The sequence below is a fragment of the Urocampus carinirostris genome, chromosome 1 (genome assembly GCF_059441175.1).
Source record: "Urocampus carinirostris isolate Australia breed hairy pipefish chromosome 1, RoL_Ucar_1.0, whole genome shotgun sequence".
Classification (NCBI taxonomy): Eukaryota; Metazoa; Chordata; class Actinopteri; order Syngnathiformes; family Syngnathidae; genus Urocampus; species Urocampus carinirostris.
In genome coordinates, this window is record NC_142349.1 from 9,091,053 (window position 1) to 9,224,226 (window position 133,174).

At 39.5% G+C, this 133,174-nt stretch overlaps 7 protein-coding genes and 1 non-coding gene across 15 annotated transcripts; 4 read left to right on the forward strand and 4 right to left on the reverse strand.

Annotated features, from left to right (window-relative positions):
- Window positions 1-3,057: 3,057 nt before the first annotated feature.
- On the reverse strand, window positions 3,058-9,580 carry jpt2 (Jupiter microtubule associated homolog 2). The gene is made up of 5 exons (XM_088322311.1): window positions 9,411-9,580; window positions 6,894-7,045; window positions 5,968-6,119; window positions 5,748-5,784; window positions 3,058-4,191 (listed from the first exon to the last, which is right to left on the reverse strand). Exons 1-5 carry the CDS (start codon window positions 9,464-9,466, stop codon window positions 3,923-3,925), a joined length of 666 nt encoding a protein of 221 aa, XP_088178437.1. The 5' UTR covers window positions 9,467-9,580; the 3' UTR covers window positions 3,058-3,922.
- Window positions 9,581-18,229: 8,649 nt separating this feature from the next.
- cramp1 (cramped chromatin regulator 1) lies at window positions 18,230-44,591 on the forward strand. Of its 2 annotated transcripts, none has more exons than XM_088322423.1 (20): window positions 18,230-18,332; window positions 20,059-20,408; window positions 22,269-22,471; window positions 22,551-22,704; window positions 22,953-23,036; window positions 23,202-23,250; window positions 23,618-23,703; window positions 23,968-24,091; window positions 26,237-26,318; window positions 28,393-29,322; window positions 32,541-32,718; window positions 32,820-32,998; window positions 33,068-33,139; window positions 33,204-33,285; window positions 33,398-33,508; window positions 35,660-35,802; window positions 36,876-37,062; window positions 37,152-37,319; window positions 40,603-40,748; window positions 41,006-44,591. In XM_088322423.1, the coding sequence occupies exons 1-20, from the start codon at window positions 18,235-18,237 to the stop codon at window positions 41,117-41,119; spliced, it is 3,540 nt and encodes a 1,179-aa protein (XP_088178549.1). In that variant the 5' UTR covers window positions 18,230-18,234; the 3' UTR covers window positions 41,120-44,591. The 2 variants fall into 2 exon arrangements, with proteins under 2 accessions (XP_088178549.1, XP_088178619.1); XM_088322493.1 differs by lacking the exon at window positions 18,230-18,332 and adding an exon at window positions 19,544-19,680.
- Window positions 44,354-58,548, reverse strand: dhrs7b (dehydrogenase/reductase (SDR family) member 7B). Of its 2 annotated transcripts, XM_088322610.1 has the most exons (8): window positions 58,447-58,542; window positions 50,308-50,374; window positions 49,737-49,884; window positions 49,553-49,671; window positions 48,428-48,638; window positions 47,577-47,669; window positions 47,356-47,508; window positions 44,354-45,980 (listed from the first exon to the last, which is right to left on the reverse strand). In XM_088322610.1, the coding sequence occupies exons 3-8, from the start codon at window positions 49,873-49,875 to the stop codon at window positions 45,775-45,777; spliced, it is 921 nt and encodes a 306-aa protein (XP_088178736.1). In that variant the 5' UTR covers window positions 49,876-49,884; window positions 50,308-50,374; window positions 58,447-58,542; the 3' UTR covers window positions 44,354-45,774. The 2 variants fall into 2 exon arrangements, with proteins under 2 accessions (XP_088178736.1, XP_088178812.1); XM_088322686.1 differs by lacking the exon at window positions 50,308-50,374 and having other exon boundaries at window positions 58,447-58,548.
- Window positions 58,549-61,337: 2,789 nt separating this feature from the next.
- Window positions 61,338-64,577, reverse strand: tmem11 (transmembrane protein 11). Its single transcript, XM_088322789.1, has 2 exons — window positions 64,423-64,577; window positions 61,338-62,284 (listed from the first exon to the last, which is right to left on the reverse strand). The coding sequence occupies exons 1-2, from the start codon at window positions 64,467-64,469 to the stop codon at window positions 61,768-61,770; spliced, it is 564 nt and encodes a 187-aa protein (XP_088178915.1). The 5' UTR covers window positions 64,470-64,577; the 3' UTR covers window positions 61,338-61,767.
- Window positions 64,578-65,100: 523 nt separating this feature from the next.
- Window positions 65,101-69,369, reverse strand: natd1 (protein NATD1). Its single transcript, XM_088322864.1, has 3 exons — window positions 69,124-69,369; window positions 66,967-67,085; window positions 65,101-66,873 (listed from the first exon to the last, which is right to left on the reverse strand). Exons 1-3 carry the CDS (start codon window positions 69,221-69,223, stop codon window positions 66,757-66,759), a joined length of 336 nt encoding a protein of 111 aa, XP_088178990.1. The 5' UTR covers window positions 69,224-69,369; the 3' UTR covers window positions 65,101-66,756.
- A 2,420-nt stretch (window positions 69,370-71,789) lies between these two features.
- On the forward strand, window positions 71,790-90,768 carry LOC148373440 (uncharacterized). Of its 5 annotated transcripts, none has more exons than XM_088322897.1 (17): window positions 71,790-71,942; window positions 72,198-72,258; window positions 75,175-75,487; window positions 77,805-77,901; window positions 77,971-78,082; window positions 78,168-78,265; window positions 79,356-79,642; window positions 81,331-81,434; window positions 81,498-81,596; window positions 82,657-85,455; window positions 87,302-87,449; window positions 87,503-87,623; window positions 87,761-87,908; window positions 89,280-89,354; window positions 89,470-89,581; window positions 89,720-89,811; window positions 89,913-90,768. In XM_088322897.1, exons 1-17 carry the CDS (start codon window positions 71,923-71,925, stop codon window positions 89,961-89,963), a joined length of 4,737 nt encoding a protein of 1,578 aa, XP_088179023.1. In that variant the 5' UTR covers window positions 71,790-71,922; the 3' UTR covers window positions 89,964-90,768. The 5 variants fall into 5 exon arrangements, 3 of the variants coding, with proteins under 3 accessions (XP_088179023.1, XP_088179024.1, XP_088179088.1); XM_088322898.1 differs by having other exon boundaries at window positions 87,524-87,623; XM_088322962.1 differs by lacking the exons at window positions 71,790-71,942; window positions 75,175-75,487 and having other exon boundaries at window positions 72,211-72,258.
- Window positions 88,775-88,846, forward strand: trnat-cgu (transfer RNA threonine (anticodon CGU)). The gene has a single exon. It is a non-coding gene; the product is annotated as a tRNA-Thr (tRNA).
- Window positions 90,769-107,144: 16,376 nt separating the features above from the next.
- Window positions 107,145-116,253, forward strand: kcnj12b (potassium inwardly rectifying channel subfamily J member 12b). Of its 2 annotated transcripts, none has more exons than XM_088323137.1 (2): window positions 107,145-107,442; window positions 112,440-116,253. In XM_088323137.1, the coding sequence occupies exon 2, from the start codon at window positions 112,515-112,517 to the stop codon at window positions 113,805-113,807; it is 1,293 nt and encodes a 430-aa protein (XP_088179263.1). In that variant the 5' UTR covers window positions 107,145-107,442; window positions 112,440-112,514; the 3' UTR covers window positions 113,808-116,253. The 2 variants fall into 2 exon arrangements, with proteins under 2 accessions (XP_088179263.1, XP_088179341.1); XM_088323215.1 differs by lacking the exon at window positions 107,145-107,442 and adding an exon at window positions 107,508-107,520.
- Window positions 116,254-133,174: the final 16,921 nt, after the last annotated feature.

Here is a 133,174-nt window from a genome sequence, read left to right on the forward strand (position 1 = left end):
TCATTTAAAATATATATATTTGAAAAATAGGCCAAAATGCATGCATCATAGAAATGTGTATTTTTTCAAACACTCATAGGTCAAGTCAAGTCAAGTCATGTATATTTGTATAGCCCTTAATCACAAAGAGTCTCAAAGGGCTGCACAGACCACAGATTATTGCAAACCACAGACTATTATGACACCATCCCCTGCTCTAAAACCTACATGAGGGCAAGTAAAAACACAAAAACCTCAACATGAGGAAAATGAAGAAACCTCTAGAAGGGACCACACATGAGGTTATCCCCCTTCCAGGATGACCAGGCTGCAACGGATGTTGCAATTACAAATAAAACACAGATATTGTCAACATAAAAAATTGGTTATTCATATGCTATAGAATAGAAGTATGTTTTAAGCATAGATTTAAACAGTTCCAGTGAGGTTGCAGATCAAGGAATAGTTTTTTTGTTTGTTTGTTTTTTGTTTTTTTGTTTTGTTTTTTCATAAAATGGGGCTCGACTGCTAAGGGTAACCCCCCCCCAAGATGGCAGAAAATTATGTCATTTACCTCTAGGTGAGGCTCATGCTGTGTATAATTATCATACCTTTTTAAATCTATAAGTATTTCAAAAATGCACATTTATATGCTAATTAATGAATGAATGATCTGCATTTATATAGCGCTTTTCAAGTCAAGGAAGACCTCCCAAAACGCTTTACAATGTGCTTCACACTTTTCCTTTTACACACTAACTCACCGATAGCAGTGTCAGCCATGCAAGGCAACTACCTGCTATCGGAGGCATTAGGAATTCAGTGTCTTGCCCAAGGACACTTCAACATATAACATGTGTTTTTGCTTCTCATCTCATCTCTCATCACATTAGCTGCACCGCTTATCCTCAGTAGGGTCGCGGGGTTGCTGGAGCCCATCCCAGCAATCATCGGGCAGTGGGCAGGAGACACCCTGAACTGGTTGCACACAGGGACAGACAACTCGCTCGCTCATTCACACCTAGGGCCAATTTGGACCGGCCAATCCACCTGAAATGCATGTCTTTGGAATGTGGGAGGAAACCGTAGTGCCCGGAGGAGACCCACGCAAGCACGGGGAGAACATACAAACTCCGCACAGGAAGCTGGATTTGAACCCGCACAGGAGGTTCCCAAGACCTTAGAACTGTGCCGCACACGCGCTAACCACTGCGCCCTTTTTGCTTCTTATTTTAGTCAATATTCGTTTTTTTATGTAATAATTGACATTTTACACCACTAGGAGGTACATAATAATTTATTACTGACTGATTTTTTATTTTTATATCTCATTTTGAGTAGGGATTTGTAAAAACGATATTTAAGAACAGTGGAATGTTTTATCAGATTTTTTTGTGGAAAACCTGATTTGGCCCAACCTCACCCAGACCCCATATCTCCGGCAGCCCCCAAGTAAATCGTTTGAGTCCCATGCTCTATATCTTTGTTAGTTTTCTTTACATTGATTTTTTTTCTCCTAGTTAAAGAAATAACATGTTTATTTTGATAAAGTAATAAATACATAAAAAGAAAAAAAACGTCTGCTAGTGTGCAACTAACTGGCTGAGATAAGGATGAGTTTTTTTTTTAATTGACATGAATAAAACTGCAATTTCCATGTATTCCGCAACATCAATTTGTTTTTGTTTTTACAAACGCAACATATCATACAAACTATACGAACATGTAGCTTACATGTTAAGCAATTGGCACTTTCATTGGTAGAAACATTTGTTGGCCTGGAGCTGGATGGGCACCACTAGGCTGTACTTACCCGAGACTCAGAACAGGAAATGGTGCCCTTATGACTCTAGTATTTAAGGGATCCAGACACCAACCCACCCACATAGTGCCAATGGAATGTTTTAATTTGGAGGCTCAAACCGGAAATTGAATAATTTTACAAACACTTGGCCTGAGAAAATGCTCCGTGATACAATATGATAATAATGACTGTGCACTATGAAAATAATGCTTCACAGATAAAACAAAGGCAGCCGACACACCGCTAAAATATGCCTCAAAAGTTTAATTGTATTCTTATAAATCGAATCCAGCAGAAATATACCGTGCGTAGAGGTAACTTGTCCTTCAGCCATTGATTGAATACTGTGATGTTTGGGTAAAAAGATAATTAACGCTTGCGCAAACAAGTAAAATGGGATTTTAAAACGTTCCTCTGGCTAACAATTAAATAAAATCACAAGATTCGTTTGCAAACGTTCAAAATAAAGAATGTACAAATTCAGTAGCTATCAACATTAAACAGAAACATTTGTTGGCCTAGAGAGGGATGGGCGCCACCAGGCTGTACTTGCCCAAGACACACCACAGGAATTGTTCCCCTGGTGGTTAAGGGATACAAAAATAATATATAAAACAATTACTTTTTTGAATAACCCCAATATGTTTAAATGATCACTCACCCAGCTCCCCTGACCTGTATGATGCCAACAGGGATGAGCACGATTCAATCTGTGACAGCTATTATTGTGCAAAGACTCATGGCAGGTGAATGGCGACATGGTTGAAAAGTATCCTGCGTTTATTACTGTAGTTATTTTATCATTGGCAGCAACAAGTAGTTTGGTGGTGGGACCTATTAACGGAGTCGTGGGCAAAATATTTCATCGAGGATACAATTACCTGTGAGAAGGGCATATATATTTCTTGGAGAATTAGCAGTTATTTAGTATTTGGAACAATACAAAAGAGTACCTCTAGGTGGCAGTATCAATTTGTCGAATTACTCATGTAACCGTACAAATATGAGGGTAGTAGTGATGCATTTTTTGGGGTAAAACCTAACAGACACAAATTTAGGTAGGTTATACTAACTGCAGTGGAAAAAAGGCTGAATTTGACCTAAGACAGAGTAAGAAGAATGGTCAACAACGAAGGAGAACAAGAACCGCTTTGTGTGATGAATTCACAATGCTGTAAATATTCAGGGTATGCAGTATATGTGGCAGATGCCTCATGCTTTTATTACCACAAATGAAGTTCGACTAGTCTCCGAAATATACTTCAACAACCATCCAAATGAAAAAAATTTTTATTGCAATAAACAGAATTTGAATTCTGCTGCACTCATTGCTGCGAGGCACATAAACACACAGGAGTCAGGCTGGTGTCAGAATATCTTAAATGTGCATCATGAAATGGGTGAGGAGGTTTCACCGAAAAGAGATCACCCACAACTTGTCCAGAATTCCCCCGTCTCCAACTGTTTTAATTTAAAACATAAACAGAGGCCATCCCGAGAAAAAAAAATAAGGCCCGCTCTCGGATAAAACAAGCAATGAGGCAACGCAGAAAATACACATTCGCGTAAAATCTAAAAGAAAAAAATCCTTAGACTGCAAAATTATGTCTAACAACCACATTTGTCTTCAAATCAATGTATTTTGTTCCCTGAAAAGTCAGTTCTGAAAGTAGACCTTTCCTGTCAGGCACAATTGAATGACAGTAGTAAGAAGGCAAAAAGGCTACTGACATAACTGCTCTCATATTTGGTTGCCAGTAAGCAAATGACAAGTATAATTTCAAAGGTCACCTTATTTCATACAGAAGAATAGGAAGGGTTGGAAAAAAGGCCAAATTTTAAGGTATGTGGGTTTGGTGAAAATATAGAATTGAGATAAAACAATTTCACAATGGTGTGATATTTGATTGAAAATGCAGTGATTGTAATATGCAGTTTGGAGGATCGAATTGAAGTAGGAGAAGTGAGGGGAGTGCAACAAACTGTGGATGACAGATCAGTCCGTTTTTGATTTTGAGAACAACGGATCTCCTGATGTACAAGTGAGACAACCATGAAGGTGGTGGGTGTTGGAATGAGGAGCGATGCATGGAGTAGCAGAGGAAACATATCAAGAAAGACCGACGTGGGCTCAACTAATCAGTAGAACACCACACTGGACTTTCCTCCTGGGGGGTTAAGGACTCTGTTGTGAGAGCGAGGCTTGGGGCCCAGGTGGGGCTCGTGATTTTTCAGGTCATCAGTGGGTAGAGTGGATGAGGGGCAAGAGGAGGGGGCAGGCTCGAGTGGAGCTGGAGCAGCAATGGGCTCTTCCTCCGCTGCTGGCACAATGTCTGGTGAGGCAACTTGCTCTTTAACTTCAGGTTGGATGATGTCGACTTCGGGCTGGCTGACCTTGACTTCAGGTTCTTTAAAATGAAAAATATGGATGATGAAAATGCCAGAAGGTGGAGAAAAAACATCGTTGTGGAAAAGCTTCAAATAATAAGACAACTATACATGCTTGGACACAAAATAGAAAGTCCATGTTATGCCATTTCACCCCTCACTCGAAGAACTCTAGCACAGGGATGTCAAAATAGGTCTGTCTGGGGCTTTACCATTCAGCCTACATTACGAACTTACCCTACATATTATAATTACAGATGACAAGGGATCTTTTCTCAAAACCAGACATTTATATACCTGCAAACACTACCACTTTACGCGTTAGACTCACACTTTTTATTAATTTAAACAACAACAAAAAATCTTGACTCAAAAATAGTATTTTAGTCTACAGCTGTTGTTTTGTAATTTGGTTTAAGTTTTATATGTGAATAAAACTACTTAAAATAGCATTAGATTTCCGTTTTGGTAAATGTTTGGCACATAGTTTTAAAGAAGCACATGTTTAATTGTATATATTCTGGAGACAGATCGTGTTTTGCCTGTAAAAATAGTGCACAACAAACTCTACCGGTTTTTAATACCTTTTGGCATGTATGCATTTGGTCACAAACAATGGTGAAAAAAGATGTTTATGTTTGGCATTCAATGTGTTTACTGGTTTCTTTTAACAATTGAGTGAATGTGGTTTTACACCTGAATCAAAGGGCTATACAAATAAGCATGACTTGACCACGCTGTACAAACTAAACACTGCCCTCTGGCGGCAAAGCTTTTGATAGAAATGACCTAGAGACTCTTCTGACGACATACTTAGAAATTTATGTTGGGCCCTATTAAATCATCCAATGGTTGTCATGCCTACTCTAGCAGGTACAGAACTGCAAACGGGCACTTATCAATTTTTCAAAGTTCTGTTTTAATGAGTTTGAAATATTTTATTTTGTGTAGGAAAATCTAAAAGTTTAATAGTCTTTTATTGCAGACAGAGCTGGAAGACAACATGATAAAGGGTCACAGTTTTTCATAATTCTGATGATCAATTAAATGTGTGGTTAAAATATATATATTTTTTTAAATCCACGTTTGTCTGTATATAATTATTTTTTCTGGAACAATTTTTCAACACTGGAACATGTTGAATTCAGAATTTGTCTCAACAAAATGAACAAGCAAAAGCCCAATTTAGTCAGCAATAGATTACACAGTAAAGTTGTCGTTACAACGGCTTTGTTTTCGCCTGAAATACAAAATATTTGACCTGAAAGTCAAGTCACACTCTTAACAATAAACACTAGTTTGAAAAACACAGAACATTTCATTTCTCAATAAATTAATAAAGAACCAATGCGTAAATTTGTTGTTTACCACCATACTAAACAGCAAAAAAATAATTGTCAAAATTATCTAAAAATCTTCACCCACACATTCACAGAATAACTAATGCACTTTTTTGGCATGAGGATTGTTTGCCTTTTTAATCTGTATTACCCGTCAAGAAATGCAAAAAAACCTCTAGCTTGATGAACACATTTTCTATTTGAAATGAATGATATCCTTTGCATTTGATCCTCACCTGGTTGTTGGGATTCAGGTCCTACAGTTAGATTGTCCTGGAAGAAGGAAGAGAAAAAACCCATCAAACTATTGACAGTAAGGGAGCCTGCGGCACAACAGCAAAACAATCGGGAAGTTTCAACTAGACTTTCAACCATTAACCGATGTGGACCATCACTAGAAAGGCTGATTGGATTCATCCAGGAGAGATAGAAATAAAAATTTCAAGGACACGTCACCTTTGGCTTATTTGGATGACTTTGGCTTGGGCTGTGGACTTCTGCACTATCCCCTGACACAAATATGTTGCTGGTTGGTCCACCTGGAGGAAGGGGTCTCTGTGGTTGGACTGGAGGTTCGGGTTCTCCAAATATCCCACTGCTCTTACCACCTATAAAACACCATACATAACTGCCATGTTACGGAGTACTAAGTGAGGCAATATCTTTGTTCATCTTTCTTTTTCCCCCCCGTCCTTCCCAGACGTAAATATATGTGCTATTTTGGAGATTTTAGTTTCACGAACAAATTGCACTTCAAAGTTAGAATTATTAGAATTACTCAATTACATATTTACTGCAAAAGAGTTTCCCACAATAGAAATGAAAACACATCCAAGAGGATACCCTGGTACATGCGTTCTTATAAATGTACCCCAATATCATAAATACTATTAAGGCATTATGTCGTATTTATATAAGGAGATGTTGTAAATACCACAATCGTGGCCTGTGCAACCCTTTGTGATCAGGGGCTATATAAAAAAATGTGACGGGACATAAATGTATTTTTATTTGTTTCACATTTCATTCAATACGGTCTTATCCTAAGTAGCTTGGTACCAAGATAGCTTAAAAAAAAAAAAAACATGATCAATGTTATAGTAAATATTTAATCTTTACAGCCGGGCTTTGTTTACTTAGGTATGATATTAATACTATGACCTCTTGAGGACTTGTCATATTGGGTCTTATTCTGCACAGAGCCTCATTAATGACTCATGACTAAAGATAGCATTCTAAAATGTCAAGAAAAGAGAGGGATTTTGTTCAAGAGCAGAACAAAATGATGTACTGTATTGTCCCTAAAAAATAAAAAAGTAAAAATCGCATGAAGGTAACAGTTTTCGCACATTACCTCTTTTCCACATCCTTTGCACACTCACCTGGAGGATTGGTGCGCCTAAATGCAGTCTGGGGCTCCTCCGGCGAGCCAAACACATTGGAGGCCATTTTATTTGGTCTTCTAGATTGGGGGGCTTCCTCTTCATAGCCACCAAACAGATTACTAGAGCCCCCTCCGGGAGGTCGCAGCACCCTGAAGAGGACAGATATTCTTTTCTCAAAATTCGAGGGGAAGTAGAATTGTGATCCAATTATATGAAGTCCAACCTGTTTAATGTGGGCTCAAAACATAAATACCAAGTAATTATCAATCTCAGGGTTCAGTTGTTTTGTCAGATGTCATGATTGACACTATTATGTTTTGTTTTCTTCAAATCTGTCTGAAGAAAACACTTTCTGTAGGTAAAATGTCAGTTAAGAACTGATAGCTACCAGTTTTTATCCATCGCTGGAGGCAGCCATTTTGAAACTTGCTGTTTTGTGCTAGTGTGACCACAGTAACTGGGCTAGTATCCCAATCATATTCCTGCTTCACAAAGCAGGTAAACTGAGACTGTTTTTGAGCAGAATACTGCACAACTTCGAAATAAAAACTTTAAAATACAAGAGATGGGTTAAGAGGAAGTGGACGTTACTTCATAACTCATATTTTTAAGAACACATTAACCAACATGTTACGTGTAGTCTAGTGGCTCATACAGCTTTTGGGTAATCATTTAGGCTGATGTTAGCTTTGAAAAATACAATTAAATCAAGTTAACAGCACTGATTGTTATGCATGTAGCTTTTTCCCCTCTCACCAGTTGCCCATTGATCACTGAAAACAAAACTCCTCGAAATTTCTTCGCTCAGGTCAAAGAATTTACAGACAATTTTAAATCTTAAAATATTGCGCTTGGTACAAAGGACCTTAGAAAGGGGCGTTAAAGTCAAACGGATGGAAGGCCAAAATAAAAAATTATCTCCAAGCTACAAGGGTCTGACTGATGCGGAATAGTTTTTAAATCACACATATAGTCTTAAACCTATATGAACTTACGTAAAAGCTAACAATTATCCAATATGATCAGATAAATAAAGCTTGGTTTGCTTTTGGACTCGGTCAGCAAGCTTTACTTTTTAACAGGCATAAAAGACAAATGTCCTTCGTTCAAAAGTCCCCACGACATTAGCATTAAATGAAAGGAGCTGGTATTATTCAGGCACTATTAGCAGCATACATTCTAGCAAAATTGGGCTGAATTCACTTCAAAAGAAAAAAATATAGCAATTTTCCACCATTCACCACACTAAGATAAAATAAAGTGCAAAAAGAGGTAACGCACAGTAAAAATAAATACACAACGATTCTTGTATGATACAATAATTTGTCAAGTTCATCTCAAGTGCCAAATAAAACCTTGAGGGCCCGATGTGGCCCGCACACATGAGAAGCTTAATGTAGTCATATTTTTCTGCCAAATTGGTCCAAAAGACAATCAGTGTTATTTGCAACAGACTAGAGTCGATGACTTGGATTCTCACGATTCAAAATATTCCATGCTGTTTTTCATGTCATGAATTCCAAATTGCCAGGTTTGAAAGATCCGAGTGATATGTCGAAGTGTCCTTGGGCAAGACACTGAATCGCTAATGCCCCCGATGAGCAGGTAGTTGCCTTGCATAGCTGACGCTGCTATCGGTGAGTTAGTAAGTGTGTGTAAAAAGGGAAAGTGTGAAGCTCATTGTAAAGTGCTTTGGGAGGTTTTCCTTGACTTGAAAAGCGCTATATAAATGCAGAACATTTACATTTACATCAGCAGGTGTGCCTAGAAACACTACCGGATTCCACTCAATGTGTAGGAACATCACTGCAAATAATGTATAATTCTAATCTAACTAACTATGCACGTACAGTATCAAACAGGCACGTGATATAAAAGGCCCACCACGCATAATTTCAGTAAAATGGGGCCTTCATGCTTAATAGATGATCAGGTTTCAGTCAGTCGGTTTTATTTCATTTGAGTTTGCGATTTTATTTGGACAAGGTTGCTGTATCTTACAGCCTCAATGCTAAAGAAAATGGGCAGCTAAGTTAACAGCGCATAGTGCAGACAGTTCCACGCTGACAGACAACATGATCATATGGTCAGAAACGGCGCCATTTAGCGACCGAATATGCGAGACTTTCCCAAGTTAAAACAAACCAGCTCAAATGTACAAAAGGCCCGATTTGCAGACCAAAAGAAATGGAGTTGGGCGAATCTGCATTGTTTTATAGGGAACAGAATACAGTAGTATCGTAGCCCACACACAAAGACGGGAAAGAAGATCCACACTTCCGCAGGCGCAGAAGACAACGCCTGCTTACTTTAACCTCGAAGCCATTTCTAAACGTATTCACAATTCATTTTATGTCAGTTTAGCGATACTCAAAACGACAATATTGAGAGAAGACCTAAAACGATCTCCACTGAAGAAGAAAAAACCGCCGCCATCTAGGGTGTGTGTGTTCAATTCACATGACTAGTCGAGTAGTTACCGAATCTTAAATAAACCTATTCACCATTATTTACCTTGAACTCGGTTTTGAGCCAGTGTCCAAACCTTGAAACATGTTTGTCGAAGTCATCGTGTTTCTCTTTGCAGACTTCAAGTTACAACTCTGCCAACTGGACGACTTGGAAGTTCCTCTTTGGTCTCGTCTGCTCCCACCCAAAGTCCTTAACAAAGAGTATCAGTCGAAGCGAGAGTGACATCGCAAGATATACGGTGACTCGTGAAGCTGCTGTAATGGGTTGGCTTTTTTACACCATACAGCCCGCTGAGACAATAAAGTAACATTTTTTTTCCAGGCTGCGACAATGTTTCTCAATCGTTTACGTCAAGGCTGCCAAATTACTTATCATCAAAATTAAATTATATTATATTTGCCGACGAGTCAACACTCCAGGCCCGGGTACAGGAACTGTAGGCAGAAATGATCATAGAACTTTACAAAGTAAAAAAAAGGTTGGTTAATAAGAAAACTATTAAATCAAATAAAAAAAGGTTTTGGTATTTGGAAACACCCCCCCCCCCCCCAAAAAAAAATTACATCAAAATACAAATAGAGGCAGTTGATGTTAAAATGGGAAAAGTTCAAGTGTATAGGTGATTAGTAGCCATGATAGTAGCTGAACACCCCATAATATGCAGTCATATATCTGACCAAAAACCCTTCATATAAAGTACAGTTCATAAATTTATCTTATTCAAGGGTGGAGTGCATTGTTTGAGGTCTCCTTAAAAAGTTGAAAGTATAATATTTTCTCTATTAAGTATGTGTTAACAATGCTAAACTGAGTTCAAATAGCCTATATATTTTTCCCACCACGCCCATCTGCTTTTATTTATTTTATTTAGTATTTTATTCACAGACAACCAAGGATGCCATGTGTGTGTGTGTGTGTGCGCGCGCGCGCGCCTGCGTGTGAGTGTGCGTGTGTGCGTGCGCGTGTGTGCGTTGGGGGAGGGTGAATATTGACGAGTGGTTTCATGCTCGTCCTCGTGGTTTTCTGTTAGTATAGCTTAAAAATGGTGAATGTAAGAAAAGGACTGTTTCAAATACAGTCCAAACGCCAACCCAAAACCCTCAAAAAATAAAATAGAAGCGTTTATCCGAGACCGTCTAAAAAGATGCATGTTCTTGCACACGTCATACAAGCAGCTTGAGAGAGGCTACAATCATCATTCAAGCCAGAAGTTGGCATCAGCATGTAGAAAATGTTCAAATCCCAGACAGCACCTTTAAGTTATTGTATAGAGATTTAGGGAAATACACATACAAGAGCAATATAGAATCGTTTGTTTGATTACAGAAGAAAACAATCAGAACTGTGCATAACGCTAGGTCAAAAGACCATAAAAACAAACTCTTTTAAACAAAGGGGCGGGAGCTGAGTGGTTAGCATGTCAGCAAAGTTCCTGCCTTCAAGTCCAGCTACCAGCCTCACTGTGCCGTGTTTGCATGTTCTCCCCGTGCCTGTGTAGGTTTCACAGTTTTCATCACAAATTCTAAAAACATGCATGGCAGGTCGATTGGAAGGTGTGCCCTGGACTGGCTGGCAACCAGTACTGGCAACGAATGGGATGGGTTCCAGAACCCCCAAGACCCTGGTAAGGATAAGCGGTGCAAATAATGGATGGATACATAGTATATAAAGTAGGCATCGACTACCAACAAATATTCAACAGTTGTTTCTCTACGGAGCAGATACTCATTATATCAGGAGGAATCTATCATTTCAAGGTCCAATATTCTCGCACAAATTGAAAAACCATTGTGCCACCCAAAAAGTTATTCAATTACGGAATGATTTAGATGACTTAAAAAAATGCCCCCAATTTACGTTCATTTAAAAGCATATACTATACATATATCCATTATCTGCACCGCTTATCCACAGTAGGGTCGCGGGGGTGCTGGAGCCCATCACAGCCAACTTCGAGCAGAAGGCAGGGGACACGCTGAACTGGTTGCTAGCCAGTCGCAGGGCACACAGAGACAGACAACTCACTCACTCATTCACACCTAGGGACAATTTGAACTGGCCAATTGATGTAAGAGAAACTGGAGTGCCCAGAGGCAAACAAAAAAATCTCTAGGCACACCGTCAAAAATGTTTCAAAACAATTCCCGGCACCAGTTTCATGATTTCATGTTATCATAAATTGGCACTATGCTCAGGGAGTAATACAGGTTATTAATTTTGGTTTATAAAATTGCTGTAATTTCAGATTTTGCCGTATTTTTTTTTTTTTACTCATTTTTCAGATTTTCCGATGTTTTAATCTTGTTATTCTAGAAAATGAACAAATATAATACTTAAAGGAGGGTTATGTCATTTTAGGTGTCTTTAAAAAGTTGAAAGAGAAATAAGTTAAGGGTAGAATATTTTCTCTATTAAGTATTTTTTGGTTTGAACAAATTTATTGACACTAAAAACGGAAAACAATCATGACAATCTCAACAGCAATTAAGCACATTCACAATATTATATTCCAATATTACGTTTTTAACAGCAAACACAAAGTGAGGTTTGAACAAACCTTCTCGAAAATCAAACATATTCACAATTTCATTATATAACATCTTTGTTAGTGTTTTTTTGGTTTGAACAAATTTATTGACACTAAAAACAGAAAACAATCATGACAATCTCAACAGCAATTAAGCACATTCACAATATTATATTCCAATATTACGTTTTTAACAGCAAACACAAAGTGAGGTTTGAACAAACCTTCTCGAAAATCAAACATATTCACAATTTCATTATATAACATCTTTGTTAGTGTCAATAGATCCGTCCAGGCCAAAGTCGATTGTCCTCGGTCTGAACAAATCCACTGACACCAACAGCAGCAAAACACAGCCATCAAGCATATTCACAATTTTTTTATATTTGACAATATGACGTGACGATATGACGTTTTAACATTTTTTCCTGACATTTTCAACATCAATTAAACAATTTCAGAGTTATTTTCTTTTAACAGTAGTTAACCAGCGTGTAAAAGGCAATACTATTGTGCAAGGGCATAGCTCTGCCATCCCACCCTCCCAAGCAGCATTCTTCCAGTCCTCTGTGTGGGTCCTTTCCCTTCTGCGTGGGTCCTCTCCCTTCTGGGTTCCACAACCCAGGCCGTTGCTGCCGGGACTCCCACAGTGTAGCTCCGGCTCCCCCCTCCGGGTGGGTGCAGACGTGTCTTCTTTATGGCTGCGTCCTAGGCCCCCCGCTCGCAGATTGTATGGTATCTGCAGCCATTTGGAGCACAGCCACGGGGCGGATCTGCCTGCACCTCCATACCAGCAGGTTTCTGGAGGTCCAGATGGCGTCCTTGATGGCGGCGAGAGTGAGCCAGTCCCTGGCAAAGTCGTTCCGATGCCTCCTCGACCGACTCACCCCGTAAAGCACGTACTGTGCATCAGGGACCTCTCCTGCTGGCAAGTCCGGGAACTTTCCTAGTTGTTCGGCCATTGTCCACAAGACCTTGGCAGCGCTGCACTCACAAAAAAGGTGCTTCACCGACTCCTGGGCGCCACAGCCAGGTCGAGGGCACGTCGAAGTCGCTGACATTCCTCGGTGGTGCATTACAGCTCTGACTGGGAGAACTTCATGAGCCACCATCCATGACAAGTCTCGTAGTCTGTTTGGGAGGGCAGGATGATTGACGTTGCTCCAAACCGTTGTGGATTCGCCAAACGCAAGCCCCCGCACAGGGCTTACTGTAGCTCGCTCTTGCACAATAGCAATAAGGGCCCTATGGTTTTGTAAAGTGTGACATTCTTGTGTTTCCAAATCAAACTTCTTCAAAAAATCCCGAATAAAGAGATGTGTTGGTGGCAAGTTAAACGAAACTGGAATCAAACGATTGTCTGGTACAAGCTTTAGCTTCCGCAAATATGAGCCCATCCAAAAACGGGTCATTGCTTGACTTTTCGGGTTGTTGGGTGGGCCCACAGCGTTTTGGAAGTGGAGAGAGACATATTTGCTTCCCAGGAAAAGCTGGAGGTCAGGCACTCCTTTCCCCCCTTTTTCCTTTTTCTTTTTCATTGTATCTCTTTTTATCCTTTCTCACTTTGAGCCCCAGACAAAGCGAAAGATGGCTCGGTCCAGTTGTAACAGCACGTTTCTTTTAGGCATAAAAATTGAACTGATTGACAAAAGCATTGGGAGGATGATCGCTTTGATGATTAGGACCTTCCCCTCTATTGTCAGTTTTCTTAGTGACCAAAAAACAAGTTTTTGCTTAACTTTCCTTGTCACGTCATCCCAGTTGGTCTCGCCTCCTCCATCCGCATTGAATTTTATCCCTAGGATTTTCTGGTCTGTCTTTAACACCGTCAGCGGGAGTCCTGCCTTTTCTGTCTCTTTCCACATTCCATAAAACTTCACTTGTGATTTTTCTCTATTTAGCCTTGACCCAGACGCCCTCCCAAACAGGTCAGTCAAGTCAAGGGCTCTTTCAACAGATGCGCGGTCAGTACACAAAATATTAAAATCATCCATGTACAAAACACACTTGGTAATTTGTCCCCCACTTCCTGGGATATTGATGCCTTCGACAAATCTATCTTTTCTTAACATTTGTGCCAAAGGTTCAATGCAAAGAACATAGAGAAGGGGAGACATAGGGCAACCTTGACAAACACCGCAGTTGATCTCGATTGCTTCCGATAAATTCCCGTTAATCATGAATCTGCTGTAGATGTCTCGGTATAGCAGTCCTACCCAATTGATGTATTTTTGGGGAAAACCACATTTTTGCAATACCCTGAAGAGGTATTGGTGCGAGACTCGATCAAAGGCTTTTTCAAAGTCTAGGTTTAGGACCGCTAGTCGCATGTTTCTGTCTCTTGCATAACAAATGGTGTCACGGATCAGCATGAGACTGTCGCTGATCTTCCTTCCCACAATGGCACAGGTTGTGTTGACTATGCTCAACTAGGTTCAAAGACCCTTGACAATTTTTTCCACCATCCATCCAACCATTATCTTCACCGTTTATCCTCATTAAAGTCACGGAGGTGCTGGAGCCTTCAGGCAGTAGGCAGGGGACACTGAAACTGGTCACAGGGCACACAGAGACAGACAGCCATTCATATGTTCACTCGTACCTAGAGACAATTTCGAGTGCCCAGAAGAAACTCACGCAGGCATGGGGAGAACATGCAAATTCCGCACTGAAGGGCTGATAGGTGGATTGATAATAATTGTATATTACAAAAGCATTTTTGGTGAAAATAGTTTATTGTTGACTTTTTAAGTGAGTGATTGATGTTTGTGCTGTGCCTGGATAGAAATCTACAAACAAAAACAAAAAATCTTAAGGCACACCATCAAAAATGTTTCAAAATAATTCCCGGCACCAGTTTCATGTTTTCATGAAATCATAAATTGACAGTATGCTCAGGGACTAATACAGGTTATTAATTTTGATTTATAAAATTGCTGTAATTTAAGATTTTGCCATATTTTATTTAACCTGTTTTTCAGATGTTAGAATGTTTTTATCTTGTTATTCTTGAAAGTTACAAAAATAATACTTAAAGGTGGGGTGCATCTTTTTAGATGTCTTTAAAATTTTGAAAGAGAAATAAAGTTGAAAGTAAAATATTTTCTCTACTAAGTACAACGCGACCTTGATCCAGAAAGCTTATATAATAATAGACCTGTGTCAAACCTACCGTTTCTTTCTAAAGTACTTGAAAAATTTGTGGCACAGAAGCTAAATGAGTTTATATCCAAAAACAATCTTTTTTAATCTATGCAATCAGGATTCAGGGCTAACCACTCTACTGAGACAGCCCCGCTGCTGCTGTACCTTAGTGCTGCCTTTGACACTGTGGACAATAATATCTTATTAGACCGGTTGATCTCTCAGGAACAGTACTCTTATGGTTCAGATTCTACCTCTCAGATAGGGCATACTGTGTTAAATGTGTCCTGTTTTTATTTTTATGTTCGAAATAAAAGTTTTCATTCATTCATTCATTCATTCATTCATTCATTCAAATATGGTGAAATGGCATCTGAGCCCTTCTGTGTTATCTGTGGTGTTCCACAGGGTTCAGTACTTGGCCCCCTTCTTTTCACCATTTACATGCTTCCCTTAGGTGATATTATTCGCAAGTATGATATCAGTTTCCATTGCTACGCAGAGGACACTCAACTATATCTTCCAATGGAGGAATCTGCCATTCTCAACTGTGGAAATTTTTTAGGCCTGCCTCACTGAGATAAAAGAATGTATGTCACTCAACTCCTCACGCCTTAACTCTGAAAAGACCGAAATGTTAGTAATTGGTCCATCTAAATGCCGTGACTTGTTTTCAAAAACTGCTCTGAACATTGACAAATGTAATATCATCCAGAGTGACTCAGTCAAAGATTTAGGTGTCACATTTGACCCGTATCTGTCCTTTCAAACACACGTTAAGAATATTACTAGAACAGCTTTTTTCCATCTTCGCAATATTGCTAAAAATTGCCCTATGCTGTCTCAGTCGGATGCGGACATTATAATTCATGCGTTTGTTACCTCCCGTCTCGATTACTGTAATGCACTACTCTCCAGTCTCCCAAAGTCCAAAATCAAGAGCCTTTAGCTGGTATAAAATGCTGCAAAGAGGCTTTTAACTAAGACCAGAAGGTTTGATCACACTACCCCGATTTTAGCTAACCTGCATTGGCTCCCTGTTGGCTTAAGATGTGATTTTCAGGTTCTGTTGGTATTATACAAAATCATGCATGGACCTGCTCCCTCATATCTTTCAGATTTAATTTCCTCTATGTTCTGGTAGGAAGCCTTTGCTCTGAAAATGCTGGTCTACTGGTGATCCCAAGAGCCAAGAAGATAGATAGATAGAGATAGATGGATACTTTATTCATCCCCGTAGGGAAATTCACACTTCCAGCAGTATCCTTGTGTTGAAAATAAAACTATAATAAAATAAAAGGAATATAATTCATAAATACCCAATGTAACGTGTTTATATAGAGTATTTAAATAGTAAAATACACACTGTAATAAATATAGGGTAATATGCAATGTGGGGGTGTGGTTTAATGTGGGCTTTTACTCCGCCGGGTGGAGAGATCTGCAGATTCAAGAGCGTTTTCCACTCGGGCCCGGTGCTGTGGAATGCTCTTCCCCCTGAGATTCGATCTGCAACCTCAGTGGAAATGTTTAAATCTAAGCTTAAAACACACCCCTGTTCTATGGCATATGAATAACCTATGTTTTATGTACACTATATATGTGTATCATTTATTATTGCAACATCCATTGCAGCCTGGTCATCGTGGAAGGGGGATTACCTCATCTGCAGTCCCCTCTCAAAGTTTCTTCATTTTCCTCAAATTGAGGTTTTTAAGTTTTCCTTGCCCTCGTGTAGGTTTTAGATCAGGGGAAGGTGTAATAATCAGACATGGGACCAAGTCACACATGTGCAAGTCTCAAGTAAGTCTCAAGTCTTCACCTTCAAGTCCCAAGTAAGTCCCAAGTATTTTTTTCTTGGGCAAGTCAAGTCACAAGTCAAGTCCCGAGTCTTAGATTGCCAAGTCCAAGTCAAGTCACAAGTCATAAAAACAGCGACTCGAGTCGACTCGAGTCCAAGTCACTAAGTCTCAAGTCCCCATGTCTGGTAATAATCGTGTTGTTTGCAATAATCTGTGGTCTGTGCAGCCCTTTGAGACTTTTTGTGATTAAGGGCTATACAAATGAACTTGACTTGACTATGTGTTGACAATGCTCAACTGGGTTGAAAGAGCCTTGATATTTTTTTACACCACGCCTATCTGCTTCTATTCTACTTTTAGCACAAATGTTTCCAGCCTTGCAACACATTAGGAAGTAGAAAAGGGGAGGTGGTATAGAGAGTGATTTCATGCTCATCCTTTGTATGTCTTTGTTAGTGTAGCCTGAAAATGGTAAAATTAAGCAAAGGCCTGTTTTTAATACAATCTAAACACCAATGCAAACCCGCCTAAAAATGAAAAAAGAATGTATTAGTTCTTCGGGAAGGAGCTGACTAAGGCTGGAATCATGACTTTAAGCTAAGAATTTGAAGAATATAAGTTAAATAATCAAGTTAAAATAGATATCTGCCAGTGGTTTTAAAAACATTTTTTTTTACTTCTGACCAATGGAGATAAATTTCCTGCGGCACACTAGACACGGTTTCACGGCACGTTATTGTACCCTGAAACACTGGTTGAATAACACTGGGCTAGGAGGTGTTTAAATTTGAAGCATGAGTGTTGGAAGTAAAATTACAATGTTGTCTAAAGAGTAAAGTTGAATTGAAACCTAAAAATCCCGTTAGACAATTTCAGATTTTGCAGTTCCATCGCTGCTTCTCAACAACACTTGATAGAGCTTTGCGTGACTGGTTCATAATAATATACAGATTTGTCGTTTCAGAATTTGAATTGCTACTGACACAGTTAACTGACAACAGTTACGTCTTTCCTTTAAAACGCAGTTTACTTGAGGTGAAATGTTTTTGGGGCGTGACATTGCAACATAGCAAATCTCACCACTAACTCACAAACTTGTCAGTCGGATAGAAATATTTGGCGAAAACATTTTATAATAAGTGTGTCTTGTGGTGAAAAAAAATCATGGTAAATTAACTCTTTTTATTTTTTATTCTGGTGGCTTTTGCTGGGAAATTACGCAACAGGAAAAACAATACAATTGGTCCTTCACTTGTCATTTCTGCTTGTCGATTGGTTCATCTTTACGTCAATCGAGTTTAAGCCGCGCTCCTCGTGGATTTCCAAACCAATTGGATAATTTGTTTTCGAGTTGTAGTGGGCGTGACAAAAAAAGGCGTGGACCCAAAGCCACATGAACTGTCATATATTAGCCAAGTTGGAGATAGCTGCTAACTCGAAAGGCCAACTTGCACTTCGAATGGAAACATCACATCTGAGCCTTAACTGCAGGTAATTTTAAACCGTTGGTATTGTAATGGGAGCGACTATATGTATTTGTTTTTAGGAGATGTTTTGCACCAAACGATACTCAAGCCGAATGCTTTCAAACGTTTACGGTCGTTAACGCTAACTGCCACTGTTAGCAGCTAAGATTCCTATTTGAAATATTGTTTACTTTAACATATTTATACATACACAATTAATAATGGTAGGGATCACGTAAAACGATCGCCTGGCTTCCCTCGAAAACGCATTGTTTGTAATGTTTATCTTGTCATTAACGAGCAGTTACTAATAAAGTACTTCTTTCGATGCACGAGTTTGCATTCTTGTACCATGTTAAATATGATACCATTTGGGTTGCAACTATATTTAAAGTCTACTTAAATGCCCATTAGACTGTATTTAAATGTTTATCAAAAGTGTCTGTGTTTGTCGTTTTTTAATCACAATTACAGGAGCAGTAACAATTGTATAATAGATGCAATACTTTTGCAGTATTATTTCGCCAACAGTAAATATCTGTTTTGAAAGTGATGACAATTTATCCCTGTCTTTCTTTCCCTTAAAATGTCTTTTATTCATATCCTTAAAGCAGCTTTTAGATAACATAAAACTCGTGTCTAGTGCCGCATTAAAGCTATTTCTTTTAATTTTAAAAACCAAACGCACTTTACATGGCATTAGATTATAGTCACCCATTTTTTATGTTTGTTTCATTGCAAAGACTCTCTGTTATGTACACATCTAGCATTTTTATTAAGTGTATTCTAGAACAGCATGCAGCACGTAATAGTTATTGCTTTATTGTCCTGCAATGTATGATTATTGATGTTCATGCACAACAGGTTATTTTGTCTCCACTTCCACACTGCAATGTAGTTGTGTCTACTCTACATCTTGAAATTGTAATCGTTAAATCCAAATAATTACACGCATGGGGTGTACAAAATAATAATTGTGATTTGTAGACGTGCTGTCTTAAAACGGAGTGTGACGTAGGGACTTGTGAAGTACACTAAGGTTTACTTAACTAATATCGTGGCAATGAGCTCAAGTGTCTGCACCGTTAAGGTACACTGTTGGTGACATCGAGCTCGTTAGACGTTCTAGTGATTTTTGGAAAAGTTGGATGAGTTTTCTTTAGTCAATGCATTGAGCAAAATTTCTGATAGAGAAGCGTGGAACTGCGCAGAGTTGGTCTCAGTCGAATCTGGACAACGACAGGGCAGCGGCGTGAGACGAGACCGTGCTGGATTTATTATGCCCATTTTGACCACTTATTGCAAATCGAACCCGTCGGACCCATGGTGAAGAGAAAGAGGACGTTGCCCACTTCTGATGAGCATGAAATTTGGTAAAATTGCGTTCAAAAAACACTTTAAATAGAGGTCGAATGGACCGACGGGTTCTCGTTGTCGTTTCTGCAGGGCGCTAAACTGAAAAGCGCTCGCATTTGAATTTAGTTTCTATTAAACCTTCAAATTGTCTCATGTGTACGCTTGGGGGCTTAGAGAAAGCCCTGATCGATTTCTTTAATGTATCATTGGTTAAGTGACATTTATTCGAGGCTTTTAAATGAATACATTTGGTGTTGTTTTGTCGGGACTGAAGAGGGGATTTGAAACAAACAGCGGCGGCCATGTTGAGAGACGGCAAACGTCGCGTTTAGAAGTTAATTTCGCCCATTGCTTTGCTCCTCATGTTCCTTTTTGGACTCTGTGTGTTGTGTCAGCATGACACCTGGCTCCAGGGAGGGAATCGGTGTCGATGAGACAACCAATCCGTGCAGAAAATCCGACGGTTGCGACGAAGAGGAGAGCGGAGAGCAGGCGCCCGAGGAGCGCAGTACAAAGGGAGACGAGCGAGTGGAAATTCTTAATCCAGCACCCGCTACTCTCACCCCCGGTTCGTCTCAACCCGAACCGGATTCCAGCCAGCAGACCCAGTCCTCAATAGAACCTGGCACCCCGTGTCAAGATCAGCATCATTTTCTCCGATCGAGCGTTCGCCCTCCCAGCAAAAGGATCCGGAAAGATTCCATCGGCTCGACCATCAACGGCCATGGCGGGGCCAAAGCGAAAGGTAAGATCAAGCAGTTTTGTGCTTCGAGTGTTTATTACATTTTAAAACCTGATGTGGTCGACTAGTTTCAACATTTTATTTATCCGGTGAGTATGTGTGACAAGTCGGCAAGCAAAACTTGCATTGTCACCTCACTTTGTCGGGGCCTGCCTGTCTGGTGAGAGGCACTCAATTTCATCAAAGTTTTCAGTGTCATTTAGAACAAAAATGAAATGTATCAGTTGGGTGATAGGCAACAGAAAGAAAGATCAACTCTGATCTTGGTTGAAAAAAGTGCCATGTTTCCTACCAATTATTTTTTTTAAATCAAAAGAGAATTTCACAGCCACAACTGGGGTGATTGCAAAATGGCATGTCCGTCAACCTCAGCCAATTGCTCCCCTTATTAATGATTGCAATTCCCCTTATTAAGCTATAAGAACCTTATAAACACAGCGCAGCACTTATTTACTCACAGCAAGACAAACTGTTGAATAAAATCAAAGTTAATTTTTGTAAACAATACAATGATTTCACCCTCTTTCTTAGTGCTTTCCCCAATTGCAGCAAATTCAGTGTTGCTAGTTATACATAGCAGTGTGCTTAAAAAAGAATACTGTACAAAAATTGTAATATGTCGTACACCTTTTGAAATGATCCAAAAAAGTATACAAACACTCAATGTCATCAATGTTGGCACAGGCAGTAAACACAAAGGCGAAATGTATCTGTTGGGTGATAGTCAACAGAAAGATAAATGCAGAAAAGGAGCATGACCTTTAAAAAAGGGCAATACTTCCCACCATTTTTTTTATTAAAATCAAAAGATAATTTCCCAGCCACATGAGGGATGTCTGCAAAATTGCATACCTGTCAACTGTTGCCATTGCTCCCCTTATTAATGGTTGCAATTCCTGTTATTAAGCAATCATAACCTATACTAACACAACGCGGCAGCTATTTACTCATAGGAAGACAGACTTTGTCGAATAAAAACCAAGATAACTTGCGTAAACAAGTTGATTTTGTTTACCAAATGGGCAACACAAACATTCCTTTCAGTAACTCTCCTAGTTCTTTCCCCACTTGCAGTAAATTTAGGCTTATAAAATACGGGGGAAATGTATAACCTGACGGGTTTGAAATTGTAATAATATAACGCTAACATTTGGAACTATAGTTGTAGTAAATGAAAGTAAAAAAAGGCACAGAACTGTTTCTTTCAAACGTAAATCATTTTAGTTTTGGTTGTAATTTTTGCTTATTTAGTCAGTTTCTTGCATTACTAACGGATTAATAAAATATTACATGAGGTCTTTCAAAAAAAAACTCATCAATACATATTGATAATCTTACTGTAGTTTTGGCTTAAACCTCAATCGTTTTGTTATTAAATATCTGGTCATATTTGAGCAGCCACTAATACTGAAGTTTTTTTCAATAAATTATTAAAATGCATTTGAAAATATGAAGGATACTTAATTGTATATTGTCATTTTTCTTTAGTTGCAAGAAAAAATAAAATGTATGCCTGGGTTTTATTTAGTAACCTAGTCAAGGGCATTGGCACTATATTTGTGCTATTTTGAGAGCAGCACATTAAGGTTAGTATCTCTGAGATTCACAGTGAGTAGGCAACTTCCTCTGTCTTTGTTTTGATGCCTTCTGGCACTGTTGTGCTTTAATCGTGGCTACATTTGGCAATGGTAACCCACCCCCAAAGTGATTTTGGATCTCTGAATAGGAGACTAGGCCAAACAGTTTGTTATGCTTTCTTTTCTTGCCAGAACTCAACCCCAGTTTAAAAAAACCTGCAGATATTGTGTTTTAACAAATTCACACATATCTGCTATTTGGTTTTGTTCTATGTGTACATCACAGGGATAGAAAACGGTTCCTCTTCTCAAAATGCAGTGGGGCAGTCTGGACCCGTGGCTGGGTCTTCAGGTGGCGTCTCAAAGACCACCAAGGGGCAAATATCCGCTGACAAGGAAGAACAGGCTGGCAACCAAAAGCGTGCTCGTCGGCAGTGGGAGTCTTGGAGCGCGGAAGATAAAAACAGCTTTTTTGAAGGGCTCTACGAGGTAGAGTTGGAGCTGTTGTTTGATACCAAATAGACATTGTCAGGTGTAGTTTTTAATGTTTATACAATCCCCTCTGCAGCACGGCAAAGACTTTGAGGCCATCCAGAACAACATTTCCATGAAGTACAAGAAGAGAGGAAAGCCAGCAAACATAGTGAAAAACAAGGAACAGGTCCGGCATTTCTATTACCGCACATGGCACAAGATCTCCAAGCATATTGACTTCGCCAATGGTAGGTTGACAGGTGTGACACTTGGTGATCTCTCTGTGTTTTTCATAAAAGATATACATTTTTAGGTGTTTCTGGTAGATACATTCATGGGTATTTTCCATTTGCATTTGTAAAGTGTGTGTCATCCTTAATTGCTCGTAAGTCTTTCAAGTTGGGACAGATTTGCCTCACTGCAAACGTCCCTTGTTGTTGCAGTGTCAATGTATTTGTCCTGCATTGAAATATTTTGTGCATTCTCTGCTCTACAGTTTACACCCGAGTGCTGAAAAAATCTTCTCAGGAGCTTTACGGTCTCATCTGCTATGCTGAGCTCCGCAAGAAAGTTGGAGGCCGTAAGTAAAGTACTATCAGGGTTCTCAAATCATGTTTCGAGACTTGTTTTGTGGTCATGAGGGTTGCAATTAAGTACTGCAAACATACATCCTGCACCACTAAACCGGCTGCTTCTCATGACTGGTTATAAGCAATTCATTGACTTTGGATTTTGTCTCGCACAGTCATGGATGATAAGAATGTGGCAAAGCTGAATGAACTCATCCATCATGGGTAAGTTGTGGTATAATGTTAAGTCAAATTTGCTTCATAAACATTTCTGCTGTTGAGAGACTCATAGGTTGATTATTTGTTGTTAACAATAAAAACATGAATAAAAACGGGGCCAAAAAAACACCTGAAATGGAATTTTCTTACTTTAGTATATTTTTATCTCATTAATATATTTTGACTGTATTGTTGAACGACTGTTAAAGAGTGTATCCAACAATTCGTGCAAATGTTTGCAAAGGAATTCCTGTAAATCCTGTTTGTTAAAATGTGGTCCTTATTTGAAAAAAAAATGCTGAGTTAGTCATAGCACAGATGTCACAAGGCTAATTTGCTAAAACTCTCACCACTACTCCATGTGTTTGAGCAGGGCCACCACCGTGCGCTCCAAAGGGAGGAACTTGCGAATTAAAGCACCCATGTGCCGCGCGCTGAAGAAGCTTTGTGACCCTGATGGTGAGTGCCCACATACACAGATGCACTGGACAGAACTCTTAGTAGACCACTGCTTTAAATGCAAAGTTTGTTCATTATGAGGCACGTTGTTACATTGGGACTGGTTTTAAGAAATCACAATAGCAATGAGGGGACTGTTGGTGTTACCATGGTAACATCATTGTGCAAGGGTACACTGTGGGTGAGCTCACAAAGGTTTTTTTTCTTTTTATATGATGTGAACCCCTGCCCCAATAACTGCTCTCTTGGTTTCTGTCTGTGCAGGAGTAAGTGACGAAGAGGATCAGAAGCCAGTGCGTTTACCTTTGAAGGTGGCGGTGGAGCTTCAACCACGCAGCAATTATTCCTGGGCCCGCGTTCAGAGTCTCGCACACAACCCCCGCCTCAGGTCAGTGACCCTGGTTAAGTAAGAGACAGCATGTATTGTACGGCAATTTTTGACCTTTGATTTGTTTGAGGTGAATTTATATTTTCTGTGGAAGAAACAACGTAACAATGCCAGTTAATTACTGTAATCCTTCGTCTATCGTAGGGGTTACGTTCCAAAAATAACCCGTGATGGTCGTAATCTGTGAAGTAGTTAACATTCCTTTTTTTAACAATACTTTTACAATTACTCTATTGTACTCTGAAACCAAAGATCAAACCCTTTTCACTGGCTCAAGCTTTTGTCTAACAAATAAAAGTACTGTATAAACGTTCTGTATACTTTTTAAAATTATTATTTAAACTTTTTTTTTTTTTTTTTTACAAATATCGTAAAATTCGGACCATTTGCCGCCACCTTTTTTTTTTTTTCAAGATTTTAACCCTGCGGATTATGCAATGATGCGGCTAATTTATGTGTGTCGAGGAAGACTCAAGTTAAATGTAACGTGGCGCTTTGTGCATGAATAAAGCTAGCATGAACCGATCCTCATCATGGAAAAGGTGTCAATCGAAAGGGGATGGCTAATTGCAATATTGGGAATAATTTGACGAGTCTGTTTATTTGTAAACGCAAATAATGTGGCGAAATGAACGGATTACAAGAGGCAACGTCCAACAAAGCAGAAATGTTTAAGGCGGATTCCTGTTTATATGTCATTCAAAGAAGTCAGCCAGGGGACGTAATGGTGAGTTAAGCCGGCTTTATAGTTTTCAGGTATCTTGTTTCAGACTGATTGGGATGTTTCCCTGATCAGTGTATTTTGTAATGGTCATCATATCTTTAATCCCAAGAGTTAAAACTTTCCAATAGTATGTGGCATGACATGTGACATCGTACACTGGTGTCATTGTACACACACGCATATTTTTATTTGATCAAAAAGTCAGACGGCCGCTGGAAAGTTAAAGGGGTTAAGGTACCGTATTTTATTAAACTCTTTCTGCGTGCCGTCTTGTTTTGGAAATATCTCCTGTTTCAAAGTGGGCACATGCGGCCTATTGTCAGTTCAGCTTATGTAAGTACAAAATGTGTTTAACCTTTAAAAATGTATTGGGTACGCCTCACAGTCCGAATTTTATGCCAACCACTGTACTGTTAAATTATAATATGCGAGGAGACTGATTAGCCAATCACAATGCAAATCTGCGAAACAGAAAAGTAAAATGTATTGTAGCAACGATTACAATAATGTTACAATTTTGTGACTATTCCCCATTTATCCTAGTTTGTGGTTTTATCAAGTGTCTGTTAAAAAAAAGAATTTTTAAAAAACCTCTCAAATTGTAGGTTACGTTTCAAGTTGATGCAAAATAAATAAGAAGCCCAGATGTTTTGGACCGTGCAAAACCGGAATCCCCACACAAGTGGAATGTTATTTCATTTTATTTGTTGTTGTTGTTAAATGGGTTTATTTGTGTCTATAAAAGGGAAGAATTGAAATTGGACATATGTAAAACTTGTCATATCTGCTTCTGAATGACATCAGCCCTCAACATATTCCCTACATAAGTTACAAATTACCAAAATTGATACAATAACAGTCTTTCCTTCTACAAACTAGCATCTATATAGCAACTATATATGTTTTAGCAATGATGTCTTAATACATTAAAAAAATACCAATGGGCTGAGCTATTTTCCAATAAAGATTGTTCCTTATGTCGTGGATGGATTTAAATACATCTTTTCGTTTAGTTCTTTTGTCTAGTTTTTAAAAAAATGGGATATTCAATACCCCATTTTTTTTCCACACCAATACGATACTCAATTTCTTGAGAAGTCATTGATACCAATACCACTATACATGAAATTCCCTTGAATAATGACATGTATTTTAGGAGCCATTAAACATAATGCCTTTCTTCTAGCATTTGAATAATGACAATTTATCATTCTTACTTCAGGTTCCAAATTGTTAAAGGGTCTCTAGTGTGCACCCACTTATGCTTAATATTCCCCAGCCACAGAAAAAAAGAGTTCTTCTTAACTTCAACTAACCCTCACTGTCATTGTTTCAAAATCCCTAAATAAAGTGATAATCTCGATATATATATTCATAATTGTGTTTTCTCTTTATATTTATATCTTTTTCGGGGTTACCAGGATGGTGGTGGAGCTTCACAGAAAAGTTTCCTGCCTCATCGAGTACCTGAAACAGAAGTGGGCCTATCATGACCAGAGAATTGTATCCATCACAACTTTGTTGTTATGTAATACCGAACCCTGTTTTTGTAATACATGTCTGAGTGTTTTAATCCAGTGGTCAGCAACCAACTGGCCGTGGGTCTCAAAAATTGGTGCTCATTATACTTGAGGTTTTGCGATGGCATGTTACCTTATTTGAGCAATGATTGATCAGTCAATAAATATTGCTGACTACATTTGCCCAGATTAGGAAGCAACAGGAATCAAACCCAGATCGCAGCAAAGAGGGCACAGAATTGTACCTTCTAGACCAGGGATGGCTAACCCGGTCCTGGAGAGCCACATGTCCTGCATGTTTTGGAGGTTTCTCTGCTCCAATACAGGTGATTCCAATCACCTGGATCCTTATCAAGCTCTCCCAAAGCCTGCTAACAAGCTGAAAATTGGCGTCACTTGTGTTGGAGCAGCGAAACCTCCAAAACATGCAGGTCGTGCGGCTTTCCAGGACCGGGTTAGCCACCCCTGCTCTAGACAAATAGGGATGTGTTGAATTCAGAAAAGGCTTTATGTTTTATCTCATCACTCTATTTTTATTCTTCGAACCATGTTGCAGCATTATGGGAAAGAGTTCAGCCAAAACAATGTTGCACAACCTGACAACATGTGTAAAAATAGTGCAGTGATGAGACAAAATCACAGTAATCCCTCGTTTAATCGCGGTTAATGGGGACTGAGACCACCCGCGAAAACTGAAAATCCGTGAAGTAGCGGCGCCCCTTCAAAAATGCTTAAAAAACATATTCAGTATACAGTATACCCCCCCCCGCTATAAAACCTAAGTGATCGCTGGCATGATGGCAAGGAGTTATTGGGTAACTCATCCAGAACTCTACACTGGAACTGAATGTACCAAAACATGACCCACAAGTGTAGCCATGTCTTGCATAATCAATTTACACGGAATAAGACTGCGGCGAAACCATTACGAACCATTCAGTATGATTGTATTAACCGCTCTCAACCACATGCAGCCATCGCAGCTTATTTCGCTTGTTAACACTACCTGTTACATATTGAAAATAAAAACAGTGAAAATGTGATATTTGATGAGTGTTTGTGAAGTGTTTTGGGAAACAACAGTTAAAAAAATGGTCTGTGTTCATTTTAATGAAAGTGAAAGAGCTACCTTCTGACAATCAAACGGCTTTTACAACAAATACACGAAACCACACAGAATTAGCCTCTTTAGGTAGTACAAACAACCGCTCACTTTTGGTATAATAAAGTCAAACTTGAGATGAAATGTGACAGAAGAGAATATACTATACGTCGCGTCGCAGAGTTCCTCCATGATAAACAGTGCCACATAAGAAGGGGGTGAGGTTGGAGGAGTTGAAGGAGGGGGAGGGGGGTGAGCGAAGCAGTAACTCACCATGACTAAGCATTGTGTCAGGGCCTCCCCCTCCCCTTCACAATAAGAGTGTCCACACCGTGTTCTCAGTTGACATAAGCTCGCGCTTGCCCAAGTCAATAAATGCTTTTAATGAGAAGGTAAGGTATATGTTTTTAGACCCGCGAAGCTCTGAACCCGCAAAAGTGGAACCACGAACTAGCAAGGTTCCACTGTAAATGCCTTTTCCTATGTCATCTAGATCACTATTTGTCTAGTACAAAGACAGTAGAATTAGGCTTATTAATATTAATAATGTTTTTATTGGGCCGGGCACGGCAGCGTGTGCGGCATAGTTCTTAGGTCATTGGATCAAACCTTCCTGTGTTCTCCCCATGCTTGCGTGGGTTTCCTCCGGGCACTCCGGTTTCCTCCCACATTCCAAAAACATGCAGGTCAGGTTAATTGGCCGGTCCAAATTGTCCCTAGGTGAGCGAGTGAGTTGTCCGTCTCAGCCCTGCCGTTGGCTGGCAACCGGTTCAGTGTGCCCACTGCCTGATGATAGCTGGGATGGGCTCCAGCACCCCCGCGACTAAGTATAAGTGGTGCAGATAATAGATGGATGAACCGGTCCATGGTACAGAAAAGGTTGCTGACCACTATTTTAATCAACAGGATAAGCAGCAATATTATTGTGCCAATCTCCTTAACTCAGTTTTGCAAGATAAAAAGTCTGATGGAAAGAGAAGCTTTGGAGGAGACTCAGCCCGATGCTGCTTCTCCAAACAAAGCCCCTCATGAGGATCTCTTTCTTTTCCCAGCTGAGAGCAGCTCGCTGACAACGTTACCCGGAGTGGCACGTGTGGTACACTCCAAGGTCTCCTGCACTGTACACTGGCAAGAAAGTGGCAAAGCCCGGCTCAACGCTAAAGAGCTACCCACAGCTCAAATTCTGGGTATCCACACAGTTCCACCTCCACGGGTAGGCAGCAAGTCTGCAAGAGGAAACTTTGCTTCAACTGTTTCAGTGACCTCACAGGGTAACACTTGCCAACTAGAGCTTCCCAGCTATGAGACTTCACCTGAAAGTTCCGCAAAGGTAGATGAGAAGAGGTCTCCCCCTCTATCAGTACTTCCTCTGCAAGCGGTCATTCCGGGAGCGGCGGCAATTGAAGGAGGACTTATTGATGGAGGAACAAGCTGCACTGATGGTGTGGAGTCCAGGGGAGCTCAATCCGGGACCAAAACAACAGATGAAGCATATGGTACTGTGGAGAACTCAATAGAACAGTGCAAGGAGGAGCAAAGCTTGAGCTCCTCTTCTCCCGATGCCGTCCAGCTAACCCCGAACAGGCTTGCCACAGGCAACCCTGAGGAGGGAATGCCCCATAGTTCTGCTTCTGCAGCGAAAGAGCGAAGTGTTGAACAGATCAGAGGGGAAGGCTGGAACATTCGTGACGCAGAGAATGTTACACTGGCGGAGTTGTACTTGATGTTCGGGAAGCCCGGCAAGCTGCAGCTGGAGTATGAATGGCAGGCCATGTCCGGTCCTCACGAAAATGGGCAATCTTCACAACACAGACCGCACAGGAAGCACAGAGTACTGCGCTGTTTGCTAAGACTTGTCACCACAGAGGTCAACCCCAAACCTTTGGTAGGCATTATTTTATTCTCTGCGCCCTGACACTAATACCAACACTTGTTGGAAAATTATGAGATCACAACGTAACAGTCTTCATTTCTTCTTGGCATTAACCACCAGCAAAACATCAACAACTTTCCTTATAGCACTAGTAAATGAGTAGTAGTCTTCCCCCTGACAACTGCATTGCTCACACAAACAAATAAGTTACATTTACACGCTTGGTGATGTCAAGTGTTAAATTTTCTTTGTGTATGTTTTGGGAATCTGGATTATGTTATAAGATATAAACTACTTTCAATTGGGACTGAGTTGTGATAACCACAAACTTCAGAACAGTGAATAATGCGCTGATTGCTTTTACACTCAGCAGCCCTCATGAGGTTGATTCCTCCAAATTATCCTGCCTTGACAATGTTGATAATCCCTCAAAGTGAAATTCAACTCACACTTCTATTTGACACACACACATACACAAACTACTTGGCTTCCATTATACAAAAGCACTAAGTACTTTAAAGTGGTCAGAAATCAAATTAGTGGTACCTCTTACTTATAAAATAAATCTGTTCTACAAGCTGTTACGAGGCACCCCAAAAGTCTGAAGTTTTTTTTTTCTTCACAAATTCTAGATAATCGTGTATGTGAAACGAAATAAAAACATTTTAAGTACATAAGGGTAAATAAAAAAATGTTTGTTTACCATTGTTGCTGCTGGGAGACTATAGGAAGAGGAGGATATATAACCTTTCCACCTTATCTGTAAAAGCAGACCCTTTATTTTGAAAATGAGGGAAAGGATACTACACACACAAAGTTGCAATAAACAGTGACAAAAAATCCAAAGTGTGACAGAAAATGGAAGAAAATGCTGGGTTACCCTCATACATCGTTTCCTTCCTTGCCTATGGGATACCAGGATGTTGCTGTGCGAAAGAAACTACCTGAGCAATTTGGACACGCTGTTTCCAAAACAAGATAATACAGAAAAAGATGAGTCTGTTTACGTTCGAGAACCGCAAGTAACAGCGCAAACAGTTATCACGTTTTTCATTAATCCAAATTATTTCAGTATATAACTGTTGTATTTTCTTCTGATGGGAAAACTCTATAATAGATTTGTAAGTAGAAGTAGTGCTGTATAAAATGGTACCTAAACTTCAGTGCCAGTAAAATATTCAAAGTAGTTTATGAAAACAAACTCTGAAGATTTGAATAAAAAAGGCGCTACTACACTGAACCGGATGACGGGCCATGTTCATAGTCATTTCTTAGCTCACGGGTCGGAAACCTAAAATGTCAAAAGAGCCATAACAACCGCCCCACCCCCCCCAAAAAAAATAAAAAATCCAAAAACAAAGAACTGTGGAGCCTTAAAAAATATAAAGCCTTATATACAGGGTTCCCCCCGATCATTAAAGTCTTACAAGGCATTCATTCATTATTCTAAAAAATAAGGCCTTAATTGGCATTAAAATGTCTTTAATCCATTTTCCGATAGTTTTAAAAATGTGAACACAGTAATAGAATTTATATTTGTTTGAACTAATGAGATTTAGTACTGTTAATGATCTTTCTTTTTAAACAATCACCGATTTACTTTTGCGGCAATATGGCGTGGACACAACAGAACTTATCAAAACGATGATGTGGTTTCAGTTGAGCCTTTCAGACCAAACGCATGTCACAGGTCTAACCACAATACACAAAGCATTTTCGGACGGAGACGTTTACTTTGGACAATAAGAATGTGGCTGCCCAATAAAAGTTTTTTGCCGTGGTTAAAAGTCGTGCCAAGTAATGTGGACGAGGCACGATGTATTGTGTGCAAGAAATATGTGTCTTTTTGTTTGTTTCAATTGTGAGTTTTTTGGTCAACTTGGACTTTAACTTGATTACAAAAGGTATTAAAAAGTATTTAAAAGCCCTGAATTTAACTTTCCTTAACCTTTAGGAAGCCTGTATATAAATTAGTGTTCACGATTCGATTGTATCACGATAATTGTGTGCCGATTTAATTCATATCACAATTCTCGATAATTACAATTCTATGCGTATTGTGATTCAATATAATTGATGATAGCGATTTAATCTTCTTTCCTAAAAAAAACAACTTAACTCATACACTTATGGGACGATAAACCATGAATGATGTTCAAACGACGCTTATTCGTCTGTGTAAGTTAGTCCGGAAGCTGACATTTATTTTAACTGAGACAATGAGAACATAACATGTAAACTGTGAGAGGTTTCCAGTCACACATTGTCATGAACTGAAATGTCAATGGAACACAAATGTGGTCCTGTATTTATCGTATTTACAGTTAACACAGTAAGATAATAAATGAAGATATTGTTATGTATTGGATATGACGGTACACAATCGATTCCAACAGCAATGATTTTAAAAAGTCTCCCAAAATAAAATGAGAATATATACATGAATTGTTTTTCTTTTTTTTTTTCGCCTCTTATACGAACAATGATTTAAAATATATCAAAGAATGGATTCATGCGCAAAAATGAGCCATTATTCTATCTCATCTCATTAGCTGCTCCGCTTATCCTCAGTAGGGTCGCGGGGTCCCAGCAATCATCGGGCAGTGGGCAGGGGACACCCTGAACTGGATGCCAGCCAATCGCAGGGCACACAGGGACAGACAACTCGCTCATTTACACCTAGGGACAATTTGGACCGGCCAATCCACCTGAAATGCATGTGTTTGGAATGTGGGAGGAAACTGGAGTGCCCGGAGGAAACCCACGCAAGCACGAGGAGAACATACAAACTCCGCACAGTAAGTCCGGTTGCTGGATTTGAACCCACACAGGAGATTCCCAAGACCTTAGAACTGTGCCGCACACGCGCTACCTGCGCAGCCGTGCTGCCCCAATGTTGTAAGTCTGACTCAGCCGAGGCTTGAACCAGCGACCTCCCAGTCTCAGAGCGGGCGCCCTACCATCTAGGCTACCGACCTGGTCCATTATTCTATAATTATTCATAATATTTTTAAAGATGAGAACATTATAATCGTGTTTGTCCACCTAAATGTAAACAATATATTTTCCTCCCCACCTCTTTTTATTTCAAACACATCTGTAAAAGCTCCTAGACGATGCAAACGCATCTAATACTGTAATCTTCGGGTTACCGTCCCTAACAAGTAAATTGGAATTTGTTGTCTCACTTTAAGCACAGCACATTTGATGTTTCGCTGTATATCTTCCAGGTTCCGGAACTTTGCTCCACAGCCACATCATCTCTCAAGACTCTTCAGGAGGATCAAAACCAGGCCCTCACACCCCCCACAAAGGCTCCCAATGCAGGGCTCCGCAGCCCGAGTTTTGGCCGACAGATGACCTCTGTCCGAGGGGCCAGGTTACACCTGCCAGTAGTTGGAGGCTCAGGTATCGACAAACAGAAACATGTATTCAGTGGTTTTGTATGGAATCACTCTATTGTTTTGGTGATTTCCATTTTTTTTCATTGTAATGTTTCACTTCATCAGGTGCACGCAATCTTCCACGCTCTCTGCTGGGCTCTACAGGAGCAGCAGCCGGCGACTCTGAAGGCAACGTATTTGCGGTGCCCACTACACTCCCCCCTAACAGTTCCCGCCACAGCCGAATGTTTTCCCCAAACAAGGAGGCAGAGCTGGCCCTGAGGCAACAGCTTGACTCCATCAGTGTAAGTCTTTTGCACCGAACCCGCTTTCTTATGCAGTCATATTCATCGCGAATCTTTTGACGGTTTTAGATGCAGTCGGATCTTTTCTTCTCTCGACCAAGAAAACCTCGAAACAAGCTCCGGAAACCGCTTGTGGTCCAGGTGAGCTTTTGTGTTGACACCAACTCGTCTACGTCCAGCTAAACCGCTTGTGCTCGTTCTCTAGCGAACTCTTCTACCGCGGACTACAGGTGAAACATCACCACACGTTTGCTCCCTCTCCATCCTCTCCAACTCTGCTGCCACAGGTACAAGCCTGGAGGCTTTTGTGCTAAGTCACGCTAAATAAACGTAGACTATGTCCAAATATTGTTTCTCTCTCTTTTTATTTATTTATTTATTTTCTCTTTCTTGCTTCAGGAACTGGATCTTTCCGGCCCATCCAAACCCGTCTTTCGCCCGCCTCCCTCCCGCTACCGTCCAAAGCCTCCTCAGCCTCTTTGAGTTCAGCGGTGGCCAATCCACTCTCCAGTATGTAGAATCTGTTTGTGCTTGTGTCAAAGTATGTTCTTATTAAGTGCTGTTGGCCAGCTACAAAACATGAAACATTGCCTCAACATAAGATGTTTTACCAAAAGGAATCTTTTCACATTATGTATTCTATAAAGAAATAAACACTTCCCCAATTCATTCAAATGAATTATTGGTAAACAGGATTGTTTTATCTAGTGTTATCATTCAATTAATTTATTTAACCACACATCACTAATGCCCAAGGCCCTTGGCATATTTTTCTGTGTGCTTAATGTTTTTCTTTGGTAAATGTTCATCAATGTTATAACCAGAATTATGTACAGGAAAGGGTTTATATTGTTTCTTTGAAGTAAGGGATTGAAGTCTATTTAGTATGTCTAGCTTAAGTAACTAAATGGGGTGATTCTTGAATACAACGTATTAACCAAAAACAGTGATTAAACACACACTGTTAATATATACAAGTATTTCCGATTAATCTGCAGCACTGTTCAAATATTTGTAATTATTTAGGGATATTTTATAATTCACCCCTCCTGAAAAAAAATATCTATTGAGAGAAAAACAAATGTTTGAAATCTAACCTAAAATAACTGAACTAACATAAACATGCATTTATTTAATTACTTGTACGGCAAGAAATGTGTATTATACTGTATTTACATTACATGAGGGCTCACCTAGATGGAGCTGACATGATATTTTTGCAAAGCTTACCCCCCCAAAAAAACAAAACCCTTGTGAAAAGATTGGCAAAACATCTGAGAAAACTGTTGCAGTTTGCTCACTTTGAGTTTCCCTAGTTTGTAATCATCCCTCCCTTTCAGCACTTATTTGCTGTAGTACAGTGGAACCCCGGTTCTCGACCATAATTCGTTCCAGAAGCCTGGTCGAAAACTGATTTGGTCGATCACCGAAGATCAATTTTCCCATTAAAAATGATGTAAAATCGTTTTAATCCGTTCCAACACCCTGAATGTTTAGCATGAATGATCAACGTAATCATAAAGCTAACACATGCTAATCGTACGTTTGCGTTATCGTAATCTTCCGTACGAAAGATTACGCTAACATGAACGTGTAAAAATAAAAAATCAGGTCGTTTACAAGTCATTTAGCACCACAAGTGGCTAGCAATTCATTGGTAAGGGGGCTCCGTTCCAACACCGTGAATTTTGGGCTCAGTTCCAACACCCTGAATGTTTACCTCGAATCATAAAGCTAATCGTACGTTCGCGTTATCGTAATCTTCCGTACGAAAGATTACGTTGTTACAATGTATGTGTTTCACCCGGTGCGGTTAGAAGGGGGCACCAACTGTCAATCTAAACACTGAAGTATGTCACTCAGCTTTACCGGAAACTTCAGTGTTTAGATTGACAGTTGGTGCCCCCTTCTAACCGCACCGGGTGAAACACATACATTGGGGCCATCTACACCCGTGCGCCGCTCAGCATCGCACTGTAGCGTACGCACTCACACATTACCGGCGTTCGAAGACCGATTTTTTTTTGACCAAACAGCGAAGCAAGAATTTCTCGAAATTTTTGGTCGAGCACCGATTTGTGCGAACTGAGAGGTGTTCGAAAACCGAGGTTCCACTGTACTACACAATACAGTGACTCCTAGTGGCCAAATATTACATAGTGTTCCTTTAAGTATATTAAAAAACTCTTGTTAAGCAAACCTTTTAATATATACCAGCATACTAGATTAATTGGCTATACAGTAGTCACTCCATTTAACTGATAGTTGCTTATGCTAATTACTTTATTTTTTTATGCATTCTTAGTCGGTACAAATGATCCACTGTGAAAACCTGACAAACAAACTAGCACATAATGAGTAAGCCTGGTTTGTTAAAGGGGGAGATCATCACATAGCCCCAAGCGCCACAAATGGCAAAGACTGGTGTTGATAGTCATGAAATTTAGTGACCTAGCAGCGCTTGTCCTGAAGAATTTACAACCTCTGCAGCTGATTGTTGATGGTGCTAATTTTAGCCCCCGTGCTGCATTTACAGGACGCATTCCTTTGGGAATATTGGTTTAGTTCTGATAATTCCTGCCCTGGAATTCGTTAACAACCATTTTTCAAGTCCGTGTTTCAACCAAATAGCTTGCAATTCTAATTTTTGCTCTTGACCAGGTGCAATTGATCTTGCGGCCAAGAGTGCTGGCATCATTCCAGGAAGTCCTTGTCGAGTGCCGGAGTCTCCTGCGTTGGTCGCCCCTGCACCGATTGTGGATGCTGAATCAGAACCTCAGCTCCTCCAGCAAAGTGTTGTAGAGGTCAGAATTTGAAAATTGCATTCTTTTGTTTTTGTTTTAGTAAAGAAAATGCTATTTAAAAAAAAATCCGAGTACAGGTTTGTATTTGCTTGTACAGTAGTTTTTTTCCATCATGAGCACAGTTTTTAATGACATTGGCTATTTAGATTGCCAAGTCTAAAATCTGATGGACAAAACAATCACTAATTTGTTGCTGGAATAAATAAATGAATGCAATGTTATTGACCAAAGGTTAGAACAGGGGTTGGGAAATTTTTGACTCAAAAGAGCCATGAAACCAAAAGCTTTTGACCTTTTTTTCTGAGAGTCACATCATGGATTTTAAGACAAAATTCCAAGAAATCACCAAACCTGCTCTCCAAATGAAAGCCAATTGTTCGGGACCTTTTATTTCACTGTGAGAGGTTTGGTGATGTTATCAAATCTTTGAAATAATAATCAGTGGCAGAGCCTGTCTCCCATATCAACAAATACACGACTTAAAATCTGTCTCTCATACATTTATTTAAGATTGTCAAGGCTCATTTTGACCGTAATTTTTGCAATGAATAATTCTTCCAAAACTAGGTTGCGATCAGAGTTCTTCTGTAAAACTGTCACAAAAAACAAGAAGGCTATGGATTAATTCAGGCAAGTGTGCTACGTGTGCGGAGATCCATTCGCCCAATAATATTGCTCTGGGTGCTTGGCTCGCATATTCCGGTATTTACTGTTTGTTCTGTGAGTTTTTAATCCCAAAGAGCCTCAACAGAGAACTTAGATTGTTTAATAAGCTTTTCTTATAAAGGATTTCTTAAATACGACCATCCAAAACAGGGTCTGTTGGTGTAACCCCTTGAAACCATAGCTGAAAAATGTTCCTATATAGTCTGGACCAAACAATCACCTTTTTGTGTTGCTTTGGCTTTGCATACACTAGAATTGGAAAGTCATAGAGAAAATTATTATGTCCCTTATTTTACTTCTGAGCCAAGTACTCACAAAACGAGCCATATCTCCTGACCCCTGTATTGGGATATTAAGTATGTAATAAATGTGGGAACATGTGAAAACTTAAAACATTGCTTTGCCAGAATGGTCTTCCTCCGCCATCTCCCGGGGCGACGGGGGGTGGACACTCGCTCCTCTCTCCGCCCAGCGTTGCATCGTTACTGGACATCTCTCTGCCGGGCCCCCCTGAAGAAGCGATGACCCCAGGAGAGAATCAAACGCACATCAGCGATTCCATCATTGAGCTCGCCATCAATTCTGCCCACTACGGTGCGTCAAAGCTGAGGAATGGCCTTGAAGGTGGAGCACAGCATTATGGGAAGTGTTGTTTATGTAATGTGATTGCTGCCGCAATGCAGGCGAGGAAGCTGTGCTCTCTCCGGCCAAACTGAGCGGCAGCGACGGCCCCAAACTTCTGGCTTCGTCTCCCTCCGTCAGCCCGTCCCGGGGCTGGATCCCTTCCCCCAGCCACGACCCACAGTGGTATCCAAGTGATTCGTCTGACTCTACTCTGGGATGCCTGCTCTGTAAGACTACTGTAATTTCGGCACTATAAGGTGCACCGTGTTATAAGGCGCACCTTCAATGAATGATATATTTTTAAACTTTTTCCATACATACGGCGCACCGCATTATAAGGCGCTATAAGGGCATGCTGGTTTAAGATCAGGTAATTGTGCAATTTTGTAATTGTAATCCTGTGCAGTCCTTCGAGACATTTTTGTGATTAAGGGCTATATAAAAAAATGTGTCTTGACTTGACTTGGCTACAGTAGAGGATGTAGTTACGTTATGCAACCATTAGATGGTGCCACGCTAAAGGGAATGTCAACAAAACAGTCAGATAGGTCAGTCAAACTTTATTAATAGATAACAAACAAGCTTTCCACAATCTTCATTCACTCCCAAAATGAATAAACAGCTGTTTTATTATTTTCTCTGAGGTAAAGCATTTTCGTGACACATCTTTAACATCTTTGAACAACAGCAAGGCATAACATTTCACTTTTCCTCCATTTAGTCCACACGCAAAAAACCGTCTGATACTGTTATGGTAAATTAAACGTTAGTGCAATCGCAATATAGTGACACTCGTAATGTGCAAAACAATAACAATAAAGCAATAACATAGTAACGGTAAAATGTAAAACGTAAACACACACCAAGTAGGACCACCTCTGAATTCTTTAATGATAAGTTCCCGTGCCAGCGCTGTTGCCTTCATTCGAATAGTTATTGTACTGACACTTCTACTTGCTGCTCTTTGTCCAACAACCCACTGTTCAAGTGTGTCCTCTAACTGTGGCCATCTCGCTTTTATTGCCACGGAAACTTTGTTTAGTCTTCCTTACTTGGCGCTGCTTATCCTCATGCTTCCTCCACTTGTTGCTGCTCTATTTCCGTGTTCTACTGCGTGACTGATCGCCTTGAGTTTAAACTCTGCATTGTAAGTGTGTCTCTTAATAGGAGCAATTTCAGGGTCTTTATACAAACGCACAAATAAAAGAGAATCGTTGTTTAATATTTCTCAGTATGCACAGCGCACTTCTTCTACGCGAAAAATTGAGTCGGTGGCTGCTTCTCTTAGTTGCGAGACCTTGCAATTCAATATTGATCCATATATAAGGCGCACCGGATTATAAGGCGCATAGTCAGCTTTTTAACAAAAAATCTGATTTTATGTGCGCCTTATAGTGCGGAAAATACGGTACCTTCAAATAACTTGAGCTAAAAGGAACAACTACTGTATTTCCCTGACTTTAAGGCACATTTACTTACTTATATCTGTACATTCGAGGAAACTGTGCGGGTCAGATGTATCGACATTTCGTTCTGTATACACGTGTACTAGAATGACAATAAAGTAGATCTGAATCTGAATCTGTATTTAAAAACCTCAAATTGGACGGAAATTTGAAAATGCAGCCAATAACCCCTTTGTGCCTTGTATACTCGCAAAATACATCAGATTAGAAATGCTTACAGTAACTAAGGTTTTACAGTATACTTTCGTATTAGAGCTTGATTGATCAATTGATAATTATCGCTGGTTTAAATCCAGTTTTTGGCGGTCTAAGGTGCCAACATGTTACTACTAGACCACCAGTGGTACAGATTACATTCGGAAAGGTATTATCACACTGTTTTTACTCAGCTTTTAAGTCCGCCGTTATTAAACCCACACTGAAACGACCCAACCTTGATCCAGAAATATTAAGTAATTACAGACCTGTGTCAAACCTACCTTTCCTCTCTAAAGTACTCGAAAAAGTAGTGGCACAGCAGCTGAATGCTTTCATATCCGAGAATAACCTTTTTGAATCCATGCAATCCGGATTCAGGGCTAACCACTCTACTGAGACAGTTCTGATCAAGGTAACAAATGATCTCCTAATGTCAATGGATTCTGGCGCTTCATCACTTTTGCTGCTGCTGGATCTTGGTGCTGCTTTTGACACAGTGCACCACAATATCCTACTAGAACGGTTGGAAAAATGGATTGGTCTCTCAGGAACCGTCCTCTCGTGGTTCAGATCCTACCTCTCAGATAGGACGCACTGTGTTAAATATGGTGAAATGACATCTGAGCCCTTTAATGTTACCTGCGGTGTTCCGCAGGGTTCAGTGCTTGGCCCCCTTCTTTTCAACATTTACATGCTTCCATTAGGTGACATTATTCGCAAGTACAATATCAGCTTCCACTGCTACGCAGACGACACTCAACTCTATCTTCCGTTGGAGGAATCTTCCACACTAAACTGTGGAAATTTGGAGGCCTGCCTCACTGAGATAAAAGAGTGGATGTCACTCAATTTCTTGCGTCTTAACTCTGAAAAGACCGAAATGTTAGTCATTGGTCCATCTAAATGCCGTGACTTATTCTCAAAAACTGCTGTGAACATTGACAAATGTCACATCACACAGAGTGACTCAGTTAAAAATTTAGGTGTCATATTTGACCCTGATCTAACCTTTGAGATGCATGTAAAGAAAATTACTAGAACCGCTTTCTGCTGGTTCGAGAGCGTTCTCCATCCGGGCACCGGTGCTGTGGAATGCTCTTCCCCCTGAGATCCGATCTGCAACCTCAGTGGAAATGTTTAAATCTAAACTTAAAACTCACTTCTACTCCATTGCATATGAATAAAAACCTACTCTTCTTGTCGGCTGAAAAATAGTCTGTGTAACATAGTGTACTAATCTGTGAAGCCCTTAGAGACTTATTGTGATTAAGGGCTATACAAATAAAAATGACTTGACTTGACTTGACTGTGCCGGAAACACTGATATACAAAGTGCATTCAGTCTCCACTTTTGCACCTGTGAGTCAATCATGTTCCAACTCAATCTTTCAACAAAATATTATACAAGCTCTTTTAAGTACGTATACATATTAAACAGAGGGTTTATTGACGCACAGGTTAAGAAATGAAGAGACTGTTTAACCTATCAGAATGCATTATGCAAATCAGTGTTTGTGGCACAAAAAAGTGAAAATGGTTTGAGACTGATATATGGTCGAATGCCTTTTCGCTTGCATGCGCACCACTTGTGGTCGAGTGGTAAAGTGTCGGCGTCCTCACCGCAGCAACTTGAGTCCGCTCCCAACTGCAAACAATGTTTTCTGATGTTAATCAATGAATTATTGCACTATTATGTGTCTTAAATTTACATGATGGCTCTTTCTGTAGTCTCCATTTTGTGCACCTTATATAACAAAAATATGACAAAAGAACAGTTTTTTGTTGGTGCACCTTACTATCTGAACGGCATCCTCTAGTGACATGACGTCATCTTATGTCATTGCAGCCAGCATGGTGTCTTCAGATAAGGGCAGGCGAAACACCCTCACCCCCTCCGGCCCCTCAAGTGGCACTGCTTTGCTAGGTCCCAGTTTGCTTGACTGCAACTCCCACGATTCTTTTCAATCACGCGGGCTTCCTGATGTGGCCGAGGTAGGTTTTGCACAACAAATACTTGCATAATTTTTAGCTTGCAGATCGCATATCGCGAGGTTTGGCGTCCATTACCAGCTGTAAAGGAGTTTACTGTATGTTTTTATAATTTAGCATTCAAAATAGTGACCTGAAAGGCTCTAAGTAACATGTCCGAAGGTGAACTCCTGTTAAATTACGCACATCTAATATTTCTATATTTGATGGAAAGTCTTTATTCCTTAAGAATGCTAAATATTGAGTGCCGCACCCTACAGATGGACTCTCAGCTTGCCTGCATGATGAGCGAGAGCAGCGTAGATTACATCGCACGCTTCAACGATTTGGCTCAGGAACTGGCCGTCGCTGAGCCTTCCGTCCCTCCGCCCTGAGCAGAAGACGGAACCGCCACCCTTGGCGCCATCTCAGCAGAAGCAAGTGAGCGCGGTAAAGGAGCGGAGACGATTGCAGAAACGCACACAGTACAGAAAGCCATCCATGCCCTTTTTGTTCTAGTGCAATAATGAAGTTGTGACAGCCGGATTGGCAAAAGCCACGTCGGCTTTACCGGACTTTCAGATGAGATGAAAATGCCCTTAAAAGACTGTTTCATTTAAAAACCACAACCTCATGTACAGGAAGATTCTCTTGTCAATTCTGAACAAAAATATCACAAATTTTATCTTTTTTTATTTGACGTATTTTGCTGTGTGTAAATCCAGCCCCCTAAAATGTGCAGTTACTCTGCTCACAGAAAGTTAGATGGTTTATTTTGGGTGATCTTTTGAATCAAAAGTGGTTGTCAGAAATATTCCTAGAAGTGGGACACAATGATCAGAGCAAGTCATTTGAAAAGCACAGAAACATTGAACATGTGAGCTCAAATCTGTGGATAACAATTTTATCCCCAAAATTGGTTGTATAATTCGATATTGCATTTGATCACAATTGAGAGCATTGTAAATAAATATGAAATGGCGTTTTAAAAATTATTTGAGGATACACAAAACAGTATTTTATAATTATGTTTGAAAAAGCAACTTTGATTGACCTAAATAATAGTGTGTTAGGGGAATTGTTTTTATGGTACTGATAAAGGGACCGCGTGTGGTATTTAGTGCTTCCAACTGGTAAAAAATAATCTTTGATTTAAAAAAAGAAATTGGTTAAAAGAATTAGCAAAAATACATGAACTATGAAATAATTCTGTATTTTTAAAATAGTCACATGTTGAAAATTTAGCATTCATTTACATAAGTCTTACTTAAATGGGCTGACATAACCTTCTGCCATCTCGCTGCTATGGGTAAAAAAAATCAAAAAAGCCACAGGGCAAAACAAGAGTTAAAGGGTTGTTTTTTAGATTTTAGCTATTTTGTGTTCTGGTCATTTGGAGTCTCTGTAATTGTATTCTTGTGCTTTTTAGCGCTCTAGGATAAAAACAGACATTGCTTAATGGGACAGTTTGTTGCGTTTAGTGGCTCCTAGGGGTAAAAAAAAAACCCATTAAACTATTTTAAATTCAATTTAAAACTAAGCAAAAATACATAACTATCAAATAAACGTGCAATTTAATACTCTTACTCTTGCATAACGAGCTCAATTTATCGAATAGTCCCTCATCTTACTGCTACGGATACCCCAAAAACTCAAATGAGCAGGGCTAAAAAATGAGAAACGTATGATGCGGTTTGGTCCCTTGAAGTCCCTGTAGTTTGTATTCCTCCTTGTGCTTTTTAGCACCTGTTCTTGGTTGCGCTACACAACACAGAGACATCTAGAGGTCAAATAATAACATGCTGCCCTTTTTACCTACATAACAAAAGCATTATTACTTAAAATGCCTTGTTTGGACATTTAGGTAACCCAACTATTTTAGAAAGAATTCAACCCTAGTACAGAGTAATGGTGATTTTACGATAGGTTGAATTCATTTGACATTTTAAATTACTGCAAAGGTCGAACCCAAAGCAATCCTTTAACATTTTTGTGAGCAATGTAGACCTTCCCACAAAAGTGGGTTAGAAAAATAACAAAAGTCTCAATTTGAGAATCTCCATGCTCTTGCTAAAAGTTGCTTTGTTTTTGTTCACTCATGTCATGACCCTGATTTCAATTTGATCCATGTAGCGAACACAAGCAGCACACATGAGGTTCCTGAGGGACGCTAATGCAAAATGGCAGCTCTGGTTGGCAGGACCCAGAGCAAGTCTGGTTTCAGTTCATTTGGTGTAGTAAAAAAAAAAAAGGGGGGGGGTGTTCATTGAACTCATCGATCCTTCAAAGCTATTCCAATGACTGAACTAACTGTTGCGTACTCTGTGGCCTCCAGTTACGTGCGATGAGGTTCGTGTCAAAGCATTATATCTAAACTGCAGCATAGAAAAAAAGCGTTTGTCTTACCTTAAGTTATAAATGAAGTATTTGCGCTGCCCCTTTTGAATAAAAGCAGCAGTCGATGGGTAATCCTCCATTATGAAAAAAAATATAATACTGGATGGCTTGATGTGCTGTCAGCTTGCTAATTATATCGCTAAATCTATTATTTGGGGCCGAGTTGTGTCCCATATCAGAATCGCAGGTCTCACTTCCTACTTTGCCATGAGACAAGAGAATTGCGTCCCTCACTTTGCATCTGCAGACACTTAGCACAGTCATGTGTCACATACTAATTAAAAGGTAAGAAAAAGCCTAAAAACCCAACCCAAGAACAACCAATTAGCTTTGAGGGAATCTCGCCAAAAACCCAAAATTGCACGTTTTATTTGGGGTCCGGCACTCTTTAAATATCCACCTGTTATTGTTCTATGTTTTTTTTCTGCCGATTCAATCCCTCTTCCGTGCAGCGCCAAGAACAGCGACGTGGGCTGTGCTGAGGGAGTGGGAGATCTGTATCCGTCCTTCACACGACCCAAAGAAAGAAAAACAAAGAACAATAAGTGGTGGATGTTTTTTTTTTTTTTTTTTTTTTTTTTAGGTCAGCAAAAGAGACACCCAACCTGAACCCAAACATAATGATTGACATTTTAGACCTGACCCGACCCAAAATTCTGGTCAGGCTCGGGCTTATGAAATTACTTCTAATACCAATTGTATTTATAATACAATGTGGAATCTAAAAATTGAATGAGAAAGAACTTCAACATGGACTAAATATAACCGATTAATATATTTGTGATCTCCTATTTACAATGACAGGTGAGGCTGTGCCTCCCCTTATTGCACGTCACTGATGGCCTCATTTTACGCCATATTTTCAATAACACTCCAAACTGAATCCATCATGTTGAACACTATTGAAATGTTGAGTTGTAGTCGAAGTGAATTCTTGTGCCAAAGTCAATACAGTTAGCAAGCAAAGGCTTCTTTTCTTGCCCTGATGTCACAAGTTCAACCGGAACTTCCCCAGTTTTGGTGCTCAATCATTATCTGCAACGACGCACATCTCTAAAATCGGGTGCTTTATCCCATAAGTGTCATTCCATCCGATTGTTAAATTTTGGTTGAATGGATTTGAAATATATCACTTGGGAAAGGAATAAAGACCCCATTCTGTGTATAAATGATCAATTTTCACTGGGGTTTATTTTTATTCTGTCTTTGAAAAAACAAGAAAACAAACTGAATCTGATATATTTTGTTTAATTTGTTCTTTGAAGGACTTCTTTGCACAACTGTGATTCCAATATTCACAGAACTTTTGTAAAATAATGTAAATTATAATTGGAATATTTATTAACATTTCTAAAAAGTGTTTCTCTTTAACTTAAGGACCATATCCAAGCAACGTGTTTAAATTTCCATTGGTCGAAAGGTGTTTTTATTCTGTGCTGAAAGTTCTCTATAAAAAGCTTATTTTTTGAATTTTGTGTGTCATTTCTTTGCACTGCACCTGACTTTCTTAATATTGCGCAATTTGGAAATTTGAGTGGGCTCAGTATCGGATACTTTCAATTAATGGAAATTAATCCTCTTAAAGGATCAGTGTCGTATAACCTTAAGAATAAATTCTCCCAATTTCTATCCGTTTTGTCTCTTAGTGTGGTCCAAAATGATTGCCTGTGAAAGATGGTAGTTATATCTTAACTCCTTCACATTTTTTCTTAGGTGGACAGACAAACAGATTATATATATTTTTGGCTCCCAAACGAAAACTTAATCACCACCCTCGCCTTGCTTGCGGATGATAAACTTAAATTATGTACTTTCAGCAGAGACACGTCAATCTCTAAACCCCAAGAATCAACACTGCACTCATGGGGGGACAAAATCAATTTCCTCTGTAGCAGTTTTTACCCACAAAGTCCAAATAAATTAAACCAAAAAGGGCAATACAAAAATGTTTAAGTTCACGTGTTATAATTTTATTCTAATTACGAATGACCTACGTTTCACGTTGACAATATCGGTGTATTTGTTTTTGCAACATTTGTTGCAGGCTGGTCATCCTGGTAGGATTACCTCATGTACGGTTCCTTCATTTTCATCATGTTGAGGTTTTATAGTTTTACCCTGTAGGTTTTAGATCAGGATGGTGTAACAATAGTCTGTAGTCTGCATTAATATGTGGTCTATGCATCCCTTTGAGACTCCTTGTTATTAAGGGCATCACAAATAAACATGACTTTACTTATCAATAGGTAAATACTGAAAACGTTGTGCTTTGAAGAAAATTTAAGCCGCACTCATTTCCACATTTGCTGTAAAACTAACCTGGGCTTGGATGAATTATTGAAGGGACTAGGCATGTTTTTTTTATTATTATCATCACCATTTACTGTTAAGGAGAGTAATTGACCCCTAAGATATACCTCTTCTTGGCATTATTTTGCAAAGGCAAGAACCGGCACCCACTGAAAACGGATCAATGACCCACTTCTAGGTAGTGACCCACTGGTTGAGAAACACTTTTTTTTATCAAACATTGATGTTTTCATGAGGTTAAACGTTGGTGATAATAATGTGAAGGAGAAACCAGATATTTAGTTACAAAAGCTAAAACAATCTTTTTCCACAGCCAAAAAAAAGTCAATTTTGTCCTTGCTTTTCAAGTATTTTTGGGTTTGTGCTCCTTGCATGCACGGGCGGCCATGATCTTAAAAAAAAGGCCGGGCCACAACGTGCGTAAATAAATGGCAACGGTGGGCAAAAGTCCTGCCAAAACCACGTCTTTGCTCTTGTGACGCACAGCTTCCAGAACTGCCTGAGCCACGTGGACAGGATCCCAACCCAACGCTGTGTTCTTGTCCATGACTGAAAATAAAGGAACAAAAGATAAGACGCTGCTTAACTTCAATTTTGGGTTATCAACAGTCCAAAATTGGCATATGAAAAGGGGAAATGTTCTACATTTATGGCCATTTCCCGAATTCAACTTTCGTGTCCACGGTGCATCATGGATTTTCTCTAAAGAGATGCCAAACAATGAAAAAACAAACATTTTCATATTTTGAAAATGTTGCCATAGTCACATTTAGGACCACTATTATTAAAAGGTGGCTAAAAGGTTGCTTTATTATTTTATTGTTCTCAGCTCAGGGATGCTGCTGGAAGTGTGAATTTCCCTTCTGGGATGAATAAAGTATCTATCTATCTATCTATCTATCTATTTCGTTTTAAGTAGAATATTTTCTCAATTAGGCATGTGTTAACAATGCCCAACTGAGTTCAAAGCGCCCTTTATGCTTTTTTTTTCCCACACAGCCTATCTGCTTTTATCATGGTTGGTTGGTTGGTTCCCTTAAGCACTAGGTTCGTAAGGGCACCATTTCCTGTGGTGTGTCTTGGGCAAGTACAGCCTGCTGGCACTCATCCCTCTCCAGGCCATTTATAGTAAAGCTGTTCAAGGTGGAAAACTAAGTAGGAGGAATGGGGATGGGAGTAACTTAAAGCTCGCCCCCACAGTTTTTAACATGAAAATGGTGAAAGTAAGAAAAGGCTTGTTTTTAGTACTGTCCAACTGCCAAACCAAACCCCAAGAAAGATAAAACATTAAAACGTCATTTTACAAACGCCTTTTACACTGAAACCGATTAGAGAACTGCCTTCAGTTTCCAGGGTGCTAATTGGAGTAAGACAAATGAATCGTTTTTAAGACGTGCTCGGCCTCCATCTTGTGTCCAAAACAGCCAAGCCGCGTTCTTATTCTCCCCCGCTTGCCCGATCTCTTATTCCTGTTCATCAGCGCTCTCAAGATTGTGTTTGAGAGGACGAAAACTCATTCTATTAAGATTTAGTGCGTTTTATTGTCTTTTTTTGCAGATAGTAATGTGCCCTAAGAAAGTTATAAAGGAAGGAAAAAAAGGGGGAACGCCGAAGAAGTAAATTATTGCCAAATATGCAAATCGAGTAAGAGTGTGTGCCATCAAAGACCTGCTTAAAGTTAAAATGGTTTAAAATTGTTATATTTTCACCTTTATTACCGCTAAATTAAGCTTTATCAGCTACACATTCAAACAATGATTGTGGTTTAGGTACATATTTTAGAGAAAATTTGGGTACATATTTCTCATAATATGTGGCTCTTATAAAGCAGGTTTAAGGGATTGGCTTCTACGCAAGTACCGGTACACACAGTAGAGGACATTTGAGAAGCTACCAATTTTGAAGTTGCATATCTTTGCCTTACCGCCATAATTTGAGCCATCTGCAGTAACCGCATTGACGGACAGATTTGTCCTTATGTGTCCCGGGCTAATGACGCTCACTGATATCCGAAAACGGTCCACTTCGGCTCGAAGACAATCAAAGTAGGCTTGGGTGGCGTGTTTGGACGCTGCATCTAAACACGGGACATAAAGTTTCATTTTTATTCAATTGTTGAAGTAACGTGGGGGAAAAAAAACTTACAAGCTGATCTGTAAGGAATAGCGATCTTTCCCTGAACACTGCTTATGACAACAATGTGGCCGCTGCACTGGCGAACCATGGAGGGAAGAAGAGCTGAGAAGAAAGAAAATCCAAACTCGAGTTTGTCTCTATCCAATCGAAAAAAACAATACTACAAGTTACAGATGTCAAAATTTAAGCTTTAATGCTAAAATTGTCTTTAAAGGGACACTAAGTAATAGTGCAACTAAAAGCAAGTGCTGCAAAGCACAAGGAAGAATAAAAACTATGGAAACTCAAAATGACCAAACGGCACCAATTTTTCTCATTTCTTTGCCCAGCCTTTCACAAGGTCTTTGGGAATATTCGTAGCAGCAAGAAGGCGGACAGTCATATCATCCCCCCAAAAATTGACAAATTTCTGAACCTACAGGTACTTAAAAAAAATACACTTTTTTATGATAGTTCATGTATTTTTGCTTATTCAAATCAGTATATGTCTTTAACTACTAGCGGTCTCTAAATAATGCACATTGTTCCTTTAAAGCTTCAAATTTGGGAGGATAAGGGGGGTTATATACGTGAACTCAGAGTAAAAGCAGGTTCAAAAGGTTTTCACTAGGTTAAAGCAGTTTTAATCTTTAACTCGTAGCAAAAGCAGGCTCAAAAAGGGTAACCCTAAGTTAAAGCTTTAACTTTTTACATCAATATAATTAGGCTTTCAGAATAAACTTCTTAATTCGTTTAACATTTTTAAGCTTTAGAAAGCATGAAAAATAGCAAAAATGACAATAGATGTGTCCAGAATCAAAAAATGGACCAATTAGTAGATACACTAATCATAAGTCGAGGACCATTGTATTTTCACTCACCTTGCGTAAGAGCGACCGGCCCAAAATAGTTTGTTTCCATGACATCCCTCTGAACCGACAGGTGAGTTTCCAGTATGTTTCCACGGTAACTGATTCCAGCATTATTAATGAGGACGTCCACTCGTCCATAACACTTCAAGATGTCCTCTGCCGCTCGGTCCATTAACGTTTTGTCTCCCAGGTCAAAGACGACGGTGCTAGGGACATATGTCTGTATGTTAAGGACAGAAAGGCACTTCAATCGTTATTCACCGTAAACTTCAAAGATCCATTTAAAACGCGGTCGCAAACTCGTAGCCCGCATGCTGATAGTTTGAGGCCCCCACCTTAATATTAAAATTTTGTTTTAGTGCTGCCTGCACGAGCTGGATATTGATGCTACCTCTGTCTTAATCAGTTAGGCAGGGCTCCGAAATGGCTCACCTTCAAATGCAGTCACAATTACACTTCATTCGGGATAAAATAAAAACAAAAAACAAATGTTAAAAAAAAAAAAACATTAGCTCGCCAAATCCAAGTTTGAATTTCTGTCTGCTTTAAACGATGTGCTTGAAAGTCAGTGTACATTGCGGAAAAGATGAGACGGATCAAAATATACACAGACTATCAGACGGACTGACAAACCGACCGACTAAAACAGACAAACACAATGAGAGAAAGACAGACTAAGATAAAGGGAAAAACAGTGATAGACACAACAACCGAGACAGAGAATACGACTAATTGGATTTTTATTAGAGATATTTTTTTCCATTTCTTATCTTCCCTATGGATATTACTTAGATGTTACGGATTTATTTTCTTACTCATTGTTGAGTTAATGTTTTCATTTTTAGTTCTTATTTTGTAAATAATGAATGTATGTATTTGAGAATAGAGTCATAGTTTGTATTGAAAAAAATCTGATATACCAGTAAGCATATATTATTTGAGAATAGTTTAATATTTTGATCTCGTGGAAAATACTAAACTATTTCACTTGAACCACAACTCTGGCAGCCCCTAAATAAATTGAGTTTGAGACCCCTGATTTAAGTACAAATGACCTCATTCATTCACATCCGGTAATCTACAACGACCTGACCGTCTGAAATTCAATTAAGGGAGAATCTGGCGAGCACATACCTTGCGCTTTCCGTCGCCTGCACTCGCGCTCAGCTCTTCGACCACCCGCTGCAGCCGACCCGGATCACGACCACACAGTACCAATCGGCTCCCTGCTCTATGGAACAGGCCTGCACATTCTACAATGGCGAAAAATCAAATGATTAGTCGATGAGTTGGTGCCAGACAAGTAACCGGAGCTGACCTTTGCCCAATCCAGAGCTGGCGCCGGTGATGACCACCACTGCGTCTTGGAGAGTAGCGCCGGATCGGAGGCGGCTCAGTAAGCGGTAGAGAAGTACAACGCCCAGGCTAGCTAGGAGCAGTCCGGTGACACGCTCCATTTCCTATACCTAAAGAAATTACACACACATAAACGATAAATACCCAAATCCAAACGAGTCATGGATACCCATACCACAAACTGATACCATTCATACATACATTTTCTTTCCCTCCGCAGAAAAACGCTAATTCTTTTAAATATATACCTTTAAAGCGACAGTGTGAAATATTTGACCGCTAGATGTCACTGTATCGTGTAGCGCGACCGAGAACGAGTGCTAAAAATCACAAGGAAGTACACATGCTACGGAGACTCAGTGACCAAATTGCACTTTTGAGAAAACCCTTCTCATTTTGACACAAATATCCCGCAGTGGCGGGTGCTTCCCCATTGGTCAGACATGTTTGAGTGACAAGTCTCTGCACCAACAACATTAATGGCATTATGCTTAGCAGTTACACTAGTTGGAGTAAGCATAAGTCATACTTACGACGTTACGACTGTATGACCGTTAGCTCACCCTGCAACCTGCCAGACAATGTGAAGGCGTTGGATACCTATCACACAAAATAGAGTCAACGTGAGCTAAGTTAGCAAGCTGTATGTTTTAGATATCAGAGGACGATAATAACATGACACCAATCGTATTGATACGGTTGTATATGCTTTTCAACAACTCCACCACGTTGTGGCAACCGTGATTTACTCGTCAGAAAGACGTCGTTGGTCTAGACCAGGGGTCGGCAACCTATGGCACGCGTGCCAGCAGAGGCACGCGAGGGGTTAACCAGTGGCACGCGTGCACGGCAAAGTAATCATGATTTTTTTTTTAAATGCGCATTTTTACCTGAAATTTAGATATTTTCATTGCGCGCTTTCATTGCAGTGCCTCGCAGAGGAGGGGAGATGTGTTTTAACCCTCCCACAGAAACACTGGCGCGCGATAAATGAACGAATCACGACAGCCAAATCATAACGTCTCCTCAAACGGAAAAATCGTGTTCTTTCCAGCCAGCGTGGACAGACGAATGGGGCTTTGTGCAAAAAATGACCGTGCTGTTTGTGCATTATACCTCGAGAGCGTTGTACCTCGCACGTCAAGTGTTAAACATCATCACGAGACGAAATATGAACATGAATTCAAGGACGAGTCTGAAAAGGCGGATAAATAAAAACACGCTGTGTCCAACGCTCCTTTGCAAAATCCTCCCCCTCTCGCGTGAACGCGCATTCTGCTGCGCTCCAACAAAAGCAATCGCATTAGATAGCTAGATAGATATATACTTAATTCATCCCCAAAGGGAAATTCACATTTCCAGCAGCATCCCTGAGCTGAGAACAATACAATAATAAAGCAAAAGAATACAATATACAAATACCCAGTGTGACGTGCAAATGCCCACTGTAGCGTGTTATGTAGAATAACTAAATAGTGCTACACAGAATAGACCTAAGATTTATGGCCCGAGCCCAAGCCTGAACCCGAGGCAATTTCGGGCCGGGTCGGGCCTGAAATGTCAGTCATACGGTCGGGTCGGGTTCGGTCCTGCTTTTTTTTTTTTTTTTTTTTTAATTAATTAATAATTATAAATATATGTTCATTAAAAATATATACTTAAACTATGTATGGATACTAGACCAAGGAATACTTGTTATAAAATAAATAATTTGGATAAAACGGAGAAGGAGCTGTAATTGCTATTTAACGGAGCCAGAGCATGCTCTGTGCACGTGACGTGAATGCTGTCCTTGTAGTGGGTTGTACATAATTCACCCACGGAACCATTGTTTAGTTAGCGAGTTCCTAGGGGGACTCTTAATTCGGCCGGTTCTAGCGACTCCCGTGTTTGTTTTGTTATTGCAAGTTTACATGTCATTAAAGCAGCTCCCGTTGGCACCTTTGTTTGGCACTCCGCCTACGACTCCCGTCTCTGCTCGCTACATCCTCTTAATAATCTTCCCCTCCGCAAATTCGCAGGATTTTGGCCTGGTATCCCCGATATGGAGTCGGACCAACAAGAAGTGAAAGATGAACTAAAGAGAGGAGAACTGACAAGGAAAACACACTCTAGTAAGAGTGAACTGTGGAGCACTTTCAAATTGATCGTCGAAAATGATACAAACACTTGCGTTGGCTTCGCTGTGTGTCAATTTGACACTCAGCGAAGCCAACGCTAGAATCTTAAGGACGTACTGCTGCTGTGGATTATGGCCCAATGATCAAGTCGTCAAAATGACGGACGCTCTTAAATGTTTACGCCGCCTCTAAAAAAAAACCGTCAATGACAGATTGTCGCTTAATGTAACATCTGCAGTGCAGACACAGAAATATAAAAGATGTAAATGTTTATACAGTTTTATTTAACTTAGGCCTAGATGTTGTAACAAAAGGCAGAGTTTAATTTGTTATCATAAATCACCCCTCCTTATAAATAAAATATGTAATTTCGGGCTCCCCTCGGGCCGGGCCAGCAAATCCAGTTAATTAGTCAGGCTCGGTCCGGGTCGGGTTTAATACCCCTCGGGCCTGCGTCGGGCTTGGGTGCTTTTTTTTGGCCCGATCTTACCTCTAACACAGAATACATATTGCAATAAGATTCGGTAATATGCAATGTAGGTGGTGTCGTTTACTGTGGGCTTTTACTCTGCCGGGTAGAGTTAAAGAGCCTCATGGCATGAGGAAGAAAAGATCTCTTCAGTCTGTCCGTAGTACAAGACAGTGACAGCAGTCTGTCGCTGAAACTGCTCTTCTGTCTGGAGATAATGCTGTGTAGTGGATGCGATGGATTGTCCATGATTGACCGCAGCTTTTCCAGTGCCCGTCTCTCGGCTACTGTTGTCAGGCTGTCGAGCTCTGTGCCCACAACAGCGCTCGCTTTCCTAGCCAGTTTATTGAGATGAGAGGCATCCTTCTTCTTGACGCTGCCTCCCCAACACGCTGTCGCATAGAAGAGGGCGCTTGCCACAACTGTCTCATAGAATATTTTCAGGAGCTTTTTGCAGATTTTGAAGGAGGCCAGCCTTCTGAGGAAGTAAAGTCGGCTTTGCCCTTTCCTACATAGAGCTTCTGTGTTGGCAGTCCAGTCCAGTTTGTTGTCCAGCTGCACACCAAGGTATTTGTAGGTCTGGACAGATTCTACACATTCTCCTCTGATGGTTACAGGAACCAGGTGAGTTCTGGTTCTCCTGAAGTCCACCACCATCTCCCTGGTCTTGGTGGTGTTCAGGTGCAGGTGGTTTGCGTCGCTCCATCGGACACAGTCCTGAATCAATTTCCTGTACTCCTCCTCCTGCCCATTTCTGATACATCCCACGATCGCAGTGTCGTCGGCAAACTTTTGCACATGGCAGGACTCAGAGTTGTACTTAAAGTCTGATGTATATAGAGTGAATAGGAACGGAGAGAGCACGGTCCCCTGCGGAGATCCTGTGCTGCTAACCACAGTGTTCGATGTACAGCCCCCCTGTTTCACATACTGGGGTCTGCCTGTCAGGTAGTCAGTAATCCATTCTACAAGGTGTGAGCTAACTCCCATCTCTGTCAGTTTCCTACTCAGTAGCAGAGGCTGTATGGTATTGAAGGCACTGGAGAAGTCCAAAAATGTAATCCTCACAGCCCCCTTAGCCCTATCCAGGTGAGAGAGGGATCGGTGTAACATGTATACTATAGCATCCTCCACTCCCACCTTCTCCTGGTAAGCAAATTGCAGTGGGTCGATGGCGTGACGGACCTGTAGCCTCAGGTGGTGCAGCAGCAACCGCTCCATGGTTTTCATCACGTGATGTCAGGGCGACCGGCCTGAAGTTGTTGAGTTCCTCAGGTCTTGATTTCTTTGGGACTGGGATGATGCAGGATGTTTTCCACAGCTGAGGGACCCTCCCCTGTTCAAGGCTCAGGTTGAAGATGCTCTGTAGAGGGTCTCCCAGCTCAGACGCACAGGCTTTCAGCAGTCGGGGGGATACTCCATCTGGACCAGCTGCCTTGCTGGTTCGCAGCCTTCTCAGCTCTCCACACACCTGGGCTGCAGTTATTTTTAGTGGGGGGATGTCTTTCATGCTAGTGTCCAGAGGGGGAGGGGGAAGGACAGCTGCAGTACTCAGGGGTGAGGATGAGGCGGAGTGGTCAAACCTGTTGAAAAAGTTGTTCAACTGGTTGACTCGCCCCATATATAATAAGGTTATATATGGGGGCCCATATATAATAAAGAATGACTCGCATTCTATATAATAAGGTTATTAAAACAATAAAGCGAGCTAATTGAAACAGTTAAGCGATCGTAGTCTATATAAGGCGTTTATTAAAACAATAAAGCGTGACCATATTCTACAAAATGCGTTTGTTAAACCAGAAGAAAAAGTCACCAACACCGGAGACGAATCAATGTACGGTATGATAACCACGATCACAACTAATTGTACACAAATATCCTTTATTTGATGTACTATAATAGCCATATATAATGTATTTTATTGTGAATGAAACCCTGGTTGCATTGGATCCCGCGGTGTAAACAAATCTCTTTTTTTTTTCCATTTAAAATCGGACTTCCCTGCCTTTACTGTTTGCAAAGTAAGACGCATTTTAAACCTATTATGTTTTGTTGGCTTTGGGATCCAACTACAGAGGAATACTCCCACTTTGAGATGTGTTACTGAATAGGTGTTCGACAAATCTAGTTCGTTTTATTACTACTATTATTATTTTTAATAATAGTAATATTATGAGAAAAGTTCTGTATGACTCGGCCGAGGCTTGAGCCAGCGACCTCCCAGTCTCGGAACAGGCGCCCTACCATCTAGGCTACCGAGCTGGTAACAGGTCCATATTAGCAGGGGAGTCAGATTTTGGCAGGTAAAAGTTTCTGAAATAAAGTTTTATTGATGAATGGTATGGTAGCTGTTCATATCACTTCTTTTTTGATTGCAGTTCATTGTTGATGAAGAATGTTTGAAGTCATGATGTCTACAGGCCTTTCCACCTGTTGCTCACATTCATTTTTTAATTTGTTGATGAACAAGAATAGTGGAAGATAAAATTGGTCAGTTATACGATTTCAATGTATATCCATGTTGTATATTTGGACTGGTGTAAAATTACAGCGCTGTTGGATATAAAAAATTATTGTGCGAGTCATTAATCTTGGTGTGGCACACTGATTTACAAGGAAATTTGAAAGTGGCACTCCACACCGAAAAGGTTGCTGACCCCTGGTCTAGACACTTGTCACTCAAACATGTCTTACCCATGGCAAAGCACCTGCCCACCGCGGGGTATTTGTGTCAAAATGATTCAATAGAAAAAAACGACTTCAAAACTTGTTTCACATTGTTCCAAAAAAAAAAAGCAGTTCAATTAAAAACAAACTTCAAATGACTTTATTTTTGCCATTTTAACTTTTTTTCTTTGATTGAAAATGTATATGGGCAGCACGGCGGCACAGTGGTTAGCGCATGTTCTGAGGTCATGAGATCAAACCTCCTGTGTGGAGTTTGCATGTTCTCCCCGTGCTTACATGGGTTTCCTCCGGGCACTCCGGTTTCCTCCCACATTCCAAAAACATGCATGTCAGGTTAAATGGCCGGTCCAAATTGTCCCTAGGTGTGAATGAGCAAGTGAGTTGTCTGTCTCTGCATGCCCTGTGATTGGCTGGCAACCAGTTCAGGGTGTCCCCTGCCCCCTGCCCAAAGATAGCTGGGATGGGCTCCAGCACCCCCGCGACCTTACTGAGGATAAGCGGTGCAGATAATGGATAGAAAATGTATATTTTGATTGAAACAACTTTTGTTTGGATTGAATAATAAAGACACAAATGTCCTACCCAAAACATGATCCAAACACAGAAAAGATGACTTCAATCAAAGATAACATTTTCAATCCAAAAAATAGTGTTCAAATGCAATTTTTTTGAGTGTCAAATATTTTTTTCATTTAAACACTTTTTTTCTTTGATTGACATTAAGATTTTTTGTTTGAAAATATGTTGTTTGATTGAAACAGCTTGTTTTTGATTGAATAATAAAGACACAAATCTATCTCAATACTCTCACTCAAACAAACCCGTCGTGATGGGAACTCCATCTCTTTTTCGAGATGCAGCTCTTTCAATTGGGCTCACGAAAAAGAGTCGGCTCTTTCAGCTCCCAAAAGCCTCATCAGATTGTTTTTATTGCGTTTGTCCGTATATTAAAAAATATCATGTAACATTCTGCACAAAGTTACTTTTCGGGAACAAATAAAGCTAAAGAGGGGAAAAAGGACAAACAGAAGGGAAAATAAAATAAAGGTAAAAAGAGGAAAAAGAATGAACAACAATAAAGGAAGAAAAATGAAGTAAAAATCAAAAGAACACAAAGAAAATGAGAAAAAGGAAGAAAAAAACAGGAGAATATAAGAAAAATACTAGAGAAAAAAAACGGCTGGGGAAAATGATTCAAAGAAGAGAAAAAAAATAATGAAGTAAAAAAAAATAAAAAAATAAAATAACTCGTGCATCCATTCAATATGGTTGGTGTAAAGTGAAAAAAGGGGCTAGCCGTTTCTTTTGAAATGAAAGTGGAATAAGAAAGCTTAATGCGGTTGAGGAAAAGGTCGGAACGCTTTTTTTTGGGCCGCTTTTTACCACGGAAGAGGAAGTCACCTAACTCTTGAAGAGCATCTTCCAAAAGTAAGTTAAACTCAACTTTATCTTTATAGAGCATATTATTTTTTGAAATATTTATTTGTTAGTACAAAACAATACAGTTTACTTACACAAGCCTTAAACATACTTATATAAACCTTAAACATACAAAACATAGCACTGAAGCAACTTACGAAAAAATTTCCTTCGTAAGTAGGGTAGCGTCTGTACTGTTTCTGTACCTAGGTAAAGGTGTTTTCATTAATATCAGAATTTTTAAATAACTTTCCTTTAAATTAAAACAGAAAAGTGTTTTCTGTTAACTTATCAACATATACCAAAATTTCTTCCCAACAGAATTGCATCACAATTGCTGCTGTACAATTCAATAAATTTCCTCCTACATAGCTAAGTGGGTCGGCTTTGGGTATAAAGATCCTGGGCTGAAAAAAGGGGCCCACTCCTGCACTGGTCGCACCATTTCATTGCATGCAGGATGTGTGTTATATATTTTTTGGTCACATGATGGTGCAGTCAAGAAAATTAACCAATTTGAAGCCCCAGCGTGTGTATGAAGCAGTTCCCTGAAGGGTGCTGCTGCTTTATGGGGCTTCTTTTTGCCATCACTACTTGTACGCGCAATAAGGAAAAAGCATGAAAGAGGCTGCCATGGATGATACAAGCAAGTAAAGATGTCCCAAATTCTGTGTAGCTCCTTTAGTGTTAGATCAAATCAAATTTGTATGTATATACAGGAAAACCAAACCCAGTGTTTTATAAAAACATCCCTCCATTATCTGCACCACTTTTCCTCAAGTAGGGTCGCAGGGGTGCTGGAGCTCAATGGATACCCTGAATTGGTTGCCAGGCAGTCGCAGGGCACACAAAGACAAACAACTCACTCGCTCATTCCCACTAGGGACAAATTGGACTTGTTTTTGGATAGTGGGAGGAAACCGGAGTACCTGGTGGAAACCCAAGCAAGCACGGGGAGAACTTGCAAACTCCACACAGCTGGATTTGAACCCAGGACCTCTACCACATCTACTATACAACACAAAAAACCCTTTATCCCAGTTCCCGCAAAAGAACTTCATGTCATGCATTGTACTCAGGCAAATCACACTTCAGCTTTTGAAAACAGACAAAAAAATACACCTTAAAACAAAGTCTGATCCTTGTTAGGCGTAAAGAAGAAACATCGTTAAGGTGCCACAGGAGAATGAAGATTGCCATCAGTGGAATTGCCTTTAAAAGACTTCATGTTGGAAATTCTACACCCAGCGTGTGATTGTTGTATGTGTTGTGGGGATTTAGAGAAATTATCTATTTTCATTTGGTTTTATGGTAGTTCTATGTGCAAAATGTCGTTTGTAACATTCAGGGATCAGAATGGAGATTTTCATTTTCAGCTGAAATAGCCAGGGTCCAGGAATAAAGCAGGGCGGACAATGCGGCCAATTTTTCTAACGGCCGCCAGGGTGCGCCAGAGCAATAAAGGAAAGAGTGAGACAGTCGGATTTTGAATTTGTTTGCTACGCAAGAGAAAAAGTGAAAAAGTCGGAATGCCTTTGGGGTTCAAAAACAGCGGAAATCCGCGGATCCGCGGAAAATTCTGATCCCTGAACATTGTGTGGTCCTTGTTTGTAAAGCCAATCGTATTCCACTAGGTGGAAGTATAAAATTTTACATTTAATTAACAGGCTAGGAAAGTTAGATTGAAGATGAACAGAGTTGCAACCCTGACTCAATAAGGAATGTAATAGAGTACGTTTTATGCCCATGGAGACCGGTAAGCGATGCTGTTTACACGGAGCATCGTTTGCGACTGCGAGATGTCGTCGCAACTCGTCAACACTGAGTACTACGCTACAATGTGAATATGGCAGCTAAATTACGAACGGTTCAACACAATGCCGCTCTTAGAATTACTAGTTTGATGTTAAAATTTTACCAGAACCAACAACAAATTGTGGCAGAGAAAATTTTAAGAACAATGTATTTCTCACCTTGATTTGAACGTAAATTCAGTCTAGTGCTGAACAGTATTTCATTTCCTCAACCGAGCTTCTTCTTACAATGGAATTACTGTCGGATCATTTGGGTGCACACTGCCACCTACTGTACAGGAGGAAGCAAGATTGAAATAGCGGGCTTGTAAAACACACACAAATCCAGATTTTTTCAATTTGATTTTGACAGTTGAATCCGCATTTTATTAAGCTTTGCACAACAGTGTGCCTGTTGAAAAAACAAAACTATTATAGAGTTTTACCAATATATCAGATTTGAAAATGTGACTTCGGACTTTAACAGATTTATGCACAATTCATGGGGGACTTTGTGGGACACTCAAGAACCTGTAAATTTGTATGTGCATATACGAGATTTTTGTCAATTATTTTTGCTAGCACTTGAATTGAATTGTAGATACGTACTGCTTATTTAAATCCCAATTTTACTCTGCTGACTTTTGAAAAGAAGGCATACTTCTCGAGTAAAATAAAATAAAAATGATAAAATTTTGGGGGGCAAAATTATGACATTACATTGAGAACTCTGTGGGGTTTTTGCCAGTGTTAGAAATACGTAATGACATTGTTTTTTCCCCCCAGTAACGGGGTAATCTAACTACAGTAACTGCCTTTTCTGCGGTTGCAATGCCTTTATTGATACTTTGGCTGCAGAACGCCAACAGTGGCTTATCCCTCTTGGCACAACTGATGCTGTTTTCATCTTCAGTTTTTCGCACTCCTCAGAGTTTGTTACGTCACATCTTCTGGGATAATGTCACGATTCAAAATAGCAACTACCTTATCGTTAGAATTACGAATCCAGTATCTACTAATGCGCCGAAAGAAAATGGGATTTTGGTGAATGATGCAACCGACTTGTGTCATTCGCAAACGAAACGGCTCTAGGAGCGTCATTTGGATCCGTGAGCCGGCTACCCACTAATCAAAAGCCGATTCCTTTCGAAAGGCTATTTTCCTTTTGTGATTGGTCAAAATACATTTTTTCAGGGATTCTGTGCTGTTGACTTTAAATATGTTGATTTAAAAAAAAAGGTTTACATTTTTTTGTATTTTATCTTTTTCTTTGTAGATTTAAAAATGTTTTGTTTCCTGTGTTTTCCATTGTTAATATTTAAGTGTTAATTTTGCTTTATTTTCCCCACTTTCTAAGTCATTCCTAATAACACATAAATGGTTATATATGGATGAAGCCCGGCAGCGCAGTGGCTAGTGCATGTGTGGCACAGTTCTAAGGTCGTGAGATCAAAACCAGCTATCAGCCTTCCTGTGCGGCGTTTGCCTGCGTGGGTTTTTTCCGGGCACTCCAGTTTCCTCCCACATTCCAAAAACATGCATGTCAGGTTGATTGGCCGGTCCAAATTGTCCTGAGGTGTAAAGAGCGAGTGAGTTGTCTGTCTCTGTGTGCCTTGCGACTGGCTGGCAACCAGTTCAGGGTGTCCCCTGCCCTCTGCACAAAGATAGCTGGGATGGACTCTAGCAACCCCGTGACTCTACTGAGGATAAGCAGTGCAGATAAATGGATGGATGGGTTACATATAGATTAAACAACAAAAATAACTTAGAGACCCATTTGCGAGCCAAAAGAGCTCTTTTAGTGAGCCCAGCTGAAAAAGCCAGTTCTGTAAAAGAAGTCAGAATCCCCAGCTCTACAACGGAAGGCCAGAGTTAAATTTGTTGAATTAATTTCAAATTGTTTACTGAAGATATATATCTGTAGCTGATGAGGTGCAATAAATATTACAATGTTCTATAATACAACTACCTGTCTGTTCTTTTCTATTCAACTGACTCGAATACTCCTCAGAAAATTTAGAATTATTTTGTATACAACTTCTTTTTAAAGGAAGTGCTTATTTTCCCTGGTAAATAGTTAATTTTACTACAGACTAACTCAGTTACTTTTTGGAAGAAGTAGCGAGTAGCTATAACTAATAATTTTTTAAGTAACGTGTCCAACATATGTTATTACACATACCAATTTAAAAATAAATGTTGATGCCTTGTTCATTTTCCTCATGTTGACGTTTTTGAGTTTTTTCTTGTCCTCGTGTTCGTTTTAAATCAGATGGTTTAATAATAGTCTGTAGTTTGCAATACAGTCTGTGGACTGTGCAGCCATTTTGAGTGTCCTTGTGATTAAGGGCTGTACGAATAAACATGACTTGACTAGTTGATTCCATTACAACATTGTGAGAAAATCACTGGTGTGAACTGTTAAGTTTCCTGTCCAGCCACTGCAGAGTACTGTGAAACACAAGTAGTGTCAGACTTTCCATTTTCCCAAGATGCAAAGAAAAAGAGTCACGACTCCTAGGGCTTGAGTCTTAAGGACGTACTGCGGCTGTAGTATATGTCCCAATTTTCAACCCATCAAAATGACACAGCCTTAAAGTTTCCCCAGTCAAGATGGAAAATTGTCAGTCAATGGATCCTTTGCAGACACAGAAATATAAAAGCTGTAAATGTTTATACAGTCTTGTTTGAGTTAGATTTTCTTACAAAAGACTAAATCACCTCTCCTCCAGATTCCTCACACGGAAATATGAAATTTCAGGTTTGCTGCTGGCTCGGTCCTTATTATCAAGTTAGTTGACTGGGGTTGGGCTGGGTCAGGCTTTATTACCCGTGGGCCTGGGGTCAAGTCAGGCTCGATATTATTAAGCCTGAGCTTACTTCTGTTTTCTAGTTTGTCGGCATTACAACATGTATCTTGAGGCTTGACTTGTTGTTTTTGAGAGGATTTTTTCCAATCATGGCTATACAAATACAGTAAGGGTGACTTACCCAAAAAAAAAGGAAAATAGTATGCAACTGTAAAAATTATACTTTTGCTTGCACAAAAGCCACAAATACAGAATCACACATTTGAAATAGCCTATTGTTTAATGAAAGGTGAAGTACTGATCAGCAAGTAAAGGAGTACAGTAAAACTACGGAGGAAGGATAAAGCTCAACGCACACATGTCCATCTCAACCACTCATCTTCATTTGGAGCTTTTACATGAAAAGCATGTGTCAGAATGCACGAAAGGAGTCGCAGAAATACTATAGAGATCATGTGTGTACCCTGCGGTTGTCACTTGAAGAAAAAAGGGGCAGGGAGTCTCGGGACACTTGTCGTTTTAACTATATCCTTCTGAATTAAGTTCAACATGGATGCAGCCACCACAAGTACTCTGGGCCACATCTTGACCATCCACTTCACTTGCATTAGACTGTGGATAGGTTTGCTGTCATTTTTATGTTTTCTCTTTTTAGTTGTCTGTTGGTTCTTAAATGGTCTTCAGCGTGCACTCATACAGCATAGAGTTCATAGATCTTCTTGGCGCAATACACCAACGCGGCCAGTGCTATTGTGTTATGGAGTCTCTTTCTGTGGATGTCATCCCTGCGCACCAGGACCACGGGCGTGGAGGAAGTGAGTGTGTGCAGGGGCAGCCGCGACAGTTTTTGGCTGTCATATTCAACCTGGTACTTGCAGCAGGGGTCAAACTGCCACGAAATTCCGTAGAGGGCAGCACAGGCCACGCTGAGGGCGCCGGCAGGCAGTGCAACGTAGCGGGAGTATTCCGGAGGCAGTGAAAGCGGCGTCAGGAGGCAAACGGCGCCGGACAGAACGGCCGTCTTGTGGAGGCAGTTGCCCACTGTAACCCATCGTGCCGTCTCATCTCCGATGCGTGTGGGCTCGATAACAATGTATTTATACTGGGCCTCCAGTGCTTGCTCCAGCTCGTACTCAAATTGGTCCTGGGCGTTCTCCCCGTTGTAGATCTCGTGAACAATGTAGCAGTCAGTTGCCGCCATTGCTCCCCTGCAGACAAGATGACAGTCAAGACAAAACAAATTCAACACTGTCAAAAGCACTGGGATTTTTGTTTAGGTCTGCGCCAGAGCCTTCACACAAGGACGACATTAACATCACTTCCTGACCTAGGTCAGACGCATCAGAACAAAGCATGCAATATATTATCAAGAATACACACAAAACTTCCTGATTTTAACAGAGACTCTCGTGGGACAAAATATCATTATTTCACAAATTTCAAATCCCCCCAAAGTCATCAGCTAGGTAAAGTAGACTTGCTGCTATGGTTTTGCCAACCATGGAAACAATTTGGGGGAGAAAAGCCTAACCCCAAAAAACAGCCGAGTGAGGGATGGGCGCCGCCAGGCTGCACCTGCCCCAGTCACACATAAGTGAAGCCCCTTACCCAGGTGGTTAAGGGATCTGTGAACCATTTCCAAACCATTCTCCCTAACAACTGTAACTATCGCCATATTTCACCCTAGTAAGTCAATACTAAGAAACTCAATTCATGGTTTACTTGACCTTCGAAACTCTGCCACCCTGACAGTGTTATTCGATCAAAACCCACCTTTTTATACTCGTCCACCCATCATAAACTACTTCAGCCGAACAACCGATAGCAAAGTTACATAAACCTGATACGTAAAAAAAGCCCTAATGTGTACAAAATTTCAGATTACATACATTAAAGAGGAGAAAGAGATCTATGTCCCCCAGTAGCAAAGGCTTGCACACCTCAATGAGCAGCACAATATGTGTACACTAGGTTTACTTACTGTGTACGACTGACAAACATGCATCAATGTTCAAATAGGATTGTTAATGTAAAACTATTTGTTGAAAATGAGATAGAGAATTTTCTTCATTGCCCCTGGTAACGTAGTGAACGTAGTTTAGACGAGATTAGATGTGGCACTCCGGGATAACACGGGGAAAAAAAAAGTAAGATAAGGAGAAAAAGAATATTAACAGGCAAAAATAATACACATTAGTACTTATTTTGTTTTAGTCACAAGTGTGTCCCACGACAGAAAATAACTTAAAAAGACACGCAATATGCTGCTGTGTAGTGTGGTGCAACCGGAAATGAGTGCTACAAAGCACAGATTAGTACAAAATAAGCTGACATCGTGACCAAATGGCACCATTTTATTTTCATTTAACTGCCCCAACTTCTACACCATGCAAGCATAAGGTCTGTAGGGACCCGTAAAAGCAAGATGACAGACAACATGCAAGTTCCATCTACGTATGGCTCATGTTATCTAAATTTAAAAAAAAATCTCAACCCTTGAATATGAAAACCCTAACAGGTCGTGTAGTTTTGCTTTTTATTCAAATCTTTCTTCAACGAGTTCGTTTTTATATACCAGAAGGCGATGAATGACACACTTTAAGTCAAAGTTGTAGGGTACTTGAGATGATTGCTCCAGGTACTGTACCTCTATATTCATAGGATTTCAAATGAAAGTTTCTCCCATGCACAAGTGACCATGAGTTTAATTTCACTTTATAATAGTAATATTAGATCAGAAGAATCGCATTTTCAAAGAAGCAAAGTAAAGCCTTTGATCAGTTAAAAGTGCAGTGGTTATTTTTAAGGTGATGATGCGCGGATGTCCTTTCTGCTGACACAATGTTTCACTAAATCGAGTCAAAGGACGTTAAGTTTTGAAGCTAGAAAATCCAAAAGTTTGTTTTTGAAGCACTCACGCGACTCACTGTACCCAAGCGTAGATAACTGATTCGCGTGCGACAAACTTGTGGTATCGGCCAACTAAATCCATCCTCGTTGCATTGTCTATACAAAACACATCATTTAATGAAATGGTGATGTGCACCTCCTACCAACGTTAAGATTTAAAACAATTCTCAGAGGCTTTAATAAATTCGATGTCTAATTGTCAAAACATCACACGAGCCCTTAGCTTCTTCTGCTAACACTAGCTTGCAGACAGGTTAGCAACTTAGCATGCTAATGTTAGCTAAGCGCTTAATCAAATACCGATTGTTCGTGCAAGATTCTCGTTTGATATTTCAGATCATTAATACGTTATTTGACTTTCAATGGGTGACACAGTCAAACCGTTCAACAATAGTAAGAACTTTGAGTTGAATGAGCAAGTTATGGAAAAACTGACCTCTCCCTGCTTACTGGGACACCGCGCCTCCTTCCCAGCGACGCCATGTTGGAGATAGAGCCGTGATAGCAAGTGACGAAAAGAGTGTAAGGCTTCCTGGGTAGTGCAGTATTTAGATCGTGGTCTAGAAGTAAAATCCACGAGAATTTGAACTACAACTCCCAGAATGCATAAAGAACGCTAATCCACGTTACGTATTTTGTACGAACGTGTTGACGTAATTGGAGGTCATCCTTCCGAATATTACATATACAGTGACGCATTTAACGAAATACGATAAAAATGAATTCGCCATCGAAAACAAAACACTTTCAATCATACTTATTTGTGAAATGCTTGATACGCTCCTTATTCACTATTTACCTATTTATCATATTATTTTATTTGTTGACAGGTACTGTACTTACCAATGCAGTCCTTTGCGTGTTCTGCCTCACTCGTCTTCCCCTGCGCTCCAGGCTGTATACGTGCTGTAACTTGACGCCAACGGAAAAAAAGACTTAACGTTTTGAATGTGACAACAGCTGTCACAATGTGCTATATGTTGCTGACCGGTGCATTTATGGAGTACAATGACAGGGTATATCGGCGAAAGCTTACATGACTCACCAGCACAGGCGTCAACCCCTTATATTTTGTTAATGTAGTGTCAAATGCATGCAATACAAAAAGCTCCAATCATTTTTGTACGTTTATTTTATTATTTATAAAGCACAAAAAAAAAATCAAGCAAACAACATGTTGACTGTTAAAAAGGTTGACGTCTTTTAGAGCTGAGGATAAAGAAGAAACGAATTATTGCCCTATTTAGGTGATTGTCACCTAGTAATCTAGCATTTTCTGCATGTAAAGCATGATGTCCTACATGCAAATGTAGTAGCAGGAGTGTAATGGATTTCCTGAGGTTTACTTCTCTTCAACACCTAGATTGTCAACAGCCAATTGAGCCAAACGATCGAGGAATCTTAACACCCCCTATATGTATACATGTATATACCAGTATATCTATCTATCCATTATCAGCACCGCCTATCCTCAGTAGGGTCGCGGGGGTGCTGGAGCCCATCCCATAGTTGTATTATAGAACACTGTAATATTTATTGCACCTCATCAGCAACAGTTATATCCTACACTTCATGTGCAACAAAAATAAATGGTAAATTATATACTAAAATAACAATTTTCAGTAAACAATTTAAAATTAATTTAATAAATGTAATAAATTTAGCTCTTTTGGCTCCTAAATGGGTTTCCAAGTTGTTTTTTTGTTGTTTAATCCATATGTAACCCATCCATTCATTCACCTGCACTGCTTATCCTCGGTAGAATCAAGAGCGTGCTAGAGCCCATCCCAGCTCTCTTCGGGCTGTGGGCAGGGGACATCCTGAACTGGTTGTCAGCCAGTCGCAGGGCACATAGAGACAGACAACTCACTCGCAAAAAATTCAACAAAGAATGCAGTTGAACTTGATTGCAAATGCCCTGGATGAAGCTAAGCCATTATTTAAAATGCTGGTTTATCCATTTGCGCAATTCACAGTGAATGGCTATCTATCACGTCATGGTGTAATCATAAAAGATATGTCATCCAGGAGTCTGTATTGTTTCTGAGATCAGCAGATCAAATGCAAAGTGTTTGCATTTCTAGGATATCAGCTACTCGCTTCTAACAGGAATAAAATGGGATTGGGTAAATATGTACTGTACATATAGGAAATACTTAGGTATACACTCAATATTGCTTTAATTAGTGCAACAATCCCTGCATATTTATTAGCAACAATATTTCAGCCCAACCCAAAATTTCAAATAGTGGTCAAAAACTTGCTTGGACAAATTATTTTGTGACAAATAAAGGTACATATTTAAATTTGTAGCAAGGTTAAAATACTCTTAAGTCTGTAGTGCAAGACAGCCTTGCTATAATTAGATTACCCTGCCAATTTTCATTACTACACAATGCACATAGGAACCTTGGGGCAGGTGTCAAACCAGAGAATCATTATATTTTGCCAAACTACCATAAAGACAGACAAAGCTGTAGACGACATGTACTGTAGGCTGTGATTTCTGCCCGTGAGCAGAAATAACACAGGTGAAAAATGTGCATCATGATTTTTTTTGTATGATAGAAACATTGGACTCGTGTCAGTTAATAGATGTCCTCTTTTCAGATAAATGCTTCTCCCCCTGTTGTGGATGGAAAGTTTTTCTGGAGGATCTCAGCTGGGCACTTCTGAGGATGCCTGGAGGGTCCTTTTATGTATACGATCCAAAGCAAACCTCACCTGAGAGAGTTTCTCTTTCTCTTTGTTGTTTTGGCACAATGTCAGGTCATTGGTAAATGTGTTCAAAGTAATGCGGTTCAGGATTTTCCTTTACATATTTCTGAATGTACCAACAGGTAAGATGAGCTTTGAGATCTTCTTCCACCACAAAGTCCATGGCTGCCTGTGTTCACAGAAGTAAACTTGTATCACTGTTTGATGTCTAAAGTGGGCCCTTTACCATCATGCTAGGTATTGCAATGTTGATTTGCTTTACCTTGGCCAGGTGTTTGGCAATCCCTCTCCCTCTGTAAGCATCAGGAACTTCAGTATGTTGGAGGTCCACTGTCTTTTTCCCGACATATTCATACAGAAGAACTGCACGATCGTGAGACCCTGGTGGATGTCAAAGTCAGCTCTGAAAGTTTATATTCACTCATTCTACTTGTTTAAATATATTAACTTTCCTCATCTTACTGAAAGGAAATAAACCCCAAACAAGGCCTATAAAAAAAAATTGAAGGTACAATTTGGGCATCAGCTGACAGAGGTTAATGGTGGTATTAGATTATTAGCCACAATTACAAGACAGCTTTCATAATATAAAACAGCCTGTTGTTATCAACATTATAAAAAACTTTTTTCACGCCGGCCACCACCATTTTGACCCTGTGGTAGGTGTACAGGTCCCTTGAAACAAGGTCTTACAGGCTCAGAGAGAATTTCTTCCACACAAGCATCACCATCTTAAACAATGGTGCAAAACTGTGAAAAATAGATTATATATCTTGCGACTTATTTGCGTATTTTGGTTGCTGTTAAAATGTTATTGCACTACGTTGTAAATATTTTGGCCTACTTATCCCAACACTAATACTTTATCTTTCTCTTTTAAGTCTTTATTCCAAAGTTACCCTGGAGTGTCTAATATCGTTGAATACAATGTTTCACTATGTTGTTAACGATGACAATAAAAGACAGTTGAAATGTAATTGAATTGCATACCAAAACATTGAAACATTTACGAAGAAAGGATGAATACTAGCTTTCTAATTGAAATCAACTGTTAAATTTTGCTCAGATCAGAGGCTAAATGTCTCCTAAGACACCCAAAATATACAATTTTCGACGACGCCACCCCAATAACACATGCAACAGTACAAGTTGTTCTATCTAGCACGTTTCTTAAAACATATATTCGCAAGTACTTCAATTTGTATTTATTTTTATGAAAGAGCAGTTTGAGGCAGATGTCCTGCTTATCTTTGAAGAGCCGGAGTACGCTTTACACCAACAACAACGGTGACCAGATGATGATGGTGCTGTATCTGAGTCAGTGCTACTGGTATCTTTGGAAAACAATGCTGTCTGTTTCATGAGGGAGAGAAAACCCCGAAAACAGGCCTGGAGAGTGTTGGGTCCCGCCAGGCTGTACTGTGGTGATTAAAGGATCCGTGAAGTTAAATAAATGTAATTCAATTGTTTGCTAATACTAAATAAAAGTATTAGGCATTACTGTTGGCTGCCGAGAATATGATTACTGTATAAGGAGTTGAAAAGAAAACTTTCTGATTTTTATAAAACAGCGTGGGGGAAATATCAACACAAAGTCCACTGATTAATTTCAGAGCTGTTTCTCCGGGAAAAGTTATTCATGAAATCAAAAGGTGTTTAAATGGCAGCAATTACTTACGGTCTTTTTAAAGTGCTGGTGTGTATCATTTGTCCACTAAACGTCGCTGTACTGTGTAGTGCAACTAAAAACAAGTGCTACAAAGTACTTGGGATCAAACTGCACATTCTTTCTTAAAATAGTGTTCCCAGCCTTTGGCAAGGTTTTTGTTTTTGACGTACTGTAGCAGCAAAATGGCAGACAATTATGTCAGCTCCTTCTAAGTGATACTCGCGCTGCGGAAGGGACCGGTAAATACAAATCTTTTAACTGATGAATATCTTTTATTAAATGCACGTTTAAATAACACTTCATGTCTTTTTGCTTCCGGTTGAAATCAATAGTGTTTTGTTAACTAATTAGGTTAAGCACTGTCCCTTTAAAAATATCAGATTCAAGATTTGTTTTGAAACTGAACCCATTATTTAAATAACCAATACAAGCAAATACGATTGATCCTTTCAGCTCATTTGGCTTTTTTTCCAAAACAAATAACAAGGATACAATTGGCAATTTTTTTGTTTTTGTTTGTTTGTTTGTTTATTTCAAAATAAAGTTGCATTTGATTATTTAAGAGCTTTTTTTAATCTGTGTCAGTGTATGTTTCCCTGACAGCAGCACCAGACAGATATATGGCCCACGCCATGGTAAGTGGGTTATACCTCCGATTTCTTGCTGATAACATCTTTGAAGCTAAATTAACAACTAGCTGCAAGCTAACATTAGCCAAAAGCTAACAACACAGCATCACATCGGACATACCGTTCAGTCTTATGACAAACTGTCGACGCTTTTTGTCGTGCTCCACCTGGATTTGAGGGTTGTTGGCGTCGGGGGCATTTGCTTGGGCTGTGTGCGCCATAGTGGCGGGTTTAAAATAAAAAAAGGGAGCCGTGAAAAAGAGTGTGCAGCGATGCCAAACAGAAATGGCTCCAGACTACATTGCAACCACAACACTCCGTGCAGCCAAATCAGCTGGAAGGTCACGTGACAACCATCCAACCAGCGACTCGTTTATAGGTGGAGACTGAAATGAAAACAAAACTGTTTTTGTTTTGTGTTTTCCGTTTCGAAATGGCTTCATTCATGTGAGATATTTTTTAATACTTTATTGAACACTCTGTGAGATGATGACGCTTATAACGTCACAGTATTCAAATTAGCGCTGCGCTCGACCAGTGTTTGGGGACATCACATGCATGAATGCTGAGCCCAGAAATCGGCAACCCAAAATGTAGAAAGAGCCTCCGTGGTGCAATGGTTACTATATTCGCCTACCGAGGTTCAAACAAGGTGGAGAAATATAGGCGCCACCAGCATATACTTGCCCGTTGTTTTTCTTTCTTAGGGTTTGAGTACGATTTGGACTGTACTTATAACAGGCATTGCACAATTCAGGGGGACAATGATGAGTCCCATGTGCGTTGGCTGTAAATCGTTTTAATCCTTTTCGTTTGCATCATCTTTGTTTACATTTGTCTTTGCGTTTTCTCTCGTTCGTCTCTCATTCACATCTCTTCCCATCTCTTTCAATCTACAACTCACACAGCCGCGCGTTATGACTCAAAGGACCCCGCAGCTAACACACAAAACATTACTAAATGTCCCAAAACTTCGCAAAACTAACAGAAAAGTGCTCAATATCTAATGTGAACTGAATGAGACAACATTATCAAACAAATATAAACATATAAAGAAAATGACATGGAAAATAAATGAAAAACGCAATTACATGCCTGGGGGTGTTCTGTCTTTCAAGAATCCATTCATTCACACCATGCACTCATTTACATGGGTCTTACACGTTTCTTACTTTCACCATTTTCATGTTTCGTTAACATAAAAAAATAGTGATGAGAATGAAGTTACTCTCCACCGCACCCCCATTCCTTCTACCTGAAGTGTTCTGCCTTGAACAGCATTGCTAAGAGTTGGCTTGGAGAGGGATGGGCGCTACCAGGTACAATCTTTTTCCCCCGCTTTTGTCTTGTTTTTTCTCTCTACGTTTTTCTTTTTTTGGTTTCCCAAGCTTTTTACTTCTTTTTTCCTCTCGTTTTTCCTTCCTTTTTTCTCCTATTTTCCTTTTTAGTTTTAGTTTGGTTGTTCTGTTTTATTTTTCGTAGCTTTATCATTCTTTTTTTCCTGTTTTTTTTCTTATTTTGTGTAAGGTTGGGAAGGGCAAAGTGGAATGATTGTTTGGTGAATGTGAATAGATTCTTAACTCTAGCCTCCTCCCACTACCAGGATATGGCTTCGGTATAGAGATAGCTTCTTCTCCATTTTCCCCTTTGATTTTATTCTTCCTTTTATTTTTCTTGCCTTTTCCTTTTAGTCATTCATTTCCTGCTTTTTGTTTTCCTAGCATTTCACTTATTTTTATTTTTTTTATTTTGCTTTTCTTTTTTCCAACTTTTTTATTGTTGTTTTTTTGCTGTACTTTTCGCTCTTTGAAGTCCTTTTTTGATTAATGTCACCTAATAAATGGTAATATATGGATCAAAGCAACAAAAACTGTCACTTGTACCGGTACAAGCAGACCACACAAATGCCTAACGTTTCACACAACGCTTTATTAAGGGATCGGGGAAGTCAGGGCGAGAGGAAAAAGACTAAACAACCAAGAGACAATACCTCTGTAAAGGAACAGCATTGATATCATCGAGTTGTCTCTTAAAGCGACAGCATGTTTAAGCACAGAAATCTGCACAGGAGGCAACAAAATCATATGTTGAAAGAAAATAATTTCTGAGTATGACTGTATTGAAACATTTTAGCAAAAATCATTTAAGTTGAAAAGTATGAATGTTTTACCAAGTTTGTGGGTAGTCAACACTTCATTTTAGTAGTGTTTATTGGTACTTTATGTATTTGTTTGAACAACAAAATACCTTGGCTTATGCTGTATTAGGATAAATTAGTATTTAGCCAGATATTATAGATACTGCTCACCTAAGGACGATTTGGACGGGCCAATTTACCTGACATGCATGTTTTTGTGAGTGTGGGAGGATACTTACACAGGCAGGGTGAAAACATGCAAACTCTACACGGGGAGGCTGCGGTAGTCCCAGCACCCCTGCGACCCTACTGAGGATAAGTGGTGTAGATAATGGATGATGGAAGAGCTGTGAAAAGCCCGTTATGGTAAATTAGCGAACATGAGGAGGAAAAAAATGGAATATACGTGAGTTTATGCATTGTAACTCCTTATTTAAGTAGCTGAGTGCCAATCCAAACCATTATTGGATGCTACAGTAAACTTTGTATATATTTGGGAGATTTAAAAAAAGATGTGCCTATTGCCCGTGTGCTAATCCTGTTAATCTTTTGACCTCGTTCCTCAAAACTAATGGAGTTTGTCAACTCTGTCAGGGATTGCGCATGTCCAACACCTCTCCACACTGAAGTTTGTGATTCGTTCAGTCATTTTGGGAGCAATCAAGCTCCCGTTCCTTGCAGTTGATGTTTTTATAATTGTTCTCATCTTTAACTCGATCAGGGTTTTCCGAGATGTAAACGATTTGATTTTCACTCAATCCATTCTAGAGATTGGCACTGAAAATGATGTCCAAGGCTCCAAGGTAAGAAACCCTCCAACATCACCTTTTTTGCAAGTAAATAAATCAAAAGAGAATATTAAATAAACACATTTAAATGTAAACGTCAAATGGTCCCAAATGTGTTTTAATTCTGAATCTGGATAAAGGTAATCTATGATCTGTACCGGCAATGAACTCATATAAAATTGCAATTAAATGCAGTCTGTATTTGATTGTAAATTACTGTCCACACTCTGTCGACTTTGATAGGAATAACTGACTTTGTTTAATTGTTAGGTGGCCTGAGGTGCTGGTTAACAAAAAGATCCATAAAGCTGCACAAAATAAAGGAGCATGGGTAGGTTATTGTTTGTGTTTGAAATGTTGTTTTGATAAAAGCACAATTCTATGGGAAATAAAAGATGAACTTTGTGCGTTGGAGACACATGTATTCAAGTTGGTGTGTGTCGACTATCACTGGGTTAGTCAGATGGCGCTTAAGTTAATTAAGAGATCTTGTTGGGATTGGAACTGTTTGCCACTGTGGTGATTGGAATTAACAAGTCAAAGAATTGGCATGGTCTGACATTTCTATACACTCGTCTTGAGCAAAAACAGCAACAGGGAAAAGAATACAGTATTTTTATTTTTCTATTACCCCGGAGAGGGATGGGTGCCACTAGGCTGTACTTGCCCAGGACACACCACATAAGATGATGCCCCCTGTTTCCCTAGTAGTTAAGGGAACCCCACTTATGTTATCACTTGAACCAGGCATGTTAAATATACGGCCTGCGGGCTTAACCTGGCCTGTTGGATGATTTCATCTGACTCCCCATACACTTATCTAGGTCATTAGTATCAAAAGTTATGATTTTTAAAACAAATGCAAACCAAATACTTTCTCTGGCTACAGGCCAGTAAGTGATATACTCTCAACTTTAGTAGGCCCAGCCTAGTAGTTTGATCTTGTGTAGTATAAATTTGTTGCCCATGCATTGCTAAAACCTTTATTTTGTATTTCCTTTTTATTTATTTTAAACCAGGATAATTAAGGCAAAAATGTTATATTTTTTCATAGCTCCCACTTGAGTTTGTGTAGCGTAGTGAATTGGTTCAGGTGTAAAATTGCATTCACGCAACTCTTAAAATAAACCACTAAATACATAAAATGCCATACACAAAAATGCTTTTTTTTCCAATTGTTTGGGAATAAATGTATTATGCTTAGGAAAAAAATCCTTTATCATCCATGATTATAATATGTAGACTAGGTTAATAACTAGGCTTAATGATGAAGGATAATGCTGAAAAACTACAGTAAGAAAAAAATGTTACTTTCACATTCTTTTACAGATCTGGCCCGTCTGAAAATAGAAAGACTGAATCCGGCCCCAGATCCAAACTGAGTTTGACATCCCTGACTTTGAGGGACTGTGTGTAATATTTAGTGCGTCCTTGTGGTACGAAAAGCTTTCATTCAGTAAAAAAAAACATTGGTTTGAATACTAAGCCAAAATACATGAATTATCATACTAATGTTAATTTCTATTAAAAAAAAACATAGGTTAAGAATTTTGTGTTTCTTTTACACAGTGGAATCCGCACTTAGGTTGCCGCCATGTTTGTCTGGCATCCAGCTGCTATGTGTGCACTGTGAGACTGGCCTCTGCTCACACCTGACAATTCAATGCCATCTACTGGTCAAATACTATGCGCTGTGGCTTTAAACACACCCGAATATATTTGTCTATGATTTATCCAAGGTCTCTATCCATCTCTATTTTATGTTGGATGATTTGAAAATTCATCTCATCTCATCTTATCAGCCGTACCGCTTATCCTCATTAGGGTCGCGGGGGGGCTGGAGCCCATCCCAGCCATCTCCGGGCAGTGGGCAGGGGACACCCTGAACTGGTTGCCAGCCAATCGCAGGGCACACAGGGACAGACAATGCATTTGCTCATTCACACCTAGGGACAATTTGGACCGGCCAATTCACCTGAAATGCATGTTTTTGGAACGTGGGAGGAAACCGGAGTGCCCGGAGGAAACCCACGCAAGCACGGGGAGAACATACAAACTCCGCACAGGAAGTCTGGAGCTGGATTTGAACCCACGACAGGTTCCCATGACATGAACTGTGCCGCACAAGCGCTAACCACTGCGCCGCCGTGCTGCCTGATTTGAAAATTATGAACAATTTAATCAATATATTAGTAAATGGCAATTTCCTTTGCCTAATAGGTTTGGATAAGGGGATGGTGTAATAATAGTCAGTAGTCTGTAATGGTCCTTGGTCTGTGCAGCCATTTTAGAATTTTTGTGATTAAAGGCTATACAAATAAACATGACTTGACTTGACTCGATAGCACATGTGTGAAACTCACAGTCCGTGGGCCAAATGTGGCTCGCCACATTATTTAATGTGTCCCGCGAAACAGTCCTGAGATTGCCTTGTAAAACAAGACAGACAACTAGCTGCATCTTGTCAAACAACCACTTGCAGTTTTAAATATGTCCACTGGTTGTCACAAAAGCCAAGTGCCACTCGCAAAGTACCCACTGTAGTATTAATCCACCAGAGAACATTTAGGAAACCCATCCTGATTTTATTTTGTTAAAAAATGATCTAACAGACAAGTTTCCATATTCAGGTAAAGATTTTCGTAAAGAATTTTAAACCTTTAAATAAATTGTTTAAATTAGTATTTGTATGCTGTTTTTGTCACTTTCCAGTCAACGTAGGTTTCCTTGTAGTGGAAATAAATTTAAATTGTTTTTTAGCTTTTTTTCTTTGCAAATGCACTACAAGATATTACATTTTAGTGATGGAAAAATATTGAAGAAAAAAAACAATTCAATAATTGTTTTACATCCCTGAATATTCATTTAGTTATGAGCCTTCGAAAAGACCCCCAGCCCTGCAGCTGAGGCTCACTTATTATGCCATGAATTCACTAGTCTTAGAATGTTTTTTCTACCATGCTAAACTTAAAAAAAATATATATATATTTCTGTATTTTACTTAACATGAGGCTCACCTAGAGGGAGCTGACATGATTGTCAGCCATCCTGCTGCTACGGATACCCCCCAAAATGAAAACTGGGCAAGAAACGAGTAAAAAATGTTGCAGTTTGGACAGTTTTAAGCTATATATTATAACGCTAGTTTTTGGTCACGCTTAACCATAAAGTGACATCTCGTAGTCAAATCTTACACAGTGTCCCTTAAAAAAATTGAGTCCGGTATCTTTCTTATTTTCTCTAAAAGGAGACGTCTACATCAACCGTGCCCGTGTGTAATAGAGGTAAACAGGCTGGTTCACCAAAATCTGCCTTGAATAATGGAAGGAGCAACTGCATTGGCGTCCATGACAGAGAGAGTACGGCTGCTGTCACTTTGAAAAGACACAGCCGGCAAGGTCGCGGAGGTCACTGGGCTTCATCGCGTCAATCCAGACCTGCCGTGCAGCTCTGCAGCAGCCGCAGCTTTTCTTCCCTTCACACTTCCTCACTCACGGCTAGTCCGTTCAAGAGGAGTAGTCGATCCCTCAACAGGATTGACCAGAGAATGACAGGAGACGGTAAAAGCTTTTTAATATTGGTGAGATAAGTGGCGTGCACAGATAGGCTATAAGAAGGGTTGGACCTAGTGGCGTTTACTGGGCTTAAAAGTGACTCGTAGAGTACTTTACAAAAATTGCACAGTTAAATCTCTTATTGGGTGATTACTTTAAAGTTTAGTAGACACTCAAAACAAGGAGAGAAGACATCAATGTTTTTTTTTAACTTGCAAGGAGAACAGGAGAAGAATGTACCACACTTTCAGATAGGAAATTCCAATCCCTAGCTTTTTCTTTTTATTAACTCTCCTAGGTTACAAAAAGAAGATCAGCCCTAAGGGCTGTGGTGATCAAAGAACAGAAACATGATTTGACAATGGTGACAATGATGTAAACAGTGCATAATAGTCACAAAAACAGAAAAGTCTGAACAATATTAATAGCCTTGATAACAAACAACTATGGCGTCCTCAGAAAACTTCTTTGCAGGTGTCCAATATTAAAAACAGAATCAATGGTTTACTTATCATTTAATTCCTCCCTTTTTTAGAAGTAAGATCGGGCCCACAAAATTCAGCCTGACCCGATTAATCAACTTAATTTTCAGCACCGAGCTCGATGCAGCCCCGAAATTTCATATTTTATTTGCGAAGACTAAGAAGGAGGAGAGGTGATTTTTGAAGCAAATTAAAGCCTGTCTTTTCAAACAAAAGTTAAACAAGGCTGTATAAACATGTACATCTTTTCTATTTGTGTGCATGCCGGGGTATATTAACCGACAATTTTCCATCATTGAGTTGACAGGAACATGTTAAGGCCGTATGTCATTTTGGCGGATTGAAAATTGAGCTGTAATCCACAGCAGTAGTGCTTCCTTAAGAATCCAGCGCAGCACTTTAAGAGAGAGAGAGAGGCAGCGAGGCAAAGAAGAAAAATGACTGTTGGATAATATATATATTTTTAAAAGTTAGTGTTACGACCCTCAATCATGCGCGACACAAGGTTCACAGTCACTCGGTTTATTGCCTGTATTCAGTAAACAAAACAATCAAAAGAAGTCAGGGCGTCTGTGCACGACTGTATACATCCTCAGCACGAAATGATTTGAGCCCAAGCTATGGCCAGCAGACAACATGCGAGCACATTAATAGTGAAACCTTAATAATAACAATGAACATAGCTTTCCCACGTACCTGCATTCAGTAAACAAAACAATACAAAGAAGTCAGGGCGTCTCTGCACGACTGCATACGTCTAAGACATTAATAGAGACAAAATACAAAAACGGGACATCACTCAACATGCCGCACATCGTGGCGTGGTTGCATTGAAACATGTTGCATCACAGTAATCATCGTTTCAAGCTGCATTACCTTACTTTTAATTAGTGATTTTTTTATGCATCATTTAGCACAACTTATATACTTTTATATACAAAAATAGTTTGTGAAAGCAGCTCCTATATCTAGCAAAATATGCATTTTTACTCAAACTGATATTGGGCACAGCTTGCCTTAAGCACTGGGTTATTGAGCTGAAGGTACGGCAAGCGCAGAAGCCCATAAAGTGCCTAACGAAAAAGACAGTCACACGCACCCGTGGCTTAACAAATGATGCGGTACCAGAATTTTAACAGTAATGTAACAAAAACACAGATTTTGTGAGAACTCAAAGAAACTCAGAACAATCAAATTTCAACTCTGTTACAAGTTAGCAAGTGAAGCCCAGCCCAGTCCGAAAGCAATGATTGGTGTTTTAGGCCCGACTCTGGCTTAAGGTCTTACCTCTACCCTTTTTATATCACAGAAAGAAATTATAAGTCGGTTTAATACAATTATATCTGAGTAGGATTTAAAAGATTTAAAAAGGTTAACAAACATGAAATGATTTGATTTATAGCTGAACATCTACTTTTTATTTTTGAATAATTGAAAATCACCTTTTAAGGGTTGTGTCAAGAGACACAACAAGTGAACATACACATTTTTTAACAGACACCTATTTAAATGGATATATTTTGATTCTTTGTATATGAAATTTCAGCTCCACCACTGGTTATTTCCTGTTTTGTCGCTATAGAATGTTTACGACACAATGTGGGGTCCTTTTTTAATAGAATGACCTAATTGCTTGGGGTTGTCCTGAATAAAATAAATCATTTTAGGGTAGTGAAACTGTACATTATGACCAACTTTATATTGGTAACATTCAATGAAAATACAAAAAAAGGAAAATATGACTAAAATGGGAAACGTTTTCTTCACATTACAGCAACAAAATGCAAAACGTCTATGTAAGATATGAAGCCCAGCTAACATAGTTCACATTTCTTAAACAGATTCTGACAAGGACCAAAATGCTCAACCAAAGAAAGGAAAATCCTCTGCAGAAAAATTCCTCCGTAGCAGAAAATTGTCCCCGAAAGACCAGTTCAGGTTCGTTGTGCATAAAGACATTAATGGAGATTGTCTTTGTTCATAAATTTCCATTTTTCTTTACGGAAGGACAAATACTAATGCTAAAAATGACGAAAAGACTGAAATGAGCAGCTCATGTGAAACACTGGAATCTTCGGAATTTTCCAGCTTTGAACTTGGTGACAAAGTTAAACAAGAGGTAACCTTAATTAATATAATGTATTTGAAAAATGATAGTTTACTCCATTCTTTCGGAGAGTTACTGTTTATGTAATTTTGTACAGAGCAACGTTGGAGCCTACTCAATGGTGAAGAGAGGAATTCGACGTAATTTGATCCAAACCGTTTTGAAAAACGTGAGGCTGACACCTGCTCCCTCAAGGTAGGTTGATTTGAACCACCTCCTTTGACTCAGGGGTTTCCAACATGGCACCTGTTGACAATCTGTTGACCGCCTAAGAGCACCCGAGTAGGCAGCGGACTGGTTTTGAAAATATCTCACCAGTGATGGGTCATAGTGATTTTCTAGGAATTTTGTATTTTGTATTGTATTTCTATGGGTTTTATTTTCAAATCATGTTGCAACGAACATTACATCACAAAATGAACAGATCACCTGAAAGGGGATGACAAGTGGAAGTGCTTATAAGAGACCCGTCCCCAAAATAACTTTGAACGCTATTTCTGTCAATCATATAAACAAATTATCATATCTTACAGCATTATAACGATCATTTGTAAGTCAGTTTACAAATGATCACATTGGTTGAATCCCAGTATGTATTTTACAGTTTCTGATGGTTTTTTTAATATCCCATCCTTCTCCACCTTAATTTCTAACAATATAATCTGTAGAACCTGAGACAAATTGGCATTTTCCCGTGAAAATTTTGAAACGAGATTGGACGTGAACTCAGAGTAAGTTACGAGGGCCTGATGACACCAAGTTATTCTGGACTATGGAATACGTAACTTGTTCGAATTTTGCTTTATTTTCAGACCTGGCTGAGCGCAAAGCATATGTAATATACAGTTCAGTGCCAATACACCGCAAATTTGATTTTTATCTGTCATGAAAAATCATTGACATGATCAGTGTCTTTAAAAACAGTGTTTTCGTAGTTTACTGCAATTATTTAGACCCGACTTCTTATAATTACAACCTGCTAATATTATAATTGGCTTGTAGAGGAATGGGCGCTGCCAGGCTGTATTTGCTCAAGACACATCACAGGAAGAGGTGCCCCAACGACCTTGGAGCTGGAGGGATCTGTGAACCGTTATTGTCATTGTAATAACATTATAACAACCTAATAATAACATAACTTGCTATTTTTAAAATGCATTCAAAATGCTAGCTCTTTGTGCTAATCAGTAACAAAAAAGTCGCTCTCAGGTTCAAAAAGTCTGATGACTCCTGCTTTAACTCATGCCTGATTATCATATCGTAATGGAATACATCTTTATTACAGCCCACAAATGAACATAAACATAAAAGGTGAAACCGAAGCAGAACCTCAAGATAATCACTCGCAGGAGAATGCGTGCAGTGAAGTTTCAGCAGGTTTAGAGAAACCAAAAGACCAAGAGAACAACCTCCAACGCAAGATGGAGGACACCTCTGTGGATATAAGCTTTGTGTCATCCCCGAGCCTTTCGCCAACCTCAACGCCCTGCACTGACTCCTCATCTCCTTTCAGTCCAACGCAGCGGGTGGATGACAACAAAGACATTGAAAGGGTGATCCCATTGAAATTTGGTGAGAATTTACTGAATCAATCCATATAGATTTTAATATAAATTTTAGAATTTTGAAGAAAATTATGTAATTGCTCAAGTTAGCCACTGTAACATACAACTCAGTCAGATTGAAAAGGATTTTAACCAAATTGCTAGCTGTAGTGTGCGTGAGGTGAAATCAATATTTTAAAATCAAGAAAACAATATACAAAATACTCTTCATTCTGTGCAACAGTATTATTTTGGAATTTAATTCAGTGTTTTCCGAGCCAAGAAACACTTTTTCATCAAAAACATTTTCAGGCACACTGTCCGTCTGAAATTTAAAAATGAATTCCCTGCACCAGTTTTTTTAAAGCCTAAATTATTTGCCTTTAATTGAAAGTATTAAATTTTTGTGTTTCAGGATGTCATAAAAGTTATTCATTTTAGTTCATAATTTGGGTGTAATGTCTGATCTTACTGCATTTTTAACCTATTTGTCACGACCGGTACAGGCAGGGGACCCAAATGCGTAACGTTTCACACAATGCTTTATTAAGGGATCGGGGAAGTCAGGGCGAGAGGAAAAAGACAGCAATCTGGTGCTCGCTGGGCAGGAGAAGCGGGAAGCCCTCACAACAAAGCGTGGTTGGAGATCGGAACAATTTGGGGAGCCGGGATGAGCGGGAAGCCAGTGGTCAATACAGGAAACAGAATCATGCAGGATATGGGTAGCCAGGACAGGAGAACAGTGCTTGGATCGGGGATGGATACAGGAAACAGAATTAGGATACGGGTAGCCGGGACAGGAGAACGGAGCTTGGAACGGGGATCGATACAGGAAACAGAATCAGGATACGGGTAGCCGGTACAGGAGAACAGAGCTTGGATCAGGGATTGACACAGAAAACAGAATCAGGATGTGGGTAGCCGGGATAGGAGAACTGAGCTTAAATCGGGGATCGATACAGAAAACAAGTCGGGAACAAAACGGGAGCCGGAGTCAAATGTGCTTGCTTTGCATGCGCTGAGGTTCGCAGACGGACTGACCAGGAGTGAACGAGAATGACGTGTTTAAATAGGAGGAGGACTAACTAGGGAACGAGTGGCAGTGGGGCTGAACGAGTGAGCGCAGGTGAGGGCAATGGCAAATCATGACACTGTTTTTTTATCTTTTTATATATTTTTTCTCGAAAAAGTACAAATATAATACAAAAAATGAGAAAAACTTATTGTTAAACAAAAAATATTTTAGTACTTGCTAACTTATTTACCTCTTTTTATTTTTCCTAAAATAAGAAAATGAGAATTAAAATCAGCAAAACGTGCAAGATTTTTAATTCATTTGATTTTTTTTTGGTACTAAAATATCAAACAGCGTCATCAAACACAACAAGTTATTTATTATATTTCCCTGTACTACCTCATGAGCAAATACTCAGTGTTTATACATATCAAAAACAATTGTAGTCTACTGCCACGTCCTGATATCAATAATTGTTAAAGTTAGTTGACTGATGAAGGGAAAAAACGGAGATACTGAAAAAAACATTCTTGTTGAAAGGATAAAATCGGACAAGGTCTAAATAAGGTCACAGAACACTAGTGTGCTCCAGCACACTGCTTAAAAATCTGTGGTTTCATCAATTACAAAACTACAAAATGCATGATACCAGCATTGTCCTTTTTTACAAAATCTACCTGTGTGTATTATTTCCCAACCAGTGCGCCCAACTTATTCACCAACACATGCGGTACTGTCAAACGAAGACAGTTCTGATCAAGAGCGTCAACCTTCCAAGGCTGAAAGAGGGCAACTTCTCACAGAGGTGACATTTAAACACATTTATAACAATTTATTAAGTGATGTTGTCACTTTTTTGCATTCACAGCTGGAAAAAACCCAGATGGAACTGTCTCAGCTTCAACTTTTGAATGAAAAACTACAACGTGAACTACAACAAGAAAGACAGAGTCATTTGAGAGAAGAGGTTGCTAGATTTTAAGTATAGACAATGGAAGAAATAATTTAATATTTTTTTTGCTATTCTCCTCTGACCTGTCTTAGCCTAAAGCATAAGTATTTTACATTTTATTGTTATTACACCAGAAACAGGCTTTATTTTATCTTTCAAAATAAAATGATTTTATTTAACGGTTTATTTAAATAATACAATTTCACCAGTTACTATTTAGGATTTTGTTGTAAAATAGAAAATAATGCTCAAAACCTGAAATGCTCAAAAACTATCAGCTACATCTTATCAGATGGCAGTAATAGGTGTTATTTTTCCTATTTTTCAAATGAGCAAGCTTTTCTGTCAAGGGAGCTAGACCTTTTGCAGTGTAAGTAAATTTGCTCATTATCAAATACGATTTTCCGTTCAAGTTTAAAGTGAAAAAAATAATAAACACGTTGTAGTTTAGTGTTTTTACACCGATGTGCTGCCGTCTCATGAGACCTTGTCTGGTGTGCTGCACAAAAATGCCAAATTTATGAAATCTTTGACGACAAACTATTAGCAAAAAAAGTGATCCATTATCCAGTATCTGTGCTGTCTTCCAGTGAGTCTTTAGGGGATCTGCTCAGGATGCAATCCAGATAAACCATTTGTGTAACTATATTTGGTTGAAGATAATGTTTAAACTTACACTACCAAAAGAAAAAATAATTTCCCCTGGAAGATGATCTTGTACGTTTTAAGCAACATTTTTCTCATTATACTGGAAATTCCAAGTAAAGTAATATAGCATTGTAACGCTACGAAAACAAGTTGAGACAATTAATTTGATATATTTACTTATTTCTATTTATCTTTTTGTCATTAACTTGTGCTACTTAATTGCCAATTAAAGATTATTGAAAAAAATAATGGAAAATAATTAAGGTAATTAAAACTAAAAAGAAGCCAAAAATCAAATGTATTCAGCATTTTCCAGAGTGGGAGTGACTGGAGGTAAGGTGAAAAAAGTGTCCGTTGGCTCAAGAATTTTGAGAAAAACACTCAGATCTACTTTTTTCAGTATCATCGCTTTGTTTTTGCATTGTAGAATGACCTTCTGTTCAATCATAACTCACCAGAGCCTACTTCAACCCTGCACAGCCCCCAAAAGGTGAACCAGGAACTCCATGTTGACTTAGAGGCACAAAAAAGATTGCTCGAGGAAACCCAAAAGTCCGAACTCTGTCAGAGAGCAGACCTCTTAGCTCAACAAGCGCGACTTCTCGAAACTGGGGATGCCACAACGCTCACTCAGGTCCAACTAGAGCAGGAGCTTAGGTCGCTCTACGAGCAGCGGATGGACTGGCAGCGTTCCATCACCTCTTTGAAGACCCAGCTTAACTTCAGCCAAGAAAAGAGGAATGAATCTGAGCTGCTTGTGGCACGACTGCAAGAGGAGGCCTGCAGTCAACGGGCTCTACAGGAGGAGGCTGAGGACCTGAGGAAGGCTCTCCTAGAGGCCAATACACTAATCCGTGCCAACGAAGATGCACAAACTCAAAAAGAGTCTTTGCTACAGAAGCACCTCGCACTACTTCAGGCAAGCCAGGATCGAGAACGGAAAAGTTTGGCTGCTCGCTTGGCCAGGGCAGATCAACACTCGCAAGAACTTCAGCACAGATTAGATCAAGCTGAGCAGCAGGTGAAGAGTCTGACGAAGGAAAATATTCGAAGCAGGGACATTAAGGAGACCCAACGTCAACTCCAGGAAGAGTTAGCTTCTTCCGTGGCTATGGCAGAAAAGTATCTGGGTGAAAAAGATCTGCTGGAGCAACAATCTCAAGAGCTGCAGAATCTCTTGAGAGAAGCACAAAAAGAAATCAGCCGGCTGCAGAATTGGCAGAAAACAGAAGAGATGCACTACGAAGACCTCAAAATGTCTTATGAGAACATCTCAGAAGAACTGCTGGCAGTTTTGGATAAGATGCAACAAAAGGAGGCTGAAGCTCAGAAAATGAAAGACGGCTTTGAGAACCGCCTTGACGCCAAGGAGCAAGAGCTGAGTGAGATTTTGCTCAAGATGGAAGTCTTAGGGAATAGTCTTGAGGAGACAGAAGCTCAATTCATGAAAATGCTCAAGGCCTGCCACTGTGCACCGTCAAATACGGATGATGAATCTTTTGAAGCCGTGCTGAACAAGAAGGAGATAAAAAAATCAGATCTAAGCTACAGCACATCACAGGAAGAAGAAATTCTCTCTGGACTCCCGACATATGAGGAATACAATCACTCAAGAGTTCGGTCCCACTCACTAGGCCCATCACATCAGTACATTATCACATCTGGAGATGACCAAGACTGTTTTACCTCAGTGATCCAATTGCTTGAAACCAAGCTCTTTGTAACAGAGGAAAAATTACGGGAAATCACAGAGCGGCTGGAGGAACACCAGGATCAGAAGACCTGCCAGGACCCCCATCTTGACTCCCAGCTCAATAGCAGCCATGCCTCAGCCCAGCAGCTTGCACCGACACCTAACAGCCAGAACATGCAGAGTCAACGTTTTGCTCAGGAGATGGAAAACCTTTGCAGGCTCCTAGTCGGTCGCTTCCAACTCTCGCTCAGTATTGTACAAAGCTGCCAGGAGAAACTACAAACCAGCACAGCTATTGAGTTGACAGACTTCGAGGCAAGTCTATCAGCTGTTGAAACTTGTCTTCAGCAGGGAAAGAATGATGTGGAAAAACAGCAACATGCCTCTATGGATACCTACACCACATATGAGAAAATCCTTAGTGATGTATTCGCTGGACCTGAGAGCCGCATTGATGCTGACGTTGAACTTACTCCCACAGTAAATTCAGACGACTTCATAAGTGTCGGGGAGTGTTTGTTGAGAGAACTAGTAGTAGTAGAAAAAATGTTGTCAGCCATAAAGTCTCCAAATGAGCGACTTGAGTCCTTGGTGTCAAGAAAAAATGACAAAAATGCGGCACACAGTTACCGAGTCATCATCTCTCAATTGCTAGCATTAAAAAAGACGCAATTGGTGGAAGGATATACAGAAGACTTCAAGATCATCATTAAAGCCTGTACTGAAGCAGAGTTGATCTATGCCGCCTTCAAAATCCAGCAACAGTATCAGAAATATTCACAAACGCAGGACAGCGAAGTAGATAGTGACCCTTTGATGTTTGGGTCCTATGAAGAGCAGGAAGACAGTTTGCAGAAAGAAACAATACCTATTAAATTTGCTGACTTCAAGGATGACAAAAGGCCACCTTGGTTGGAGTATTTCAAATCCAGGTTGCACAGAAGAGCTCAAGTCCTACGGCAGCTCAGACAGGAACTCTTTGGTACGGAAGAAGACTGGGAAAGAGCCTCTGTATTGGACCCAAACTGGTTGCAAGAGCAAGCAAAGCTAGTTTATTTGACAGACAGGCTTTACTTAGATTTGGAGCAGGAGCAGCAACGATGCCTCTTGTTGCAGGACAAACTGCAGGCTTTGTCCAAACAGCAGGACACTTTCATATCGGATGAGCAGGCAGGTTTTAATCACACCTTGAGTGATCTCGGAGAGGACACCAGAGCACTGAGAAAGGAACTGGGTCATGAGGAGGACAAGGACACATCAATGGGGACTGGAAACCAGAGACTTCAAGAAAGCAAATGGAAAATAGACGAGAACCACAACAAGAGATTGCAAAAACGAGAATCAGCGTTTCAAAACAAGATAAAGGAACAGCGGCGAGCCCTCCAAGAAGAGATAGATAATTTGAGACAGCATAACAGAAATTATTTTGATTCTCAAACTCCGAAAAATCAGGACACACATCTGTTGCTCAAAGGCAACACATCCTTAACAGGATCACAAGAAAGCTGCCAGAAAGACTTTGACCATCATCAGGTAAGATCATATCGCTTGAACAATTAACAAAACCCAAACACTGAGAATAAACTCGAAGAGGGAATCAAACATTGTGCTATATCCTAACAATTTACCTTTTCTTTTTACTGTTAAACATAGGTGTCCGACTCCAAATTATATCCAACACTCAGCTTCTGTCACAATACGTAAAAATTCTGGCCCTACCCTGGTGCACTGAGGTTATTGAATGCACTTTCATATTTGCCCACCAGAGGGCTACAGCACTCTGTCCATCTTTGTGAACGCCCATAAATTAATTACCGGTACTCTCCTTTTTCTACACTAGTTTTATGATTACAAACAACAGTGAAGCAATTCGATAGGTACCCAATTTTGAGGGAACGCACCGGCGATGCCTGTTATTCCCAATTACATTTCCATCCACTTGTCAGTTCAGGTTGGAAGTGTAACTCTTAAAATATTTAGATTTTAAAGTACCCTAGCAGTGAGAACCACCAAGACAGGCTTTCTAACCACAGCAGGCATAGGATGCCCCTTTTGTGTAAGCTACCACAAAAAAAAAACACATGCTGTGGACGCACTTTGCAGAATTAGGTCACCTGAATCTAATTTATTAGGCCAAAAACACCCATAGATAATAGGCAACAGTGTCCATTTTGGGAACTTCAAAGTTTTAGTCAACATTTATTTTGAACTATATCAAGCGCAAGTCTGAACAAAGGTATGTTTCCTGCCTATGTATAGAAAAATGTGTACTCATATTTTATGTTATGTTATTTTGATGCACTTACTATGAGAGTCATTCCCCAAAAAACAACTCGCCTATTTATCCGGACCTTGAAATGTCATGAACAAATATCAATATGTTGTTATTAATGACAATAAAAGATCTAAATCAAATTCAATAATTATTTTTCCATCTTCAAACACCTTATTACTGATGATGCCTAATATTTAAAATGTAATTTGAATTGTAAGTTCCATATAAAAGACAGAATGGTTTCCCGAAAGCTGTTCCGGTTAACATGTGTTTAAATGTAAAAATGAAAATTAAAGCTCATCTGAGTAGTTGGCTCCCAACAAGTTTACCTTACTGAATGTGTCTCTCTTTGCAAAACGCCACACCACATTTTTTAGTGTACATCTATCCATCCATTTTCTGCACCACTATCATCACTAGAATTGTCAGTGTGCTGGATCCCATCCCAGCCGTCTTCAGGCAGAGGGCAGGGGACACCCTGTACTGGTAGCAGCCCAGTCGCAGGGCACACAGAGACAGACAACCACTCACACACTCACTCACTCATACCAAGGGACATTTTAAACCTGCCAATAAACCTGCCGTACATGTTTTCAGAATGTGTGAGGAAAACGGAGTGCCCTGAGAAAACTCACGCAGGCACGGCAGAACATGCAAACTCCGGGTCCTCTGAACTATGGGGATGGCGAGCTAACCACTCAGCTGCCGTGCCACCCTGTAGTACATCTAACTGGACTGAATTCTTATGTTTCCCTAAATAAATCTTGGACTTCAATCACAAGATATGCTTAGAAAGATAGAACTGATGAAGTTGTTATAGGATATGTCAGACATCCAGGGAATTATAAACAAGTACCTTCTCATAACCAGCCAAATTGTCCATCCACATGTTCCCCTCTTCCACTTGACTCAAGTGGTTAGTGGCACAGGAGACCTTTGTTGACGGGATGGTTGTTTGTATGGCCAATTACTAAAGGAGGAAATGTATACTTTAGGTTTTAAATATTTTTCTTGTTGCAGTACATTCAAACTCACCATGTCTCGTCTTGTCCCAATAAGTGTCTACTCATATTTAAGCGTCATACATTTGCCCTTTACTTTCAGGTCTTCTGTTGTGAACATTTCACAGGCAAGGAGGAAACGCACATGAAGTCCAGAGCAGAGTTGCAGGTGCAGCACAAGAAGCAAATGGAAGAACTTGAAACGGAGAAGGAGAAGCTGGTGCAGGAAGAAACAGCTGCAACAATAGCATGTAAACAATCCATGACCTGAAACAGACTTATCGCATCTCTTTAAAAATGCTAGCTTCCACTTTGTTCTTTCTAGATATTACTGCATTGAGGAGTAATGGCAAAGATGATTTGGAGAGCTGCCGAGACACTCAACACAACTGTGAAGGTGTTGACATCACAAAAATGCTGCTTAGGTCAGGAAACCTGACAAAATTATTTTTTGGGATGATTGATAGAATATTGCTAATAATATGTTGGAATACAAAATAATAGAAAAAAGATCAAGGAATTAAAATGAAAATAGTATCAATACCTGTTTTTTGTATTACAGAGAGGGGAGGGAATTACTGAATGATGAGGAGTTGTCGATTCAGCACACTCAAAAAAGCCATGAGAATTCAAAGACCGGACAAGGGATGCATTTTGCCGGAAACTCTTTCAGGGAGACTAGACAAAGTAAAGATATTCAACTGGCACAGGTGGGTTGTTACTAGGCTAAAAATGCTTTTGATGCTGGGTACCCATGCTAGGTGTGGACAATATCTCTGTATTATTTGTAATTACAACATCATTTGCTGTCTGGTAATCCTGAAAGGGGGATACCACATGTGCAGTCCCTTCTCAAGGTTTCTTCATTTTCCTCATGTTGAGGTTTTTGAGTTTTTCCTTGCCCTCATGTTGGTTCCAGATCAGGGGATGGTGTGATAATTGTCTGAAATAATAGTCTGTGCAATATCTTGTGCAGCCCTTTGAGACTCTTTGTGATTAAGGGCTATACAAATAAAAAGGACTTGACTTGACTTGACCCAAGGTATAGATGGGTTTTAAACCCATGATCTTTGGTTTATGAGACCAATGCCTTACCACTCGTTCACTGCACCACAAACAATATTTTCCATTGTTCTATAAAATGCCTGGCGTTTAGTCTCAGTGTACCAGGGGCAGCCGTAACATTTTAGCACTTTTTTGCACCATTTAAATATGTTATTGCTAAAAAAAAGCCTAGAGAAAGCCTGGGTAGTCCCAGAATGACTCAATGAAAAGGGGTTTGTGTCCGTCATTTTCCCACCTTGCTCTACGCTTTACAGAAGATTCATTCTCACTGTCATTGTGAACGTGGTTTGCTAAAGGGGTAGGGTAAAGTTCAATGGAAGAGGAAGATATTGTAATATGCACAAGTGTTAAAGTGATCCCCAAAAAAGTTTATTTTGCTTTGTAACTCATCCTCTAATATGTCAAACGGCTGTTTTTTACTGGGAATCCATACAACATAATACTGTTGGAAAGAGCAAACTGCTGGCAGACCTTGCCTTTAGAGGCAGCCATCTGCGTAATGTGAGCATAGGGTACAGTGGCCAAGTGGTAAGGCGTTGGTCTCGTAAACCAAAGATCATGGGTTCAAACCCCATCTGTACCTTGAAGATGTATGTAAAGTGTTATATGTGAGGACTAGAGCATCTTGAAACAAAAGTTATTGCTCACCCTCAAGTAATTAAATTTGGTAGTTAATATAATGTAATTCTGTCAGGGCTTTTAAAGGGTAGCAAAATCCACACAATTTGTTCTGCTGGAACGAACAGTTACCACAAATACATAAGATTAACAACAGTTGAACACCAAAAAGATATTAACAAATGACCTGTTTTCTGGGTTTGGTCATCTGAAGTAGTAGGACCACATTTGCAGTTTTATATCAATAGGCTCCAGTGGGAACTGGTGATCATAGCTTCATAGAGCATCTAACATTTTCTGTCAGGAAAATGAAAGACACAACTAAGAAGCTTTAAAACTGGGTTTAGCCAGTGCCTTCGTAGGGGATATTAAAGGTTTTCCATCTTGATATGTTGCAGGTGAGGGAGGCTGAGATACATTTTCTCAAACAAGAAGCAGCTTTCCTCAGGGAACAGTTGAAGATTGCTCAAATGGTTTGATTCTTTTGAAATATAAAATTTGAAATCATTTTGGTACTAAAATTAATTACATACGTTTGTGCTGTACTGCTTGTCAACACCATTGCTGATGGGTTGAAATGCATTCCAGAGCATGACGAAGGAACTCTATAAAAACATCCATGATGAACCAGACCCGGATGCCAAAGGACTAAGTCAAGATATGAGTTTTGCTGTTCGAGTCGAACCTGGACAGAAACTAAGTACGTGAATGCCAAGTTGCCTGGAAAATACCTCATTAATAATTACGTGAACAATAGATTCATTTTAGGATTATTTGATATTAAAAAAATACAGTGTTTGGGACACATTCAATCATCATGTTTGTCTTATATTTTCAGATGTCAATGTAGTGAATACAAACAAGTCATCATTTGCGGAGAAATCGGACAAACCATCTCTGCTTCGTCGACTTCGAGCGGTAAGATCCAAGGTAAAAGCTGATGCTGCAATACATAGTTTACCTTGATTCCACAAATAAAGAAAAATAGTTGGAGAGAAGTAACAATTTTGTATAATTTGTTTCCCTTGCAGAGTTTTAAAGATGGCGTTTCTGGGCAAGCAGGGATAAAGCTGATCAATTAATTCTGGTCATAATAATTAATACCACGGTTCACGGATCCCTTAACCGCATGGGTCGTCGGGGAACCAATGGGGACGCAACTCTAGACAGCCTTCTCCACTGTTGACAGTCCCTGGCCTGTTCTTGGGTCATGGCATTGACAAAAATAATATTCTGTAAAAATATTAACAAAGATGTTTTTATGTGTCTATTTAACGGTGCCAGGACAATTGTACTCTCATCTAGGATGAGTCCCCTTCATTAAAGTTTGTAATATGGCACCACGCCACACGATGATGCCTGTTTGTTTCAGTCTTCCAGTAACCTTTCTGTTTACTCATTGGTGTCAACCTGGAATGGCAAAATTGTGCACAGGCCAAGCTGAAAAATCATATCCTTGTATTGTCTCTCATCTCATCTCATTAGCTGCACCGCTTATCCTCAGTAGGGTCGCGGGGGTGCTGGAGCCCATCCCAGCAATCATCGGACAGTGGGCAGGGGACACCCTGAACTGGTTGCCAACCAATCGCAGGGCACACAAGGACAGACAACTCGCTCGCTCATTCACACCTAGGGACAATTTGGACCGGCCAATCCACCTGAAATGCATGTCTTTGGAATGTGGGAGGAAACCAGAGTGCCCGGAGGAAACCCATGCAAGCACGGGGAGAACATACAAACTCCGCACAGGAAGTCCGGTAGCTGGATTTGAACCCACACAGGAAGATCCCAAGACCTTAGAACTGTGCCGCACACGTGTTAACCACTGTGCCGCCGTGCTGCCCTCCTTGTATTGTTTACGTGTAAAAATAAATTTTCCACTTTCAAGGATTCCAATCAGTAAGATTTCTTGTCAACCTTGAGTGACTAAAACTGCTAAAAGGTCAAACTTAAAAAGTTTTTACTGTTAAAAATCCAAGTATCTTTTTCTTTGCTAAATTAAGTTACAAGCTTTTGTAAACAATGGCCCAACAATGACATTCAACAAAATAAAATTATTTTCACTCAAGGTTAGCATAAATGACTAAAAATTGTGTCAAATACGATAACTTGGTAAAGACTGACAGGCATGCTTATTTTAGGTTTGGATCTGACACGTAGGCATTTTATTTTTCTAGATCTTAAATTTTTTTATTTTTTTAGATCTTAAGATCACATTTTGCAATATGATCATCAAGCATGTTAATATTTTCCAAAAATACATAATACGTAATTATTGGAGTTGTACCAAAACAATGAGGAAAACTTGGAATATTGACAAGTAATAACATTTTAGGCAACAAATTTTCTTTTTTACAAAATCAATTACACCCGCAGAGTCTTATTTGCGATCCCTTCTCAGGGTTACTTTTTTTATCTGCTTTTTGTTTAATAAGCTTTTTCTTATCCTCATTTAAGATTCAGATCGGGGGATGTTGTGATGGGTCTGTGCAGCTCTTTGAGACTTTTTGTGATTTAGGGTTAACAAATACATTTGACTTGATTCATGGATGAATTATCCCTAAAAAACTGCAATGATAATATTTTACCACTAGATGTAGAATGACACAGAACGTGGCTATCTGGGGGAAAATTTGCAACACAGAATCGATACCCAGGTGTCGCTAGTCAAGTGTGACTTAAAGGGAAAGTATGTATTATTTAGCGCGCCCTGGTGGTAAAAAATTGTTAATTAAAAAAAAAAAAAAAAACGATATTGATTTTAAAACTCATCAAAATGTATGAGCTCTCATAAAAAAGTGTATTGTTTAAATGTTCATAGGTTGGGGAATTTGCATTTATTTTACATAACATGAGCCTCGCCTAGAGGGAGTTGACACAAATCTCTGCCATCTTGCTGCTAGGGGTACCCCAAAACATCGGTATAGCTCGCCCCCCCAAAATTGGAAAATATGATGCGGTTTGGTCACTTTCAGGCTCCACACAATACGGCGCCATCTTGTGGTCAATTAATATCCAGTGCCCTTTTAATTTGATTCACATGACGTATTTTGAAAAATCATTTTCTAAAGCTTTGACAAAAATCTTTGGAAAAAATGTACTGTTTTTGTGAAAGCTGTATGCAGAGTTACCACAAACAGCTTAAATTTAATGGCATTCAACAAAAGGTATACACTTAGTAAATCTTTCTTTGCATTATAACCATTAGCTGGAATGTTGTAATGAGAGCAATGGGAAAAGTTTTTTCTAGTAAATTTGTCACAATAAAATTCACAGGAATGAACAATCACAATAAATGAGTGTCTTGTAAATCGCAATGCCCTTGCAAAGGTCTGGTTCTTGAACATTACATGGATAATATTTCTCAAGGAGAACATCGCACCTCATTAAAACCCTCGCTCCTTTCCTGTGACTCCAAAGTGAGAAACTCCCGTCATGTGAGGCTACATTCTCAAAAGAGCAATCTTGGCTGCTGAATCCATCCATCATCTGAAAACGCCATACTGTGAACTTTTCTGCTTGACATCCACATAACAAATGCAAAGTTATCTTTTATATACAAGTCTCTCTTGGATAAGTATTTCTCAACCTTTTTTGAGCTTAGGCAAACCCTTTTAATTCAAATTTCTAGAGGCACACCGTCAGTAGAAAATATGTGATTATGAAATTCCGCCACAGTTCTTTGAGGCTGAGGTTATGACTTTTTCTAAATCTGTTTTTTTTCAACCATTTTGAGCTAAGACACACATTTTTTCATTAAAAAAAATTCAGGGTACACTGTCTGTCGAAAATATTTCAAAACTACCGGTAATTCCCGCCAACGGTTTTAATGTTTGTTAGATTATCATCATGCCTGAATTGAAGGTATAAAGTTGTTCTTTGCATTTGTGTTCACTGTGGCTCATGAGGTAATACAGCTTATTCATTTTGGTTGATACATATTCTGTAATTGCGATTTTTCTTTATTTTTTACCTATTTTTCAAGTTTGACTAAATTTGATCTTGTTTTTTTTTTTAAGTAAACATGAAATGAACAAAATGTCTGTCAAGGGAACAAAACTACGTTCCAACATTTTTAGAAAAGAATATATCCCAAATCAGCAAAATGATGTGCAAGATTTTTACTTTATTAGATCTATTTGATTATTTTTGCCATGCAATCTAAAACAAAATGAGCAATTAAATATCCCGTACTGCCTCACAAGCAGATAATTAGTACTATATACGAACATTTGAAATAAAACAGTAATCTGTCGCCACCTACTTATAGATGACTTTTATAGTTTTTTGGCTAATCATTTAAAGAAAGCAAATATACTGAACTACGGTATGCTTTTTTTTTGCAAAAATCCAAAGGAATACCGGCATACTGGTTAAAACCACCGCGTTAGATGATATTAAAAAATATGTTTAAGAAAAAAAACTAAAGCGTGCCGAAAATGATTTAAGAAGATATGGAGGAGGCCAGTGAGATGTTAAATAAAGAGCGAGAGGAGGAATCTCAGCCTACACTAGAGTAGGACGATAAGCTTGCTTTTGTGATTTGGTTCAGTTGCTTTATCTGATAAGAGATGGAAACATCCTTTTCCCCAAAAATGTGAGTTAGGTGCTCACTTTAGCTAAAGAAAAGACCAAAAAACATTTGTTTTAATTTAAACATCTCATTTGTCATTCTGCAGCTCGGCAGCGCAGTGGTTAGGGATCAAACCTGTCTTTGTGGAGTTTGCATGTTCTCCACGGTCTTGTGTTGGTTTACTCTGGGCACTTCAGTTGCCACCTACATTCCAAAAAACATGCATGTCAGGTTCATTGGCTGTTTCAAATTGTCCCAAGGTGTGAATGAGCAAGTGAGTTGTCTGTCCCTGTGTGCCCTGCGACTGGCTGGCAACCAGTTCAGGGTGTCCCCTGCCCACTGCCCGAAGCTGGGATGGGCTCCAGCACCCCCGCGACCCTAATGAGGATAAGAGGTGCAGATAATAGATGGATGGGTGGATATGTCATTCTACAATTTGATGGCTCCAAAATGACATAAGAAAAGAAACATGATTGCCAAATACAAACACAAAAGTTGACAAATGGTAAGTCGGGTTCATTAATTCATTGAGTTCAACAAAAAAGGAGGTGAGATGCAAAAATCATCAGCATCCTGGCCATTAATAGTCAGTGCATGCAAGCGCTTGGAAAAGTTTATCTTCAAGTTGGCACACATCTTTTGAGGAATTTTGTTAGATTATTTCCTTCTACGTAATTATACGGTCTGGGCACCAATGAGGATGCGACTCTGGACAGCATTTTCCACGGTTGACGGTTCCTGGCCTGTTTTTGGGTCGTGGCAAAGTTGGCACCAGTCCATTCCTCATTGTTGTCAGCCTAGTTCTATTGCGGTTTCGTTTACTTCTGCCCCCTTAGATTGTGCCCTGGAGAATTATCTCGGTCAGTCCTGATGATCGTGTGACGTAAATATACTGAAATTTCCGTTTTCAAACAGTCTTCGTAGGGTCCAATGTGCCCTCTGATGGTGTTGCTTAACGCTTTGTTTATCACATGGCGAAGTAGCTGATGCAAGATTAATAATATATCACATGATAAGTGTTTGTGGGTTTGGTACAGGTTGAAGAGTTGACGTTTATGTTGAAAGTCAATGTCTGTTTTTGCAGTGCAATGAACCAACAAGTGTGTAGTATTTGAGCAACCAAGATCTTTTATGTTTAGGAAGTCAAGAATGCAATGCATGCGGCATTGTTTAAAAGGGCACTGGGCAGTATTTGACCAATAGATGTTGCTGCATTGTGTAGTGCGACAAAAATGATTGTTAAAAAATAAGAGCAAGAATATTAACTACAGAGACTCAAAGCGACCAAACTGCACCATTTATTTTTCATTTTTCTGCCCAGCGTTTCTCAAAATTGATGTTTTTTTACGGGCTCCTGTACTACCTGTACTATAGCAGCAAGGTGGTGAAAAATCATGTTAGCTACCTGGCAGGGAGCCTCATCTTAAGTAAAATAAATGTAACATTCTCATTCTACCAATATTTAAATAAAACAAACCATTTATGTGATAGTTAATATCTCATCTCATCTCATTAGCTGTACCGCTTATCCTTATTAGGGTCGCGGGGGGGCTGGAGCCCACCCCAGCCATCTACGGGCAGTGGGCAGGGGACACCCTGAACTGGTTGCCAGCCAATCGCAGCTGCAAATCACATTAGTTCTCGCAGCTGCGTTCTTCATCGATGCACGAGCCGGGGACAGACAACTCACTCGCTCATTCACACCTAGGGACAATTTGGACCGGCTAGTTCACCTGAAATGCATGTCTTTGGAATGTGGGAGGAAACCGGAGTGCCAGGAGGAAACCCACGCAAGCACGGGGAGAACATACAAACTCCGCACAGGTAGGCCGGTAGCTGGATTTGAACTCACGCAAGAGGTTCCCATGACCTCAGAACTGTGCCGCACAGACGCTAACAACTGCGCCGCCGTGCTGCCGATAGTTAATATATTTTTGCTTATTATTAAAATCAATACTGTATTTGTTTATAGGTGCTGTCCGGAATTTGAAACTTTGTTACTCTATCACGCCATCTCGTGGCCTAGTCATGACCTCAGCCTTAGTCGGCTCATTCGTCAAATATGGCATTTCTTAGACACACCCAAATAAACTCTTCTTTTCCATCTTTCTAGGGGGTTTGGCATGACGTTTGGACTTTAATTTGAAACAGGCCTTTTCTTACTTCTACCATGTTCATACTACACTAACAAAAACTGCCTTAATGAACAAATCTCTCTCCAACCCCCCACCCCGCCTTTCCTTCTATGTAATGTGTTGTGTGCCCCGTAATAGCAGTGCTAAAAGTCAGATAAAAGCAGACAGGTAAGGTGGGGAAAAACTAATACCTCAAATAATAAACCCCAACTTTAATGAATTAAAGTATTTTTATCACTAGAATGCTCTAAATGTCCTTTTAAAAAAAGGACATTTTTATACATCGATTCGTTGAAAAATACAACATACCAAAATGATTTTTGAATCACCTCATTTTTTGTTTTCATTTTGCATTGGATAACTGCCTGCTGTCCCATTCATGGATACAGGCATTCTGCCGTAGGGCCATCTGCAAGACAAAAAAGGGACAATATGTCACAACGTGAATATTGCTTTTGTCAGCAATAAATCTTCCTCCACTGCGGGATAACTGGTAAATTCTAGCTTGAATGAAGCTTGGAAAGAAAAAAACACATGTGGGCAAAAACAACCAGAAACAGGAGTTGGGACTCCAATGAGCTGGATGGAATTTGAAACTTTGTTACTCTCTACCGCTATTTCCTGGCTTGTGTCATATTTGCAGCACCAGTCAGCACATTCATGATGCTTGTGCAAGTACTTGCATTTTCTAGATACACTCGAATAAACTCTTCTTTTCTCAACGTTTTTTTTTTGTTTGGGTTGGTGTTTGGACTCTACTTAAAGCGGACCTTTTCTTACTTTCATCTTTTTATTCTACACAGACAAATAAAGATGTTAAAAAATAACTCTGCAGTGACAAGAATGACTCACTTTCCAGCACTCTCCCCAGCCCCTTTTCCTCTTGCCCAATGTCTTCCACCTCAAACAGCTCTGCTAAAAGTAAGATGAAAGCAAATAAGCACGGTGGAAAATAAAGCATAATGTCTCTTTAAACTCAGTGTGCATTTTCAACACATACTTATTAAAAATATTCAACTTTTAACATTTTAAGGACATTTAAACGATGCACCCCACCTAAATTGGGAGACTTTCTGGGCATAAGGTGCTGCCAGAGATGAAAATGCTGATTATTATGTTGTACTAATGTCAGTCGTCAGCTCATCATGACAGTTTTCCTTCATATGAAGGAAAAAAACGGTATGGTTTTGTGCAATTCCTTTTAAAAGAAAAGAAAACCCACTCACCTGCTGCATTACGACAGATTTGACCCGGCTCAGAAGTTTGGACATGCGGCACACAGACAAACATCACAGAGACCCACGTAAAGCATTTCACATTTTTACCCATGGGTGGGCGGAGAAGATGACATTTTCCAAAAATAATGGATGAAAATATATAGTGTGTGCGCGTGTTACCTTCCAGCTGTGAGCATCACAGCAACAGTTACGGTTAATGTCAAGAGCAAAAAATTCATTGTATCGTTTATATATTTCATGGAAAAACGATTTTGGAGTAAGGAATGGCCTTTATTGTCATTATACAGCTGCATAAGGGAAGCCCTCCTCTTTTCAGATAAAATAAAAATAAATTTTAAAAAGATAAAAGGATGAAACCTTCAAAAATGTATGTATCAATAATATACACTAAACACGTGCATACGTACAGTAGCAGATGTACTGTACATTGTGCTCAGAGACACTGTGAAAATAAAATATACTTGCTTTCTCCGGAATTCGTTTTTGTTTGTTGATTTTCTAAATTGCCCCTCGATAGTTTATTAAACAATTTATTAAAGAGTGGTCATTTTCTAAATCTTAAAGGGACAGTGTGTAATATTCAGTACTCCTAGTGGTGCAAAAAACTTTTATTTAGTAAAAGAAAAAAAAACATTGATCCGAATACTAGGCAAAAAACATGAACTATCATACCAATGTCAATGTCTATTTAAAAAAACGTAGGTTGAGATATATGTGCATTTCTTTCTCATGTTACGATCCCTACTTAGCTCGCTGCCATGTTTGTCTGCCGTCTTGTTGCATGCTGTGGCATTGGTTTTTAGTTCGCATTAGACAACAGAGTCCTCTAGTGGTCAAATATTACACACTAGGGATTTAAACAAGCACACAAAACTGTGAACAAATGTTTGTACATCTTGACTACATAAAGGAATCATATATTCATATTCTATTATCCTATACTATTTTTGCACATTGTAGCTAATAGTGTCTTTGCACTCTTTTCTAGACGTGTCTACATGCAATACCTATGTAAATATTACCTATCCTATTTTTCTTTATTAATCTTTTTTATCTGTTAAGTCTCGTATTACATGTTTATCCATGCGTGCGAAGTCTAATCTTGATTTTTTTTTTAAATGTACTCAATACTGTCTATGAAACAGATTCTATCGTATGTTAAATGTATTGTTGCTTTGACATCTGAAGGTTTGAGAGCGTTCTCCATTCGGGCCAGGTGCTGTGGAATGCTTCGCACCCAGAGATTCGATCTGCAGCCGCAGTGGAACTGTTTAAATCTAGGCTTAAAACACACTTCTATTCTATAGCTTATGAATGAGCTATATTTCATGTTGGCGATATTCGTGTATTATTCGTTATCGCAACATCCATTGCAGCCTGGTCTCAAGTTTTATTCATTTACCTCATGTTAAGGTTTTGAGTTTTTCATTGCCCTCATGTAGGTTTAAGATCAGGGGATGGTGTAATAATAGTCTTTAGTTTGCAATAATCTGTGCTCTGTGCAGCCCTTTGAGACTCCTTGTGATTAATGGCGTTACAAATAAACATGACTTGACTTGACTCGACTTCATCTGAGTGGCTTGTCTTTAACTGATCAGTTTAGATTTCTTCCAGTCTTTGATGCTTTGGTGGAAAAGTCGCCTGTAATACAGTTCACTCTGACTCAAAGTGTTTGCAGACTACAAACGTATCCAAATGTGATTGTTGCTAAAATAAACACAGTAAAAGCAATTGTGTCATCAGCATACAGACAGGAAGAAATGTCGGGGTCAGCATAGGTTAAATTCAAATGTATTTACTCTATATTCCAATATCCTATGTAAAAACAATGACATTCAAAGAGCTGTGAAGAATAATAACATCTGTTATACCAATGTTTAAAGGAAGGAACTCCAGGTAGAACTCCAGGTAGATAAAAAATAAAATACATTAAAGTTTTAATATTTAAAGGGTCAGTGTGTATTATGTGACCACTAGATGTCACAGAAATGCAAATTTTAGAAAACAAGTGCTAAAAGGTACAACAAAGAATACAAACCACGGAGACTCAAAGTGACCAAAGCGCACCGTGTTTCTGCTCATTCTTTGCCCAGCCAGGTTTTGGTTTTTCGGCTACCTGTACCAGATGGTGGACATTTACGTAAGCTCCCTCTTGGTGAGGCTCATGCCATGTGAAATAAATATATATATTTCTTTAAGTACAAGGATATAATAAATGCACGTTTATATGGTGCCTCGTGTATTTTTTCTCATTATCAAATCAAATATGCTTTTTAATGAATGACGTTTTTTACCACCGAGAGGTACAAAATAATACACACTGTAAAAGCAAATTATTCAATACTTTTATTTCAGGAAATGTATTCTGAAATGTACTTGTTTTTGAATATAAATAAAAATAAATACAGCAAGTTCTCAGAAACAATATAATAATGAACTCCACACAGCTGGATAAAAATTGATTCTATTGGATCTTTTTCTCATTTTAATTATTCTTTAAGTGGGAAAAAAGTATGCTGTTGTTGTTGTTAATGACATGTGAGAGTAAACATACACTGCAAGACATCTTCAAAGGGAAAGTGTGTATTATTTAGCGCTTCTTAGTGGTGAATATAAATTTCAGTCATTAATAAAACAATATTTTGGGGCGGCAGTAGCTCAGGAGGTAGAGCGATCGTTTTAGGATTAAGGGATCCCAGTTCGAATCCCGGCTTGTCCGTGTTACATGTCGAAGTGTCCTTGGGTAAGACATTGAACCCCCAATAAGCAGGTTAGCGCCTTACATGGCTGCACAGATCACGGCCGCTATTGGGAAATGTGAAGCACAATGTAAAGCGCTTTGGGAAGTCATTGACTTGAAAAGCGCTATATAAATGCAGATCATTTCATTTCATTTCATATTGATAGAAATAATAATTAAAAAAATACATAAACTATCATATAATGATGGATTTTTTCAAGAAACGTCAGGAAACGGACCGGGAAGCAGGAAGTCGGAACCCATTTGCGTAGCCGATCTTTCACTTTAATTGAGAAATAAAAGTTGTCCAACACACAAACGGACCAAGGACAAAACAAAACAGGTTCAAAGGTAATCAAAATTACAAACTAGGCACTACTCAGAACAAACAGGCATGAACAGGTTTTCCTCAAGGTTAAGCAATGGTCTGGCAATGGGCAGTCCCAAAAGGAGCGTTTAAGTACTCCACAAACAATCAGTTCAATGCGTCTCAGCCGGTGTCAAGGGGCGGGGCTAGCTGGATGCCATGACAACCGTGCAGGACATGACTCTCACAGGTCGAAAATTTTTCATTTATTTGACATAAATTGGCGGCACGGCAGCTGAGTTGTTAGCGCGTCCGTGGCACAGTTCTGAGGTCATGAGTTGGAATTCAGCGACCAGCAGTCCTATGTGGAGTTTGCATGTTCTCCCCGTGCTTGCGTGGGTTTCCTCCGGGTACCCTGGTTTCCTACCACATTTATAAAACATGCATGTCAGGTAAATAGGTCGGTCCAAATTATCCTTAAGTGTGAATGAGTGAGTAAACTGTCGGTCTCTGTGTGCCCTGCCACTGGCTGGCCACCAGTTGCCCAAAGATAGCTTGGGAAATTTTCATATTTGTTTTACAAAACATGAGGCTCACCTTAAGGGAGCTGACATGATTGTCGGCCATCCTGCTCTTTAGGGTACCCCGAGAAACCAAGAAAAACAATGTGGTTTTGTCACTTTGAGTTTTCGTAGTTTGAATTTTTCATTGTGCTTTGTAGCACTCGTTTATGCTTACACTACACAAATCAGTGACATCTAGCGGTCAAATACTACATTGTTACAAAATTAACAAATTCTCTCCTACAATATATATTCGTGCTTTGTACATACGATGTACTAATTATTTGCCACAATCACGCTGCTCAGTTTTTCTGTATTTTGGCCTTTTACTGTAGCTTGCATATGTGCAGGACTGCACTGCGTCATACTGATAACTGTTTAAAGATATATTCTATCAGTCATGTTGCTAAATTAGATGATTGATTATGCTGCAGGTGCGCCTAAGGTGCAGCAACTTGGATGCTGAATTTCCTGGTCATCCCTTACCTTGCATTTCATTTTTTCCCTTTTCCCTTTGTATTAATACTGCAATGTTAACATCAGGAATCCATATTTCCATTTATAATAAAATAGCGACACCCAACTCAAAATTGTTTTCATGTCAAGTCAAGTGATGTTTATTTGTATAGCCCTCAAGTATCAAAGGGCTGCACACACTACATACATTACAGACTATTATTACACAATCCCCTGATCTAAAACATACATGAGGGCAAGGAAAAGTTCAAAACCCCAGCATTAGGATTTTACAGTCCAGCCGATGTAACTGCCTTAGCTTAGCATCAAGGCCCAAGCGACAGCCTGGCTTCTGTTTACAATCCCTACACCGCCTGCGCCACTTTTTAACTGGGTAGAGCGTCCATGGAGATCCCGTGGTCCTTTAAAGTTCTTTTGGAAAATCAAAGGTGGCATAAAAATTGCCCAAAAAGTCTGAATTCAGACTTAGCCCCACATTAACAAGTTCCTGGTGACTGTAGGCATTATTGGCCAAGCATGTGTCTAAAAGAGAAAGCAAAATAAACAAAAGAACAGCAATAAATAGAAAGCTAGCTGAAGAGCCGTGAGCCGATGCACTCGTGAGCGCCACCATCTGGAAAGAACTCAACAACGTGTTGCAATACGTGTTTGTGTGCGTTTGCGTGACGTTCCGTATTTGTATGGTGGCCCACAAAAGCTCTAGGGCCATATGACTGATCATTGGCCGATACCCAGTCACTAGCTTACAGGTGCACCTGCGCAGGCTACAAAAATAAATGCCCTATTTAGTCATGCAAAGAGCAATGGCTGCCATCAGAATAACAGACTCCAGTTGCACGGTCTCCAAAAGGACAACAACTTACACGTTTTCCCAGCGTGGACTTTGCAGACGTGTAACCAGCATGGATGTTTTTGTGCTCTGAGCAAAATGTTGTCGGTGTTACCATGACAATAAAAGTCGCACGAGAGGCAAATTTACTTTTATCTGCTTTCAACGTTAGCTTAAATGGTGTGTCTTGGGCAAGTCCAGGCTGGCAGCGCACATCCCTCTACGGGTCATTCTTTATTTGGGGTAGAGGGTTTGCTTCCCCACATAAAACTGAGTACTAATTTCCATGGTTACCCATAGCAGGAGAAGCCTCCTGATCTGACTCAGATGCAGCACTTTTATTATCTGGTTGCCGTTGTTTTGTGGGTGTATATACTGATACCACACCCTAAATCATTGGGGAAGAGCTATTTTATTTCGAAATTTTGAGTATCGCACATTCAATATGCATTGCATAACTTGTGGCCTTCATATTTTTGTCGGAAAAACGAACTTTGCGGCAATTACACCCTTTGCTGTTGTTACATATTTACGGTTAGTAAATGCTATACACACATTATGAGAACTATTACTAAGCATGGTGAGTCTGCAAAGTTGTAAATATGATTAGAGAAGATTATAGACTACCCTATGGGATTGAACAGTTTATAGTGGTAGTGAAGTTATTATGTTTTGATTCCCGCCCACTGCAAAAAATGGACACAATGTGTGATATTTCACCGCTATGTGTCGCTTTATTGTGTAGTGCATGACCCTAGTCATCCTGGAAGGGGGATTACCACTTGAGAGGCCCCTTCTCAAGGTTTATTATTTTCCTCGTGCGGAGGTTTTGAGTTTTTCCTTGTCTGCATGTTGGTTTAAGATCAGGGGATGGTGTAGCTGTAACCTGTGCAGTCTTATGAGACATCTTGTGATTAAGGGCTATACAAAAATGTGACTTGACTTGATGCGCAGGGCTCTACAAAATCTTTCAAGCTGAGAGCCACTTTCTGTTGATAGTTAACACCCAGTTTGATACACATTTATAAAACAACATAATGCGTTAATAGTATGTTGGTGCTATGTTATTACAATGTTACTAACAGGTTAGTTATTGGAAGTAAGGTTAAACAGACTAAATTAACCACTTTAAAAATAGGAAAATAACAATAGCCCAATACGATAAGCTATTTTCAGAAAAGGTCCGCGGGCGCCTCAGCTGTCCTTAGGAGGCGTCACGTTGGAGAGCCCTAGCGTAGTGCAACCAAAAACGAGTGCTGGCAAGCACAAGGAAGAGTACAAACTGAAGACACTAAGTGAACAAACGGCACAGATTTTCTTCTATTTTTTCCCCAGCCTTTGGGTTTTGGGGGTAGCCAAAGTAGCAAGATGGCAGACAAAAAATGTCACCTCCCCCCAGGTGAGGCCCATTTTATGTCAAAGAAATTTACATTTCTCAACCAACGAGTATTTAAAGAAATGCACATTTGTTTGATATTTTAAGTATTTTTGCTCATAATTGTCACGTCCAGAACAAAGGGTAGACCCAATCGCGTAACGTTTCTCACAAGTTTATTGAGATAGAGAGAGGAGGGGCAGAGCCCGCGATCCGCTCTCGCACTCGGATTGTTACCCGAATACGGAAGTGGATCTTCCGTAGCGAGCGATGCCGGTGTCAGGGACGGAAAAACAAGTCGGTTGAGGGGACAGTGAGAGCCAAAACGTTGTCGAGGTCGGAAACAAGTGGTAAGCCAGGCTGGGAGAGTAGACAAAAATGGGTCGTAAGCCGGGACGGGGAAGTAGACGGGACAAGCAGAGTCAGGGTCAAAAAAGGCTTGTTATGTATAAACAGAGATTCGCACACGGACTGACATCAGGGGAGTAACAGGACTGGGTTTAAATAGGGACAGGGAGCCAATCAGAACCCGCAGCGTTTGGCGCCAAATGAGCGAGCACAGGTGATTCCAATCGGTAATCATGACAACAATTCAATACGATATTGTATTATTTTCGGTTAAAAGTCTCACCGAAGGCACTTAATAATGCACAGAATCCTTTTAATGTGACAGCAATTAACAAATAAACATAATAGTAAAAATATAGTGTTTTTGACAGAGTAAAAATGAAAAAATTGAAATTGTCTTTGTACATGGTTTGTGTTTTATCCTACTGTACAAAGAAATAGCCAATGAAGACCCTTAAATGTGTATAAATTGAGACAATATCACAAAAACTAAGTGAAAAAATGACCAGGGTAAGATCTGCTTAGCAGATTGTTCTATTCTTACATATTAACTGCTTACCTGCCATCCAAATCTAAAAGCTTGTCCTAAAAACATAAATATGTTAACAACAACATGCTCTCATCCCTGCAGACGTATCGTTGCTGAGCTGCTTGATCCATTCATTCATTTGAAAGGTGATTAGAATGTGATCAGATGCAAACCAAGTCCCGAGCGGGGTCCCGGCTGGCCCACATTTTGGACTTTAAATAACTTACAAGATGTGTTCATCTGGCTGATAGCCCCATGTCAGACCCGGCATACAGTGACAAGATTCCTAACCCATTTACTAGATCAGATCATCACTTTCATGACCACACAGCTTTATTCATTGAAATTACATTACAGGCGTAGATATATTATGTGCCTGTGACACAGATTTCCATGATTAATAACAATGGTAATAATCAGTGGTCCGGTTCGACTTCATACTTTACATGAGGCTTTTGCAAAATGCTTCAAATATGGATCCAAAAATGCTAAAAAGGGAGAGTGTGTATTATTTCGCGTTGCACAGCTGTTACAAAAATCCCTAATTCATTTCAAAAAACAACAATAACAATTTTAAAACATAATTTATCATATAAACGTGTATTTTCTAAAATACTCATTAGTCAAGAATTTTGCATCTTTTTTACATTACATGAGCCTTAAGTGAGCTGACATAACTGTCCACCATATTGCTAAATGTGCCCAAAAATCAAAAAGCTTCGCTAAAAACTTGTCAGGACCAGAACGGAAACAGGACCCACTCGCGTAAGGTTCACCACAGGTTTTATTGAAGGAACAAGGAAGGGGTGCGCCCACGATCCGGTGTTGCTCTCGTACTCGGCTTGTGATCCGAACACGGAAGTGGATCTTCTGTAGCGAGCGATGGCGGTGTCAGGGGCGGAAAACTGGTCGTAAGCCGGGACGGGAGAGCAGACATGGTCGGGATCAAAAACGGATCGTAATTGGGGACGGGAGAGCAGACGTGGTTGAAATCAAAACAGGTCGTAGCGGGAGACAAACAGGACCAAAAAACGGGGCAGGCGTGAGTCAGGGTCAAAAAAGGGCTTGCCGTGTAAAAACAGAGATTTGCAGACGGACTGACAAAAGGGGACAGATAGGAGTGGGTTTAAATAGGGACAGGGAGCCAATCAGAGTCCGAGGCAGTTGGAGCCAAAGGAGCGGGCACATGCCATTCACATCGGTAATCATGACAAAACTGAGTTAAAAAATTACAACAAAAATTGTGCTTTATGGTCACTTTGAGCCTTCGTAGTTGGTATTCTTCCTTTTGCTTTTTAACACTCATTTTCGGTTGCACTACATAAAATAGCGACATCTAGTGGTCAAATAATACACACTGTCTCATTACCTGTCAACTTATACCGTTTCCCCATATGTTATACATTTTTTGATCATTTCAATTGTGTACAACGATAACAATAACAATTTTTGTAGGGGCAATTAATAAAAAGACTACCGGTTTGTTAGACCGAACTCGTCTTGGCCATTTCAGCCCCATTTAGGATCGTCTCGATCTCTGGTTGCAGTCGACAACGTCATCGTAGATGCTTATATTTTTCCGGTATTCTACATAGACTGTCTTTCTGTGAGTAAATAGGTGCCACATTGTTTATGTTTGGTTTTTTTTAGTCGCTTAACAGGGGAATTTCGCTCATTAATAGCAATTGGCGGAGCTTGACAGGTATGTGACTGTCTCCATTGGAAGCAGATCAGGTCAGCAATTGAACTTCTGATCCTAAAAAACCTTGAACGTGAAACTAAGTATTAAGAACTTCCCGAATTACTTTTGAATTTTTATCTTTTTCACCGATAGGTGAAAATAAGTTAATCAAGAATTAACCAACCAATCAAAAAGTACACCCCCAATAGGGTAAGTAAGTGTCAGAACCCGAACAGACGGTGGACCCAAACGCGCAACATTTTCACACCAAGCTTTACTTTACGGAAGCGGGGCAGTCATTCACGGGAACAAAAAACGCCAGCGATTCGGCGATCAGCAAGCAGGATACCGGACAGGATGGGACCGATACAGCATGCACGAGCAAGATACCGGACAGGACGGCACAGACGGGATTGATACCGGATACTGGACAGGAAGGGACAGACAGGATCGATACCGGATGCAAGATACACGAGCAGGATACCGGACAGGACGGGACCGATACCGGATACATGATGCACGAGCAAGATACCGGACAGGACGGAAAAGACACCGGATACTGGATACACAGGCAGGATACCGGACAGGACGGGACAGACTGGATTGATACTGGATGCAGGATACCGGACAGGACCGGACAGACGGGATTGATACCGGATACAGGATGCACGAGCAGGATACCGGTCAGAGTCAAAATGCTCGCCTTGCAAGTGCAGAGGTTTGTTGATGGACTGACAAGGAGTGAATGAGCGCATTGAGTTTAAATAGGAGGAGAGCCAATCAGGCAAGGAGCAGCAGTTGGAGCCAAACGAGCGGGCACAGGTGAGGGCAATGGGCAATCGTGACAGTAAGGTAACAGTAACCATTTTCCAACCGCTTTTCCTTACAAATGATCCTCTCATGAGTTACAGGGAAATACATATATTCATTATAATAATTAGATATTAATTTTCAAAGCATATACGTTTTGTTGAAATACCCTGTATTTTTAATGTTATATTTTTATGATGACAGGTGAGAGCCACTGCCTTTCATACCTCTCCCGACTGGACATAACAGTACATAACCAAATCTTATCAACAAATGGAAATAATTGGTGACTACCAAACACAATCTTCATTAAAACGTGTTGAAACAAACAATAATACAACAACAACCGGATCATTTACTGAATTCTAAAGCTTACAATCATCTTGTATAATTGAGAAAGATTAAGTATTTTTGACAGGTGTCGCACTGTAAGGTAAGACTGCTCTGTCTCCAAATGCCAAGTATGCACCATGAAGCTCGGGAAGGGAGGGAGAGGGAGAGCTGAGCAGCGCACACTACTTGTGTGGATGTCAAATACAGAGTCCGATCCTCAGTCCGACAAAGTGTCGGCGATTATTGAAATTGGTAGAATCATTTAGGCAAAATATTTCTTTGTTTTTCTTTGTTTTCTTTTCCCTGACTTTGTATTTCTGAGGCCACGCAAGCTTAAATGTATTTCATTTAGGACAACAGATTGTAGGAATTCCAGATGGAATATTCAAGCCTTTGATCTGAGGTATTTTTGCTTATTTTCTTTTGCTCTTGACTGGAGGTTGTGATGCTCTCCTCGGTGTCCGGAGGCAAAACAGCAGGTGCATTCAAACTTGTGAGAATGAATCCTTCACATGGCGATGCTTTTTTTTGCCTCGTGAGGATAGAGTGGTTCTACCCTTAAAGGAAGAAGTCTCGAGGGAGCCTTTAAAGAAACTAAAGTTCTGCAAGTGACAGGCGGCGAGGTGAGCAGCCACGATATTTTCTATTTGTGTATTCATGACTGAAGAGGATTGAGATCATTTTTGCACTGGCAGCAGCAGGTATTATTGCAAATATTAGATAATATCGCCGCCTCCATCACTCACAACCATCATCGTCATCCTGACGCCTAGCAACTAGAGCAGTGTGAGGAATCAAATGTAATGTCACGAATACTAAATTTTAGAGGTGGGTAATAAGGAATTACATTTAGTCCCTAACATTTACTTGAGTAAGTTTTGGGACATTTGGTACTTCTAGGAGTATTTTTAAATCACGATACTTTTACTTGAGTAGATTTGTAAAGGAGAAACAGTGCTCTTACTCCTTCATGTTATGCTACATTTAACCTGTTCTTTAAGTAAGACAAGTGCACTGCATTAAAAAGAGGATGACTGGGGCCGTGTAGTGTGAGATTTTGGGAAACAACCTCCTTCCCTCAGTCAGAGCATTGAAGATGGGTCATGGCTGGGTCTTCCAACACGACAAAGGCCTGATGCACACAACCAGGAAAACCAATTGGAGTGGCGCAATAAGAAGTATATCAAGGTTCTATTATGGCCCAGCCAGTCTCCAGACCTGAACCCAATTGAAAATCTTTGGAGGGAGCTCAAACTCCGTGTTTCTCAGCGACAGCCCAGAAACCTGACTGATCTAGAGAAGATCCGTGTGGAGGAGCGGGCCAAGATCCCTCCTGCAGTGTGCGCAAACCTGGTGAAAAACTACAGGAAACTTTTGAACTCTGTAATAGCAAACAAAGGCTACTGTATCAAATATCAACATTTATTTTCTCAGGTGTTCAACTACTTATTTGAAGCTAGATCACACAAATACAACATAAAAAAAAATCACGCATTGGGATTTTTTTATTTTTGTTTTTAGTTTATCTCTCTCACATCCACCTACGATGAAAATTTCAGACCCCTCTATTATTTCTAAGTGGGAGAAATAGCAAAATAGCAGGGTGTTCAAACACTTATTTTCTCCGCTGTACGTAAAGCGTGTGTTGTTTCCATTAAAATGCTAATACAAGGCTTTTATTTTATTTTTATTTTTTTATCCAATATGGCTTTTTTTCAACATTTTGGGTTGCCGACTCTTGGGCTAAGTTGTTGTTCTGCCTGCAGAGCTTGTTGAAAAAAGTACTGGGGCTTTAAATGTGCTACTCATGCTTAATTTATTTATTTGATCTATACTTTTATTATTTTATTGTTTATTTCAGTACTTAAATTTACCTAAATTAAATGTATTTTATTGTTGATTGGATGGACTTAGATGATTTGATAATTGGAGTGAACGGTTAAAAATCAGATCAATTAGACCTTACTCCAGTTATTCAGTACTTGAGTATTACTAAATACTTTTTTACCTTTACTTAAGTAATTATTCTAATGACTACTTATACTTATACTTAAGTAATATTATTCAGAAGTAACAGTACTTTTACTTGAATAAAACTTTCCCAACACCATCCCCACCCCAAACAAGCACACAAGACAGTAAACAATAAACATTTTTCTATAGAAAAATGGGTATTCATATATCTTATTTATGTAATTTGGTTGTTTCTATTATCACCTTATTGTTACGATGCACCCACAACACAGGCCAGTCTCCAAGCAGTAACTTGTAAATATTTTTGCCTATTCATTGTGACAATGTTTTTACCTTATTTTTCTTTATTACGTGTTTATCCTGGATTGCCATATCTAATCTCATTCCAAACAGTGTTGACTACGTTGCGGACAACCACAACAAAGACGATTCTAACGCTAAGTGGTTAGATTCAGGGTAAAATGAATGACGGAGTCAATCTTCTTATGGATAAACTGTGCAACCACACATCATGTGGTGCATTTCAGACTTTCATAATGTGCTTGGACGCCACGAAATGATAGCCAAAGAAATGTGCTGGCAGGCGACAGTCCTTGTCTCGTTTTGCAATGACCCAGTTCAAGTTATGTCCTTACAAGCCCCGCGGCCTAACTGAGTCAACTTTTGGTGACGCAAAACGTTCAAATTTCAATGTGAGTTCAAGACAGGTAGTCTGTGACTCCATCTTATAACACCGGTTTAGTCTACATGAACTGAAATGACTTTTGGATTTGTGTCCCAAATCTTTAATTTCATGCTTCCCTGACTTTTAATCTTGCGACTGTCCAATTATGACCAAACAGCAGACAAGTAATAACATAAGCCATGTCCTTTATCAGAAAGCACAAGGGCCGAACTGTCTGAATTCCTCCAGCCAATCAACAGAAAAAATACATTTAAAAAACATAATGAACAGAATTAATATCGATCTAAATAATGTATTAAAATAATGTATTTTTTTAAATGCACACTGAGTTTGAAATATCTTCCTCTTTACTGCACTTGCATCAAATTTTGTGTCATCTGCGGCTGCTGCTTTAATTGTTATGCTAGTGGATTGAAACAGATGATATGTCACATAAAGTGGCAGTGCATTGGATTAGCTGGCTATTTTTGAACCGAGCTCCACAGAAAGCTATATTTTCTCTCACCGCAGCGAAGGTTAACTTTATTTTCCGGTTGTATCGCAGTTTGCCATCTCGACTGGTACTCCGGTAGGCATCCGTCTTCTGTAGCTGTTATCAATTGCCGTAAACACTAATGTTGTTATGGGGGAAACCATTGTTTTGTTTAATTTATCAAAGTGTTTTATGCGTGGGTAATATAAAGAGGGGGGTGAGGTTAAGCAGTAAAGTCGAATGGACACAGGGCCAAATAGAAAAATTAACTGCAAGCCGAGAGCCAGACTGATTGAATGTTGCAAATGAACCCAATCCAACATAGTGAAAACAAAATATATTCATGCCTGTCAACTGAAGCCAATTACACTCCTCATTAACGATTGCAATTCTCATTGATATGCGTTAATAAACCTTATAAACACAACGAGGCACCTATGTACTCACAGCAAGAGGGACTATGTAGAATGCCGTGACAATATGAGCTACAGTTTCTTCGATGATGTTGTCAACTATCTCAATTAGAGCTGAAATGACCGAGATAGGATCCGTCGAATATTAAACCCAGTTTCTTTTCTCATACGAAAATTGTTATACGCCCAACACATTTTGAATGATCAAAAAAATTATAAAGTATGGGGGAAACGTATAAGCTGACAGGTATAGATATGGCAATATGATCAGATAAATAAAGCATTATTTTCTTATGCTTCTGTCTGTAATCTTTCATTTTCAACAGACGCAAAAAGACAATTTTCCTTTCTATAAAAATCCCCATAACATGTAAATTATATTAAAAGCTGCTTGGTTACAGCTAGCGTTCCCTAAAGCAGTGCTAAACGATACTTAAGTTAATAACTAACAACAAATGTTTCTCATTTGGATGAGAACATTTCTTGTTAGGACAGCAATAATAATTTTTTGGGGAAGAGAAAGTTTATCTTTAAGATGTGAATATTTTTGTCCCCACGAGAAAACTTTTTATTTTTAACACATTTGATATTTTCCCATCCTACCATGTTATTTTAGAACATACAGGTATATATCATCCTCAAGGCTCATGAGCCTTTTTTCTCTGGGCCATGGGGATAATTTTTAATCACTAAAATCATCCTGCAGTATAATGTTTTCCTAGTTCACACACACACACACAGTCATCACTGAGGTTGGGCCGCAAGGAATAGAGATCTGCCTTTGTAGTGTCAATACACAACAGATAAACAAAGGATGCAATTTGTATGTTGTTCCCCGCGGACATCAAATTCAAATTGTAATTGTCTTGTAGCTGGCTAAATTACTCGATCCAAACTGAAGGTATGTGACAGAGTGCGAGATAAATCCATTATTAATTCACTTTTCAAATGTTGGGACGCTAGCTGACTACATAACTTATCTTTCGGACATTCCAAACACATACAAAAAAAGAGAAAAGCTCAAAATTATTAAATTATGAGTCAAATAAAACATAATTTCAACAACAAAACAGTAAAAGCCCATGGTAAAAAAGCCAAAGATGTGGAAATATTATCTAGAGACATGTAAGAAAAAAAAAACATGTAGACATTCCAACTCTTCTCTCTTTATTTCAGTGCAAGTTGTTAGTAGCAATGAAAAGTGAGACCTAAACATTCCCGGTCATCTTCCTCTGCCTAAAATGGTTAATAGAAGGGTAAATTATTCAAAACAGGTGGGGGAGGATACTTAAAATAACAATTCATAATCATTCTAAGTAATACTGATAAACGTAAACCAAAAAAAGGAGAGAAGACATTTTGAGCTTACATGGACATCAGGAGATTACTGTACAAAAACCCTTAAGGTGCAAATGTTCTAACCAGTTCCAAAAATCCATAAGCCCTTTCTTTTTATTGAAATAGCCTTGGTTACACAAGCAGACAACCCTAAAAAGGTGTCAGGGTCAAAGAACAACAACCTGATTGGCCAATAGTGATCATTGTGTAAACGATGCACAATAAACAATAATTTACTATTGACTGGATTAATCATTTTGTTGGCCTTCTTCTTGAGTCGTATTATATCAGACACCAACAACAATCCCCAACCTCGCTCAGCCAGCCGCTAATCGACACCAATACTAAAATTTGGCCCTCTATTGATCAAAATCAGTTGGGCACAAGGGACTATGTTTTGTCTTGTAATTAGTGTAAACGAAAAGCACTTTTTCAAGTGACCCCATTATATTGATGGGGAGAAAGCAAGGGTTGGTCAATATTGATGGGGACACGTCTCCTCCGTCCAAGCCGAAACTACGCCCTTGGTTCAACACTGCTACTTTGGAGGCTGTCAAGAATCAAGAATAGAAAAAAGTCATCTCCAGTAGTTAAGATTGCTAAACAAAGCCAACAAACTAAGCCTTTTGGTTGTGGAGGATGTGGAAAAACACACAATACCAGATTTTGTTATAGGCATTATCCAGGTTTGCAGTTCTTTTTTCAAAATGCATCAAATTAAATCTGTTTTCTTTTCAGAGCATCATCAATCAATCATCAGTAGTGTATGTGTCAGCCGATTGCGTGAAGCAACTTGGCCATCTTCGCCGAGGTATGAACTTGGCAAGATCCCACCGGCACAGTATCTTACCGTGCGAAGAGGAAGGCCTAAGACTGACTAGCATGCCTGCAGTAGGAAGCTTCGGAAATGGCAAAATTCACACCAGACGTCAGAGACACAGCCGCTTCGTCAGCAAGTCGGGCCAGTGCAACATTCACTTCTCCAACATGGACGACAAATCCAGTCGCTACATTTCTGATATGTTCACCACTTGTGTGGACATACGCTGGCGCTACATGTTCCTTATGTTCAGCCTAGTGTTTGTGGTGTCCTGGCTTTTGTTCGGCATGGCCTTCTGGTTGGTCGCACTACTACACGGTGACATGGAGCCCAACGCCAGCGCCGCCGACGGCTTCATGCCATGCATTACACAGGTCGACACCTTCTTGGCAGCGTTCCTCTTCTCCATCGAGACCCAGACAACCATCGGTTATGGGGCGCGCTGCGTTACAGAGAAATGCCCCGCCGCCGTCTTCATGGTGGTCTTCCAGTCCATTGTGGGCTGCGTGATAGACGCCTTTATGATAGGCGCCATCATGGCGAAGATGGCTCGGCCCAAAAAGCGGGCAGAGACTCTCCTGTTCAGCCGAAAAGCCGTTATCGCAATGCGGGACGGAAAGCTGTGCTTAATGTTCAGGGTGGCCAATCTAAGAAAAAGCCACATCGTGGAGGCCCATGTCAGAGCCCAGATGTTGAAGCCTCGCTACACAGAAGAAGGCGAGTACATCCCCTTAGATCAGATTGACATAAACGTGGGCTACGACAGGGGAACTGACCGCCTCTTCTTGGTTGCGCCCATTACCGTCATCCATGAGATCGACGAAGAGAGTCCCCTATTTGGCATTAGCAAACAAGACCTGGAGATTTCGGACTTTGAGATTGTGATCATACTGGAAGGTTTAGTGGAGGCCACTGCCATGACCACTCAAGCACGTAGTTCTTATCTTTCGTCTGAGATCCTTTGGGGCCACCGCTTCGAGCCACTCATCTTCGAGGAGAAGAGCCAGTACAGGATAGATTACGCCTACTTTCACAAGACCATTGAGGTTCCGTCCACTCCGAGTTGCAGTGCCAGGGACATGGACAATAGGAAGTACTCGAATTCCGGCGCCAATTCCTTCTGCTATGAGAATGAGCTGGCTTTTATTAGCAGGGATGAGGAGGAGGATGAGGAAGAAGCAGACTTTAACAAAGACGAGGAGAGACAATGCACTACAGCGCTACTGGATGAGCGCAGCACCTTGGAGCAGGATCAGAAATCTACCCGGATAGAATCTGAGATTTGAACTTTAAACTCCTCTCTGCTGTTTGGTTCTGGTTGAAGTAAAACTCTCCCAAAGACATAACATAGACCAATTCTAGAATGAAAGGATACATCGTTGCAAAGGATTTCATAGCAATTGTATGTTTTATGAGACCAGTGACGTGCGGTGTTGTTTGTGCCCGGTGAGGCACAGTCAGATATACAAATAGATCTACCTACATCTTAATCATCTCTTGATTGGCAGAGCAAGAAAGCAATACATAAACTGTAGCATAGACTAGAAAATGTTTATTGTTTTACCTTAACTTTTAAATTAAGTCCATGCGCTGCTCATTTTGAAAAAACAAAAACAAAAAAAACATCAATATATAGGTAATCCTTCATTCCGAAAAGGAGAACAAAATACTGGATGGATTGACTTTTTATAAGCTTGCTAATACTATAACTAAATCTATTGTTTGGGGCAGGGGTGCGCACCAAACCATAATCTCTGGTCTCACCATTAACCTCTACTATGAACTCCTACTTTCTGAAGCACAGCCCTGATTGGTCAAGAGCTGAAGCTAGAGCAACAGTAACTTCATCCATACCCAAGAGCAACTGCTAAAATGGTCATCCCTTTAAATTGATGAAAAAAGGTGGATTTTGCCGTTTCATTTGTATTCCAAAAATGCAATAATAACAACAATGCTGTGTTTAGACTCCATCCATATATCCATCCATCCATTATCTGCACCGCTCATCCTCAGTACGGTCGCGGGGGTGCTTGAGCCCGTCCCGTTTAGACTCATCGACTGGAATAGAGAACATTTATTTGGGTTAAAATCTGTATGAGTGCAAAGTTTATAAGGAATGGTTTAGTTGGTAACTCATAGAAATTTGTGAATACATATAGAGCAAAGGAAACTATAACCAGATTTTAAGTGAGTTTAGTAAAAAAAAAAAACAAGGCCTGTTGAGGAGAGCAAAAATACATTTCAGCATTAACGTTACAGGGGTTGCCACGTTTTCTATCGTGAGATGGCGGCATAGTACCACATTTGTGAAAATGACACTCCTTAACTCAGTTCATCGTGGTTCCTTTCCACCAAGACGTGGCAAAGCACTACTCTTGGCCAGATAAAACTCCTCAACTCACTTAACTATTCTAGGTAATGCCAAGATGGTGCCAAAGTATACTGTTGTTCAGTGACTAGTATTACAGTAAGAATCAAAGGCTTGGGTCCGCCCACCAAAAAGGATAAGCTAACTCGTAAATCCCAAAACACCATTACCATATGCATGAGCTAAAATTTGTATGAAAATTCTGCAGCGCTCTCACATTTTGAAACTGAGTAATTCATCTGCTGTCAAATAGTAAACTGGAAACAATTTCAAAGTTAGCTTGAAAGATTGTGGAAGTAGGCTAACATTTTGCCACAATGGTGTAATTCATTGTAGCTGTATAACTAAAATATAACCAGTGTGATACAGCAAGGCAGCGTAAACGTTAGGATCTGGTAAAAGACATTAGGTTAGAAAAAAAAACCCACCAGAGTTTGGCTTTTTTTACTTTACTGATTTGCAACCCCTGGTCAGATTTGTATTAGTTAATTTCTTTTTGTCCAAATAGATTTCAGTTGAATTTTACCATGCCAATTTAGTCTGCCCAGGCACCCTAAAATCAGTACTGTGAGTTGTTGTCATTGGAATCGTATCACCTATCAAAGGTTTGTCTTCACCAAAACTGATATAGAATTGTTTATTCATCCTCTTGCATAATTAGATATATGTTCGGTGTTTTTGTATTGATTTTGCTGATAAATATTTTCTACACAGATCCAGTCACATGCTATTATATTTTGTTTTTGTTTATATAATATTTGTTATGTGTTATTGGTTTACAATGGGGATTAAGTTAGAGGACTTTCACCTGAAGACTCAGGAAGCAATGATCTGCACTGGGGTTTTTTTTCAGTGGGATTGCAGGGGGGCTGCATCTCAGCAGTGGGCAGGGGACACCCTGAACTGGTTGCCAGCCAGTCGCAGGGCACACAGAGACACTCACTTGCTCATTACATCTAAGGACAATTTGGACCTGCCAATTAACCTGACATGCATGTTTTTGGGAATGTGGGAGGAAACTGGAGATCACGCAAGCTCTGCAAAGGAAGGCTGGTAGCTGGGTTAGAACACATGACCTCAGAACTGTGTTGCGGAGGCGCTAACCACTAAGCTGCCGTTCCGCCCTCCTAATACCGATCATGTTTAAAAAAGAATCTATCCGGAACAGTGTCAATCATTTTTTTTGTTTTTTTTTAAATTACAAATAGAAGGATTGTTCAGGTGTATCCTAATTAATAAGTATAGGACAACATCAATCAATACATGGAGGATATAACAATGGCCGTTGTTTGGCAATGAAGAGTACTGTATTCCCTCCACGCATTAAAATATAGCAAAATATGGCAAGTTTTCTCTGCCATTTATACAAATTAATAGAGGAATGAATTCATTACCTGAATATTATTGTCAATGCATTGTCGTCATTATTGTACAACAAGCAAATAAATGTGTATCCTCCATTTCTGTGATATTCTTTTATGTTAGTGTTTTGTAAACAGTGAGACCTCGTCTAGGGTACTGCAGGAGATTGCCCAACTTTATTATTACATCAGTGTTTTTTGAAGCCATTGCTTTCTTCTAGTGATCAGCCTGAAAACTGTAACATTTATCCATACCAGCACCCATCCATCCATTATCTTCACCGCTTATCCTCAGTAGGGTCGTGGGGGTGCTGGAGCCCATCCCAGCGATCCTCAGGCAGTGGGCAGGGGACCCTCTGAACTGGTTGCCAGCCAGTCGCAGGGCACACAGGGACAGACAATTCACTCGCTCATTCACACCTAGGGACAATTTGGACCAGCCGATTAACCTGACATGCATGTTTTTGGAATGTGGGAGGAAGCCGGAGTGCCCAGAGGAAACCCACGCAAGCACGGGGAGAACCTGCAAACTCCACACAGGAGGTTCGATCTCATGACCTCAGAACTGTGCCACACAGGCGCTAACCACTGCACCGCCGTGCCGCCCCCATACCAGCACATTACCTTTTTTTGTTTTTGTATATTAATTATCCGCTCATAAGACATTACAGGAACATTTATTTGTTATTTAGGTTTTTTTTCTTTTTTTATGAAACTGTTTAAGATTGTCCAACAACAAAAATAAAACAAATGGAATAAAGTAAAAATCTTGGACGTAATTTCAATAATTATTTTCATGTTTCACAAAAAAAAAACATAAAAAAAGGTTAGCGCGTAGAAAGAACATTTTTCATTTCACTAGAAAATCATATTTGCACATTTTAAAAATTTGGTTTTAATTCGAGAAAATCATAAAAATATAGTAAAAATATAAAGTGTAAAAATATAATAAAATCCCAAAATACCTTAAATAACTTACTGTATATTACCTCTTCAGCCGCGGTAACCACAAATGATAATAAGCACTTTATCCTGTCATTTTGGCAACATGACAATTTAAGTTAAAAAATACAACATGGAACTGATATCGGCAATCATTTTTTAAATTTTTAACAGATTTTAATAAAATGAAAGAAAGTCTGTCTTTCTTCAAAAAAAGGTTGAAAAAGGCTCATCTAAAGTGCAGAAAAATGAAACAAAATAATAAAAAATGGCAAAGGTGACTAAAAAGGTGGTATGATGTAAGAAATAAAAATACAGTTTTATACTGAATAAAAGATATTGCATGACCAGCTAATCACATGCAAAAGAGGGGAAAAGATTTTCGAAAGGTTGTTAATAATTTAGGATTAAATTTGCTGAATGTTGTTGTCAAAAAGGTCAAAAAACACAGTTCTATGTTAAGAATTGCGGCTTAAGTACAAACACACCAAAGCAGCAATGTGCTATTCGATATTCCATTTTCTGTTTGATTTGTTACAACTGTACATATCTGCAGCTCAACTACAGTATGTACACTGCATGCATGTTATGATGCTAAATCCATTCAGGGCACAGAAAACTCATTTGAATGACAGGTTTTTATCTCTGCACCTTTATTGCACTACAGAAAAGAAGATCGAAAGGGGTACACAGATGCCAGCATAAAAGAAATTGAAGAAAAGAGCATGAACCATTAGAAAAAAAGCTGCGTGAGAAGTGACCTTCTTATTTAATGGGGTGGTTGCAAAGAGCATACATTTTACAGCACTGCTAGCAATTATCTCAGAAGTATAGATTTTTGCTCAACAAGGTCAATACAACTACCATGTATCTACAAGCAATGGTTGTATCTGCTGAAATTCTGTGTAGAAAACTCTCATTACATATATATATATATATATATATATATATATATTTATTGTATTTATTTTTTCACACATTAATTGTAAACGCCATTTTAACAAGAGAGTTGAGGGTATTTAGAGTTATTCCCAATCAGATTTTTTCTTCAATTAGACACATAGCATGTAGTTTTCCTCCTCCCAACACGCCAGGGGGACCTGAATCTTTTTATCTGGCTTGATTCCTTTAGAGCTGTGACGTCATTGAAGTAACACAACACTTTTAAAACAGGGAATCCCATTAACACAACATGTGAGGCCAGCTCAAGCACAAACGACGATTGAAGTGAACAGCGATTGCCACGATCATTTCTGCTTGGAGGTAGGCGATTATGGACTTTGTGCTTGTGTTTTTCAACGCGTTTATGACGGTTGGTATCATTTTGTCTGTCTGGCTCCCCTTTACAATCTTGTTTTTGTTTGCCCTCAGTTGGAGCTTGTTGGCTGCCCTTGGTGTGTTATTTGGCTAGCTAGCCTGGCATTAGCTTTGGTTTTGCTGTGTTCCTCTATTTTTCACGGCCGGCTTTGCATTTATCGCCATAGCCGTTGCCGCTTTCCGGTTCCCGGTTAGCCTGGCTGCTCATTTCTTGTTATTTGATCAGCTAGCCTGGCATTCGCTCTGGTTTCGCCATGTTTCTGGTTTATTCTCGGGCCAGCTTTGAGTTTATCGCCATAGCCATACCCGTGATTGGTTTGATTGGCCTGGTTAGTCCCCCTTTGGAGAGCTTTGTGTGTGGTTTTTTTTTGCCCGTTTTTAGCTGCTCTTCCTTTGTTGTAGTATTACTGCATCCAACTGCAAAACAACACCAAAGCTAGGGGTCTCCAACCTTTATAAAGCTGAGAGCAACTTTTTGTTTCTGATAAGCCCAAACAGCACCCAGTTTTATATTAATTTCTAAAATATCAACATATTATGTTATTACTATGTTTTTACTATGTTACTACCAGGTTAAATGTTGGAAGTAGGGCTAAATCGACTCAGTCAACCTCCAAAAAACACATTTTACTTGAAAATCACAATGATTCAGCACTGATGAGCTATTTTCAGAACAGATCTTCGCACCTCCAGCTGTCCTCAGCGAGCACCACGTTGGAGACCCTTGGTTTAGGCATTCTCCACAAAAACTACCAAAACTTGACTTGAACCACTTGCCACCTCTTTGGCTAATTAACACATGAAACAATATGGAGACTGGCTTGTTAGGGTGCTGGTGTTCCGCCGATGACATTACAGCTCAGGATATCAAAGTATTGTATCTCGTAAAATAATTGGAAAAAACAGATAAAATGTAAGCTAATTTTAGGCATAAAACATGTACCCTTCTTCTCGTTTGGCATGTTTAGGAATTTCGGATTACCTTTAAAAGGACAGTGTGTAATTTCTAGTGCTTTCAAGTGGTACAGAAAACCTTCATCGAGTAAAAATATAAAAAATAGACAAAAGTACATTAACTATAATACCAATGTTAATTTTTATAAATACTCATAGGTCGAGAAATGTGTATTTCTTTTACATAGCCGAATCCATACCTAGTAGTCGCTTCCAGGTTTTAGTTTGTCTTTGACTGTACAGTGTCATCTAGTGGTCAAATATTACACAATGTACCTTTAAAGAGTTATTCAAAACACCCACCCACCCTTCAACATTCTCCCTCTTTCTTCAGTGTGAGAATTTTTTAGGTCCTTGTCCCCGAATACTGTTTCAGCACATTTGCATCTGAGGTCAGCTAATTCGTGCTAAAAATAGAAAAGGTTTTCTTTTGAATACTTAAGCCATTTTTTTCCAAAACGGGAAGACATTGAACATCGCATTAGTCATTAAGTTTTTGTTTTGGTCATATGACACATATTATAAACCATAAGTTGGGAGGAATGATACTGAAACATGCGTACTTTCCAGCAAAATTTAAGCCATGTCAAGTCTTAGACTAAAATAAAAATTTGGCAAGTGAAGCCACTGTATCTTTTTCCACTCATAGGGCAGACATTTTGGATCACAGTGCCTGATTGAGGTCAAAGGTTTTTTCTTTCACTCTTATGCAACCTTTCGGAAACATCTTCGCTATGGTCACACTACACATAGAAGAACTGCGCCACTACGCAAAATTGTGACCTTAATAGCCACCTGGAAAAACAAGAGCACGTAACTGATTTGACTACTGTTACGTAATGAGCGGCTTGCATCCCTTTTAAAACTGGTATCTTTTAACAAATGTTAACAAATAAAGATTTCTGCTACTTAAAGGTATTCCCAAATTCTTAAACATGCAAAATGGGAGGAGTACATGGTTTTTGCATTAAATTTATATATATATTCAATGGTATATTGTAATCATGTTCCGAGATAATTCATTTTCACTTACTGGGTAGTGACGTCATGTGAGGAACACCAGCGCACATGCTAGCCAGTCGCCATATTTGTTGAAGTCGAAGAGGTTACATGTATTTCAAGGGAAGCGTTGGTAGTTTTTATGGGGAATGCCCGGTCTGGTCTAGTCTAGTCTCGTCTATTCTATTCTATTCTATCCTTTTCTATTCTATTTTATTCTATTCTTATCACTTGCTAGCAAAGCAAGGTTAGTTATAATGTTTGGGATATAAGTATGTATATATATCTGTGTCTGTTTGTTTGTTGGCTTCTGAGTCTGTCCCCACAAAAAGGGGGAAGGAGATGAAATACGACTACCACCTTTCACAGGCAGTCAGATAGGTTACCCTAGATGTGAACAATACCAAAAGAGCGGACTCAGAACTTTTTGTTGAATCATATTTTCCCTTAAAGCCATTCCACTCTCCTAGGCCAGAAACACATTAAATATCATCACCATATGAGGATTCTAGTCTCCATCTGGACTCATTCTTACTCTTTAGGTTTTCCATTCTCGTGTGCCAATGACCCTGCCAAAAAAGGAAATGCCACCCAAAAACGTTTTCCATACCTGTCAACCTCCACGGCTCCATGCCCGTACAAATTGTCGTATTTTCCCATACAAAATAATCGTACACCATATATATATTTTTTTTTTTTTCAGAATGATGCATGATGGGAAGATAATAGTGCATGGCCATTGTAGTTTTGATTTGATGTATTTATTTTTCACCTTCTTGTCTAATTTATTTGCATAGTTTTCTAGCTGACGTGTCCACAAAAAAGTAAATAATTGTGATCTAAAAAAAAATCCTACTCCCCTTCACAAATTAAGCAATAAAATAAAAATAACAAACATGAGTTGGAGACCTGAGTACCAAATACTTTTATTATGTTATCTTTGTTTTTGTTTAAGAACGGTTTAGTGAGAGTTTTGGGTTCATGTGTACGCTTGTCTGTCACTGTCTGATCAACAAACACAATTATTAAATATAGCAAATCCTAATAAAGCAACGCGCCACTGTGCTAAATGAGGGTCACGGCTTTCACAGGACTGGTTGGAAGTCAGCCACAAACAAATCATTTCAACTCTGGTCATACACTGCAAAAACACATAGTACAAACCAAGACTCTGACTCAGGGGTGTCAAACAGGTGGCCCGCGGGCCGGATCAGGCCCGCTAAGGGATTGAATCCGGCCCGCGAGACAACGCTCAGAGAAGCGCAAGAGAAAAATGACCTGCAGGTTAAAATATGTCCACTTGATTATTGCCAAAGTCAGGTGCCTCTCACAAAGATGCTGTACTTGTATTTCTTTCTCTCTCTCTCTCTCTCTCTCTCTCTCTCTCTCTCTCTCTCTCTCTCTCTCTCTCTCTCTCTCTCTCTCTCTCTCTTCCTCTTCCTCTTTCTCTCTCTCTCTCTCTCTCTCTCTGTCTCTCTCTTTTACTCTCTCTGTCTCTCTTTCTCTCTTTATTTCTCTTTGTCTCTTTCTTTCTCAGTGTATTTTTTTTGCTCTCTCTTCCCTTCTTCCTTTTCTCTCTCTTTTCTCTCTTTCTATCCCTGTCTCTCTTTTTCCCCATCTCTCTTTTCCCCTTATCTCTTTCTCTCCATCTCTTTTCTTCCCTCGCTTTCTCTCTCTTTGCATTTCTTTCTTTCTCTCTCTTTCCCCCTCTTTCACTATTTATCTTTTTATGTCTTGTGTTTCTCTCTCTCTTTTCTCTCTCTCCATCTTTTTCCATTTTTCTCATTCTTTCTCCCACCCTCTCTATTTTTTCTCTCCCTCTCTTTCTCTTATTTCTTTCTCTCTCTTTTTCTTTCTCACTAATCTACTAGTCCGGCCACCGAGAGAATGTTTGTTCTATCGTGTGGCCCCCGAGTTAAAATGAGTTTGAAACCCCTGCTCTAACTCTTGGATGAAATTAAAAATAATATGCACATTCTTCCATATTATTCAGTTTTATTTCTTAGTTTGCAAGTAAGAGTTATTATAATTAGTTATATTAGGAGATGCGAGTTATTTTCATGTGCAATATGAAAAATTCACACGAGTTTTCATTAGTTTAACAGTTTTTGTTGTTGTTTTGTTGTACAATATCAATTTAAGAATAAATATTTTACTACAGGTATATATTTCTTATATACTAATATCTTCAACGACGATAAACTTTACAATGTTAACCAAAGAAAATCCTCCTGTTTGAACCTTGCAGTGTGATGTCGGCATAATGTGGAGAAAATAAGGGGATGCAGCCCACTCACAACGCTGAGTTGGAAGAAAAGAACATGTGGAACAATCAGAATAGCAACGTGGAGTGGGCTGTGCTTGCCTTAATTATCACAATACTTTTTCTCCTCTCTGGTTTCCTGCAGGTGTCAGGAGGTGAAAGCTGGAAAATGGAACATTACTCAACATTGGTATTACAATACTAAACGGTTTTGTTCAGTTCTTAAGCCATCCTTATATACCATTGATTTATTTCCCATATTATTATGTCATTTTTGCTTCCTTTGCAAGATGATGACCAAACTAACTGGCATTTTGAGAGGATTTGGTCCAAGCGAAGCAAAGTGTTACATAACATTGTTATCACCCAGCAGATGATGTAAACACAATTCTTTGGTTTTCGTTGCTGGAACACAACTATCACTTTGCAGTGAGTGACAACAGACCTCTCAAAAGCTCTCATAACTTTAGCAATAAAAGACACTGATGGAAAGATAGGAAGTGTTAGAAAGTTTGATCTATTTTGGATACTAGACCCTAATTAGAGACAATTTATAACAAGGTAGTAAAATATCAATGACTGTTCTGGGCATTAAATCATTTTTGGCTTGAGGAAATAGGACGTCAAACAATTACTCTACATATTTTTCCATGCGAGTGACAAGTATTGCACTTTTCTTTTATATTCACATCAAACAGCTTGTTGTTCCCTATTTGTCGGGAGCGCAGCAAAATGCGCGTTCACGCGAGGGGTGGAGGATTTTGCAGAAGAGTCGAAATTAGGCACTAGACCGGAAGACTCCTCAACAGCTGCAGAAGTGATGTTTTGCCATTTCATCGCAAAGCACAACGTACCTCCAACAGTTGCCGATCACTTCACAATGCTTGTGAAAAACATGTTTGCGAGTCACAAGGCTACAAAGGTTTGTATTTTCTGTCCCTGTTAAATAAATCAATAAAATCTGTTTGAAATTTAAAATACAAGCATCAATGGTTGATATTGTGGTTTGGTTCACAAAATAGAAATGCCACCTAATTCTTTACTCCCAAAAATATCTTTATTTGCAAATTTAAATTCAAAGTGCTATTAATGGATATTTTAGTTACACTGATAACAATTGTTCCTGATTTTTTAATTTTATTATTAAGAATATGTACAGAATGATATAACGAAACACATGTACAATATAACATGTTAAACTACATAAATAAACACGTTTGAAAAAAATATGGTGTGAAATTATTTTATATTTTGTAAGGGAAAGTACGGCAGTTTGTAAGGGCATGGAGCGGTGGAGGTTGACAGATATACAAAACTGTGACTTATAGTCCGGATAATGCAGTAAATAAACACAAAGTCCGATTTGTCATCGAGACACACCAGAATTGTTTGCCTCGTCTTTTTTTTTTTTTTCCGTTCATTTAAATCTTCTACAACGACTTTCTGTTTTCTACATTCCAACATTTGTTTCTGACACAGTGAGTAAAAATAATGTGATAGGGATGAAAATAAAATGCCTTTTTGTATGTCATCTGTATCACTCGTTGTCTAGTGATTTGGTTTTGGCACTCTCACCACCAATTGTAAGTGTATACAATTTGCAATGGTTATGCAGGAATTAAATACGGTAGCACTTACCTTGTAGTTTTAAGTCTATTCACCTGATAGTCCAGTGTGCCTCATATATGAAAAATATATGACAAAATACTTATTATTGGGGGTGTGCCTTATAACCCAGTGCACCTTATAGTGCAAAAGATACGGTAGTTTAATTGTTTCTGTATTGTAATAAAAACCTCAAACAGCTTACTCCAGCGCTTGTTTTTACCCAGCTGGCCTCACAACCCAGATGTTGATTTAAACATGTGGACGAAGAAAAAGTCTTGACGTTCTTCAGGACCCTTTGCTGCGAGTTTTTCTCACTGAATCATGATACAACAAACACGCCTCTTCAATGTCACTCATGACATAGCAGCTCCATAGACTGGAGTTGACCGGCGACTCCACAGAAAATTCAGTCACCTAAAACCTTACAACCTTCCTCCTCGCAGGCCGACATGCAGCTGAGCACATCACTCACACTCCCCGGCTGAGTCCAGTCCACACTTGTACAAATATGTGATTACGACAACAGGCCGCTTGGATTACAGGATGAGGCACTGAGTCTTAATAGTGCCAGTAAACACAGTTGACCAACTTCCCCTGTAAAGGGCAAAGTACTCAAGGAGGCAAAGAGGACGCTGACCTAAGGGCAGAGCTGCCAAACATAGAGAATCATATTTCGAAACGGAGAGTTTTTCGTTTTCTTTTCTACGTAGAAGCATTTAAGAGCGCCATTTTTAAGTCAAAAGTGTTTCTTAAACTTAAAAGGTTTGAGGTGTCTTTAAAAGTTGAAAGTAGAATATTTTGTCCTTTAAACGTTTGGTGCGGGATTTGAAAACTAAAGACTGCAATCAAGACTTTAAGCCAGGAGATGGCGGCAAAGTAACAGATGACTTTCGTGCATTTCTTAGACGCGCTCGAATACACTCTTCTCTTTTTAAGATATTGGGGTTTGTTCCGCCCTGCAAAGGCCTGATAAAAGTAAGACTAAAGCAGATAGGCGCAATGGATGATAAACTGTGGGGGCTCTTTGAACTCAATTGGGTATTGTTAACACATACTTAAAAGCAAAAAAGTTTTTACTTTTTAGGGTCAAAAGGACACACCCCACTTTTAATTATGTGTTAACAATACTCAACTGAGTTCAAAGAGTCTTTATAGAAAAAATCCAAATTACTTACCTTTATGATTTTATCTGACTTTTAGCACCGCTGTTCAGGAAACTCGCAACACATTGGGAAGCAGGAAAGGTGGATAGTAGAAAATGTAAAAGTAAGAAAAGGCCTGCTACATTTACAGTACAAACGCTAACCCAAACCCTCAAAATGATGAGAAAAGTAGAGTTTATTAGTTCTTAAGGAATGAGCTGACTTTTATATATGAAATGTTTATTGAAGGTATTGTTGGAAACATTAATCAAAACATGACACAAAAAAAACTAATGCTGAGAGTGAGCATGGCCAAATATGGTCACCTTACGCCCCCTCCCCTAAGGAAATTTGACAGATCTGTTTCTGCTAACCTTTGCTTAAAGGTTTGCACCGTATTTTCACTAATAACCCGGTCAGGCAAAAAAATCCAAATTTTTGGTATCCTGAAAGAAATAAAGTTTCCATGCAAGTTGCTGGTAGGTCTAGGCACCTGTAACTTATATCTGTGACCACATAAACCATCAACACGACAGAACTCAAAAAATTGATCAAAAGGCACACCGATCATTCCATGCAGTACTTTGAACACAAAAATTAAATCAAATCGAATTCTACGGAGCTCCAAAAAGTCCAAGTTCAGTCTTTGTCGTCTTTCCGGATATGACAAGCTGTGCATCCCAGGTATCCGCTTCGTATACCGTCGTTGAACTACTTCCAGTAGGTTAATGTCCTTGAGTAAGTAAGGGTTCCACACAACGCTGTTATATTCTAACCCGGGTCTTTCATAAACGCAAAACTTTCGAACTAAGAATGCTGGGTTCTTGTTGTAAAAGTTTCTGTAAATGTTTGATGCTATGTTATTGGCTTTGTTGGTAATTTTGGCGATATGCGTGATAAACTTTAAGTTTGAAGTAAGAGTGACACCCAGATCCTTATGTTCAGTAACAACATGCAAATCATGATCATTAATGTTATACAGCGGAACAGAACAATGTAAAAACGACTGTGCTAAGCATTTATGAGATGACAATTGCAGTTGCCACTTTTCGGACAAAGAAACACTGATTTAATGTCATTTTGGAGAGAATCAATTGTTCCTGTAACCTGGGTTTTTGGTAAGAAAGCCGACAGTTTAGCATCATCGGCAAAAATTGAGATGTCACTACTTTGAATGGCCTCAGGTAGGTCGTTCACAAAAAACAGAAATAATAATGGTCCTAGTACTGAGCCCTGCGGTACCCCACTACAAACTTCCGACCACGCTGAAAGAACATCATCAATTTTTACGCATTGTTTACGATTTGACAAATATGCAGTTATCCATTCAAGCAGTTTTCCACTAATGCCATAGCATTTCAGTTTTTGTAAAAGCTTGTCATGAGACACTTTATCAAAAGCCTTGCAAAAGTCTAAGTAAACAACATGACCAGCCATATTGTGAACAAAAAACATACTGGTAATATTATTCAAATGAGCTATTAAGTTAGTCATGGTAGAATGTCCAGACCTAAACCCATGTTGCTTAAACGTAAAAAGATTGTGCTCCTGTATAAATTTCCATATGGCATCTGAGATAATTTTCTCAAACACTTTACAGACGGAGCTAGTCAAGCTAACTGGTCTATAGTTGGCTGCACTTGTTGTGCTCCCCCCTTTAAAAATCGGTATGACAATAGCACTAAGCCAGTCCTCAGGCAGCTGTGAATCCTCAAAAGATCTAGAGAACAGGTAAAATAATGGTTCACATAAAAAGTCAGCTAGCTTTTTAAGCAAGAAATTTGGAATTTTGACTTTAATGAAGGAATGACAGAGGAGAGCAGTTTCAAGTTGTGGACACCGCTTTCAAAAGGTATAGTGTTTATTATTTGCCCACTAGATTTTACTCTAGGGTGCAGTGCAACCGAAAATGAATGCTAAAATCACAAGGAAGAATACAAACTACTGAGACTTGAAGTGACCAAAACGTACCATTTTACTTCTCTTTTTTGCCCAGCCTTTTTGAGTTTTTTTGGGGGTAGCTGTAGCAGCAAGATAACAATATTGTCAGCTCCATTTAGGTGAGGATAATGTTATGTAAAATAAATCATATTTTTTTGACCTACAAGTATTTTTAAAAAAAGAACACTTATATGATAGTTCACGTATTTTTGCCCAATAATTTAATTAACATTGTTTTAGTCTGGGGCAGCACGACGGCGCAGTGGTTAGCGCGTGTGCGGCACAGTTCTGAGGTCATGAGATCAAACCTCCTGTGTGGAGTTTGCATGTTCTCCCCGTGCTTTGGTGTTTTCGCCAGGCACTCCGGTTTTCTCCTACATTCCAAAAACTTGCATGTCAGGTTAATTGGCAGGTCTAGCTTGCCCCTAGATGTGAATGAGAGAGTGAGTTGTCTGTCTCTGTGTGCCCTGCGACTGGCTGGCAACCAGTTCAGGTTGTCCCCTGCTCACTGCCCAAAAATAGCTGGGATGGGCTCCAGCACCCTATGCGACCCCACTGAGGATAAGCAGTGAGATGATGGATGGATGGATGGATGTTTTTGTCAGTGCAATTTTTGAACACGGGCAGCACGGCGGGCAGTGGTTAGCGCGTGTGCGGCACAGTTCTAAGGTCTTAGGAACCTCCTGTGTGGGTTCAAATCCGGCTAACGGACTTCCTGTGCGTAGTTTTTATGTTCTCCCCGTGCTTGCGTGGGTTTCCTCCGGGCACTCCGGTTTCCTCCCACATTCCAAAGACATGCATTTCAGGTGGATTGGCCGGTCCAAATTGTCCCCAGGTGTGACTGAGTGAGCGAGTTGTCTGTGTGCCCTCCGATTGGCTGGCAACCAGTTCAGGGTGTCCCCTGCCCACTGCCCGATGATTGCTGGGATGGGCTCCAGAACCCCCGCGATTCAACTGAGGATAAGCGATGCAGCTAATGGGATGAGATAATTTTTGACCACCGGAAAGCGCTTAATAATACACACAGCCCTTTAAAAACACTGCTGTTACTGGAAGTGTCCAGCATATTGCACTAATGCAACAAACATTTAACTTTGTAAATACAAAAATGAGTAGGCCATTGCTTGTTTTTTCCTTAGATTTTCATAGCTTTCATTTAAAAATGCAAATGTCGAATAATTCGTAGTATTTGGTAACACAACCTGTAAAAGCAGAATTAGCGGTTCAATTCTTTAATTATTTTCTGTCTATTGCAACATCCATTACAGCCTGGTCATCCCCGTGGGGGGAATATCTCACGTACGGACCTTCTCAAGGTTTCTTCTTTTTTCTCATTCTGAGTTTTTCCTTGTCCTCGTGTAGATTTTGGATTAAGGAATGAGATAATAGTCATCTGTAGACTGTAAAAGTCTGGTCTGTGCATCGCTTTGAGACTTCTTAGTGGTAACAAAGTAGATTCTGGGCTGCATGCAAGTATACTTACAAATTGCAAAAACAAACCTCAACTGTATTTTCAAGATTGTCTTTGGTTTTTGTTTGTTTTTCAGTCCGGTATGTGCCATTGCTCACAGTCAAATTGTTTTACAAGTAGAAAATATCTTATAAAGCATGCACTTGTCAGGATGTCTGGATTGTGAACTCAGGCGCGCAGGTAAGGCAGGCGTGTGCTCAAATGGTGTGGTTTTAATACAAACACAATAACTGACAGTTTGCAGTAAACCAACTACAACAAGGTTCCATTAGTAAGAATCGAAGTAGCCCCCACACCCCCAAAATAACCTGACAAGAAGATTACCAGACAAGCGCACGCTCATGGCATGACACAAACAGCAAAACGAATGACTCTATATGACAATGACCCTTGAAAGAAGTGAAACAAAACCAGGGACTAAATACTTAATGGGTTTGGTTGGTTGGATCGCTTAACCACTAGGGTAATAGGGGCAGCATTTCCTGTTGTGTGTCTTAGGCAAGTGCAAGACACACAAGAATGAATAACCTGGTACTTATGCCGTCTGCGAGCAATCCGATCTGAGGAACGAAGCGGAAGAGACGTCATTACGCAGATAAACATTTCAATTTCGAACAAAGATAAACAAAGTACTGTGCTTGTTTAATCCTCACTTCAAAAAAAGTGCTCCGTTATTAGGTCTTGTGTGTTCACAAGTTGTACTCAAATGTGGCTTGCCAAAAGTATGGATTTACACTATAAATGAATGGACTCAACTGAGAAAATTTTGACCAGAGGGCAGAAATTAAATGAAAAGGTCCCAAATATATCAAAACAGGGCTTTTTTAGAGACTAATTGGGGGTTTACGAGCATCAATCCCAATAACACAATTTTTGCAGCATCAACGGGAGAAAAAATATCCTGGATAAGGGAAACTACACAAGCACAGTAATTTGCACGATGTGTTATTTGAATAGGTACGAGAAATCATAAACTGAAAGAACTAACCCAACCATTTCAATCGGACTAAGACCTTAATCACATTTCTGTGTGCATTTCAATTACCAGAGAGTTTTGTATTTTTTATAGGATGTTACAGTTTTTAATCAGCAAACCATTTATTCCACACAAATTTTACAAATAAGTTTGAACATTTTGAGCACAATGTAACCGAATTTACCTCAACCTGCAATTTAAGCAAAAAGTGTGTTGTTTTTTGGCCTAATTTTTGGCATTTTTTTTCCCACTGTAAACATTCCGTCAAATAAAAAATACTAAACATGGAGATAAGTATTTTTAGAACACCAGAAATTTTTTTAGAAAAAAACATTGGTCTATTTAACACAAAAACAATATATACTGAATGTTACTATTCTGAAGAACTACAGCAGGGGTGGGCAAACTACAGCTCACGGGCTCATGCCGCCCGACAAAAATGGTAAAAATATGACGATACATATAATAGTTAATAAGTACTACTAACTAAAAGAAAATTCTGTTTCCATTGTCCCTTTGTGTGTCTATTACAAAAATACTTAAAGAGAAATACTACAAAATGTCGAAGCACTAAAAATAAGATTGAGTGCTTAAAACAGGAACCAAATTATTTTTTTTGCTTTTTTCATGAAAAGATACAAAATACTAAAAAAAGTATTGTAAAAATATTACTACAGACGCTTCCCGATTTACGAATATTCAAGTTAAGAATAAAATAGCCAGACATTACTGTAATTTAGATTTCTGAGTAGAGGACGGTGCTGTAGTGCTGCTTTCCATCGTGTGGCTCTGTGAGAAGTCACCCAGCATCCACCCCGAAGCAATAAATCCTGTTTCTACTTCCTGGTTCGTGTGTAATGTAAACACACTGTACTGTATCTCTGGCGCGCTAAGAAATTTGACGTTTTTCTTGTTTAATATCTCGCGCATCTCTTCAATACGGTTGGTGTAAAGTGTAAAGTGTAAAAAAGAGGCGAGCAATTTTTTTTCTTGAAAGGAAAGTGGAATAAGAAAGCTTGATGCGGTTGAGCAAATGGTTGGATCACATTTTTTGTCCACTTTTTACCGCGGAGAAGGAAGTCGCCTAACTCTTCAAAAAGTAAGTTAACTTTTTATTCAAGTCAAGTCATGTTTATTTGTATAACCCTTAATCACGAGGAGTCTCAAAGGGCTTCACTGACCACAGAATGCCAACACCTAATGTGTAGCTTTGTTTTTCAGCACTATGCTTTATCATTCAGCCTGCTTTGTAACTTTATAGAGCATAATATTTTATTAAACGTTTATTTTTCAGGTTCAAAAATACAGGTGACGTAGACAAGACTTCAACATGCTTACATAAAACTTAAACATACAAAATATAGTACTGAAGCAACTTACGAACAAATTCAACCTCTAGTTTGTAAGTAGGGCAGCATCTGTACCACATTAATACAAACGCTCCCCTACTTACGCCCATTCGACTTACGATAAACTGTACATACCAACATTTTTTTCGGGATGTTGAAAAATTCCTCTTCCTAGTTCGTGTGTAAACATTCTACGCAATCATACTATGTCTATACAATCTCCAGGGCGTTAAAAACTTTAACGTTTTTATTGTTTAATATCTTGTGCATCCATTCAATATGGTTGGTGAAGAGTGTAAAGAAGAGGCAAGCAGTTTCTTTTGAAACGAAAGTGGAATAAGAAAGCTTGATGCGGTTGAGAAAATGGTTGGATTTCTTTTTGTCCGCCTCTCTCTAACATGAAGGAGGACCTCTTGAAGCGCAAGTAAAAAAGTAAGTAAAACCTTACTTTATTTATCTTTATAGAGCATATTATTTTATGAAACGTTTATTTTTATGTACAAAATACAGGTTACTTATACAAGCCTTAAACATACTTGTACAAACATTAAACATACAAAGTATAGCACTGAAGAAACTTACGAACAAATTAAACTTACAAACGATCGTCCGGATCTCGTTCGTATGTAGGGCATCTGTACTATAACAAAGACTGCTACCCAAATACTTTAAAAAATGCTGCTGAATACTACAAAAGTACTACTACAGATATAATACTAATGTAATATTAAATTTAGTGCTTAAAACAGGAACCAAATGTATAACTTAGCTTAACTTAATTCTTGAGTGTTTTAAAACCAGTTTGATGGGCATACATTTTTTTTAAAGGAATATAAATAGATTTACAACATATAGATGTCTACAAGTATATTTAGGCGGTTGGGTAGGGTTACTTTAACTGGATTACTTTCAATTACTTTTGGATTACTCCAATACCAAATATGCTAATAAAAGACAAAAGAAACTAAATATGAATAAAATTATGACTCACAACACGTGGTAAGCTTTCTCTCCTGGCTTTGATCTCCGGCAAAACTAACATGAAATGCGACAGAAACAAAATAAAAATAAATCCAAACAGCTTGCCAACATCATTTTTGCCGTTCCATGTATTCCATTACTCCCCAAGCCTGCACAAAATTTAGTAATTTTATTCATATTTAGTTTCTTTTGTCTTTTATTAGCATATTTGGTATTTGAGTAATCCAAAAGTAATTGAAAGTAATCCAGTTAAATTAACCCTACCCAACCCTGGGCATAAATGAAAAACAATGGATCAGTCTCGAGGACCGGCACATTGGCCCTTTTTTTAATCCAATCTGGCCCGCGATTTAAAACCTTTTCCCACCCCTGACCTAAAATAAAAGCCTCTTTGCTGCCCTCGTGTGTACAATTGCAGTGCAGTGGGACCTCGGTTATCGCGGTTAATGGGGACCAAAACCACCCGCTAAAAGTGAAAATCTGCAAAGTAGCGACACCCCTTCAAAAATAAATAAATAAAATAAAATAAAAAATAATCTCATCTCATCTGTTTATCTGCACCGCTTATCCTCATTAGGGTCGCGGGGGGGCTGGAGCCCATCCCAGCCATCTCCGGGCAGTGGGCTGGGGATACCCTGAACTGGTTGCCAGGCAAGCGCAGCTGCAAATCACATTAGTTCTCGCAGCTGCGTTCTTCATCGACGCACGAGCCGAGTGATCCACCGCTAAGAGTCGTACAGCTGGGCGATTTTACGTCCGCCCAGGACGATCGGAGACAAATTCACGACAGGGTTTTTACTTGCGCCGCACCGAACGATAGGGGCGCGGGTACTTTCGGGCACGATACGCACGACACCGACAAAATTACGGTGGTCCCGCGCACGTTCGCCGCGTTTCGCCCGCCGCGCGCGGACAGCCGCCTGTCGTCGCGCCGCGCTACTGGGGTCGTCAGATGAGCGTGCTCCCCCCAATTACGGGGGT

Bases quoted from the DNA above. Each gene is read 5' to 3' on its own strand.
- jpt2 (XM_088322311.1), bottom strand. From the start codon at position 9,466: ATGACTTCGACAAACATGTTTCAAGGTTTGGACACTGGCTCAAAACCG. The intron at 6,120-6,893 runs GTGAGTGTGCAA...GGTGTTTTATAG, and splicing joins TAGGCGCACCAATCCTCCAG to GTGGTAAGAGCAGTGGGATA. The intron at 4,192-5,747 runs GTGAGGATCAAA...TTCATTTTAAAG, and splicing joins ACCTGAATCCCAACAACCAG to AACCTGAAGTCAAGGTCAGC.
- cramp1 (XM_088322423.1), top strand. From the start codon at position 18,235: ATGAACTGTCATATATTAGCCAAGTTGGAGATAGCTGCTAACTCGAAA. The intron at 23,704-23,967 runs GTGAGTGCCCAC...CTGTCTGTGCAG, and splicing joins GAAGCTTTGTGACCCTGATG to GAGTAAGTGACGAAGAGGAT. The intron at 26,319-28,392 runs GTATCCATCACA...CAGTTTTGCAAG, and splicing joins CCTATCATGACCAGAGAATT to ATAAAAAGTCTGATGGAAAG.
- dhrs7b (XM_088322686.1), bottom strand. From the start codon at position 49,875: ATGGAGCGTGTCACCGGACTGCTCCTAGCTAGCCTGGGCGTTGTACTT. The intron at 48,639-49,552 runs GTATGTGCTCGC...CTTAACATACAG, and splicing joins CAGGCGACGGAAAGCGCAAG to ACATATGTCCCTAGCACCGT. The intron at 45,981-47,355 runs GTAAGGCAAAGA...CTTTATTTTCAG, and splicing joins AGATGGCTCAAATTATGGCG to TCATGGACAAGAACACAGCG.
- tmem11 (XM_088322789.1), bottom strand. From the start codon at position 64,469: ATGGCGTCGCTGGGAAGGAGGCGCGGTGTCCCAGTAAGCAGGGAGAG. The intron at 62,285-64,422 runs GTCAGTTTTTCC...TCTTGTCTGCAG, and splicing joins GTCCCAGTAAGCAGGGAGAG to GGGAGCAATGGCGGCAACTG.
- natd1 (XM_088322864.1), bottom strand. From the start codon at position 69,223: ATGGCGCACACAGCCCAAGCAAATGCCCCCGACGCCAACAACCCTCAA. The intron at 67,086-69,123 runs GTATGTCCGATG...GACATCCACCAG, and splicing joins GTTTGTCATAAGACTGAACG to GGTCTCACGATCGTGCAGTT. The intron at 66,874-66,966 runs GTAAAGCAAATC...CTGTGAACACAG, and splicing joins TTGCCAAACACCTGGCCAAG to GCAGCCATGGACTTTGTGGT.
- LOC148373440 (XM_088322897.1), top strand. From the start codon at position 71,923: ATGATGTCCAAGGCTCCAAG. The intron at 78,266-79,355 runs GTAGGTTGATTT...TCTTTATTACAG, and splicing joins CTGACACCTGCTCCCTCAAG to CCCACAAATGAACATAAACA. The intron at 79,643-81,330 runs GTGAGAATTTAC...TTTCCCAACCAG, and splicing joins GGTGATCCCATTGAAATTTG to TGCGCCCAACTTATTCACCA.
- kcnj12b (XM_088323137.1), top strand. From the start codon at position 112,515: ATGAACTTGGCAAGATCCCACCGGCACAGTATCTTACCGTGCGAAGAG.